The 144179-nt window shown below is 46.3% G+C and overlaps 1 protein-coding gene across 2 annotated transcripts; it reads right to left on the bottom strand.

Annotated features, from left to right (window-relative positions):
- Window positions 1-35905: 35905 nt before the first annotated feature.
- Window positions 35906-97285, bottom strand: EPHA8 (EPH receptor A8). 2 transcript variants are annotated; one of them, XM_081870877.1, is made up of 17 exons: window positions 97034-97285; window positions 79205-79269; window positions 76478-77141; window positions 67945-68100; window positions 61539-61874; window positions 57822-57946; window positions 56482-56644; window positions 55002-55098; window positions 54508-54575; window positions 52785-52910; window positions 52350-52535; window positions 49551-49612; window positions 48291-48500; window positions 46129-46278; window positions 43154-43344; window positions 42048-42203; window positions 35906-38757 (listed from the first exon to the last, which is right to left on the bottom strand). In XM_081870877.1, the coding sequence occupies exons 1-17, from the start codon at window positions 97125-97127 to the stop codon at window positions 38643-38645; spliced, it is 2964 nt and encodes a 987-aa protein (XP_081727003.1). In that variant the 5' UTR covers window positions 97128-97285; the 3' UTR covers window positions 35906-38642. The 2 variants fall into 2 exon arrangements, with proteins under 2 accessions (XP_081727003.1, XP_081727004.1); XM_081870878.1 differs by having other exon boundaries at window positions 55002-55095.
- Window positions 97286-144179: the final 46894 nt, after the last annotated feature.

Genomic DNA, 144179 nt, shown 5'->3' with positions numbered 1-144179 from the left:
TTTTAAAATCAAAATCTCAAAAATCTAAAAATGCAAAACAATTCTTCACTGCCTTGGGTCACTGTGAACTCTGAGGGAAGGGGGGGGGTTGCTTAATCCCCACTGCACAATGGAACAAAGGACCATGTGCTTACCAGGAAGTTAACTCAGAAAAATACTACTCAACTCAAAATCACAATCCAATGCAATCCTTCAAAAATACGCAGAAATATGCAATACCTGGGGCCAATAACCCTTTGTGGGAATGTTCTGGGGTGCAGGAGAGGATATATTGACTAATTATATCCTTATCCAACTTGTACTAACAAGTTCCCAAAATATCAGCAGAGTTTATAGACATTCCCCTTTAAGTTCGCAACGGTAACACTTGCACAGGTTCGCTAGAACCTCTATAATAATTACTCTGGTAATTTCCCCTTTGTTCCCTCTTAAAATACAAGACACGACACAGTCTTTATAAAAGTATAAAAGAGTTTACTCACGTTCTGTTCACAATATGATCCCAGAAGGTAGGCAGGCTTAAAAAGGTTACATGCAGTTAGAATCTATCTTGTAGCAAGATAGTACTGTCCTCTCTTGGCTGGGAGCCAAGAGGGCATGTTGCTCCTTCAGAAGATGAAGATGGCAGAGAGGCAAGAGAGCAAGAGAGAGAGTGGCTGGCTGCCCTGTGCTTTTATCATTACCTGCACAGGTGAGGCCACACCCACCTCTGGTCACATGCGGAGGAAGTCCGTCCCCAGGAAGTTTACCTGCTTGCTGGACAGACATCCCTCCCCATGTTCTAACATGTACACTCTAGGAATGTTGTCATTGACTGCTCCTGTGTTTACATCCCACACATGGAAGGTCTCTCCCAGCCCTACCTGGAGGTGCCTGGGAATGAACTCGAGGCCTTCTGCATGCCAAGCAGATGCTCTGCCACTGAGCTGTGGCTATGTCTCTACTTCAGCTGACCTAAAGGAGTAGCTTTGCTATCTGGCAAGACTCCTCTCGGGAAGCTGACGATCCAGGAGGAAAAAAAGAAAGATGAGATATCAGAAACGAGTTCCAGAACTTGGAGCTCAATGGAATAGCCCCTAGGGGATGGATGGGGAACCCGTGACTCTCAGTATGTTGTTGGACTCCATCTTCCATCAGCCTCAACTAGCAAGGGTGATGGAAACAACGGTCCACTAGCACCTCCTATGGCACCCACAAAATATAAGGAAATATTCCCACAAAAATGCACATGTGGGAAGGTCCCAGGTTGAATCCCTAGCATCTCTAGGGAGAGGTGTGGTAAGGCTCCCTGTCGGAAACCCGGGAGAGCTGCTGCCAGTCAGTGTAGGCAGCACTGAGTTAGAGGAATCAATGGTCTAATGAGACTAAAGCAGCTTCCTATAGAAAAAAACACCAAGTGTGGAGTGTATGCTCTGTGCAATCTCATGTGCTTTCTGGACAAAACAACTCTTTGCCTCTGCCCACAACTCCCCCTAGAATTGCATTGGCAAATGAAGGCCATTTGCACAGGCAAATGGCCTATGCAAATGGCCTTCATTTGCCAATGCAATTCAGGCCGGTCCAGCAAAATTCTGCCCACTCCCCCCACAGCCAAACAATGTTGACCTCGCTCCCCTTTCTGCTTTGCCTTGCATGCCACAGCAATCTTTCTTGCCTGCCCGCCGCCCAGCTCACGAGTGCATTCAGGTGTTGTCGTAGAATTCGGGTGCTGTGAGATTGTGCTCACTGCTGGCCCAGATGAACAGATAATGCAGCCACCCGACCGTTTGTGCCAGCAACTAATTTAGTGGAAAGGCCCCCTACCAGGATGCATTGGCAGGTTTTGCCACTAAAAGCCCAGCTCCTTGAGTCAGAGGGAAAAAGGCACAGACAGAAGCTGGGACCTTGCCCTGTGCTCAGCTACAGAATGGAAGACCACCAGCCCACAAAAGATCACAGGCCAGGAGCAGAACTCCACAGAAGCAGCCCTGGGAAGGTCAATGCCACATTGGGAGCAGGTGGGAAAAAACAAAACTTATTATCTAGGATACAGGATGGGTAAGTGACAGCTTTGTTTTCCATGCATGCATGCTTTCTATTCTCTGGAATTTTTCCTGGTTTCAGCACCCCATGTGTGGAAATGTACAGGCAGGATAGCCTTGGGATTCCTCAGGCCATTCCATTCCAGCTTGTCATGTGACTGGTCACAGAAGTCACATGGCTGCTTTTTGCAGCAGTGAAGTTAGGCAGTTTTAGCCTCTGGACTTACGGGTTGGGGGTTGTATGCAACTAAACTCTGTGCAGAGTTTAGTCCCACTGAAATTACTGGGCTTAAGTGAGTCACAGAACATGTGCAGAGGAAGGAGACCAAGAAGATCAAGTGCCTGGAAACCAAGACTTATGAGGAATGCTTGAAAGATTTGGGTATGTTTAGCCTGGAGAAGAGAAGATTGAGAGGTGATATGACAGTCATCTTCAAATACAGTCATACCTCGGGTTGAAGTAGCTTCGGGATAAGTATTTTTGGGTAGCGCTCTGCGGCAACCCGGAAGTAACAGAGTGCATTACTTCTGGGTTTCACTGCTCACACATGCGCAGACGGTCAAAATGATGTCACGTGCATGCGCAGAAGTGGTGAATCGTGGCATGCGCAAGCGCAGACGTGCGGTCGCAGGTTGCGTTTGCTTCTGGATGCGAACAGGGCTCTGGAACGGATCCCGTTCACATCCAGAGGTACCACTGTACAGTGGTACCTTGGGTTACATACGTTTCAGGTTACATACACATCAGGTTACAGACTCCACTAACCCATAAATAATACCTCGGGTTAAGAACTTTGCTTCAGGATAAAAACAGAAATCGTGCTCTGGCGGTGCGGTGGCAGCGGGAGGCCCCATTAGCTAAAGTGGTGCTTCAGGTTAAGAACAGTTTCAGGTTAAGAACGGACCTCTGGAACGAATTAAGTACTTAACCCGAGGTACCACTGTACTTGAAAGGGCATCCCAGGGAAGATAGAGCAAGCTTGTATCCTGCTGCTACAGAGGGCAGGACTTGAACCAATGGATTCAAATAACAAGAAGATTCCAACTAAACATTTGGAAGAACTTTCTGATGGTAGGAGCTGTTTGACGGTGGAACAGACTACCTCAGAAGGTGGTGGGACATCCTTCTCTGGAGGATTTTAAAGAGAAGTTGGATGGGAATCTATCAGGGATACTTTAGCTGTGATTCCTGGACTGCTGAGGGTTGGATTAGATTATTCTTGGGCTCCCTTCCAACCATACAGCTCTATGATTCCATGAACTTAGTTGAATACAACCCAGGGATCCCAAGATGTTGATGTCCTCCTAAGAAACCAACCTATCCATGAGGCCATGGGAAATGCCTCTTGGTTTGTGTTGGTTTGGAACAGGTAAATGACATCTGCATGCACAAAGCTTCCCCAGCTCACAGCAGGCTTGTCCAGCGGAGACAGGAATCAGGGAGATGGGAAAGGTTTATTATACCTGCGATTAGGGAAGTGTTTGACAACTGCTCGCTGTAAGCTGATCAGAGGGAAGGAACCAAGCGTTGTTCTGCATGTTGATGAGGCCTTGATGGAAGCAAGCAGGTGAGAGCAGGAACAGCAGCAAGATTGTGGGGCCCCACCCGCTTCGCACTCACCATTTCCCCTGCCTCCCTTCACCACCACCCATGACTTATTTGTCTTTCAGTTTTCTGCCTCTTTAATATTTGCTGCAGGATGCATTCAAATAATCCCATGGAAGGAAAATGCACCTTGGTTAGCCGCCACCTAATGTTTTATAAAGCAGTAACATGTTGAGAATCTAGCAAGAAACACAAGTGCTGAGTTATTATAGCTAGCCATCAATCATAGATTTGTAGGACTGGACGGCAACTAAAGAAAGACCGATCAAGCTTGATTTTGGAGTAGGGATGGGTGAATCTATTTTGGTTTCTCTCAGTTTCTCCAGTCTTAAATTCGGTTCTCCGTGTTTCCTCATCTGTTTGCATTTTTTTTTAAAAAAAAAAAAAGTATTATCACGAAAATTCATCATCATTTTGGTGTGAACCAATAGAAACATTTCATATGTACCCATTGCTTAAAAAATTGGTATTGCTCAGTTAACGCATGGTCATTTGCTTCACATGACGTGGGAGTGTCAGATAGCTTGTGATTTTTGGAGGCAAATAAGATACACTATAATAGCAAGCATACAGTTCATCTATGTGATCAAGGAGAATCTTTAGTAATCCTACAGAACAGCCATGTTAACAGCTACAAAGATTGCACAGACAGGTGGAAATGCCGACAAATCCCATCTATATGGGAATGAAGATTTAGAGCTGGCATTCATGCATAAATTGGACTGAAACTGATTCATAAAGAAGAAGCAGTCTTCAAAAGGTTAATTTTGCAGAGAGATAGACTTGCTTTGTTAATTACGGCAGTGTAAATTACAGAAATATAAGGCCTGGAAGGGTTCTCTTTTTTCTTTTTTCTTTTTTTGGTAAACAATGGATTATTTTGTTTGTCATCCTGAATAATAATAAAAATGCTTGGGGCAAGAAAAAGAATCTTAAAGTAATTATATGTATGTAAACATCAAGATTGCTTTTGTCCTTATCATTGTGTACATGAGCTGGGGTAGAGCAGAGCAGGAAAAATTGACGTGAGCGAACTAAAAAAATGAAGAAGCAAAGTAGATGGCCTCCAATTCCATATTATTATTATTATTATTATTATTATTATTATTATTATTATTATCATCATCATCATTATTATTATTATTATTCCCTTTAAACCAAGAATCCTGGAAGAGTGAAATGCAGGGCATAGCAAACCAGTAAACCTTTAATTCATGGCAGTTTTATTACTTGGTTTAAATTGGGCTGCAAAGCACCCTATGCTGTGCAGATAACTCCAGTCCTGCCACTATCTTACACTACAAGGAGGGAATGTTTTTTTCAGCCTGGGGGCCTTATTCCTTTCCTGGCAATGTCCTGAGGGCCGCATGCCAGTTGTGGTTGGGGTCAGAGGCTAACGTAGGCAGAGTGCCAAATATATCTTCCATCCAGGCAAGCAAGCAAGTGGCATGGTCAGAGTTCAAGGGCAAAGTCCAGCTAGGCAAAAACACTCAAGGAGGGGTCCAAATAAGCCGAGAGAGTCTTGTGTGGGAAGACTCCTGAGGGCCAGATAAGGGAGCTTGGAGGGCCACATTTGTTCCTTGGGCCTTGGATTCCTCTGTCCTGCTATATAAAGGGGAACAGGCTAGTTTCATTAAAAAAATAAAATTAGAATAGTGCCTGTATAGTTTGCCTAGTATGTCTGGTTCTGCTATTGCTAGAAACTTACTCTTTAATTAAAATGAAAGCTGGAAACTGGGGATTGTGTCTGATCTGGGGTAGCAGCTGCCTCTCACTTCCCTGAGGATACCCATATGTTTTTGGCTTGCCTATAGGAGGTAGGGCTGGAGGGCTGGCAGCACTGGGCATCCTGGGGACGCCAAGCTTTCACACAGAGCTGTCCCATGTACTGGGGAAGGGGGGGGGGAAATCTCGTCCATTTATGCAGCTCTCTCCTTTGCCGGGGATGTGACAGGTACCTGCCTAGCGCCCCATTGCTATTCCTTGCACATCCTGCATTTCTGCAACTTCAGCAGCCTCGCTTGGAAAAAGCGCCAGCGTTTTCTCCACCTTTTCAAATCCAGCTTCCAAGAGTCTGTGATCTGCTCCCACAAGAAAATCCCACCCCCACCCCTTCTCTCTCCTTCTTTATTATTACAGCAGGCAACCTCTCTTGGGTTCAAGTGGGTTCTCCAAGATTCTGATTCAATTTGCAGGTCCAGAAGGAGTCTGGACAAGGACCAAACACACTGGGTTGTATCCAGCTAATAGGACTCTGTACTACCCAAATTCCCAGGTCAACCTACATTGGTTTGATGTTTTCAGGCTACCCCAAGAGCCCCCCCCCCAGTTGTCCCTTTTATTGTATAATCATGATTTGGGGAGCAGCTTGTGATGGCAGTTAGATGTGACCTTGCTTTCAATGCTGTTTGTACTGTACCTGCAAAAGTTTCAGGGTGGTCACATGGCTCCATTTCCAAAGAGTCTGGTAGCTTCCTACTGAAGTCTTATATCTTTTTTATACCGCCAGTGTTCTTGGTGCGGTGTGTGTGCACATGTCCTGTATTCACTGGCACAAGAGTGGCAATAATGCAGTAACACTGGGGGAACATTCCCGAACAGCTAACAAAGCAGAATAGTGTGGATGGCCCAGGATAACTCCACCACCATTGTGTCAAGGACATGTTGCAGAATAAAACCACCAGTCTGGAGGGGCCCCAAATAGTACATGAATGGCACTGGCACTCTTCCCCCTATTAATTATCAAAACCTCCTATATACAAGGCTGTTGCAAAATGCTCCTGGCCCACCCCTGATTTACCACTCTCTTCACGCACAGATAATTTGTGATTCACAGTTCATCTCCAACATGCAATGCTATCTGAGCCATGGAAGAATCCCATTTCTTCTATCCACCTGCTTCTGCCAACAGCTGAAGTGCTGAAGGGTAGGAGCTGAACGGGGTAAGACAAAGGCATAGTTCCTTGTGGTGTTCACACTCATCTCAGCATTGCCACTCTTCAGAGGTTTGGCAGTTTTTTTGTTTGTAATGCTTGAAAAATCTGCACAAGCCGTCTGACCAGAGATGACAGGGGACAAAAGAAAGTAGGACTTTACACCAGGGGGAAATGATGCCTCTATTATCCACCCCCCCTTCAGCTGTCATCTCTCCAGTCTGAGGAATGTGAAAGCTGTCATCCCTCTTCTGGCATAAGGAAATAGATGAAATGGGGCAGGGGGAGAGCCTAGCTCAGTGGTGGAGCATCTGCTTTGAATACAGAAGGTCCATGGTTCAATCCCTGGTGCCTTCAGCTGGAGCTGGAGAAAGTTCCTGTCTGAAATCCCAAGGCTCTACTGTTGTTGATCCCTGCAGACATGGAGAGGAATGGCAGGCCAGGTCCATGCCTCCTCACTTCTGGAGGGCCAAATTTGTCGTGTGGGTGATGCCACTAGTCACTTGGTGTCCTAGCTCTTTGAAACACTGTCTCTCTGAACCTCCAGTATGCACAGTTTGTGAGAGCTGTGGCCCTTCTCTTACAGCAGTGGTGGATCTACAGATGCTATTGGATTCCAACTCTCATCATCCCCGGCTTTTGGCCATACTGGCTGGAGATGTCCAGGGATGGATCCCATCAACATCTGGAGGGCCACAGGTTCCCTATCCCTGGACTCAATGGGCCCTTGTCCTGGCCCAGTGGGGCTTTCCCGATGTCCTTATCACCTGCCACATCCATTCCTCGTATTCTCCGACTAGCCGAGGTTCGTTTGCACAGCAACACGGCGCTCTCGTTTGGTCACAAATAGCCTGGCAGCCTCGTCGTTTGCAAAGGGAGCGAGGGAAATCTTGAAAAGCAAATGAACGTATGTTTTATGCTTTTTAAGATGTCGAGCAGAGTACAAAAGTTCATCTTTAATAGGAGGGCAACACTGAATGCTTAGAGCTTCAGTTTGACACAGATAGGGAGCTCTAATGCCTTTGAAGTTGCTTCTGATTTTTCATGCTGCCTGAAGTAACTTTCTTATTTATGCGGCATCAGGGAGATGGTCCCTGGCTGCCTAGCTCTCTTTTTCCAGCGCTGGCTCTGAAGCTGAATGCCCGGCTGCAACCCCCACACTTTAAAAAGCTATTAGACAGTGTCTTGCTCTTCTGGGGCTTCTAGCCTTGCAATCCATATACTTCCCTGTGTTTTTTCACCCCCTCTGAAAAATTATTCCTGTTAAGTCCAATGTGGTGTTACAATCTTCATAGGATAAAGTGCCCAGGAGTTTGCTCATTGCAGTGAAAGGTGCATCATTTGGATTTGTTTGAAAAACGATTGTGACCATCTTTGTAGAGAAGGACTTGAAGGGGTTTACATTTCATAGAATCATAGGATTGTGAGTTGGAAGGGACCCCAAGGGTCATCTAGACCAACCCCCTGCAATGCAGGCATCTCAGCTGAAGCATCCATGACAGATGACCATCCGACCTCTGCTTAAAAAACCTCCAAGGAAGGAGAATCCACAACCTCCTGAAGGAGACCATTCTACTGCCAAACAGCTTTTACTGTCAGAAAGTTCTTCCTGATGTTTACTTGGAATTTCCTTTGCTATAATTTGAAGCCACTGGTTTGAGTCCTACCCTCCGGAGCAAAAGAAAACTTGTTCCCTGTTTCATGTGACAACCCTTGAGAGAGTTGAACTGCTGAACTCAATTTCCTGGGAGTCAAACAAGATTTCATTACATACTGGTGTATTTCATATTTTCCATTATTAATTACTTAGCTAGGGTCATCAGTTCTGGCACAGTTTTCTTTACTGTTCTGGTCACCTCGCCTCAAAAAGGAAATTTGCATTGTGGGGAGATATTCAGAAATGGGCAACTGAAAAGATCAAGGCATTGGAGCAACTCTCCCTAGTTTCTCCTAGGTTGCAACAGTTGGGGCTTTTTAGCTTGGAAGAAGGGTAATTTGATGCAGGACACTGCAAAGGTGTATAGGATTATGCACGAGGTGGAGAGAGTGGATAGAGAAACATTTCTCTGACACACAATATCAGAACTCTGCTATAGCTAACATCTCTTGCTGTGTATGTTTCCGAGCACAATTCAAAGTGTTGGGGCTGACTTTTAAAGCCCTCAACGGCCTCGGCCCACTATACCTGAAGGAGCATCTCCACCCCCATCGTTCAGCCCATACACTGAGGTCCAGCGCTGAGGTGCTTCTGGTGGTTCCCTCCCTATGAGAACTGAGGTTACAGGGAACCAGGCAGAGGGCCTTCTCAGCAGTGGCACCCACCCTGTGGAATGCCCTCCCCCTAGATGTCAAGGAAATAAATAACTATCTGACTTTTAGAAGACATCTGAAGGCAGCCCTGTTTAGGGAAGAATTTAATGTTTGAAGTTTTATTCTGTTTTTAGTCCTCTGTTGGGAGCCACCCAAATGGACGGGGTATTAATGATGATTATAATGATGATGATGATTCAGGTCAGATGAAAGGAAGCATCTTTTCCTTTTTTTTCCTTTTTAATTTTTTTAAAAATATTTTTTATTAGTATTTTCCACACAACAAGAAGACGAAAAATATCGAAAAATAACAATACACAAAACACAAAAAACAGCAGAGAAAAAAATACAAACCCCCCCCCCCAAATCCATATCTTACAAGTTAATAATATAAACACTAAAAAGAAAAACAAACATTGAAGCACCTTTTCCACGCAACACATTGATAAGCTATGGAATATGCTTCCACCAAAGTTAGAGATGGAAACCAACTTGGATGGCTTTAAAAGAGAATCAAGCAACTTCTTGGAGGAGAAGGCTAGCCATGTCTAAGGTGTCTATGTTCTCCCTCCACTGTTGGGGGGAAATATGTCTCTGAATGCCAGCATTTGGGAACCACCAGAGGGGAGAGTGCTGCTGTGCTCAGCTCCTGCTTTGCAGTTTTCCCAGAGGCATCTGTGAGAATGAGATGCTGGGTTACATGACCTGATTCATCAGGGCTCTTCTTATGTGGAAGAACATGGCATTCTCCAGTGGTTTGGGTGCAGTGGAAGAGAAAACAAAAAACACAAAAAACCCTGTTCTTGAAACTCTTTCTTGGGGCAATTAAGCTCACTTACTGTTGAAAGAAGGGGACATGGGTAGTGCTGTGGGTTAAATCACAGAGCCTAGGGCTTGCCGATCAGAAGGTTGGCGGTTCAAATCCCCGTGACGGGGTGAACTCCCATTGCTCGGTCCCAGCTCCTGACAACCTAGCAGTTTGAGAGCACATCAAAGTGCAAGTAGATAAATAGGTACCACTCTGGCAGGAAGGTAAACGGCGTTTCCGTGTGCTGCTATGGTTTGCCAGAAAGCGGCTTAGTCATGCTGGCCACATGACCCGGAAACTGTACTCCGGCTCCCTCGGCCAATAAAGCAAGATGAGCGCCGCAACCCCAGAGTCGTTCACAACTGGACCTAATGGTCAGGGGTCCCTTTACCTTTTACTGTTGAAAGAAGCATCATTGCCAGTTCAGACTGGGAGATGAAGGAAGTCATTGGCTTAAAAAAGGAGGACTGGAAGGAGCTGAGACCACCACCTACGCTTCTTCTAAATGGGTTACATTATATTGAGTTGTATCCAGGGGCAGCCCATCCATTTAAAAAGAGATGTCACTGCTGCTGCTCCTGCCCCCTCTTCCTGCTGCTGCTGCCACTGCTCTACTGCCCCCCTGTAACCTGCTGCTTCTGCTGTTGATAGAGAAGCACCACTGCCAGCAGCACCAATCAAGCAAAATCAAGCTGATTTGGGGTGAGATCTTGCTCAAAATTGATGTGGTCTTGCTACAAATCAGCACCGCTTCTCCGCCACTGGTGGAAGTGGTGGGGTAAGCAGGGCACCCACGGGTGTGCCATCTGAAAGGCTTCACCCTGCCTAATGACTGAGCCTGCTCTGGTTGTATCCAAAGCTCAGAGCAAGATTCCCTAGCCTAAACCCCAGTGAAGAAGTTGGCAGGGCTATTCTGCTAAATATTCTCCACAGGGGCTTGGAATTCTCATGTAGGGGGAGGGAGCTCCGATAATTCCTCACAATCTTCTTTTCTGAGAAATTTGGGCTGTGCCCTAGCTGATTCCTTTCAGAGCGCCAGCCTGCTCTTTCCTGTAGGTATGCAAGTCACTTTCTGCCTGGCTACCTGGCCAGGTGAGCAGACTGTTCTGCACAGAGCCTCCCAGTTGCTAAGGCAACAAGGACTGAAGTTTTTCGTGTTGCCATGCTGAACTGCAAAGCAGGGAGGTTTGGCTGGGGATAGGGAGGAATCTGTTTGGTCTGCTTTTTTTCAGTGGACCAACCTGATTTGATGTTCCCAAAGGTGTTTGTGGATCAGAATACAACTGTAATTCAGATGACACACTTTGACAGTTCAGTTTTGTTTCCAAAGTGTGTGCACAGTAAATCCATATTTTATGTTAAAAATGCATGATATGGTGTGTGTGTGGAACACATTGCAAAGCATTGCCAAGAAATGTGTATTTTACGGAAGAGTGTGTGTGAAATGCATAACATTTGCAAGATTGTGTGTGTGTGTGTGTGTGTGTGTGTGTGTTCTTTCAGAAAGTCCACCAAAAACAGGACAGGTGTGTGTCTGAGTATCAGACAAACTGACATGGAATAGACTTAGGCTTATTCAATCCTATTGTTAGCCCGTTTGCCTTTGGCTCCAGGGAAATTCCAAATTAAGACAAAGCCACTTATTTCATTTCCATTCACTGTCATGGAACCCCTCAAATCCACCAGGAATTGTTATAATTTGGCAGCCCCAGAAGCAGAATAAGGAGGAGCTGATAGGGGCAGGGACAAGAGCACTCTGGGATGGAGAAGAGAGATCCTCCCCTTATGACTCCAGATGTCATAGAGCAGGCTTCCTCAACCTCGGCCCTCCAGATGTTTTGAGACTACAATTCCCATCATCCCTGACCACTGGTCCTGCTAGCTAGGGATCATGGGAGTTGTAGGCCAAAAACACATGAAGGGCCGAGATTGAGGAAGCCTGTCATAGAGGAAGAAGCAGGTCTGCCACTCCAGTGGGTAGAATGGGGGGGGGGGTTGACCTGCCAGAAGAAGGAGTAGAACAGGAGGAGGTGGCGTCAGAGCTGGAGGCAGAAAGGCATTGCATGTGGAGCAGGCTCATAGGGTTAAAAAGAAAATTGACAGGAGGGGTGTGTCACCTGCTGGGACATCTTCAAAGCTTCCATTCTGTTATGAACCTCATGCTTTGCTAATGTACCCTGGAGTCTTGACTTCTGGACCCTGTGCTTGCTGCTGAGCTGGTACTGCTATTAGCTCAAATAAGTGAGGCTTCCTTAATTGCAAGAGCCACTGCCATTGTGTTTTGGAACAGGAGCCAGACACCCACTAACATCGCTGGCTAGCCAGACCTGACTAGTTCTGTGGAGCTGTGAAATTGATGCACCTGCTAAGTGATCCCTGGTTGGCTGGGATTTGAAAAGAGTCATACAGAGGAACTATGTGGTGTCTACAAGCTGTGCTTTATGTAAAACTGGGTCAAATATTTTCTGGTGAAAACTTGGGGGGGCTGGAATTTTTGAGGTTTGTGGGGCAACAACGGGAAGGAACTGCCTCACAGTCCCCACATTTTCCACTTGAAACTGTGGAGGCAGTGTTCCTCCCAGTGGCCACCCTATGATGGCAACCATTTCCCCCGGTGTGCTCCTACCCCCATCTTCCAACCCCCAAGAAGTCCACTTGGAGTGGACCCCATCAAAGGCCATTGGACCAATGTGCTTCTGCTGCAGGCTATGAGAAACTGAAGGGATTCTGCTTCTCCTGGAAGAGATGGCTGAAATGGGCTAGGGGTTAAGAGATGGGGGTGGGCTCTCACTGTTGACTTCCTGAATGTGCCATTCAATAGAAGGAGAGCTGCAGTTTAGTGGGGAAAGCAGCTGCTATGCATGCAGAAGGTCCTATATTCAATCCCCAGCTTTTCCAGGTAGGGCTGGGAATATTCCTTGCCTGGAATGCTGAAGAACCACTGCCAGTTAGTGCACACAGACCTTAGCAAGATGAACGAATAGGTCTGACTCGATATAAAGCAGTCTCCTATGTTCCTGTGGGAGAGGCAGGGAGGACTGAGCAGAGGAGTCAACCATGCAGTGATGCAGTGTGGGGCCCCAACTTCAAACCTAAGGCCCTCTCCTTTAAGGATTTCTACTCAGCAATGGAAGCCATTTGGAACAGGAAGCCTGTTGGAGGACATCTCCTAATGAGCTGTCTGTGGTCCTGAAGTCTTTTTTTTCTGGTCATCATTCTCAAGGTTCTGGGCCTGTGTTATTATCAATATATATGGCAGGCCTTGACCTCTAGCTTTGTGCTCACCATTCCAACCAACTTAGCTTCTTGATCCTCATTCTGCCCAGCCTCTCCAACTAGTGGCTAGCTCTTCTGTCTCTCCTGGATGCCCATTGGCTCTGTGTGACACCTCCCCCCCCCAAAAAAAAAAACCCAGGACGAACAGCTGCAGTCACAAAGCAAGCATTATCTGAAGCATGATAGCAGCCATGGGAAATGTTGTTCCTACCAGAGGCTCTCCTGCAGTGCTGGTCATCACCCCACTCCACTGCTGTTGTGTCATCCATGTGGGTTTGGAAAATGAAGGCGAGTCAAACCCAGACTTAAAGATTGCAGCGGATAGCTGAGCTGGGGATTGAACTTCACAGCCACCCACAAGCACATTTTCTCTGAAAGAACAGCTACTCTACTCCTCCAATCCCATGCTGGGAACTGAGACACAATGAGGTGGGGCCAGTTCCAGCAGCCTTTTGTCTCGTCCTTTGCAATGATATGCTAATTATTTCTCCCAATTGAGTGTCTGGCTGCTGCAAGCGGTAATGGATGTTAGCTTTGAAGTTCTCCCTGCTGACAAGATACCCACAGTGTGAAGAGTTCATCTCCAAGCCTGCTGGGTATTCTTCCCCAGATACCATGGCACCCTCCCTTCAGACCAAAAAAACAGTCTCCTGGCATTGGATGCAGGTGGGCAAGGAAAGAGTGGAAGCAGAGGCCAATGGGATCTTAAAGAACATTAAGATCTTCTGGATCGGGGCAAAACCCCCACCTTCTCCAAAATCCTGTTTTCCACAATGAGAACATAAGTGAGACGTAAGGGCAGTAGACATATTTCCTCAGTAGCAGGTATTCTGAACCTGGAGTCAGTAAATGGGGAAAAGACTGTAGCTCAGTGATAGAGTATCCAATCTGCATGCAGAAGCTCCCAGGTTCAACCCCCAGTATCTCCAAGTAGGGCTGGGAATGCCTCTAGCCAATCAGTGTAGACAATGCTGATATTGGTGGACCAAAGGACTTGGTATAAGGGAAGGACCAAAGCTCTGTAAGAGAGCACTCACTTTGCATGCACATGGGGCATGGGTTCAACCCCGGCATCTCCAGGTAGGGCAGAGGAAGACCACTGCCTGAACCCTGCTGCTAGTCTGCGTAGACAAGACTGAGCTAATTGGATCAATGGTCTGACTTGGTACATTAAGGCAGCTCCTTGTCTCTCCCCACTCTCCAGTGCACATCCTTTTACCCATTCATTGTAATGCATGATGCAGTGTGTGTATATACATAAATAATAAAAAAGGAGATGGTTCAGGGCTCAGGGGTAAACCACATGCTTTGCTTGCAGAAGGTCCTGGGTTCAAACCCTGCAGTAGCACCAGGGATATCCCTTGTCACACTCTCCCAATTGCTTCCCTTCCTGGAACGCTGTGAGAACAAAGCTCTGTCATGTTGCATCATGTCACTTCTAAGGCATTCTGGAAAGTGAGGCCAGCAGGAAGCTGTGAAGAGAGCCTCAAGCCACTTCCTGTCTGCTGCCCTTCCTGGAATGCCTCGGGAGTGACACAATGCAATGTGATGTGACATTGCATCACTTCCAAGGTGTTCAGGAAATGCAGCTGGCAGGAGCCTGCAGAGAGAAACTTGCACCATCATGGCACAACAGCTAGGAGCCAGTACTGCTGCCTTCATGGTTGGAGGCATTGATGCCTCTAACACCAGTGGTTGGAAAATGCAGGTCAGATGAGTGCTCTTCCACTTGGGTGCTGCTTGCCAGTTTCTTACAGGCATCTGGTTGGCACTGTGAGAATGGACACTGGACTAGATGGGCCATTGGCTTGACCCAGCAGGCTCTTCTTATGTGAGTGATGAGGATCTCCCCACCCGCCAAACAAAATTTCTCTCTCCAGCTCCCCACACTGCTCCACAATCTTTCAAGATGTGGGTGGGTGACTTCAGTTGCTCCCACCCAACAAATAATGTGCTTCACCTCTCTTCTGTAGTTCGCACAGCTCACCACATGGGGCAGCATCACACAGAACTACAGGCTGGTGTGGTTTCCATGTCCCAGAAGTTCCCTGACATTGAACTGAAGGTAAGGTAAAGGTAAAGGGACCCCTGACCATTAGGTCCAGTTGTGACTGACTCTGGGGTTGCGGTGCTCATCTCTCTTCATTGGCCGAGGGAGCCAGCGTACAGCTTCCGGGTCATGTGGCCAGCATGACTAAGCCGCTTCTGGCAAACCAGAGTAGCACACAGAAATGCCGTTTACCTTCCCACCGGAGCGGTACCTATTTATCTACTTGCACTTTGATGTGCTTTTGAACTGCTAGGTTGGCAGGAGCAGGGACCGAGCAACGGGAGCTCACCCCGTCGCAGGGATTCAAACCGCCGACCTTCTGATCAGCAAGTCCTAGGCTCTGTGGTTTAACCCACATCCCATCACTGAAGGTAGCTTTTCCCTTTGGAGACAATGCAAGCTGGCTCCTTTCCTGTTTACATTCCACCACCACTACCACCACCCCACTGCCCACCCAGCTATTGATGCAAGCGGCCATTTGCACACTGAAAAGCAACTGCACAATTTTGCTTCTGCTGCAGGCTGTGAGGAACAGCAGGGATTCTGTTTTTCTTGGCAGGTCATACAGCTGAGAGAGAGAGGCTCCCACAAGCACCAATGGCTAGTCCTCAAAGAGAAAAGCAGGCTGGCATCCTTCCTAGAGAGGGTCCCCCTGGGTATGCTGTTAAATGAGGGACAAGCTTAGTGGAGGAACAAGCCCTGCGGCACAGAATGTTGCATGCATGCAGGTTATGCCTCAGAGTTTAAGAGCAGTGAAGATGGCAAGTCCTGAGAAGAGAAAGCCACAACTCAGGGGCAGCTGCAGCAGAAAGTCTCCAGCCCCTTCAAAGCACACCAGTGGAGAAATAATTCTTCCTGTTTCCTCAGAGAAACACTCCCAGTCAGGGTGGATGAGAGCTGGGGAACCTCTGGCCCTCCAGATGTTGCTGGACTCCAGCTCCCATTATCTCTGATCACTGGCCAAAGGAGTCTGATCAGTCAGGGCAAATAGGCCAGTGGCCCACCAACCACAATCTGTGTTCATCTAGCCTCCACTTGCCTGACTTCTTACTTACAACCAGTCCAGGGCATGGACTGCGAGCTTCCAGATCCTTCTTAGCCTCAGTACTGCCCTTGCAGAATTCAGCAGAGAAGAGGAATAGGATGGCCGCAAAAGCAGAACTACTTGCTTCTGCCTCTCATTGACTCTCTTATTTGCTCGGCTCCACCTACTATTGGCCTCCCTAACTTCTGCCCCAGCAGCCCCAATGGGTGCCAGCTATCACTGCCATTTTCCGTGCCTGCTAGGGTTGCTGAGACTTGGAGTCCAAAAGCATTTGGAAGGCCACAGGTTCTCCATCCATGGAGTAGACAAGGGTCTATCTGCAAAAATAGGCTTCTTGTATTAACAGAGGACCTGCTGCTCAATGGAAGAGTCCATGTGTTATATACAGATGGTTCAAGGTTCAGTGAGGGACAGTAGAAGAGCTCCTACTTTGCATGCATACTTTGCATTTCATTCCCTGACATCTCCAGCTATGACTGGGAGAGAACCTGCCTGAAACCCTGGAGAGCTGCTACCAGTCAGTGTAGACTATATGGAGCTAGATGGGCCAATTTTCTTTATTAGTTTAGGCAGCTTCCTATATTCCCCTAATGATCTTCTTTTTACACATCCACATATGATGTATAATGCAAGGTTGTATATACATAAATAAATAAATAAATAAATAAATAAAGGAAGACCCATAGCTTAGATCAGTAGCTGAACACCCAGGTTGGGGTGGTAAAGACCCCTGCCTGAAACCCCTGAGAGCTGCTGCCAGTCAGCACAGACAATACTGAGGTAGATGGGCCAATAATTTGACTCAAGTCTAAAGCAGCTTCCTAACAGCTTTACAGCCCCAGAGGCTGATCTCTCTGATCCATTAATTTGTGTATTTAAGTAGGGGAAAGGTGGCAGATGGAAGTGAGCGCTGGCATGCCTGACATTGGTTGTCAGGCACCGTGATGGCCTTGCTTGATTATTCCTCCCTTTCCTAGGTTTTCTCTGTCAAGAGGTCCAGCAGGCGCCAAGCGATGGCAGAACCTGAAAAAACGGTTGAGATTTAATAAGAGGCATTGCTTTGTGGAATGCACAATTCTTTAGCCACTTGATTGGCAGTTGCTGGAAAAGGACAGAGCAACTGGAATTGGGGGGGGGGGAGCAAGCAGGAAAGGAACGGCCATCAACCCTCACTTAGCTAGGGAGGGGGCGAATGAAGCAACACGAGCACACCCAAGGCAAAATGGTAAGAATCAGGAAGAGGGTCTTGGGTGCTGAGAAAATGAAAGGCAATTTTTGAGTGGCAGGACTTCAAGACAGGGTGCAGTTAAAGGCATACCTATGGACCAAATTTGCACTTCCGGAAACAATATGCAAACTGAAACTCAGCCACCCTTCAAAATCCGCTCTTCTCCAAATTCTGCAATGCAGTTATTCAGCCAGCTACAAATATGCATAGACCGGGGTACATTGTGCATAAAAATGCATATATTAGTAGAAAACAGCATGCAACAATGAGGGGGGAAGTTGCTTTGTCAAAATGTGTATATTAGGCAAATTTGCATTAATCAGCACTAAAATGCTGATGAATTTTCATAGACTTTGAAGTGGGGGAAACAGCAGCAAGCTGATGTGTAGATGTGGAGAACTGAATTTGATAGTAAAAACAAGAAAGTGACAGAAATTGAAATTGACAGATTCACCCATGCCCATTGAGTGACAGTGATCCATTTGGCTGGCATACTCACTCTGAATCTTTATTGGAAGAAGGGCGGGACGGAACAATTACCGTATTGACTTAAACACAGACTGCACTTTCCACCACAAATTGGCTTGTAGGAAATCTGAGTGTGGCCTATATTTGAGGGCAACCTATATATGGGTCAATAGGGGATTTGAAGGGGAAAAAACCCCAGCTCCCCTCTCCCCCCACCCCCCACCCCCAGTGGCTGCTTCAGTTGATCAATTGATTGGCTAAATATCAGCCAGTTTGCCACACCACCAGCAGATGCATCTTTCTGTGATTTCAGTCTCTAGATCAAAGAGTTTTGAATCCCCAAATCTGTAGCACATTCCTTCTTGCTGGTTCCAGAGCCACCAGAAGCTTTGCATGATAAGTGGCCACCTCCCCTGCAATCAAAAGGCATGACTGACAAGTGTTGTCCTTTCTAGCCTTTTACCGTGCAGCTCCGTGATTTGCATGCTGTTAACTTCCATTGGCTGCCGCGGGACAGCGAAAGAGCTTCCAGTATGGAAAAGGCAACCAAGGTGCAGATCGTGATTGCTGGTACTTTCTGCACAGGTCTGGAACGTTGAGTCTAGAACAAAGATGCCCCTCTCCCAATGGGAGGAAAAATGAAAGCACATGCTCAATACGGCTGCCACAATTGGGTGGAGTAGGAGGTGGAAACTACCAGAGAAGAAGACTAGATCAAATGAACATGAAAACATAGGTTTTCAGGGGGCTTTCTCCAAGTAAAATCTAAGGCAAAATCACAAGTGGGAACACCCAGCCAAATTGAAAACAGAGCAAAGAGGTATGGCTTTATGAGAAATTGTGGCTGGGCCCTTAGTTTATAGGGCTGAGTGAATTATCCTACTGCGTGCTAAAATGGTCAAAACAAAATAAAAAAATTCCTTCCAGTAGCACCTTAAAGACCAACTGAGTTAGTTCTAGGTATGAGCTTTCGTGTGCATGCACACTTCTTCAGATACACTGAAAGAAGTGTGCATGCACACGAAAGCTCATACCTAGAACTAACTCAGTTGGTCTTTAAGGTGCTACTGGAAGGAATTTTTTTATTTTGTTTTGACCATGGCAGACCAACACGGCTACCTATCTGTAACTCGTGCTAAAATGGGTTGCTCTTATTTCCTTAGCCAGCCCAGGAGGGGGACTTGTGGGCCTTGATCTGCAACACTAGGGCAGCACATCACCTGGTTGTGTGAAACTTTCCTACCTAAGTTGCTTGACCTCAGCAGAACATAACTGATCAAAATAAGATTTGTGGTGTCCCCTCCTAGTGGTGGTGCAGCAAGAAAAATGCCAGCACATTTGCAAAGCTAAGCAGGGTCCAATATGGTTTCAGATTGGATGGGGAACCATGTTTTCAGATGGCTGCATTGCAGGGGGTTGGACTAGATGACCCTCAGGGTCCCTTTCAACTCTACAAGTTTGTGGTCCTTCACGCAGAACATGAGGAATGCTGTCTTATACAGAGGCAGACCAAAGGTCCACCTAGCTCAGTAGTGTCTACACTGACTGGCAGCGGTTCCAGCTTTAGACAGAGGACATTCCCAGCCCTACCTGCAGATGCCAAGAATTGAACCCATGACCATCTGCATTCCAAAGCAGATGCTGCACCCCTGAGCTACAGCCCTCCATCCACCATTTGCTCTTTTACCTGTTTGCTCTTTTACTATTGCAGCAAAACCATAAGTGAATACGAGTCCTAAGTGACAGGAGCTTTCCATATCAAAAGTCCAGCAACTATGAAAACTCTCTCTGACCCCAAATCCCACAGGCAGGCAGGCAGGTTCTAACTTCCACTTCAAACCAAAATACAGATGTGGCTGTTCAGCTCCAACCACTTCACATTTATCCTAAGATGTCCTATTGAACCTTATCTTCAGGTATACTCTGCAAGGAGCCATCCTGGCAGGATAGAATCATTATAGCTTCTGGGAGATCTGAGACCTTACATTGTATGGGGCCTCTCAAGTTCCAGCATAAAGGTTTCTCACTCAAGTAGGAAGCCAAACCTCTGACAAACTCCTAATGGGGTGCCTAGTAAAGAGGTGACCAGATTTTCAGAGCTCCTACCCATGATATTTGATGGATCCAGTTTAATTGCACCATGGTGAAAACATAGCCCACAGTTAGATAACTCCACTCCTTGACCTCTGAAACACCATCCAGCCTAGTTGTTGATCTGCAATGGGATCTCTGGGCATAACAAGGGGAGGGTGTGTTTGGGAGGGCGTTCCCTTTGTGTGCTTTGTGTGCAGAAGGCCTGAGGTTCAGTCCCCAATGGTATCTCCAGAAAGGTCTGGGAAAAATCCTTTCCAGGAACCCTGGAGAGAAGCTGCCAGTCAGTTCAGACAATAATGCACTAGGACCAGATTCATTATAAGGTAGGGTTGCCGTATTTCAAAAAGTCCAGGCACAAAAGTTGTTGAGCTATTGAGCTTTTGGGGGGCAAAGTTGTTGGGCTTTTTTTTCAAAATTGCCCCCCCCCCCAAGTTTTTGAACTCTTTTTTTTTTTTTTACCCCCCTCCCCTTTTTTGAACTCTTTTTTAAGGAAATTTGCCAAAAGATCAACACTTCCAATATGGGTTTGCTGTTTTCCAGAAATTCCACCCGGATGCTGTTTCCAACATGGCAACCCTATTATAAGGCATCTTCCTAGGTTCCTCAATGCTAGTCCTACTCAGAATAGACCCATTGAAGTTCATGGGCATAACTAGCTTGGGCTCATTCATTTCAAAGGGTCTACTTTGAGTTGGGTAGTTGGGTGCTACCTAATGCCCCCCCCCCCCCGCAAGGGACTGGGGAAGCCAGGGAATGCCTATCGAACTGCAGTGGCGGAACAAAGAGCTAATCTAGTTGGTTCCCGGGATCCAAATGAGGGGAATGATATCCTGGAAGGAAATTAATAGAGCAGAAAATCCCAAATGGTGTGGCAATAATTTCTCAAGCTTAAGGAAGGCCTCCACGAGGCAAATTTGAGGGTGCAACTCAGCAAATTACCATCTCAGCCGGCGGAGGCCCCACCAAAGGGAAACTGACAAGCCAACAAATACTATTTCCCCATCCTGCCGAAGCCAGTCCTCAGCAGGGAAGCACATGAAAGGACAGCAGTAAAGCTGGGGTACATAATTAGTCAATGAAGGCGATTAAGCAGCCATGATGGTGTGTTGGTGTGAAATGACGGACAGCTGGAGGCAGCCAGCAGGGATTTGCTTTGTGGAAGGGGTGGGCTGTTGGGTAAATTTCTCGCAAACAGAGTTGCCAACACAAAACTGAACACAGCCTGGACAGGAACGGGAAATGGCCTGGACATCTCACTACCTCTTTGTGGTGATGAAAACGTTTCCGTTCTTTGCAGCTGTTCCCTTTGGTGGGCAGGGAGGGCTTGCCACCCGCTTGTTCAGAGAGACCAGCTTGACTCTGTCACGGGGCTGCTGAGAACTGCCAACCTTTGAGGTGGGCTGTGAAGAAAGCCGGCAATTTTTCTCAATATTCTTATCCGGAGCTGTCAGCCATTAGCCAGAGTGAGGTAGCTGCCTCAGGAGACAGATTCTGGGGGACGAAGAATGACTGGAAAATGCTAAGAGGACAGAACTGTGTGAGGCATGTGCTCTGAGCTCACTAAGCTAATCTGTTGCCATTGTGTGCGTTGGAGGAAACTCTCTGGTTGACAGTACAGTGGTACCTTGGGTTAAGAACTTAATTCAATCCGGAGGTCTGTTCTTAACCTGAAACTGTTCTTAACCTGAAGCACCACTTTAGCTAATGGGGCCTCCCGCTGCTGCCATGCCGCAGCTACATGATTTCTGTTCTCATCCTGAAGCAAAGTTCTTAACCCAAGGTACTATTTCTGGGTTAGCGGAGTCTGTAACCTGAAGCGTCTGTAACCCGAGGTACCACTGTATTGCTGTAAAATGCAGCTCCAAGTCTTGGTGCAAACGGTGTGGATACAATCTTGTCCTTTGTTCCAGGCACCAATTTTTGTACATCCCCGGTAGAGCTGGAAATGCCCCCTATCTGAAGCAAGGGACCAGTCAGTGTAGACAACACTAAGCTAGATGACCCAATGGTCTGACTCTGTACAAGGCCAGTTTGCTTTATTTCTCAGATAAATGCCCTTCCGTTGAGCTCCAGACCTTTTTGGTGCAAGTTGCTCACTTGTGAGTGTCATGTCCTAAGTCCTAATCAGAGCGAAGGGACGCAGGTGGCGCTGTGGTCTAAACCACTGAGTCTCTTGGGCTTGCTGATCAGAAGGTTGGCGATTTGAATCCCCGCAATGGGGTGAGCTCCCTTTGCTCTGCCCTGCTCCTGCCAACATAGCAGTTCAAAAGCATGCCAGTGCAAGTAGATAAATAGGTACCACTGCGGCGGGAAGGTAAACGGCATTTCCATGCGGTCTGGTTTCCATCACAGTGTTTCATGCACCAGAAGAGGTTTAGTCCTGCTGGCCAGATGATCCAGAAAGCTGTGTGTGGACAAACGCCAGCTCTCTCGGCCTGAAAGCAAGATGATCACCACAACTCAATAGTCACCTTTGATTGGACTTAACCGTCCTGGGGTCCCTTGCCTTTTTTACCATTACCCTAATCAGAGTAGACCCATAGTAAATAATGAACCTAAGTTCACTGTTCCTGTTAAGTATCCTGCCATTGGAGTGTTGGCCAGGAAAATTAAAATCCCAGGAGTGTTCTTGGAAAATCCACTCCTGCGAAATTTCAGCAACATCTGTGCCTGGCCTCCTCCTGAGCGATAATATGTGTTGCTAGACACCAGGTGGCACCAGTGACAAAGTCTGGTATCGCTCAGCCACTGACACAGGGCAGGTTTGTTAAGGGAAGCCTGACAGACAGAGAGGTCCGGTTGCTTAGGAAGGCAGCGGACTCACTTTCTCTAGAGAGCTCCAAGGGAAGGTTAGGCAGGCATCCACGAAGGATGCTTTCGAAATAAGACGACCTGTCTTCTGGGAGGTGGCTAGATGTGAGGGGCAGAGGCAGCTGGGAGACGAGGTGAACAGTTGCAGCAATTTCACCTTGTCCGGGTGGAATTGTTTGTGTGTGTGATGTTCAGTTTTTGATGTGAAAAACTGACATTTTGAAAGGTTAAGAAACACCTCCCCACTCCTTCCTGCTATTTGGATCTTTTATTTTATTTTTATGCCATTTGTTCTATTGACATTCTGGTGCTTCCAAATCACATTTTTGTTTTGTTTTGTTATTTTATTTTTTTGTTGTTGAAAGGACATTGTCTTGCTACTCTTTCAGCCCCATTGGAATAAGCAATGGGTCCTCAAAGTGGTGCCCAGCACCCTCAGAATCCCCCCTCAGTGCCCACTGAGACACTCTGCCCCATGATTTCCTTTAACTGAAGTGTTGCTTTTTGTTCTTCATTTGGGGTGGGTGAGGGGTCCTGCTTTTTTGGTCTCTGTTTTGAGTTCTGTAATATGTCTCTTTGGAGAAGGGGAAGTGATTTAAAGCACCGCCACTTTTACTTCTGTGAAATGGGTATTTTGTGGTGCCCAAGGCAACCTCTTAGATTTCCAAGTCATCATCATCAAACCTTTATTGGCATCACTTACAAACATTCAGAATAAATAAGCCAGTGCGATCTAGTCGCCATTTCAACGGTGCAGTCATTTGCCAAAGGGAAGAAGAGGCAAGCAATCTATTTCATCTTTGTGGGTCTCCAGCAAGGGCAGGATCCTGTAGCGTACTGCGGCAACAAAAAATCAAATAGAGGAACTTAGCTACTGTCTTGGTGAGCTCCTGGCCTCTCCCCTGTAAAAAGAAGCATATAACCTCCGTCCCTGCTTTCCATTTACATTTAAGGGCCATGTGAGCTGGAGTTTCCACCAGGTGGGCATCACATGGGCAGATCCTATCTCCTGCCATACCCCCAAACCCTCCCAAACGAGGAATTCCAAGTCCTTCAGTCCCCGTGAAACAGTTAGGGTGCTCCTGCAGTAAGTTGATATACTTTGTTATTTACTGTACTTTTAAATATTTTTCAAGCTCACTGCACACTACTAGCCTATCTACTGTAGATTTCCCAAACACAGAAGTCAAGCAAGCAGAAAGTAATGTTCATTTCCCTCTTTTTAAGGGTTTTGTTTGTGTGTGGAGACTTGCCATTGTTTGTTTTTAAAATAAAAGTCATAAAACTCCATCTGGGATGAGGTGGTATCAGTTTAGGATTGACTTTTTTATGGATGCAGAGTGATAAATATCATGGTGTTTATTTCCCAAAATACAGTGAAGGAGATGGGGACCAGGATTTGGAGGGAAATTCCAAAAGCTTCTCCCTTTTTTCATTGTCTAAGGAGGCAAGTAGAGAGATGTTAACCTGATGTGCAATGACCAACTCTGCTTGGGGTTAAACTGACCAAAACATTAGTCCACACAACCAATTTATTTAAGTATTCAGTGATGTCAGACTGTATCCTGTGGAGCACAATGAGGCTTACTCCCTAGTAAAGTGTGCATAGGCTTGCTGCACAGCTGCAGTTCCAGGCTCTTCCCTTCAGCAGAAGAAACAGACAGAAGAGGCTGCTGGATCAGGTCCGTGGCTCATCTGCTCCAGCATCCTGTTCTCACAGTGGCCAATCAGATACCTCTGGGAAACCCCCAAACAGGGAAGAGCTATTAGTAGACTCAGGAACTGGTTGTCACTTGAGTCAGCTGTATCAAAGAGTTGGAATGGGTCTTATGGGCCATTTAGTACAACTCCAAAGCTAGAGCATCTGTGGCAAATGACCTTCTGGACCAGTTGGGTCCTTGGATGTTGTTGGACTACAACTCCCATCATCCCCAGTCATTAAGGATGATGGGCATTGTAGTCCAACGACATCTGAGGACTCAAGGTTGAGGAAGTTCTATGGAGAGGGAGTGAGCACCAACCTTCTAGGTAATTTGCTATGTTGCTTAATGGCTCTTACTGTTGAAGTTGTTCTCATAATGCCCGGTTGAAGTCTAGCTTCCTGTAACTGAAATCCCATGAAACCTAGCCCTGTCTTCTGGAGCAGCTGTGAATAACTCTTTGCCTTCAACACTCATCATTTTCCATTTAAGAAGCCATTTTTTCACATGCTGCTCTTCTCTCAAATAGTTCAAGTGTGTTTTGCAGGGAACAGGAAACCTTTCTCAAAAGCGGATGTGAGATTGGTCTGACATGCACAACCTTTCAGGTACCTGGGTGCCATTGCACAGCATTTGCCTCCTCCTTCCATTGTTCCTTTTCCTAATCTTTCCTTCAGTTCAATGAGTTTAAGAGATGGCAGAAGGACCACCTGATAGCAACTTCATTAAGGGCGTAGGAACAGACCCACTGGATAATAGCAAAGCCCTTTCTAGTGCAGGATCTGTCTTCCCACAGCAGGCAGGCAGATGTTTCCAGGGATCCTGCAAATTGAGGCATGAAGCCTAATCATAGAATTGTAAAGTTGGAAGGGACTCCGAGGGACATCTAGTCCAACCAGCATATACTGCCTCTCAACCCAGAAGCTATATTTTGCTATCATAGCTAATAGTCATTGTCAGACCTCTTGACATGTTCAGCCTAATATCATGGTGGAGGGGAGGCTTACCTGGATCAACCATACCTGGGTCAACACCTAGCCCAACCTGGATCCAGTTGGGAGGAGGATAATCTTTAATTAGGATTTTTTAACCCGAACGTACTGTTAGGAAGGGCCAGAGGAAGGAGATCCTGTGTCTCTTCCCTCTGCCAACCACAATGCACTGTTCCTGCAGGGAACACACTGATGAAGCAAACCCTGGCAGCCAGGAGGATTGAATCTTCTGGTGACCGGAGTATTCAATGGAGAATTCAATCCTGCTCATTTTGGACTGCATGCATATGTCCCCCTGCTGAGCACACACAGTCAAAGCTCCTTCTTCCTGCCCAGTGCCCCACCCCTTTGCAACCTTAGTTTGTGGTGCAGGGCTGTTTCCACCTGACTTAACTGGAGCCAGTGGCCCCAGCCAATTTGATTCAGGATTTGGCTGGATCTAGTGCACAGCCCAAATCCTGAATATTCAAGGATGCATTCCAGCCCATTGAAAGAACCATACCTTCCAATAGTTTCCCAATGAAAATAGGGGTGTCCTATTCCATTGTTGTTGTTGTTGTCATCCTACCCCACCCATCTGACTGGGTTGCCCCAGCCACTCTGGGCAGCTTCCAACATATATAAAAACATGATAAAACACTCAACATTAGAAAATTTCCCTATACAGGGCTGCCTTCAGATGTCTTCTAAAGGTTGTATAGTTACTCATCTCCTCGGCTTGAGGGTCACATAACTCCATACCCTCCAGCATTTCTCCAATGAAAATAGGGCCATCCTAAGGAAAAGCAGGACATTCCAGCATCAAATCAGAAACCGAGATGGCTTCTGTAAATCCAGGGCTGTCCCTGGAAAATAGGGATACTTGGAGGGTCTGAAGAACTGGAGGAAAGTGTGGAGCAAGGCTGGTGAGGGGTGTGGCCTGGGAAAGGGGTGTGGCCTGGGGATAGTCCCAGAGGCCGACAGAGAATCCTGGTGGTCTGCATTTAGCTCTCTGGCTTAAGCTTTCCCATCCCTGTGACTTGGAGGTTGACTGTGAGCTATGTCCTGCTCCTCTCCCTCCCTCCCTTCCTCCCTCCCTAACCTTCGATGGCAGCAAGGCCTCCCCCACGTGATTTTTTTGTGGAGCCTGAAATGTAAAATGAAGAGAACTCCCAGGAGAGACAATCCTGCACAAGAAAGGGACAGCCAGAGACAGGAGGAGGGGGTGCAAAGTCACAGGGAGAGAAGAAAGGGAGGAGAAGGGAAAGGAGAGGCCAAGGAAAGCGATTCTTCTCCGGCAGAATACTCTTTGCAGCTCTTTTTGAAAGCATTTATCTCTTTTCCCCCTGGAAATGGTGTCTTGCGTCTTTAAGGCACTGCTGCCAGAGAGAGAGAGAGAGAGAGAGAGAGAGAGGCTGTCTCAAAACTGTGTGTGTGTGTGTCAGTCAAGAGAAATCCCTGGCTAATTGCCGTGTTGTGACAGCACTGGCGTGTTAAGGACTATCCGTGTAAGGAGGCATAGCATGTCAAGTGCTCCCCAGGGGAGGGGTGGGTTCACTGCTTGGCTGTTGCTCCCTTCCCCCCTCCCTTCACAGGCAAAGGAGGGCCCAGAGTGTCAAAAAAAAATAGGAGGGGCAGGGAGGAAAGGACTAGACCATAGCTGTCAACTTTTCCCTTTTCTTGCGAGGAATCCTATTTGGAATAAGGGAATTTCCCTTTAAAAAAGGGAAATGTTGACAGCTATGGACTAGACTCTCCATCCACTATCAGGGGCAGCAAGTACCTCTGAATGCCAGCTGCTGGATACAGCAGGAGGGGAGAGTTGCTGTGCTGCTCAGGTCCTCCTTCGGTTGGCTGTGTGGGAACAAGATGCTGAATTGCATGGGCCCCCTTGGGCCTGATCCAGCAGGGCCCTTCCTATGTTCTTAGCTCTAGTCTGAACTGGGAAGTGGGGGTCACCCATCACTTGTCTCAAGAGACAATGGAGTACACCTCTGGGAATGAAGTCAAATCACTGTGTTGGCAGTGTCCTTCCCCCAGAGAGATGCATATGGAGATCCTGGGCTGCCCAGACAACAAGACCTGCCTTCCTCCCGACCTCACTGATGTGGCCCAAAGGAAGGCAGAGCAATACATTTGGCACCAGCTTGACTGGAAGGAGACATACAGGCGCCATCCAACCATCTTAGGGACTCTTGTGTAGGGTCTACTCCTTACTTTTCTTCTTCTAAAGATATCCCACAAGGCAGCAGAGGTTGAGAACCAGAGTTTAGGATCAGCTACCTTTCCAGGTTGATGAGTCCCATCTGCCTCTCCCTTCCCTCTACAGCACATGCAGAAACTTCCTTCTTGACCTTGGACCCACTATTGGTCTTGTCTGCTCAATCTGCCAGAGCTTTGACTAGAGATGGAAAAACTGGGGATTGAGGTAGCAGGTGGTAACTGTATTGGGGCCTCAGGACTTAGGGTTAGACTTAGGGTGGTGCAGGCAGGTCCCATGTACAGGGCACCGAGCTGAGAGGGTGCAAAATTGGGAAGATCAATAACTGAGAAGATCCATTTGGGGGTGCCAAATTTTGCCCGTGAACAGGGTACCATATTACAAAAGATTACCAAAGTCCACTCCTGCCCAACACTGACTTTCCGCTACCATAATCTCCCTTTGACTGCGGCAAGATGCTTTGGTTGGCATGTATGCACCAGCTGAACCAGGTGAAAGGGGTCCACTGGTGTTACCCTACTAAGGACCCCACCCCCCAAAAAAAACCCATGAGCTCACACAGTACTGGGGATTCGCAGTGAAGAGTTTCCACACTTTGTGTACAGCAACCTCTTCCCCCAGAGGCCAGCAGAAGGAGCTGATGTCTGTCCACTTTGCATGCAGGAACACATTCATGGTCAGCATGCAGCACTGTCTCTGAACCAGGTGCGCATGAATTTATCAATTTCACTTTCATTCATGTCCCGTCCCCCATTCTTAAGATCAGTTTTCTGTATCAGCTTGTGAAAATGTGCCAGCATTTTATGGAGCATTTCTCCTAAAAATACATACGCTTTTCATATGCAGTTTTGCCCGAGTTACACATTTTCACAAGCAATTTACCCTGATGCAGTGCATTGTTGCATGTTGTTTATATTCCCAATTTCCTCTAATAAATGTATTATTATTATTATTATTATTATTATTATTATTATTATTATTATACACATTGGTTGAAAAATCATTGCAAAATTCAGAGGAGTGTGGATTTGTAAATTTAGCTGCATTTTGATTCACCTGTTGTCTCTGGGAAGCATAAATTAATGCAAATGGAACCAAATTTCTTCTCTTCTCTTAGATCTTAGAGTTGGTCCCTTCCAGCTCTAAGATTCTATGATCTCTTTACAAGTCTTGGATGCACTGGACTGCATCTTCAGTTTTATAATGGCGGGCACTATTTAGAAAAGCACCAGGTGAGGTGGTTGTAGCTGATGCTCACTTAACAGGACCTGGAGGCAACATGGGGAAATTTAAGGAGGTGGTGGCAATTGTGGTTGCCTTGCATGGAGCTTATCTTTGGAGTGCCCGGCCATTCGCCACCACCCATCTCTGCAATTCCTCTGTGCAGCGTCTCTACCACCCTTGTGGAGGGTTCCACTTCTCCAACTCTTGAGATGCAATTCTCAGCCAACCCAAGTTATTTTAAAATTGCACGTATGATAGGGAAACATGTGTCTAAATGCATATATTCATAAGAACAACATATAAACATGCATTATATTAGGAGGAATCATTTTTTTAGGGGGTGGAATGCATATTAGCTAAAGGTGCACACAAATATCCATTAGGAGAAATTCGCATTAAAATGCATGGGAATTTTCACGAACATTTGGGAACAGATTGCAAATTGCTGCAGAGATACAGAGAACGGAATTGAATTCTGGAACACCGAGAGGACCAAAATGGGGCCCTCCTTCCTAGCCTTGTCCATTGACCCCAGTGGGTCTACTCTGAGTAAGACTAGCCTTGAGTCCAAGCAGCTGGAGAGTGTGCAGGCCCTGCTGCCTGGGCTCCTGAGGAGCAGCCTGCTTTGCTGGTGACCCCTCCTTGGGCTGAGCTGTGCGTCAGGGCGGAGGGAAGAGAAATGTTCTGCCCGCACGGAAGCGGGCGCGAGGAAGCCCTGCACAGCGGGAGGCATTGATCTGTTTGCATGTTTCCGTGCCAAGGTTTTCGTGCCTGGCTGGTGTGTGGATGGATTCCATTCCCTCCTTGTCACCTCCGCTGAAGCTCACGCAGCAGCGATAGCGTGCTGGGATGGCCGTGACTCAGCCGCAGCTGATGCCAGAGCAGTGGGTGGCGAGGCAGAAAGCAGGATGGCCTGGCATGAAACACTTCGGGGGGGGGAGGGAAGATCCCAGAGGGCCCCACAGCACCGTCGACTAATAGTCAAGTGGCTAGACAGAGGAGGGAGAAAGGCGGGTGTGGGGTGAAAGAAAGAAAGAAAGAGAGAGAGAGAGAGAGAGAGAGAGAGGGAGAGAGAGAATGACTTTTGAGCATTGCAACTTGTATGGTATTTGAAAAAGACATCTCGGCTGAGCACTACAGATGGCTTTTCCATGTCCCGTGCTCCCAGTTCCACTTCCCACAGTGGCAAAATGCCATCTGGAGTTTTCTTCTTTGTGTTCTACATGCTTCTACCTCCCAAAGTATCACTGGCTTTCTATTGTTTTTGTTCTATTGTTGTTGCAATGGTGCCCACCTGAGTGGTGCTGGAACTGAGTTCCTGTGAGTTCTAGCCATAAAATTCATAAAATCATAAAAATAATGGAACTAATAATATATATATATATATATATATATATATATATATATATATATATATATGACACTGAGATCCTGCTCTGTTCCAGTAACAAGAAGCCGAAAGCACCAGCCTGAAGATGACGAGTGAGACCTCGTCGAAACGTCGCCTAGACACCCCAACTTTTACACGGGAAGACACCCGAGGACACCAAAACCTGCATATATATATATATATATATATATATATATATATATATATATAGCTCAGCAGTATTAAAACCCCTTTCCTTAAAAAGCAGCCAGTTCCCAAAGGTCGGCCAGAATAAAACCGGCAAAAGGACAAGAATGAAGGGGCAAGTTTGGCTTGTCTAGGGAGTTCCAAAGTCTGGGAACGGCCACCAAGAAGACCCTCTCCTATGTCTCCACCTAGCATGTCTGTGAGGGTGGTGGGACTGAGAGAAGGGTCTCCTTTCTCAGAGCCCAGGGAAGTTTGTATGAGGGACTAGTCTTTCAGACAGCTTGGACCTGAGCCTGTAGTGGTAGTCGTACACCCTGAGGTGTAAATTCAGACTTGCACTCGGTTCTGCAGCATACATCTTCTGCTATTAAGATTAGAGCTCATATTCATTGACTTGCTGAATATGTGATTGGATGTTGTCCTGCAGACTAGGGAAGCTTATCTTTGCTTGAACTACAGGAAGAGATTATTTCTTTACATGCTCTGGCATTGGAGCGGCAGTGGAGGAGTTTGTGTCCATGTGTGTGCACGCTCATTTCAACACACACTCATAAACCCCTCTCTATCCTCCATTCCAGCAGGCAAGAGGCATGGTCAGAGTTCAGCCAGGAAGCCAGGGACTGGGGAGAGAGATCCAAGGGCTAGATAGAGACAGGTCTATGGGAGGGCTGCATTTGGCTCCAGGCCTAGGGTTCACCACTTCTGGCTTAGAGGACTACATTCCCTTATAGGCCACTCTCCAGAGGTTCAGTCCAGAGGCAAATGTGTTTGAGGCCAGAGGCAAACATGAGCTGAAGAAAGGATGCAACTCTTACTTTTGTTTCATAGGATACAGTCCAGACATGCAGTCATGTAGGGCTGCCATACATCTGGGATTTCCTAGACATATCTGGGATTCGTCTGGGCAGAATTTCTGAAAACTGGGGGTGTGGGGTGTGGAATGTCCGGGATATGGTTGCTCATACTGGAAGTATTGTGTGTTTTTCTGGTGAATTTCCTTAAAAATAGCTCAAAAACTCCAATTATTATTATTTTTTTAAGATCTTGGGGGGGAAAGCTCATCAACTTTGCCCTGTGTCTGGATTTTCACTTTCTGAAATATGGCAGCTCTACAGACAGTCACTTGCACACTCACACAACCCTGGCAGATGAGAGACATTGTCTAGTACTGTGCAAAAACCTATCCTCCAGTTTCTTTTAAAAATATATACAATAATCTTCTTCTTTAAATAGGTTTCCGTTTTTCCAACTCATTCCTAGGGCACTTGAGAATTAATCTAGAATTCCCCTCACTGAACGTTTTGAGCTTGACCTTACGGTTATGTGTTTGTGCGTGCCTCAACTCCCCTAAATGGGTCTAATGGGTGCTGCGTCTAGTGGGTGTCAGAGTTTAATCAATGTTTGGAGTATTAAGATGTGCACCCAGGTGCTGAATTTAGCAGTGTCAAAATACAGGCAAAACCAGTTTGGTGTTGTTTCTTTCCCATGCCTAGGAAATTGCCTGGGAGAAGATGGAGCATTAAAAGTGGACGAAAGGGGAGGTGAAGAGCCATTAGGAAAGCCATAAAGAAAGCATAAGCTGTGCCAGACAGCAAAGGGGTGGAGCCCCTTCTTCCACTGAGAGATAGTTAGCAGAGACAAAAGTGTAGCAGTAGTGGAGTTTTGGGGTTGCAAAGCTTTGAAGCGAGTGAGCTGGAGGAAAAATATTTGCAGTCTGTAAAAACACAGCCGGCTGCAGAGGATCAGAGAACCATGGCTGATTTCTGGTTTGAGTGTAATGCTTGAAGCCCCTCAATTTTAGGTTCAGGTTGTATATACAGTGGTACCTTGGGTTAAGAACTTAATTTGTTCTGGAGGTCCGTTCTTAACCTGAAATTGTTCTTAACCTGAGGTACCACTTTAGCTAATGGGGCCTCCTGCTGCTGCCGCACCTTCGCCGTGTGTTTTCTCTTCTCATCCTGAAGCAAAGTTCTTAACCCGAGGTACTATTTCTGGGTTAGCGGAGATTGTAACCTGAAGCATCTGTAACCTGAAGCATCTGTAACCCGAGGTATGTGTAAATAAGCCATATATCATAAAGACACTACAGTCTCTGCTGTGCCTCATTTCCAAAGGAAACACAAATCCTGGGTAAGTAGAATCATAGAATCATAGAATCATAAAATCATAGAATCATAGAATCATAGAATCATAGAATCATAGAGTTGGAAGAGACCACAAGGGCCATCGAGTCCAACCCCCTGCCAAGCAGGAAACACCATCAGAGCACTCCTGACATATGGTTGTCAAGCCTCTGCTTAAAGACCTCCAAAGAAGGAGACACCTTCCAGTCTGGAACCCCTGAAATCTCACACTGGCATAGGAATTGTGGTGGCATGTAACATTATTATGAGATGTCCAGGGGTCAGATATGTTGCTTCTTTGCAGTAAATATGTCTCCAGCACCCTGCAACCTTCCTGGTGGCTCCAGGGAGCCATAGTGTCTGCCCTTGGCAGCAACCTGTCTGAACCCCTTGATCCGAGGGTATGGGGGATGTATGGGAGAAGTTGTCTCGTGTTGTCTTCTCCTGCGCTTTAATTGAAGTTAGATGCTTTGCAGAATGAAAGGCCAACACCCCTTGGCCACCTCATTAGTAAAGGAAGCCATTAAACTATGGAACTCGCTCCTGCGAGGGGCAGTGGTGACCATCAATGGCTTTAGAAGAAGACTAGATTGGTTTGTGGAGGACAGAGCTCTCGGTGGCTACTAGCCACAATGTCTATGTTCCACCTCCACTGCCAGAGGCAGCATGCCTCTAAATGCCAGCTGCTGGGAGTCGCCGGTGCACAGAGTGCTACTGTTGTGCTTGGGTGCTGCTAGCAGCCTTCTCATAAGAGGCATCTAGTTGGCCACTGTGATGCTAGAGCCAATAGGCCATTGGCCTTATTCAACATGCTCTTCTGGTGTTCATATAAAAGAACCTGTCCAGACTCTTCATCATTGCACATTTTGACATCAGAGTGCTAGGTACATACAGTTGGGTTCCTCTAGCTGAGTGGGCACCTTGGCATGTGGGGCATGGCCAACAGGTATGTTGATGTGAAAGGGTTGGAAAGGTAAGGATATTTATACGGGTAAGGTTATTGATGGCTACAAGGCGCAATAGCTGTGTCGTACCTCCACTGTCGGAGGCAGTGCACTTCTCGATTCCCAAGTGGTATCTCCTTTGTGGGCTTCCCATATAGACATCTGGTTAGCCATAGTGAGAATAAGATGCTGAAGCAGATGGTCCTTTGACTTGATCCAGCAGCTAAGGCATTCTGGCGGTTTCCTCACTGCGAGAAGTGAAGCTATAGGGAACCAGAAAGGAGGCCTTCTCGGTAGTGGCACCCACCCTGTGGAACACCCTCCCATCAGAAGTCAAGAAGATGAGTAACTATATAACCTTTAGAACATCATCTGAAGGCAGCCCTGTATAGGGAAGCTTTTCAATGTGTAATGTTTCATCATGTTTTTATATATGTTGGAAGCTACCAAGAGTGGTTGGGGCAACCCAGTCAGATGGGTGGGGTACAAATAATAAAATTCTAATTATTTTCTTCATAGAGTGTTAATCTTTGAATGGATCAGGTCATCCACTGTGAAGAGCAGCTACAAGTAGAACTCCATTAGCAGAACTGGCCACTCTTATAATGAGGTTCATGGAAAAGGGTGGAGCTGAGGCTCGGTCAAAAACCCCCTTCATGAGTTTCCTGGATTATTATCTGCCTTCCTAAAGTGGAGGCCATTTTTTTCTACTGCTTTCTAGTGGACTGAGGGACTTCTCTGAACATTTCAGGGGGTACCACTCACCTTTCCGGTTCCCTGTCTCTCCAGGGAACCATAGTATCTGCTTTGAATGCAGGAGGTCCCAAGTTCAGCCCTTGGCTGAACACCCTGGAGAGCTGCTGCCAGCCAGTGTAGACAGTACTGAGCAGGATGCACCAATGGTATGACTCAGTATAAGGCAGTTTCCTATGTCTTTCTGCCCCACAAGTGCTTGGGTTGGTTTTTTCCAGCTCTGCCTCCCTGCTCCTCAGCTGCCAGCCAGGCCAGGGAATTGCGGTGGGGGGATCACATCAAAGGGTGATTGTTTGCTTCTGCCTGTTTGAAGTTGGCTGCTCGCAGTTGGCATGTGGAGTGCAGCCCCCGCTCCTCAGCTCCCACAACGAACCCTCATTGCCTTGCTCTTAAATTATCAGAGACACCTGCACCCACCAATTTCCATCTTTTATTCATGCTCTCCTGCCCAAGCAGAGGCAAGCGGACACCTTCCAAAATACAAAACGGGAGAAATCTAGAATGGGAGCAAGCAGGAATCTTTTTATGGTCAATTGCCGCATTCCCATCTAGGCAATCTTATAAAGGCCATATGTCGCTGGTAGGCAGGACAGGGCCGGAGACAAAGGTGAGTGGAGCAATTCATGCTAATTTCCCCTTTGTACAGTAGGCTAGTTTCTACTGTCCCACTTTTCCTTAAATGTAAAGGGACCCCTGACCATTAGGTCCAGTCGCAGACGACTCTGGGGTTGCGGCGCTCATCTCGCTTTACTCGCAGAGGGAGCCGGCGTACAACTCTCGGGTCTTGTTGCCAGCATGACTAAGCTGCTTCTGGCAAACCAGAGCAGCGCACGGAAACGCCGTTTACCTTACCGCCGGAGCGGTACCTATTTATCTACTTGCACTGCATGCTTTTGAACTGCTAGGTTGGCAGGAGCAGGGACCGAGCAACGGGAGCTCACCCCATTGTGGGGATTTGAACCACCGACCTTCTAATCAGCAAGTCCTAGGCTCTGTGGTTTAACCCACAGCACCACCCGTGTCCCTCACTTTTCCTTAGGACGTCCCTATTTTCATCAGAGAAATGTTGGAGGGTATGGAGTTATTTGACCCCTGAGCCAAGGAGATACAACCTTTATAAAGCAACTGAAGGCACCTATGTATAGGGAAGTTTTTTAATGTTTAATGTTTTATCATGTTTTTATATATGTTGGAAGCTACCCAGAGTGGCTGGGGCAACCCGGTCAGATGGATGGAGTATAAATAGCAAAATTGTTGCTGTTGTTTTTGTTGAATAGGACATCCCTATTTTCATCAGAGAAATGTTGGAGGGTATGTAAAGTTTGTGGCCTGTGGAGAATCACACCAGCTCTCCAGCCATGTGGGGCAGAAGCAAAAATAATTAACAAAGAACCCGCTGCCCCCAATCTTGGGAACTATAATTTGTTAAGGTGCTTGGCACTGTAGCTTTGTGAGGGCTGAACTACAATTCTCAGGATTCTTTGTGTGGAGGGTGGGGAGAGAAATGTGTGTTAATTGTGTTTTAGGTGTATGGAGAGGATGTGACCTCAATAAGCCTAATGTCAATTAAAATGCAAACTGATCTAAATGTCTCCTCCTTCCATATCTTGAACTTTAGGAAAAGTTTGAGAGAGAAATAGCTTGTGCCAGAAGGGATAAAAGCACCTCCCTTCTGAAGTGAACGGCAGAAATTGAGTAGCCACAGATGACACCTCATTAAATAAGGAACAAAGAGGCAAGCTGTGAATGGAAGAGTTTTATTCTCTGAGGACAGCCTGGACAGGAGAGGCGTAGTGATCAGAAAGAGCAGGAAGGATGAATCAACTGCCTGGCAGAATCCTCAACCACATCCCTCTTCCTGGCCCTTCCCGGCCCTGATTCTGGGGAGCAAGGTCTGTCCTGCAGCTTTTTCTCCCCCCCAATGCACCCTCTTCCTCTCACCTTCTAGGAGTCCCTTTTAACCCCCTATGTGCTGGCTGCGAAACAAAACAAAACATTGGGCTCTGCAAGCCCTTGCAGTTCATACAGGAGGTTGGTGCTTCCTCTTCCTTGGCTGCTGGATTTGTACACTGTAAACAGAAGGTATTGCATCTTTCTCTGCTTAAAAATAAAGAAAAGGAAGAAAACGAAAGAAGGAAGAGCTTCCATAGGAAGAAAGAGTTGCTGCTATACAACTGAAGTGGCATTTGCCCTGCAGAGATGGTTTATTGCGTTATGGAATGACTCAAATATTCCTCCCATGTCCTACTCCTAGGATCTTGCATGTGTCATATGAAAACATATGTATGGAAACTGATCACTGGTCCACTTAATTGAGTAAGATCTGCTCTTGGGGCCTTCAACAATGACACCCTTGATGTTTTTCCGTTACACCCACAAAGCCCCTGAGCACCCTCCCCCCAGACTTACTGCCCACTTGATGATCATGGTCTCATGTTGAGAGTGGGAGTGGTTATCGTCTTATCCTTTGAAAGGTACATAGAGATGAAGGAGGAAGTTGGAAGAGTAACAATCTTCCCCACTTCCTCTTTCAGCTTTGTGTGCTTTTAAGGTTCAGACTAATGCTACTTGGCTGACTTTAACCCAAATATTTTGGAAGAGCAAAGTGTGCCACGCTCTGTCTCTTTTTGTGGGGAGAGTTGATGTGGTGGATAGAAGAGGCCAAAGAGTGTGGCACCCATGTCAACTCTCTCAAAAGTTCAAATCTGCCCACTGGCTTAAAAAGTTGGTGGCCCTGATCTACTCCAGCAGCAGATCCCCAAGGTCTCTGGTAGAGCCCCCACCCAGCTCTGCTACCAGAGTTCAGGAGATGCTAATTATTGAACCTAAGACTTTTGGCATGCAAAGCAGGAAACTCTACCACTGAGCTACAGCCTTGGGAATGCACAAAGAAAGGTGGCAGCTGTGGGTGGTGGTCAACAAAGTTCTACTCATAGTAGAACCACTGAAATGAGTGAACCCAAGGGTTGCATTCAAATGCTAGTCCTATTTGGAGTTGATCCACTGAAATAAATAGACATAACTAACTGAGGTCCATTAATTTCAAAGGTTCTGCTCTGAGTAAACATTAGTTGGAGACAACCCTGAGTGAGCCATGTCCATTAACCTCAATGATTCTGCTCTTAGGACTAGCACTGGGTATAAATGCTCAATTGTTATGCTGGGAGTCAACATTCCAAAAAAGATGGACCAGTTGAGCTTCCTTTATGTTGGAGACTATGCAGGGGGCAGGGAGAGATGCTGTGCTTTTGGACCATTTTTTCTTATTCGAATGGGGGTGGGGTGGAGAGAGAACCATCTGGACTGTGGCAGACAATCCTATTTACAGGGAGGGTTGTGAGTAGTCTCTCTCTCATGCATTGCTTGTTCTGTGTCTTTGTTTCTTCAGAGGGCTGTTTCTCCCCTCCTTCAAAAAAAACAAAAAAAAAAAAGAGAGAGAGAAGAAAATGGTACAGCCCAACACCAGAGTGCCTGGATCCTCTTGCCAGCAGAGAGGCCTACTAAGAGATCAATGGGCTTTCTCAGACCCAAGTTCTGTACTTGGCTGGAAACAGTCACAAATGCCTTTTAAGGAACCAAAATACATCAACCCCACCCCACCCTGTATCCCATAATGAAAGACCAGAAGTACAGTGGTGCTTCCTAGCAGCTGAAGAGAAGCTATGTCTGGTCCCATCCTGTCCCAGTGAGGACAAGACCTTGGTGGACATTAGAGAGATCAAATAGATGAAGGTCTTTCTTTTAGCAGCAATGGAAGAACAGTGATAGTCTCTCCCCAGACCCGGAAGAGGAACTGGGCCACATCAGGTTAGTCTCTGGCTGGGTGAGCTGGAATGTGGGAAACCTGAGTTTGTGGCCCCAAGTCCTGGGCCCCCAGCCCAGGCTTCAGGCTTGTGGGTATGAACTGCTGGTAGATTCAAAGTGTGGCTTTTTCCTCCCCGGCAGGCAACATCCTCCACTTCTGAAAGGATCATCTCAGATTCCAAGGCGCAGGTGAGGACCCAAAATGCATCTTCTCTGCCTGTCCTGGTTTTGGTGAGGTGTTCCTTGAAAGCCCATTCTCTTCCATCCCAATAAAGGGCAGCTTAGGGTGCCTGCCAGAGCTTATTGCAATGGGATGGCAGGATAAGGCTTAAAGTCCCTTGATAGTCCTCCATCTCTGCTCATGAAGAATAGTCAGGACCATCACGCACTGCAGAAGTGCTAGTCCTTGGTCCTCTGCAAGCAAAGTCCAAGATATGGGAACTGCAGTGCATATGAAGTCCACCCTAGTGATGAATTGTGCAATGCAAGCCCCAGCCCTCCATCTCCAGGGGGAACAGGCCTTCTGCTGAGAGTGGCAGATCATTCTGTGTGCAGCCCAGAATCCTACGTCTAACCAACCATCCTACCACACAACCTTTAGAGGAATTTCTCCTTGGCAGGTGCTTAGCCACCAGCACAGGTGAAGAAGCTTCTGGGTCTATAGAGGAAGGGTCCATCACAGGTGTCTTCTGGAGCCCATGGTATTGAGCAGTTGAGACCTCATGATCTGGATGCTGGTCAGGATCTTCCTCTGGTGACCCACGAGGCTGATGCCCAAACTCTGCACATCACTGTGGAAACAAAGGCAGCATCAGGCAGACCAAAAGAAGAAGACTCAAAGAGGGTGCAAAGTAGGGGGAGTGAAGGGTGTGGCCTGGGGAGGGTCCCAAAAACCAGAGAGAAAGAGATCTAGAAAGCAACATTTAGCCTGTTCAAGGACATGCTGCAATCAGGAAGAAACACTCCTAGGGGGTATAAAGCAAGGCTGGTGAAAGGCATGGCCTGGGAAGGAGGTCCTGGGGTCATATAGAGAGAGCCACATTTGACATACACACCCTGCTGGGGCCAGATGCTTCCCACCCCTAGTCTAGCTAATAATGCTCATGGGTATTCTGAGCCAGGCGACATTATGCCGATGGAACTTGCAATGCAAAATGAGATTCTACCCACGTCCCTCCAAAACACCATTTAGGTTGCTTGATAATTGAAAGTGCAAAAGTGTGTTCAATGAGGGAGAATCTTTCACTGAAGCAAATCACGGGGGAGGGGCGGAATGAGTATTTCTCCCTGTTTTTCATTTTAAGTGAGATTCTTTGCAGAGCTCTATCTAAACTGTGATCACTATCCAGGACTTGGATCCAAAGGAGTGGTGGTGGTGGTAGGGAAGTACATTTTCAGGGGCAATTGAAACTGATACGGCAATAGGATAAGGGACAGATCCACCACCACCACAGTGGTGGTCAGTGCCCACTGGGAATGGTAGGGTGAGGCCAATAGTAAGTGGCGACAGAGCCAACAAAAGGAAAAAGCAACAAATTCTACTCTTGTCCCCATCTCCCTGCTGAGCTATACAACAGCAACACTGGGACTAAGGAGGAGGAAGCTGATAGCCAGGGATACCCTCTCTGGACTGGTTGTCAGGAAGATGGCAGGCAGCTGAGGGCAGGCTGAGGGCACACAGAGGTTATTGGGGCAGTGCACAATTTGCCCTAATGGTACAACCTCCACCTCCCCTGAGGGTAGGCATGGGCAAGTTCTCTCGGTTTCTCATTTTTCCAACCTTGAGTTCAGGTCTCCACGTTTCCAGAGCAGTTGGCTCCCCACCCTGCCCTTTTAAAGAGTCCTTGTGAAAATTCAGCAGTCATTTAGCGTGAATTTCTCCCGAAAAACACACATCCGTATGCAATTTGGCCCAATGCACACATTCCTTTGCAAAATGTTTTACCCTAATAGAATGCCTTTTTGTGTCTTATTTTCATGAGGATATGTCGTTTTAAGGACACTGGTATGTGTGTTTCTATACACAAGTTGTGGCTGGAGAAACGGCATTGCAGAGAAGTGTGAATGTTGAACGACGGCTGTGTTTTAGTTGGCACATTTGGAAATTGAGAATCAGGTTGGTTCGCCTTTGAATGCGAGCCGAGTCATAATTCCCCCCATCCCTACTTGAAGGAGCCCTGGGCTTCAAGCTGATTTTGAGCCGAGCTGAACCGAGTTCACCCATCATGAGCCAGAAAGTGGGATCTCTTAGAATGCCTTGCTGGTCACCCATGGAGCACTGAAGTAGCTTCTGCTGATGTTTTGTGGCTGCTCTCTGAGAGAATGAGGAGGAATCTGTTCTGGGTGGGTGAGGTAGTTGCCTATTCCTGCACCAGCATAACTAAGTCTCTTAACATCTGCACTTCCCAATTTTCTCCAACAGAACCGCACCTTCTGCTCAAGCCAGAACAGGTGGGGGATACAGCCAAGTCTGGAACAGAAAGCTCCTCAGCTGTGGCTGAGGAATTGCCTGACACTCCTCATATAATATGCTAATGCTTCTCCTGGCCTCTTTCAACTGATAGGTTGTGTAGCAGTTTAGGCTCCTAAAATGTAATGACAGGGAGATCCAATGGGGCTCAAGAGGCGTGTAGATGCATCCCAGGGATCCTGATTGGAGGTCAGTAGCAAAGCAGGCCACTGGAATTGGTAGGGTGGGAAGCAGGGAGGCCAACAGTAGGTGGAGCCAGAGCCAAGAAGAGACAGACCCAGAGTCAATGATAGATGAAGCCAACTAATTCTGGTTTCATCCCCATCCTTGTATCTACTGAGTTCTACAAGGGCAACACTGAGGCTAAGAAGACAACAGCCAGCTGCACCCCCTAGACTGGGGGCTCATCCAGACTTCCGCTTGTCTTACTTCTTTCCTCAAGAAAAACCCAATCTTTACCACTGAATTGGAGGAAACGTAATCTGGGTTTCCTGCAGATTGACAGCTGCTCCAATTTAGCACTAAAAAATTGGGTTTCCCTAGGGGAAACAGCGGAGGAGACTCCTGAGAGTCCCATGGACTGCAAGAAGATCAAACCTATCCATTCTTAAGGAAATCAGCCCTGAGTGCTCACTGGAAGGACAGATCGTGAAGCTGAGGCTCCAATACTTTGGCCACCTCATGAGAAGAGAAGACTCCCTGGAAAAGACCCTGATGTTGGGAAAGATGGAGGGCACAAGGAGAAAGGGATGGCAGAGGACGAGATGGTTGGACAGTGTTCTCAAAGCTACCAGCATGAGTTTGACCAAACTGCGGGAGGCAGTGGAAGACAGGAGTGCCTGGCGTGCTCTGGTCCATGGAGTTACGAAGAGTCGGACACAACTAAATGACTAAACAACAACAACAGGGGAAACAGCATATAGAAAACCGTTTGGATAAGCAGAAGCATGGAGGAACCCTAAATGTGAGTAAAGAGGTAGGCTGATGGGGGCCTGGGGCCCGACTGAACTTGGAGGGGCAGTGCCCCACACATTCCAATGCACCAGCCTCCATTCAGTGGAATAACATGAGTCCCCTACCAAAGAGGAGCATGACCAAAGCTGGTGCTGGTAAGTGGTGCAGTGTAACAGGGAAAGGGGTGTCACAGTCATAGTACAGAGGGTGGGGGATCCTTTTCAGCCCAAGAGCCACATTCCCTCTGGTCAACCTTCGAAAGACCAAAGGCCAGGGGTGGGCAGGGCCAGAAGGAAAAGTGGGTGGAGCACGAGATGTAAATTTTACCTTTCTGCAGCAGCCTAGTTCACACACACACACGCCTCTCTCTAGCCTCCAGCCATGCAAATGAAGTGCATGGTCAGAGTTCGAGGACCAATTCCAGCAAGGCAAAAACACTCAAGGAGGGTGCAAAGTAGAGGGAGTGAAGGGTGTGGCCTGGGGAAGGTCCCAAGAACCTGAGAGAGAGTTCTAGAGAGCCACATTCAGCCTCTGGTCCTTACCCCTGCCATGGTGCCTAGCAGTGACTGAAGAGGAGATGTTGGGACTGGCACCCCATTTTGGTCCCTGTTCACCAAGCCTCAACCCCCCCACCCCTCACACACATTTTGTGCTTACTCGATGTTCATCCGCATCACCATGCCAAGGGAAGAGTAGCCGGCCAGAGCAAAGTTCTCTTGGTATCGCCCCAGCCGGATGGAATCCAGCCAGTCTTCCACAGTTGCACAGCTGGTGAAATCGATGCAGCCTCGTTCCGAGATGGTTTGGGTGAATCTGCAAGCCAAGAGATGGAGCACAGGAGGGAGAGGTGAGTGGAAGGTGGAGCAATGATTCTGTGTAGAAAGCGCCTAAGGAAGCATAGGCCATTTATTTTTTTTCCCCTTTCCCAGAATGAGCTGCTTCTTGACAAGAGGGGGAACAAGGCAGAGCACAGCCAACTGAGCTCTGGCTCACTCTGTTCAGAGCCAGTAAGCCAGACAAGGGAAACATCCATCATCCCTGCTGGCTGGGACTGATAGTCATTGTAGCCCAACATCTACAACAGTGTTTCCCAAACTTGGGTCTTCAGCTGTTTCTGGACTACAGTTCCCATCATCCCTGCTCACTGGTCCTGCTAGCTAGGGATGATGGGAGTTGTAGTTAAAAACAACTGGAGACCTAAGTCTGGGAAACACTGATGTAGAGAGCCACAAGTTCTCCTTTTAGTGTGTCATTAGAAGTCAGAACAGTGACTCATACAGAGAAACAGCACAGAGCCCCCTTTCTGGATGGGGATTGCAGGGTGGGAGAACTGTGGCCTTCCAGATGTTGCTGGATCACAACTCCCATAATCTCTGAACATTGGGCATGCTGTCCAGGTGTTGGTGGCAGTTGGAGTCCAGCAGAATCTGAAGTGTCACAGGCTCCCCATCCCTGTAGTAAGCAATCACTGCTCCTCCTCCTCTAATTTCTCAAAGGTGTTCTTCTCTGTCGGTCTGCCTCATTCACAGAGCGCTTGAAACTTTCGTTATAATTTCGATGGTGCATGATAGACACCCCCCCCCATCACCTCACCTTGTCCTGGGTGGTTCTAACCACCTTTGGCTGCCTTCCTCCACTCCTGTCTTCATTGCAGGGGAACAATGGACACCGATGGCCTTACTTTGGTTTCCAGCCATGGACACACAACTATCTTAGCTCTCTTCCCATGGGAGCAGAGCATCTCTCCGCTGGCAAACACGTACCTGTTGACTGTGGCCGTGCACTTGAGGTTCTGTGGGCTGCGGATGAGCTTGTCCAGGATGCTGACAATCTGGGAAAAACGTGGCCTCTCATTCCGATCTTTCTGCCAGCAATCCAACATGAGTTGATGAAGTGCTGTGGGGCAGCCCATGGGGGCGGGCAGCCGGTAACCCTCCTCCACCGACTGAATGACCTGCGATGAAGGTTTGACAATGTGCGTTTATTGGTGTTACACCTCTCTTTCCTCCAAGGTTGTGCACTCAAGGTTCTGCCCTTCTCCATTTTATCTTCACAACAACTCTGCATGGGAGGTTAGGCAGATAGGTAGTGACTACCTCAAGGACACTCAGTGAGCTTCATGCCCGAGTGGAGATTTGAATCCTGGTCTCCTAGGTCCTAGTCTGATACTCTAACCACTACACAGCACTGTCTCTCCCAAGGTTTGCCTTTCTAAGAATCACCCTGCTAGGTGAGCTCAAAAAGTTTGTCTTGATGCCCCCAGAGAAGCTTAGAAGCAGGAAAAGACAGTTGCAGCTAAGGAAGGGTGAACCATTTCAATTTCTCTCATTTTTTCAGTCTCAAAATTAGTTTTGCCCATTTCCACATCAGTTTGCATTTTTAAAGAAAAGAACAAAGCCCTCAGGAAAATCCATCAGCATTTCTCCTTATATACACATTTTCATATGCCGTGCAACATAACAGACACATTTTAACGCAGCAATTTTCCCCAATAGAATGCAGTTTCATGTTATTTTCACTAATATATGCCCACACCATCCTAGTATGTGTGTTCTCTCTAAAAGCTACTTGGTTGGAGAACTGCCTTGCAAAATTCAGAGAACTGCAAATGCTGAAGGACTGCTGTGTTCCAGTTTGTGTATTGTTTCAAGCATTGCAAACTAGGCAGGTTTGCCTTTCAATGCAAACTGATTCAAATCTCTCTCTCATCCCATCTTTTTAACCCCCAGCCTTGGGCCTTCAGGGCTGCCTGAAGAATCCTTGGAAAAGGATACTGTGCTGCTTAAAAAAGAGAGATGGTGGAAAAGGAAAGGAAAAGTAGAATGTGCTTCTAGACCTCATATCAAATTCATGGAAGACCCTTTTTGAATGGCTAGAGCCCTGCTCCAACCAGAGATCAGCTGCCCCATCCAATTTCCACTATTTTCACCTGAATTTCCTTCTACATGCATTATTGCCCCTGGAGGCTACAGGGACAGAGCAGAGGTGCAATTTGCCTGATTTCCCCAATTCGTTCACTTTTCTCTAGAGCCTAAGCCCACCCCGCTTTGCAGCTGTGTCTGTTTTGTCAATGGCCAGCTCTTTTGCTTCGGTGTGCTGTGTCTTTGTATGATTTCATAATTGCTAACTTTGTGTTTTGTGAACACACAGAATGCCTGCATGATCTACACTTCTTCCCCACTGCAACATACAGTGAGAGAGAGAGAGAGAGAGAGAGAGAGAGAGAGAGAGAGAGAGAGAAATTGGAGCAGTACTAGCCATGCTGGGTAACCTGCAAGCCCCCACTTGGGAGGGTAAGCAGGGATGGATAAGCAGAGACCGAGCCAGGGTTCAGGCTAGTCAAGGTAATTACTGCAAGATTCATCCAGGGAATTGACTCACTTGCAATTAATGTTCTTTTTTGTTTTTCAAAACAACACTATCAATTGATTCTTAACAGGGTAATCAAGTCACACAATTAACTGAAGCATTTTTAATTTTTGACAAAAAAGGATTCTGAACACATGTGGAATCCCATTCAATGTGGAGTGCACAACTACAACACATGCCATGTTTGGGTAGCGAAAATTCTGCACATTACGACTTTCTTTGCAATCCCACCCAACAACGATGATGTGCAGAGGTTGTGGGGGGCTGGGAGACATCTATAACAGATTGACCCTCTGGCTGAAGGACCTCCCTCTGCTCTTTCGTTGCCCTTCCTTGATGTCTTCTTGTGCACACTTCCTTCTAAACTGGCAGCCATCTGGATTGAGTAACAAATTCCTCAAGGAGAGGCCAGCTAGTCTGTCACAGTGCAAAGATCCCCATGGAGCCTGTTTAAGACCAACACACTTGATAGCGTGGAATGTGGTCTCAACAGATCCTGAGGCATAGGAGAACATGGCAGGAGCCGAAATTGGTGGAGCGATGGTGATGGCAGTGGGGTGGGGACCCTCTGAAATTTATCAGTTCAGAGAGTGTTACCAAGGTGTAGGGGTAATGAGAGAGGGAGCCACCATAGACAGAGTGATGGGAATAAGGGGAGAAATCCTGTTTAGGTCATCGATTCAGATCTCTGGTAAGAATGGTCCTTCTTCCAGGAACCTGCCAGGATCAGGAGAGAAACTAGAGTGACAGAAAGGGGGGGGGGGTTGGAGGTATGTCCCCACCCATTTTCTATTCTCACTCCATTTTCTGCCCACACATGGCCCTGTGTCCAACTCCTGCCTGAAACCCTTGAGAGTCACTGACAGTCAATGTGCTTAGCTTGATAGGACAAGTGTCTGACTCGGGATAAGGCAGGTTCCTTTGTTCTCACATCTTAACAGAAGGGCCATAGCTCATTGCGTTCCATGCAAGAGGTTCCAGGTACAACTCCCAACATTTAGACAGGTAAATCCCTGTCTGAAACTATTGGAGAGCACCTGCAAGTCAGTGTACACAATACTGAGCTAGATGGACCAATGGTGTGATTTGGCAGAAGGCAGCTCTTGATGAAGTGCAGGAGCAAAGAGTTGAGAAGGGCGCCTGTCTCTGGTTCCAGGGTCTGTTCAGATGCTGCACCCAATTCTCCTACTCTGATCCCACCAGCAGAGACTATTCTTGTCTTCCTGGCAACTTGGGGAAAGGAATGACCCGGGGATGTGCACAATTCCCTTCCCACAATGCTGAAATCTACAGGGATCGCTTTCACACAAGTTCTGTTTCAGGTGGAGGAATAGATTAAGTCATGGGCAGCAGCAGCTGCTTCCCTTACGTCCCGGTTGGTCATGTTCCAGTAAGGCCGCTCCCCATAGGCCAGCACTTCCCACATGACAATGCCATAGCTCCACACATCACTGGCTGATGAGAACTTCCGGTACGTGATGGCTTCTGGCGCTGTCCAGCGAACAGGGATTTTCCCACCCTGCAATAAGGAAAGTCCAAGGCAGAGACATGCAAGTCAACCAGTCTGAATGAAGCAACCACCACTAGCCACCAAGAACCACTGGATTCATCAAAACAGGCACCCAGGGGGTGTGAAACCCTGAACCCTTGACTGGCTGCTAAGTTAGCTAAGAGCTTTCCATAGCTAGCTGTGTTTGTGTGCATGGGCTTCTGCAGTTAAAGGTAAGTAGTGAGAGAGTGCACAGCAGCGGCAAGGAGCATTTTTCAGCCTGTGGGCCACATTCCCATCCGGGAAGCCTTCTGGGGGCCACATGCCAATGGTGGGTGGAGCCAGAGGCAAAAGTGGGCGGAGAAACAAGGGTCAATTTGACCTCTTGCACAACAGGCTAGTTTCACACTGGGGAGCCAGTGTGGTGTAGTGGTTAAGAGCGGTAGTCTCCTAATCTGGGGAACCGGGTTCACGTCTCCGCTCCTCCACATGCAGCTGCTGGGTGACCTTGGGCCAGTCACACTTCTGTGAAGTCTCTCAGCCCCACTCACCTCACAGAGTGTTTGTTGTGGGGGAGGAAGGGAAAGGAGAATGTTAGCCGCTTTGAGACTCCTTAAAGGGAGTGAAAGGCGGGATATCAAATCCAAACTCTTCTTCTTCTTCTTCTTCTTCTCTGTCCTTCATCCAGGGATCAGAGTTGAAGGACACATGCCAACATCTAAAGAGGTTGCAAAGTGGGGCAGGGACAGGATTGTAGAGGCTTGGGGGCTGCATTCAGCCCCCCCCCCAGGCCTCAGATTCTCCATCACTTATGTACAAATTAGTGGTGAGTGAATGATCCTTAAGCTCAGTTTGGGATCAGCTCAATATTTCTCAAACCATATGAAGCTGGTGCACGATAGGGATGTCTGCCTTTTCCAAAAAGTTTTTTCCTAGCTGGTAGCATTGGGCATATCTTGATGGTTTCATCTGCCCCTCAGATGCTGTAAATGTGTGTGCCATTTTCTGGGGGAAATGAAGCTTGATTCAGGATACTTCTGAGCATTGCAAGCTGCCCAGAATCATAACTCTGAAGCAGCATCAGCAGCAACATTTCAAATGCAGAACCGGATGCTGGAGGAAGGCAGTGAAAGAGACCTGTGGGGGCAATAGGAACCTGACAGGCTCCAGAGAGCAGGATCAGACATCCTTAAGGAAAGGTCTGTAGCTCAGCAGGAGAGCACATGCTTGGCCTGCATAATGTCTGGTGGTCAATTCCCAGCATCTCCAGGTGATGTGAAAGACCTCTGCTGAGAGCCTGGAGAGCTACTGCCAGTCAAAGTGGACAATATTGGGCATAGTGGAACATGGTCCTTCCTGGTATATATATGTAAGCCAGGCTCCTGTATTTTGCTGAGAAAGGAATATGGGGGGGAGGAGGCTGCCTGAGAAACAAGGAGGGGACAAGCAGAGTTAAGCTGAATGTGGTTCTCTCTGTGTGCATGTGTGCATGAAGAGCCCCCAAGCTAGGATCTGCAGGAAGAGGCACCAGTTCAACAAAGCTACAAAACTGCTTGAAGGACGGTTCCCCCAAAATCTGTTAAGGTCCAGGGAATTCTCCGGATGCCTTAAATGTCTACAGAGATGCTGAGGAGTGGGGTTCATTTGGGTTGATGGGGCATTACCCTGCTAACCTCAATCTGCCCTCTTCCACCCCCACCTGCCTCTCTGCTTTCAGAGTCCAGAGGTGGCAATACCTGCCAGCATGAGTGTTGTCCCTGTAGAGTGCATCAGAGAGGAGGATGGGTACAAAACTAACAAAGCTGGCTCTGCCTGTTATTGCCTCTGGCTCCTCCTACCTCTGGGCTCCCTACCTTCTGCCCCACCAGATGCCACTGGTCCCAAGAGACCACCAGTCTCCTTTCAGAGGCTTAGAAACCATCATGGCAATCCAGCAGTATGTAAAATCATCATCACCGTCAGGACTCCATAAAAAGAAAGCTAATCGTAATCACAACATAATCCCGACAAGTAGCCCCTGTGCGCCACAAGCCAGAGCGTACCGTGGTGGTATAAGCGGCCTCGGGGTTGTTCTCCAGGATTCGCGACAGGCCAAAGTCAGAGACTTTGCAGACCAAGTTGCCGTTGACCAAGATGTTGCGCGCCGCCAAGTCACGGTGCACGTAGCCCAGGTCCGCAAGGTAGCGCATGCCAGCGCCGATGCCTCTCAGCATGACGACCAGCTGAAGCACCATAAATTGCCCATCATGTTTCTGGAGAAAGATCAGCCCGTGTTAGTTTTCAGCCAGTGTCATGTCACCGGTAGAGGCTGGTCTGGAGGGCAAACAGGGCACCACCACACCAAACTCAGCCTGCCTCTAAGCGGCCCCAGATTCTCAGCCATCATACTTATAACCAGTCCTGTGGGTGGCGCTGCCTGCCAGCTTCCTCCTCCTTGGTGTTGCCTTTGTAGATCTCACCAGGGAGGAAGAAGGGAACGAAACTAGAATGAGTTGGCTCTGTCTCTCATGGGCGACCCCTGGAGGCACAAGCCCACACTGCACCCCACTAATGCATATCCCAGGACCAACCTAAAATACAGGGGTTACATTTCAGGGCTGACACTGGAGAACGTAAGAAGAGCCTGGCTGCTAGATCAGGCCAAAGGGTGCTCTAGTGCATTATGCTGTTCTTTCAGTGGCCAACCTGATGCCTCTTGGAAGCCCACAAAGAGGGCCAGGATGTGACAGTGCTTTATCCAGCTGTGATTTCCACCAATTGGAAGCAGAACATAGCCACCATGGGTTTGTTTAATCCACTTTTATAGCTATTCAGGTTGGTGTTCATCACTACCCCTTGTGGAGGCAAATTCTGGAGTTTAACAATGGATCATGTGAAGCAATGTTTTCTTCCATCCTTTCCTGAAAGTTGGGAGATGTTGGAAGAACATTCAGCTTCACTGGATTCCCCCATGTTCTAGTATTCATAGAATCATAGAATTGTAGAGTTGGAAGCGGTCCTGAGGATCATCTAGTCCAACCCACTGTGATGCAGGAATATGCCACTGTCCCATATGGGAATTGAACCTGCAACCTCGGCATTATGAGCACCATGCTTGAACCAGCTGAGCTATCACCAGCTCCACCCCCTTGATTATTCTGGCTGCCCCTCTCTCAACCATTTTGGGCTCCATAGTATCCTTCCTCCTGTGATCCTCCAGTCACATGCCACTGTCATGAGGCTGCAGCGCCCGCCTCTCCTTGCTCCTGTCAGTCACTCTGCCAGGAACCATGCAGCATGAATAAGAAGGCGTGCTGTTTTACCCGGAGAAAGGAATCCAGCGAGCCGTTCTCCATGTACTCGGTCACAATCATGACTAATTTGCCTGCAGGAGACAAGAGAGGTCAAGTTAATAGACATGTGCCTTTGCATCTGATGTGTTTCTGTCTGTTCAGGACTGGTATGAGACATTGTGCGAATGAGGGCACCAATGGGTCCCCCACTCTACTTGACCACAGCTGTGCAGTATTTTCTCTTCCAGCTGCTGCACCACTCACTGCCCTCCCAGATGCCCCCCTCCATTATATCATTTTGGCAGTAGATGAGGAGTGGTGCCACTTTTGAATGGGGGCTAAGCTTGATTCCCACCCATGGTGGTCACCAGCCATTGTTATTTCCCCAAAAGGAAATCTAGGTATGTCAAACCTGGAATAGCCTGTAGAGCCTATATAGAGCTATAATAACTGCAGAGTCTCAAGGTCAGGACATTGCATTTGGGGTAACCCCCGGATTAGAGTTCAAGCTTTGCTCTCATTCCAAAGAAGAATGTATGCCTGGCTATTTCCAATAGGGCTGATTTGGAGCTCAGTGGGGAAGGCAAGGAGGCAGCTGGATCAGGCAGTGCAGTGTCCCTGGGGTGTGAGACCAGTGTCTGAATTGACTAACTGCTGAGGTGCTTACTGGTGGGGAAGGGACATTTAGAAAGCCCTCTCTGCTCCACCATAGTTCCTGAGACTTCCTCACAGGATACCAAAGACAGACAATCTATAGGCACCGTTCATGCTATTAAGTCATTCTGATATTTGCATCCTATTACCATAATGCTTTGCATCAGAAGTGTGACCCGAAAGCTCCCCCTCCTCCCCAGCTTTATAATTCAATTCAATTCAGCTCATCCCCAAAAAAGAGAGTGAAAGGGCATTTTACTTCTGTGCAGGAAAAGAGAGTCAGAAGCGCAAGCCAAACGTTCCCTCCCCCCTCCCTTTTTCTCATCTCCATCAAATGAACCGCTGCAGGAAGAACAAACCCAAATCAACGGCTCATTTTGCTAATGATATTCGTAAGGAAGCAAGGACAGCAGCCGGGGACAGGCTGCCTTCCTCTCCCTCTGAAATGAGAGGCAACAACTAAAGGAGAGAGGAGAACTAAACTCCCGCCTGAGGCTTCAGAACAATTGACAGCTGGCCAGTAGGCCAATCCAAGCTGAAGGTTACCAAGTCTTGGGCTGGACACTTGTAGGTGTCTCTTTTCAGAGGGGTCTAATCTGTAGGTAGGGATGGGTGAATCATAGGAACAGAAGAAGAGCATGAGGGAATAGGTCATTGACCAATGTGGCCCAGCATCCTGCTCTGACACTGGCCAACCAGATGTTCATGGGAAGCCCAAAAGCCGGGCATGAGCACAACAGCACTCTGCTCACATGTGACCCCCAGCGACTGCTATGGAGAGACATAATGTTTCTGACAGTGGAATAGAACACAGTCATGGACACTGGGGACCAAAACTCAGTGACATATGTTGATTTAAACCAGAGGAGTCATCTGCAGTCCTCCAGATGTTGGACCACAAACTCCCATCATCCTTGAATTTGCTGGCTGGGGCTGATGTATGCTGGAGATCAACAACATCTATTTTTGTTTTATTTATTACATTTCTATACTGCCCTTCATCTGAGGATCACAGGGGCAGTTTACAATATAAAAACACAAAAATATATAGCATAGTAACAACTAAAATCAATAATCTCCAGCCACACACACAAAGCTTAAAAGGCCATAGATGGTTTAATTAGCCAAAAGCTAATCTAGAAGGCTGCTGGGTCCTCATCCCTGACAATCACTTTCTCAACATACAGGTTGAACCTAATTTGCACTGTGACTGGTCAGGGTAAAACAATCGGAGGCTGGTGGAATGAACGTGGCCACTAGTAAGGCTGAGTTTGATAGCCAAAAGATGAGACTTGCCCAATGCTTTTCCAAGGTCCCTCAATGACGCAGGTATCCCTGAAACAAGATTGATTTCTTAAAGCCATTCACGACTCCCATCTTCATAATAAAGTCCCTTTCTGGGTTGGTCTGCAATGCTGATGAGTCCAGACTGATATCAAAAAGGTTAGTTTTTCTCTCTGCTTGGGGCCTCAAATTCCCTGCAGTTCTTCTGAACACTGGCCCCTTCCACCCTCATTGCCCACAAATTGATTCTTGATGTCCTTATTCATAGGAAACTATGCATTCCTCAAATGTTTCCCTCTCCCCTCCCATATTTTAAGAGCCTTCGTCCTTCCTGACAGCCCATTTGGATGGAAGGAAGATAGGTGTGTGGGTCAGGGGAGGCAGAAGAAGAGAGTAATGGGGATAAAGGCTAGCTAGCTAAGTTGTGGCTTCACATCATAAATAACTGTGAAATCTGGGTGTAGACTAGTGGCAAAGAGTCTGATCTGTGACCCAGGAAGGACCTGGTTCAAATCTCACCTGTGCCATGAGTTCCCTGGGTAGCCTTAGGCAAGTCACACTCTCTCAAACCTGCCACCTTCTGCACTATGGAGAAAAATAATACAGGCTTCTCTTATAGGATTACTATAGGACAGCCTTCTTCAATCTACTGCCCTCCAAATGTTCTGGACTAGAACTCTCATTATCTCTGACCATTGGCAAAGAGTCCAAAACATCTGAACAGCAGCATGGAGGAGAAGGCCGTTGGAAGAACTGCAACCAAATCATAGGCATGCAAAGTGTTTTGAACAACATCATTCTCTCTAGCAGCCCCCTGGAGTCATGAGACATGTTCCCCTTGTTCCATTCGCTAAACTCACCTAGTTGAGTCAGACCTGGCCTCACACTTACTTTTGGTGACCACCCCCTCCAGGTGGATGACATTGGGGTGGTCAAACTGGGCCATGATGCTTGCTTCACTCAGAAAGTCCCGTCGCTGCTTCTCTGTGTACCCAGCTTTCAGGGCCTTGACCGCCACGGGTACCTCTCTCTTCCCAGGTAGCTTCAGACGGCCATAACACACCTCTCCTGACTCTCCTGCAGACCAAGATGGACCAGCACATCACATTCAGTTTTTATCTTACTGCCTAGCCCCTTCCGAGCTTCCCTTGGCCACCAATTCCACCCTCAGATAGGCTTCTGAGTACCATCCAGAAGGCCAATGATTCTCATTTGAGAAAATGAGATCTGGTGCCCCATTGGCCTTAAAAGAGCAGCTTCCCTTGCCCCAGGATGTTCTCTGGGTCCAGGGAGAGGGACATCTATGGGGGGAAAGGGAGTACACACCAGACCCAATGACTCTCTCGATTTTAATCCTGGAGGCTTCGATTTCTCGCGTGAACTCATGCACAGCCTGGCAGGGGTCCTCATAAGTGTGGGGCTCCACGTAGAACTTTGACTCAGGGAATTTCACTGTAGGGCATTCCAAGAAGGACAAAAGAGACATGAAGCTTGAGGTGGTTATGCAAAGCAGGGGCAGGGGAGAAAGTCGATCTCGTTTGCATTTGAATGAGAAACTGGCTCCTTGGCACTTCCCAAAAGCAATACACAAACTGAACCCCCCCCCCCACAAATCGTCTGAAATTTTCACTTCCCTGAATGTTGCAGTGCAGTTGTCTAACCAAGCAATGTGTACATACATGAAACATTATTTTTTTAAAAAAAGAAGAAGAAATCCCACATGCATTTACAAAAAAAACAACCCAAAACCCACTATTATACAATGGAACATTGCTTGCGAAAAAGTGCATGTTAGTCAAAACTGCTTACAAAAAAAAATGGGTCACTTAGGAGAAATCACCACTAAGATGCTGGCAATTTTTGTGAAGATTTAAAAAGAAGGGAGTTGTAAATTGTGGACGATATATGGATAACCACATTTAAGATTGGGGAAAAGACCCAAGGAACTGAGAGAAACTGAAACTGACAGATTTATCTGTCCTTGGATGCAGCAGCAGGTATCTGATGCTCAAGGGAGGCCAGTTGATGTGTCCTGGGGTGAAGGTGCAGGTGATACATCCCAATAGGAGAAGGGAAGGGACTTGTGTTTTAGGATCATCATCCCTCACTATTTGCCCTGCTGGTCAGGCTGATGGCAGTTGGAATCCAGCAACGCCTCTCTCCCTGCTCTAGGCCAGTGATCTTGGTCAGTTGAGACCCAAGACCCACCTGAGACCCCCAAGCTACAACATGGGAACCAATTCCACAGTTTCACTTTTATATAGTTTTAAATGCTAATAATGCACACTATCAATCCTTACATGGCAATTCACAGAGCAATATGCATAGGATTAGCATGAAAACTAGTCCTCCAATGTGTCAGGAGAAAGGCATAGGCATGCGATTGGTCAGAAATATATATCTTAGCGAAAAAAAGTTTGTGCCTATCTCTTCCCACATTGCATCACTCCTGGAAATTGATAAAATGAGCATCTCATCAGAAGAACACATTCCATTCCTGACAAGCATGGAGTGCCCCTTTGGTCTGGTCAGCCTAAGCTGGAATCCAACATGGAAGCAAGAGTTTTGCTGCAACCCACCTGGTGTGGGCTTGCAACCCACCTGTGGGTCCTGACCCACTGTTTGAAGATCTATGCTTTAGGCTTCTCTACAGTAGCTTATGGTTGAGGAAGTCAAGTGAAATTCCTCTCCCAAAGGGAAAGCATCCATGGCATGCTCAGCACTGAAAGGATATCAGGGAAAGCAATACCAAGCTAGCAAAACATATCTCAGGGAAACAGAGATAGGCTTCTTCCTCTAGAGAACCCAACTTCCTATCATCAAGGTTGCATCCTCCTCCCAGGTGGTTCAAACCTCGAGCCAGCCAGGTACAGTGATGGCTTCACTTTGCCTCCTGGGACAGTGTCAGAGTTCCATGTGCACCCTGCTGGAGGCTCTGACCCTGCACATTTACCAGCAGAGGCTTGCTCTTGGCATGGTAATGTTAGCTCTGGTGCTGCAGAATGGGCATACATGAAGGTCATTGGACAAGCTTTAGCTCAACTCTTACCCTGTCCGTTCTGATAATGCATCTTCTCCTCATCGGAGTCCTGGAATGCCTTGCTGTAGCCACAGTGTCTGCACACCCGGTGATGCGGCGGGGTGGAGGGTGAGGAGAGAGATGAGACACAAAATATGCTAGTGAAGCACCACCTTGAGAACATAAGAAGAGCCCTTCTGGATTTGACCAAATGCCCATCTAGTCCAGCAGCCTGTTTTCACAGTGGCCAACCAGGTGCCTATTAGAAATCTGCAAGCAGCAGATGAAAGTGACTTCTCCACTTGTGCTCTCCATCAACCTTCTCCTTCATAAATGATCTAAAACTCTTTTAAAGCAATCTAAATTGGTGGATATCACTTGCTTGCCTTCCTTCCAAACTAAGAAGAAGAAGGCCCAAACCCAAATGTTGCAACTTTTCCTCTTAGGGGCATGAAAACATGCAGAAGCATACCACTTGGGAGGAGGCCCCTGGTGAGAGATCTGCCCTTAAAAGATAAGCCTACCTCTTCTTGCAGATCAGAAAGAGCAGCAATGCGGCGAGGCCACTGATGAGGGTGAGGCAGGTCCATACGACTGCTGTGGTGTCGTAGTGGGGAGCTACTGGGAAAGAAAGATTGCAGGATTCTAGCTCTGCAGCCTGAGGCAGGCAAAGACCCACACATGTGCACTGTTCTTTTCCCTTTATCCCTGGGCTCAGCGCATCCTGACTCCCCATGGAACAGAGGCAGCTATCTTTCATCAAGTCCAGCTAGCTCAAGACTGTCCACAATGATTGGCTCTCCAGGATTTCGGGTAGGGGCAATTCCCAGCCTTACCTGCAGATGCTGGGGGTTGAACCAGAGACCTTCTGCATGCAATGCAGATAACTCTACAACTCTGCTACAGCCCTTCCCCAAGGAAGCAGAGGCAAGGGTGATCCGACAACAAGGAAATATGTTCTTCCTAAGAATGGAGTCTGTTCCCTGAGCATGACTTACTAGTGGGAGATCATTGGCAGTTTGATCTTTTTGCAGCATTCCATAGCTCAGTGATGGCCAAACTTGGCCCTCCAGCTGTTTTGGGACTACAACTCCCATCATCTCAACTAACAGGACCAGTGGTCAGGGATGATGGGAATTGTAGTCCCAAAACAGCTGGAGGGCCAAGTTTGGCCTTCACTGACATAGCTGATACGCCTTTGTTGCTTGAGAACACCAATGGAGTAGAAATTATGGAGGAAAGTAATGGTAAAGCAGGAGAGGAATTCTAGCAGTGAAGGGCTGTAGCTCATTCATAGAGCATCTGCTTTGCATGCAGAAGGTCTATGGTTCAATTCCTGGCATCTCCAGGAAGAACTGGAAGGGACTCGTAGAGGAAACCCTAGAAAGCCACTACCAGTCATTGTAGACAAAACTGAAATAGGTGGGTCACTGGCCTGTCCCCCTTTAAGGCAGCTGCCTCTGTTCCTTCATTGAGCTGTGGCTGATGGAAGCTGGAGTCCAACAACATCTGGAAGACTCAATGGTTGCCTGATTCTCCATCGGTCCCATGTCCAAAAGTCATACAGAAACTCAGAACAGGTGAAAGACCAAGGATAACAGGGATCATGACTGTGTCAGCGCACTGCCCTAGAGCCTTAATTCCCCCCCTTCTGGACTTAGCCCTCCCTTCCATAAGAACATACGAAAGAGCTCATCTAGTCCAACTTCCTGTTCTCACAGTGACCAAAGTGATGCCCCAATGGGAAGCCCACAAGCAGCACCTGGGTACAACATTGCTCTCCCCAGTTGCGATTCCCAGCAACCAGCAATTCATGGGCATAACTGCCTCCAGCAGTGGAGAGAGAACTCCTTCTCTGAAATGGGTATGTCCTGTAGGGGTTGGAGGCCACCGCATGGGGGAAGGCAAACAGAGCTTGCATTTTGGGGTGGGATGCCTTCCAGTCCTGCCCCATCCCACACCTGCACTCTCATGCACCCCTCTCCTCCCCCTGCTTTGCCTCACTTGCTTTGGCGGTCTCCACTTCCACCACCTGGCTGAATTTGCCACAGCCAGCAGAGGTGCGGGCTCGGACCTGGAAGACATAGCAGGTTGCCGGCTTCAAGCCTGAGACGGTGGTGCTGTTGCCTTTGGACTTCAGGGTGGAGTAGCTCTGCATTTCTTTGTCCTGGGGAAACAGAAAGTGACATCAGTCCAGGGCAGGGGTGGGGAACCTCAGGCCTGGAGGGCAAAAGTGGCCTTTTGGGCCTCTCCATCTAGCCATCAGGACTCTCCCCAGGCCACCCCGTCATCAGCCCTGTTTTGCCTTCCCACTGCTTTTTCGTGGATGGAATGTGTCCTTCAATTCCGTCAATGTCTTTTGGATGGTGGTTGCAGACGGATGGGTGCAGGAACTAGTCTTTTATACAAAGGTAACATCTGCAATTTTTGCTCCAATCACTTTTGCACCTGGCCACTGCCACCGCCAGATCTTTGAAGGGTCCCCAGAAAAAGAATATTCCTCACCCCTGGATCAAAGCCTTGTGCTAGAGAAGGTATTATTGGCAATGGGAACAGGAAGCAGCAATTGGTTTATTTCAGCCTTTCCATACTTGCTTGGCTTGCCTTCCAGGTTAACTTGGGCAATTTCTAAAATCAGTGTTGGAATCTGGGAAATGCAGGGTTTGCTGGAGTCTTCAGTTCATGGTTTTATTTAGTTTCCTTGTGGCTTACTGAAGCACACCAACCATTAGAGCTTATGAGGATGGGTGAAATCTGGTCAAGAAGGAATCATGTTGCAATTCCATCAGGATTCCTTTTTATGCTGCAATTTAGTCACTGCATATACAAGCACATGTGCATGGAATCCTGATGCAACTGCATTTAATCAATGCACATGCATGCATGCAATCACATTAATATTCCGTGTTGTGCTGTGATTTAATCGGTGCATGTCGGAGCATGAGCAGTTGTGCGTGGAATCTTGATGTAATCATGCAGTCATGTCAGAACTCCATTTTACACTTTGATTAAATCAATGTCATCATTACAACTGTAATTTGTAAGTTAAAAAAAGGCAAGCTGAAACCCATGAGAAACTGCACATGCACAGTTGTCTGAACAAAGTCTGGAAATAAGAGGAAGCAGAAATAAATAGCTGCTTGCTAATGGAGAGATGCCCTGTGGAAGCAAGACTCTGGAAGAAGGAGTAGGAGGGGAGATTTCCATTAGCTTTATTTGCACCTTAGATTCTGGGAAGCAACTTGGATGGAGAGATTTAGCAGATGCAATGGCCCAACTGGCCCAACAGAGATAGCAGACAGGTCAACCAACACAACCAGCACAAGGGTAAAACCAACTTTTACCTTTTCATAGTACTTGATCTCATATTCCAGAATGATGCCGTTGGGCTGATCCGGTTCCTGCCACAGGAGCGTGACACTGTTTTGGCCCACGTTCTCCTGGTGAACAGCCAGCACTTGGGATGGAGCTACAGAAACAGACAATAGGAAACCATATGAGGGTGGTGCTGATAACGCCAAGGTTGCAGGTTTGATCCCTGTATGCTACAGCTGCATAGGTTGGGCTAGATAATCCTCAGGATCCCTTCCAACTCTACAGTCCTCTAGGAGAGAGAGAGAGACAGAGAGAGGCCATGGTGGTAGTGGAGAAAGCAAGGAGGCCAGCTGTAGATGGAGCCAGAGCCATTGCAAGGTGGGCCCACCTCCTGTTTGTTTGCAAGTAAGACAGTAGAAAGATAGGAGCTGGCCAAGGGGAGACCGAGGTTGGTGGGGTTCTGTTCCATCTGCCTTAGTGGACCACCATTGTCAAATGGGTCAAGAGGTTCTAGGTGGCTTAGGTAACCAAGCTCAGCCATACAGCAATTGCTATAAGAGGGAGACTACATTTAATCTCACAACAAGCACCAGTTAGTGGCATTGCCAGGCAACTGCCAGGACATCAGTACTCCAGGAAGGCTTACCATTGGTGCCTGCCTTGTGACTTCCTAAAAACACCCAGCAACCATAATAGTATGACACTGACTTGCACCCATATACAATTCGGGTTGCAAATTTTCCCATTTGTTTATTTGATTCCGTTTAGGAATCACTTCCCATAGAATATCTCAAAGGGACTTCATGGCAAAAATGCCAACCACCAAAACAATTAAAAACAGTTCCAGATACAAAAACAAAATTTATTTTAATATGTAAAAAAACCCAAAAAACCAAAAATAGTTTCAGGCTTGATACAGCCACAGTCTGGAATAAAGATCTGCCATTGAAAGTGTTGTTGACAAAGGATGGAAAGAATTCTTCAGCAAAGTATACTCCAACTCTGAATTGGAAGAGTACTTCATTCCTCAATAAATTGGTGCGTTGACCTATTCTTGGTTTCTAGAATTAGCGATTCATCATTGCTCTTGCTATGTAGACGACATTTTGTATGTACTGTATATAAAACATTTCTGCAGAGATGGCCCCTGCCTGATACGTAGGGGGAGATAATTATAAAAAATTACTAAAGATTGCTCTCTCAAACAGAAGTGACGTCCTGATAAAAGCAGAGTAGGCATGTCAGGGGTAAGATGATATTTTAGGTATATTTTTCCAGGTCTTCCTCATCATTAATAGTAACAGTTGGGGATTGGACTAGATGATCCTTTGGGTCCCTTCCAATTCTGCAATTCTATGACTCTACGAATTAAGGCTGCAATCCTTTGCCCACTTACCTTGCGCTATGCTCCACTGAACTCATTTCTGAGCAGACATGTATAGGATTGCTCTGTTAATCTGCAATGTTTTTAATGGGTCAAAACATCCAGAGTAGGGTAGGTATGTGAGATGGAGCTCTGGTTGGTTCTATCGTGGAGGGGAAAGAAAAAGAAAAGAAAAGCAGAAAATAATGGAAGTGGTAAAGGTCACAAAAGGCAACCCAAATGAGCAGAGGATGGAGAATCTTCCTCACAAAGAAATGCTTTTTATTGTTTTGGTTGTTGTTGTTTTTTAAAAAAGGCTATTGGAGGGACATGAAAGAGGATTATATAATGTTTCATTGGTGTGGAGGAAGTAAATAGAGAGGATTTCTTCTCCTTCTCTCATAATACTAGAATGCAAGAGATCACCCTGGGAAATTGGTTGGCAATAGATTCAGGATGCATGGAAGGAAAGGACTTCCTCATGCAATTTCTAGAAATCAGTCAAGTTTGTGGAATTCAGTGCTACAAGGGTGGCGATAGCCACTAGTCTAGGCTGCTTTTCAAGAGGATCAAGCAAGTAACAGAGGAGAGAAGGCAAGCACCTAGGACCTGCCAAAATGAAAAAGGAGGTCCAAAGAGGGCAGCAGTTTGCATAAAACCTGCACATGCCAATTTGGGGGTTGCCAGAGTAGCACCTGTGGAAGCCCATGAAATTAGGCTTGAAAGAAATATTCCATTGTTGCTTATAAAATGGGTTGCAGTGTGTGCTTGGTTGCAGTGCGCATGGTACCCACCAACAGTTTCTCCAGTCTGCAAATGTGTGTATGGGCCCAAAATGGCTGGTGAACCCAGGGCTCATACATTTGCAGAAATGCACATTTTGAAATGATTGCTGCAATTTAAATAGAAGTGCAATACCTAGCACAGGAGTGGAGAAGACTGTGACCAGGTGATCTGGGTGCCTGCTCAGCCAATTGTAAAGATGTCATCGATGGGAAACATCAAGGCCCCTTCTATCTTCGTGTTCATTATCTTTCAACATTATCAGCAAAGCAGACCCTACAAATGTCCCTATTTTTCAGGGACAGCCCCAAATTTACAGACGCCATCCCAGTTTCCAGTTTGATCCTGGAATGTCCCATTTATCCTAAGGATGTCTCTATTTTCATCGGAGAAATGTTGGAGGGTATGGAGTTATGTGACGTCCCCAAGCCAAGTTACTTATAGATAAGTAACTATACAATCTTTAGATGATGTCTGAAGGCAGCCCTGTATAGGGAAGGTTTTTAAATATTTTATTATGTTTTTATATATGATGGAAGCTGCCCATAGTAGCTGGGGCAACCCATTCAGATGGGCAGGGTCTTGTTGCTGTTGAATAGGACATCCCTATTTTCATTGGAGAAATGTTGGAGGGTATGGTAATGCTCGTGATCTGCAGAGCCCTTCAAGGAGAGGACTGTCGTCTGTAAAGTAGGCCACATAACTACCTGAAATAACATGGAGCTGGTGATGAAGAACATCTGACCTAGGGAACCATCCATGTCACTTCAATTTGGGAGCACCTCAATGGATTCCAACCAGTGTCCTCTTTTGCTGCCGATCAGCTGGGGAATTTCCCACCCACCCACCCTTCAAGGTTCTCTTTTGACCTTGCTATGGACTTCGGTTGGTCGCCGTTAAGGGGCCTGGTAAGAATTTTTCCACTTAGCAAATTGGCACCAGCCATTTGGTTTTTTCGCCTACCTCATAGCAAATCATCACAACTTCTACGGTTTGGTGGTTAGGCATTGGTCGCGGTATTGTTATGTAGATGAATTGAGGGGAGGAGCACCATCACCTCCCCCAGATAGTGAAGGGTAGTCCAGTAAAGGACTCTGGGGGGCGTGGCCCTGTCCAAAGCCTATGGAGGCCAGGGCCCAAGGCACGCCCCCAAGCGGTGACCCCGGGGGTGTGCCTAGTTGATGTGCATCAGCAGGGCTTCCCCTGCTGGTGTTAACCCTTCCCGGCCTCTCAGACAGACAGACTGAAGCCGGATAGTTGATTAGGACCAATGCCTAAGCCATTACCACTCATCACCTGTAACCAATAAAGTTGTGGCCAATTTTAGCCCATTAACCTAAATAATGTTGTCCGGTGTCTTTATTTCTACTGGTTGGAGGGGGGGAACTCGCCACGCAAAGGTGCCAGGACTGAACAACCCTGAGTAGACAACACTTGAGTTAAATGGACCAGGCGTCTGACTCAGTATAAGGCAGCTTCTTACATGCCTGATCCTGCCATAAAAACCTCTTTGCCCATTCAGTGATATCCACCATTTTCAGCCCTGAGAAGAAGGCTAAGCCAGTTTGGCAGGGCAAGCAGAGGGGAGGGCATCTCCTACCTGCCTGGTTTGTGGTGATGTTGACGGCAGCAAATTTTGGTGGCTCAAGGGTCAGGTCAGAGACCCCGTTGACGGCCTCCACCCAGAAGGAGTAGTTGGTGTGGGCTAGGAGGTTGGTGACAGCCAGGGATCCCTGAGCCAGGTTCACTGGCTGGGGCAGGAAGCGGATGCCAGTGCTGCAAGCCTCACACTGGCCAGAATCCCACAGGCAGTGGCGGCAGAGGACGTTGTAGAGGATGTCGCTGCGGCCACCTTTGTCCAGAGGCGGGGACCACTCGAGGGTGACGGAGGTGCCATTCACACTGGAGAGCAGGTTCACGGGGGCAGAGGGAGGACCTAGAAACAATCAAGAGGAGCGCAGGGTCATGGAGGGAGAGTTGGAAGGAACTTCCATAACAGTCCTAATATTTGTTTATTTATTTAGGGCATTTGCACCCTGTTCTTCAGGGACGCGGGTGGCACTGTGGGTTAAACCACAGAGCCTAGGTCTTGCCAATCAGAAGGTCGGTGTTTCAAATCCCCGCAATGGGGTGAGCTCCCGTTCCTCGGTCCCAGCTCCTGCCAACCTAGCAGTTTGAAAGCATGTCAAAGTGCAAGTAGATAAATAGGTAGCACTCCGGTGGGAAGGTAAACGGCGTTTCCGTGCGCTGCTTTGGTTTTCCAGAAGTGGCTTAGTCCTTCTGGCCACATGACCTGGAAGCTGTATGCCGGCTCCCTCAGCCAATAAAGCGAGATGAGCGCTGCAACCCCAGTTGGCCACGACTGGATCTAATGGTCAGGGGTCCTTTTTACCCTGTTCTTCAGTCAAAAAATGACCCATTAAAACAGGCTTATCATCTTAAAACACACACACGCAACACAACGCACAAGGGAAACGGGACAGGGAGGAAAGAGAAAAACCGGAGCCAAACCTCAGGCACCAATTTTTGAACAGCTGTTCCTGTGCCAGCTGGCACAGTTCAAAAGCAGGAGGTGCCTGATGGAGCCAGGCCTCCAGCAAAGCTGATGCAATGAGCCTTCTGATTCCTATCTCTTCCACCGAGGCAGCCTGATGGAATGGCTGTCCCCACATGATGGGGGAAGAGGTCTGCAGGCAGACCCCCTGCATCCTCTCCTCTGCTCCTGTAGACATATAACCCTGTCCCAGAGTGGGGAACATGCAGCTCTCCCGATGAGGCACAGCCAAGGAGGTACCCTCCAGATATTAGTGGACTACAAGTCCCATCAGCCCTGGGGCATCTGGAGGGCACAGCCTTGGCTACTCCTGCTTGAGACAATGTTGTGCTCCCATCCACCCCAACCAGCATGGTCAATGCTCAAGCATGAAGGGAGTGGGGGGCAAATGTTGCACGTGGATATAGGAATACTGCCCCCTCTTTTTGAGCCAGGGAAATAGGCTGCAAAACAATGCATTGGCTTGCACAGGTGCACAGTCTCAGTGTAAGGTGTTTAAATCTGCTGTTTGCATATGTGTGTGTGTGTGTGTGTGTGTGTGTGTGTGTGTGTGCATGTAATTGATCATATGTGATTTTCAACCAGGCAGATGTCTGTAGGAGATAAAGGGTGTGGCGTGCCTGGTGACAGGTGAGTTTTCCACTAGCTCTAACTATTTAGAGACAGCCAGGTGTATTCCAGTGCTTGGGCTCACTCAAGAGCTCATCCAAATGGGAATATGGAGACAAAAATCATCCAGCAACTTGCATACAAATATTCAAAATGTTTTCATAGTGTTTATTGATTGCATTTTATATTCCACTTCTTTCTCCAAGGAGCTCAAGGTGGTGTGTGTGTATCTATCTATCTATCTATAAATATATATATAGATAAAGGGACCCCTGACCATTAGGTCCAGTCGTAGCCGATTCTGGGGTTGCAGCGCTCATCTCGCTTTATTGGCCGAGGGAGCCGGCGTACAGCTTCTGGGTCATGTGGCCAGCATGACTAAGCCGCTTCTGGAAAACCAAAGCAGCGCACAGAAACCCCGTTACTTCCCGCCAGAGCGGTACCTATTTATCTACTTGCACTTTGACGTGCTTTCAAACTGCTAGGTTGGCAGGACCAGGGACCGAGCAACGGGAGCTCACCCCATCGCGGGGATTCGGACTGTCGACCTTCTGATTGGCAAGTCCTAGGCTCTGTGGTTTAACCCACAGCACTACCCGCGTCCCATATATATATATATATATATATATATATATATATATATATTCTCTCCTACCCATTCAATTTCACAATCACTCTTATTTAATTGGCAGCACCAGCTTGAACTGGGGCCTTTCTGCATGCAGTGCATGTGCTCTAGCATCAAGCTAAGGTCACTCTTTCTGACCACAGGATTAAAAACAGAGAAGCATAGAAACGAAAGCTGCCCTAAATATCCAAGTCAGTAGGACTCTGGGTCCTTGCTAACCCCCCCCCCCCATTTGTTTACCACTTCTGCTCCACTGTCAACAGGCATCTTCCTGACCTCAAAAAGAATTTGTTCAAGCAAATGATGGGATTTGCATGTCCATGCACAAAAAAAATGCAATGAGATGCAAATGGATTTGCATGGGTCTCCTGCTCCTAAAACGAAGCAGGCTTTCTTCCTCTGCCTCACCCCTCTTGCAAATTCTGCCCCCTTTTATCTTTGGCCTGCAAATCTGAGAATTTTGCTTTTTTAAAAAACGTTTCTCATTTTTTCTACTCTTAAGCTGTCCACATCAGCTTTTAAAAAGCAAGTTCTTGTGAAAATGCGCCAGCGCTTTACGGTGAAATCTTCCTAATGTTTTCGTACGCTGTTTTCCCTAATACATACATATTTTGCAAAGCAATTTTCACTCCTTTGATGGATTTTTGCAGGCTGCTCTGAGGACTAGTACAAGGTGTCCAGTGGTGGAAAGCGATGGGTTCTCCTTTGTTAGATGTTTTTAAGCAAAGGCTGGGTAATTACCTACCAAGGATACTGGAGCAGCAAAATGGTATCCTCTCTGACTCTTACAATTATAATATACAAACATGGATGCATAACCTTGAAATCCAAAATGCCGAAATATAATTGATAGAACATTATAATCTATATAACTGATAGAACATTATAATCTATATAATTGATAGAATACTACTACTACTACCACCACCACCACTACTACTACTATTACTACTATTTAGGGCAGGAAAATAATATTACTATTATTTAGGGCAAGGAATTTTTTATGGACCACATCAGATGCTCTTTCAACTTTTCACATTGGGGTTTCATTTTATCTCCCTTTGGAAATGCCTCACCTTTTTGACCTGGATTCCAGAATAAGTGTGCAAACAACATTGAGCATGCTGCTGGCTCCCAGGGGAAGACTTTTTTATTATTAATATTATCTAAAGGAAAACCAGTTGACAGACAGAAAGGCTGAAGCCCTTAAGACTAGCAGAGGAGCTTCCTGCTTGGCAGGTCCCTCAGGTAGCTCAGACCTTTCGTGAGATGCACATGCTTGGCATGCACAAGTTTGCAGGTTCAATCCTCACCATTGCCAGTAAAATCATCATAATTTTAAAGGTAGCAGGGACTGTAAAAGCAAATCTACCTGAGACAAAGTTGGGTGAAAACAGCCTGTGGAAATGATCTGCCCTGTGTACGCGTGTTTAAAAAATGGTTGTAGCCAACTAAGTTCTACTCAGAGAAGACCCACTGAAATCAATGGCCTTCAGTTAGGGCTCATCCATATTTAACTTTGCTCTGTGAATTCTAGACATAGGTCCAGACTTTCTAGGGGTCCAAGTGGGATTTTACTGTTCTGGCGGTTTCCCTGGGAAAAGCTGCATTTTCCCCAGGTTGCTATTTGCTCCAATTCAGCAAGAAAATGCAAGTTTCCCTGAGGAACATGCCATGACCAGACCGAAAAGAAAAGAAAAGAAAAAACTCAGACACGGATCTGGAAAGCTCAGACCTGTACCTAGAAAAGCACAGAGCAAAGGTACCATATTTTTTACTCTATAAGATGCACCAGACCACAAGACGCACCTAGTTTTTGGAGGAGGAAAACAAGAAAAAAAATATTCTGAATCTCAGAAGCCAGAACAGCAAGAGGGATCACTGCGCAGTGAAAGCAGCAATCCCTCTTGCTTTTCTGGCTTCTGGGATAGCTGCGCAGCCTGCATTCGCTCCATAAGACGCACACACATTTCCCCTTACTTTTTAGGAGGGAAAAAGTGAGTCTTATAGAGCAAAAAATGCAGTAAGTATGGATGAGCCTTTTGCCATATTCTTTTATTTCAGTGGGCGTACTCTGAGTAGGACTATCAATGCAGAGATATGTAATGTAACAGAAAGAAAGAAAAAAGAAACATCAGCTCACAGTTAAGAACTATCTATCAATCCTGCTTTAGGCATATTCTTGAATACAAGCAGTCCACACGCCCAAATATATATGCAAATTAGACTGGCAATTATAAGATATATGTTTGAATGTAGAAATGGCAGTAAGATTTTCAAGCCCAGTGAGTTATGGATGGTGGGTGTTTATCTTCCTGTAAGCTACTTTGCAACCATAAGAGCTTGAAGAGTCCACTTTCATTATCTCATTTCATTCTGGCATGAAAACAGTTTAAAAGCACTTCACTGTATTCGTAAGCAGATAAATTGGGGTGTGTTGGATCAGAAGTGTTGGTTTTTTGGTGATTTCCCTAAAAAATATAGCAACCCGATATGAGCTAGGGACCATATATGCTTAGTTTGCAGCTGGAATTAGACAATTTTGATGTTTTGACATTGTTGTCGAAGACATTTTGGTTGAAGAAGGGAGTGCAACCTGGTCGTTTTATGGCAATTGTACAATTGTAGAAACTGTTTTATTGCTTTAGTTTATGGGGTTTATCATATTTTATCTTATTTATTTAGGAAATGCATGGACTGCTGGATCAAAACAATCTTCCAAGTGGTGCACAAATAAGATTGGAGTGGGTGGAGCCAAAGGCAAAGGTGGGTGGGACAACACACACTCACATGATCCTCTCTATCCTCCATTCAGACATGCAAGATGCAGTATCAGAGTTCAAGGACATGTTCTCCACAGTAACTCGAGCAGGGCTCTTACTGTGGTGGCCCCTATTCTGTGAAATAGCATTCCTGTCGATATACAGGGCACCTACTATCTTCACTTTCTGGAAACAATTGAAGACAGGTCTTTACCACAAATGTCTATTCACATGGCTTCAGTTTTAAATGCATTTGCTCTTTTTTTTTTTTTTTTTTTGCTTTTTTAATTGTCTTTAATTATGTTTAGTCTAAATCATATTGGGATGGTTGTTTGGAGGGGGATTCATTTACGATTACTATTATTATTATTACTACTACTACTGCTACTAATAATAATACTTCTACTCAGCATAATACTTCAGATGTAAAGCAGTGAGAGGTGTGGCCTGAGTGGAAATCCAAGGGCCAAACAGAGAAAGCTTGAGGGCCACATTTGGCCCCTGAACCACCCACCCCTGCCCTCGTATTTATGAAGTTATGCTGCTTCACTTCCTTATTGCGTTCTGGTATCAGGCTAATTTATTTCTGATGTACCTTATCCCAAGAAATCTGAATCACAGGCTGGAAAGAGAAGCCAAGCCAATTATGAATAGTGCAAACGGTGCAGTATTATTTATTTATTATTTATTTTATTCATTGTTTATTTTATTTGCATCTCACCATTCCCACCCCCTCAGGAGCTCAAGGTGGTGTAAATGGTTCTGCCCTTCCTCATTGTTCCCCACAACAACCCTGTGACATTGGTTAGGCTGAGAGGCGGTGACTGGCCCAAGGGCACTCAGTGGGTTGCAGGGCTGAGTAGGGATTCGAACCCTGGTCTCCGAGGTCATAGTCTGACACTCTAACCACTACAGTAAAGGTAAAGGGACCCCTGACCATTAGGTCCAGTCGCAGATGACTCTGGGGTTGCGGCGCTCATCTAGTTTTAGTGGCCGAGGGAGCCGCCGTACAGCTTCCGGGCCATGTAGTCAGCATGACTAAGCCGCTTCTGGCGAACCAGAGCAGCACATGGAAAAGCCATTTACCTTCCCACCGGAGCGGTACCTATTTATCTATTTGCACTTTGATATGCTTTCAAACTGCTAGGTTGGCAGGAGCAGGGACCGAGCAATGGGAGCTCACCCCGTTGCGGGGATTCAAACCGCCGGCCTTCTGACTGGCAAGCCCTAGGCCCTGTGGTTTAACCCACAGCACCACTCGTGTCCCAACCACTACAGTACACCACACTTAATATTTGTTGGCTCTGCCTCCTCCCTCGCTTTGTGGCTACAGGGTGCTCGTCAGTATCCTGGGAATTATCCTCTTTTATCTGACTGAGACTCGCAGTAAGGGTCTGGGTTGTCCAGGCACGCATGCAATTTGAGGGAGGGTTGGATGAGATGAAGTACGTACGTGTGCAGGCTGCCGAAGGAGGGTCCTGCGCTGCTCTGTAAAAGTTGTTCTCACAGCGACACACCTGTGCCGCCTGGGTCTCAGAATAGCTGTGGGCAGGGCAGATGGCACATAGCTGATCCCCAGGGGAAGACTTGTAGAAACCCAGTTGACAGGCTAGAGGGCAAAACAAGGAGAAAGGAGAGAGAGATGAGAAGGCAGAAGACCAGCAGGTCAGTGCATTAGCTCCCACTGTGGCAAATCCCTGGGCAGCCCTAACTTTTGCTGCCAACGCAACACTGTGGAAAGGCAGCCTGTTCCCATTCAGATGACTCCTGCTTCCCTCATTGATTTTGTCCTATGGGGAAACTAGGCAAAAGTTGGCTGTAAATTTCACTTTGGGTACCATAGGCTAGTTTCTTCACATGCATCCCTGTCTTTCCCTCCATCAGTGTATGCAAGAGGCACCATCAGATTTCCAGGGCATATTCCAGCCAGGCAAAAACACTCAAGGAGGCAGCAAAGAGGGGTGAGGGGTGTGCTTTTGCAGAGTCCCAAGGGCCAGATTTAAAGGTCTGGAGGGCCACATGTCACCCATGTGACTCAGGTTCCCCACCCCTGCTATAACCACTACACCACATAGTCTCTCTAGCTTTTAATTGGTTGGTTTAGTTTCTGGAAATCTGAGCTTTGAAGGCATGGTCTTCCCATTCTGCCACTCCTTCCCATTCATCAGTAAAGAGCCACTCCCCCAAATACTAGTTGCTAGGTATCATAATTGGGGAGTGTGATGTATGCTACTACTGCGGCCTGTGTTTTGTTAGCCCCAAAATGGAAAACGAGTGAGGTCCCAACCAAAGAAGAAGGGCAACTTAAGTTGACAGACTATGCACAACTTGCAGACTTAACATATAGGACAAGAGAACAAGAACATACGTTTAAAGAAGATTGGAAAACGTTTATTGAATGTATGGGAAATAATTGTGTGAAGCTGAAAACGCTGGCAGCATTAAGATAAATTCAACAGTGTAAACAAGTTTTGATGCATGCAATAATGGAATACTGAATGGTACAGTTTTTGTAAAATATGCAGGGATTTATGATATGTAAAATGAACCATGGAAAGAGAAGAAGGGAAGTCATGGATGTCTTAAGGATGTAAAATCAGTATTTTAAATTGTAGAACAGAAAATTTAATTTGTGTGTGTGTGTGTGTGTGTGTGTGTGTGTGGAGTAGCAATGGCTGCTAGTCAGTGTGGCTCTGTTCCACCTCCACTATCAGAGACATGAAGCCTTTGAATACCAGTTTCTGGGAGTTGCAGGTGGGGAGAGTTTCTCTTGAACTCAGGTCCTGCTTGCAGACTTCCCATAATGCGTGTCTGGTTGACCACTATGAGACAGGATTCTGAAGCAGATGGTCCTTTGACTTGACCCAGCAGAGCTCTTCCTACGGTCTCAGAAGATGCCCTAAGGCTGCTCGGCAGATCCCATGACATTTGGAGTACACCTTGGTTTTCTAGGTTTCGCTCATTTCCCCACCACCTTCCCCATAGGCAGAGTCCCCCTCTATCTCCTGTTCCTTCTTGCCTGCCCTTTTCCCTCACTGCTTTCCTTCTTCCCACCCATCTCTCTATGTAACCAGCTGCCACCTGCCGCGTCCTCCTGCCTCGGGAGCTGACAGGCTCATCTCGCAAAGCGCGGGGGGATGGGTGTGGGTGGGAGGGCCCAGCCAAGCCATCTGCAGCATGGTCCATTTGTCCTCCTGCTCGCTCTTCTGAGAGACAGGAGAACATCTGCTAATAAGCCGATGGGATGGCTGAAATGATAGGCAGGCCTGTCTGTCAAAGAGATGATAGCAAAGCAAGAACAACTCTGCTGGGTACCAGCTCAGAGTTCAGGGGGGCGGGGGCTGCACCATGCATATGAAAGGACTTTGGGGACACAAAGGCTGCATTCAGAACAGCTCAGCACAGGAGTAAAGAAAAACAAGACAGGCTTATTCCACCCACCACCCCCTACCCCACAATTGCCAGGTTCAGAGCCTGCAACCACCACACACCCTTCTGGCAAATTCCACTGTTCAACCTTATTTACTAATTGACTTCCCTTTGGTTTTATCTAAGGCAGGGATGGGCTCCTGGGACTCTCTGTCTGGCTCTTGGGACTCTCCCCAGACCACACTCCTCTCTGGCCCTCCTTTTCACCCTACTTGTGTGTTTTTGCCTGGGAGTCATGGGTCCTTGAGCTGGATCTACAAATTCTGCCATAGGAGGCAAACGTCTGCGCTGCCACCCTCACACTGTGATTGTGAACTCCAAGCGTCAAGGGTCTATCGTTGATTTACTTGAATATTGTTAATCTGCACTTCCCTAAAATATATTGCAACTAAAGTTGGGTGCCACCCCGCACTCTTTGCCGAGCAATGAAAAAATCCCACGGGGTTCCAGGCACACCCCCAGGGTCTGTGGACTTTAGGAGACTTAAGACACAATGGAGACTGTCGGAGCTTGAAGAAATATGGTTTATTCACTTATTTACACCTTCAGTCTGCATGGAAGGAGTCTGGCTTTTACAGCATGGTCATGTCAAGAAGGGCTGTGCAGCTCTGGAGTCCAAGACATCTCTCTCCCTGTTAGCTCTGCTAAAGACTCCCTTTTCCTGTCAACCTTCCAAACACGCCCCCCTCCCCGTCTCTTTTCACATGGGGAGGACAGTTCTCTTGCATTGCCAATAGCTCTCAACGCTTAGCTTGGCCAGGTCATTTTTGCATAGGCTACTTTGTGAATTCCTCTGCGGCTTGTATTTTCATCCATACCCCCAATTAATCAAAATCCTACCATTTATTAATTTCTAGGATTTGGGTGTGTGTGTGTGTCCCCCCGAATCTATGACAATATCAAAATGGCTTACAAAACAGCGGGGTCTTTATTCGCCTTCTGCCACCCACTAGTCTGCTCTCGTTCCAAGCAGCAACAGCAAAAGCTGTAACCACAGCAAACCCCCAGCATCAACCCCAGCCTTTGGTTAGCCACGGCTAAAGGAACAGGGTCTTTAGCAATGTGGCCTGCTTCTTAGGGAACAGCAAGGACAAGGCACTGCTGGAAACTGACCAGGTTCTACAGCTGATGCATGGGTGCCAATTTGCATAAAATATGGGGGGGGGGTTTGCAGGTAAGCTCCATCCTGCATAATCGATCACAAGACACACACCATTTGAATGACAATGCCCATTAACTTTGGGGGAGCCCAGCCCCCTCAAATATTTTATTAGGGAGGGGGGAGAGACGAAGGGACCTCAACCCCTAGGAGTTGGCTCCTATGAGCTGATGTCTGGGCCTTGCAGAGCACCAAACCCTGTGCTAGGCATCACCACTGCTTGGAAAGGTGTGGGTCAGCGGGACTCGGCTTGGCCACACTGTGTGCCAAATCAGACCTATGGGTCAGAGGTTTCCCTATCCCTGCCCTTTCCCTTCCTGAACTGCTTGTCTGCTGGAGAAGCTGATGCTTGATGGACGAACCCCAGCCTCTCTTTGACTGTCAGTTCATTATACAGAGAGAAAACCCTGGGAGAGTTGAGGGGGTAGGAGGCGCCGAGAAAGGTAGCCCGGTTGTACTAAGCTGACAGCACCCAGGCCTCTGTGACAGGCCCTTGCCTCTGGGGATGTGCCTTCTGGTGACCTGCAAGGGATGAGAGAGACTCTGAAGCAGGAGCTTAGGTCTCCCCTCTGTGCTCTTTCTGAAGACGATGGCTCCTGAGGGACGGCAGGGGCGGCCCCAAGGTTCAGTCCCTTTAGCTCTGATTGGCATGGGGGTCACAGCCTGCTTAGCATAAGTGACACAGCCATGGCTGGGAGCCTTTGGAAGGGCTCAAGCAACGATCCCTGTGAAATGCTAAACTCTCCAGCGAACCAGGCTTGCAAGGCTTATGCTATCGGAGCAGTTGCAGGGCTAAGGGAAAATTCTTTTGTATCTAGCCCACCCTAGATACAAAAAGACAGCATCTTTTTGCCAATATCAGAGTACAGGGCAGAGCACATGGCATTCGCAGCTCTGTCCTCTCCCTGCACCTTAGCATTTGCCACCTGAGGCAGCTGCCTCGCTCTGCCTCTTCCTAGGGCTGGCTCTACCCACTCAGCACACACTATTCCCCAAACCACACCCCTCACCAGCCTTGCTTCACACCCTTTTTAAGGGATCATTAGGAAAAGGAATTGAAAGCAAAAGTGCCAATATCATAATGGTGTTATATCAGTCGATGGTGCATTTGGAATACTGTGTACAAGTAACTCATGTCTTAAGTGAGGGTTAGGTTCCGGGAGTCTATGTATATATGCAAAAATGTGTAAAGCCAGGAACCCTGGGAAGTGGGCTCTGGAATGTTACCAGAGCCCTTGCAAGCTCCTTCCCCAAGCCAGGTAAGCCCACAATTGCAGCTTTGTGCAGGGGCAGGGGAATAAATTAATAGAAAATGGGTTTCCTTCACTTTCCATTGATTTATTTATTTCCACCCAGCCACAATCTTACAATCAAGTAAGTAAAATAATTACAAGTGACCTGTACAAAATCTCGTCATGTCACCTCAGAAAGGAGCCGGGAAAGGTTCAAAATAAGTCAACCAAAATTATCAAGGGGTTGGAGTGACCTCCCCCTCCAAGAAAAGGTATTTGGGACATTTTAATTTAGAGAAAAGATTAGGGAGATGTGACATGACAGAAATTTGGAAATTTGCTTTGTGACCGACTGACAGTATTGGTAGCATAGGGAGCCAGTCTGGTCCGTGGGGCTCTTGGTTCTGCCACCTGTCTGACCCTTAAAAAAAATGCATAGCCACAGCAAGACTGTGATACTTTCAGGAATTTCCAGCAAACACAGGAGGGGTGATCAACTTTCTTTACAATCTCAGTCCAGCAACAGGCACTATCCTATGTCTCCTCTTCCACTGCCTTGAAAGCTCCTTTCTTAGGTATACATTAAAGCCATAAAGAAGTCCTTAGCTGTGCAAACATCTTTAAGAAATAGGATGCCTAGCTGTGAGAAGGAATGGGGAATTAATTTGGAGTCACATTAGGATGCTACTACGAAGCTAAAGGTTTAATTTCTTCCCCTGCCCAAAAAAATTGAATTTCTCTGATATTTATAGAAAGATGATTAGGACTACAAAGTGGGGTTTACATCATCCTGTCCCAATGGCAGGGAATGAAATATTACCCAGAGTGACAGCAGTGTGGGATCTCGTTCTGACAATTAAAACAGCGGAACGAGGAATTTCCAATTCCAGTTGATTTGGGTTATCAATCTTGCAGCGCCAATTCTTTTCTCTACTGAAAGAGCAGGCTAAACAGCAGGAAGAACTCTCTGACGGTAAGAGCTGCTCAACAGAGGAACGGTCTCTCTTGGAAGGTAGTGGACTCTCCTTCCTTAGAGGTGTTTAAGCAGAGGTTGGATGGCCATCTGCCATGGATGCTGTAGCTGACATTCCTGCATTGCAGGGGATTGGACTAGATGACCCCTTGGGGTCCCTTCCAACTCTACAACACTATGATTCTAAGTCCAGGCTAAGAGTGCTTTAACTGTGACTGGGACACCACATTCAATGAGTGTGCTAATGTGCATGCCTGTATACACAAGTGGTGAACCTGTGCACTCGCACTGTTGTTCAAATGTAGCATTCAATGAACATGGAATCTCTGGTCTTCACAAATTTGCTGCCAGACAAAGGAAAGGGTTTAAGTGTCACCAATTAAGGTTGCATTAATATGAAACTGTGTTCCATTACCCGATGCTTCCCTAACTGCCAATTTCCGCATTATATTTGGGCTTCCACACAATGTAAAAGCCACTTCCAGAAATGTAGCAGAATATAGCACATGTTTAGCATTCGTTTGTGTGTTATTTGCTTCCAGGGGGAAAAAATGCTTTGCAAATAACACAGAAATGAGCACTAAATTTGCACATTATTTCCAGGAGTGGCTTTGACGTTGGGTAAAAGCTCAGATGTAGTGTGGAAGTTGGGGAAACATTGGGGAAACAGGTTCAACTGCTGTGTGAAAGCAGCGATAAGGCACCATTGAAGCAATTCCCTTTTACTGGCAACAAGGCAAGGCATGCTAGATCTGTTGTGCTTCCTAAAAAACAAGCCCGCTACCAAGGTTTACATTTGATAGAAAGAATTGTGCAGTGTTGCTCTTTTCATTTTTTTTCTGCACAGGGTCTTAACTTTAGAACAAAAACACTAACTTCTCAAACTATCAGAATCATAGCAATTTTTAAAAAAACCCTGTAAATAAATAATTCTTACTGTCTAAGGGGTGTTTGCATGTTCAATTCAATGCATGCACTATCTGTGCACCCGTGTACACAAATAGCTAAGCTGTACCAAGTATATTACTTCACACAATACATGCAGAGAGACCTGTGTTCAGTGTAATCCCAGGTCTTTTGGGGGGTCCAAGGTGCTGTTTTTGATCTTTAAGTCCCTTCACAGCTCAGGGACAGGGGACTTGGAGGACTCTCTGATTCTCTGACTCTCTCTCTCTCTCCACCCCCACTTATATCTCCCCAGACCATCATATTTTCTCTGGAGGGTCTTCTCCAGCTGCCCTTATTGCAGTGATGCCCACATGACCTCATGAGCCCTCAGATTCAGGACAGAAAAAACTGCAGGCATAACTGAAAAGGAAGAACTGGAGTTCTATTTTAGGGGAAATTGCTAGCAAATAATATATATACAACAATGGAATTGCAGGGTTGGAAGGGGTGCCCAGCGGTCATCTAGCCCCACCCCTGCCTGCCTGACCTGACATTCGCTTTCCTGCCTGATGCCTACCTCCCAGATCACCCCTCCACTCAACAGCTGTTGAGGGGGCAATCTGGAGGAAGAGGACTCCTTCTCCAGTCTTCTCCTTCCTATATCATAATTATGGTTTTAAAACCTAATTAAACATTAGCAGGGCCAATGAGGGCTGTGGCTTGCGGAGAGAGTGTGTGACCTAGGAAGAGTCTTGAGGGCCAGATACAGAACCCTGAAAGGCCACATTCAGCCTCTGGCCAGGAAGTTCCCTCTTTGCTTCACCTGGTTCACAGCCTATGTGACTTCCGAACTTGCAATGTATCCAGGGCACGTGAAGACGGGCATCTGTCTAGCTTAGCCGTGTCCTTCCCTACATGACTTTGCCAGAGGTAACCTTGTGCAAGGTATTGTCAATCCTGCTGTTCACATTCCCCCCGCCTCTAAACAAAGCCGCCTTTTCATATTTGCCAAGTCAAAGCTCTGCTCCTCTAAATAGCGTTCCCCCCCCCCTGAAAGAAACTGAAAGCAAACAAAGCCTCCTATGAGGACCCCAGTCAAGTCGCCTGTTGTACACATGTAGCCTCAGGGCAGTGTGTACTGCTGCCTTCTGCACAGCTGCTGCCTCCTTATCGGCGTTTATACAGTTGCAAGCTGCAGCCGTCTTCCCAGAGCCCACGAACACTCGGGGAAAACGCCTCCGTCTTCCTCCAAGTGCTCACCGGCGATGGATTAAGGAGATAGCTCTGTTTCTGTTGACTTTGCTTTTGTTTTCTTTGCTGAGGAAATTTCCTGCCAAAGGAAAGGCAGGGCTGCAGAAAAAACGGCCGGCTGATGGAGCCCAGAAGTGGCCAGAGCCCCCAAGGGAAGGCCCTGGAGCAGAGCCAAACGCACACAGCTGGAAGGGAGGCCGCTCGGCAAGGCGCCAAATAATCAATGCATGTGAGGCTGGTGCTCAGGGCAATCTCTACTCGGAGCAAATCGGGTATCTCCATTGTTATTGACTCCTGCACTGTACGGGGGCCCAGAAGGACCTCCAGCTTCTAATTACACCTCGAGAATTCCTGGGAAGGTAGACAGTGGTGGAACCAGAAACAATGTAATAATCCTTAACTCCAGGATGCAAGGTGTTGTAAGCTGTTAGAGGTCTAAGGGGGCCATTTCCCTCTTCTGTCTGGTTTCCTATTTTTCTCTCTTTAACCAACACCTTGACATCCTCCAGGTTATGGAAGCAGCAGCAGATTTAGGGTGGTGTGGGCTAAGGGGGCATAAAATTGACGAAACCCATAATCCATTTGGGGGTGCCAAATTTTGGCTTTGCACAGGTATTACTAAGGTTGCCATTTCCTGGACATATCCATAATATCGCAGTCGGCAGCAGTGTCCAGGCAGAAATAGGTCAAATCTAGACCTATGACAGCCCATGTCGGCAGTGCTGAAGAACAGCAATTCTTTTCATGATTTTTCCGAAAAAGCTCAACAGCTTTTCTGTCCAGATTTTCACAAACTCAAATATGGCAACCCTCACTTTATGAAAGATTACTGAAGTCTGCCCCTGATGGAAGCTGACAGGTCATTGTCAGGCAATATTGTGATTTCTTTCTTATTTTTAGCTGCAATTTGGGGGGGGACGCAACCCTGTACCTGTTCTTTGAAGTGGACCTGATCAAATAGAGCAGCACCAAAACATTTTCTCCCAGTGCCTCTTCCCTCCATCCTTCCCAACAGCAGCAACAATAGTTTTGCACAACCCACATCCATACTTACCTAGACATGAATCCCTTTGCTCCTCATAGCCGGCACTGCAGACACATTTTCCGATGGGCACCAGCCACTCCCCGTCAGCACTGCAGTACATTTTTGGGGTGTCCCTTTCCTCAGAGTGCCCCACACACTCGCCCCGCACCTCCACAAGGGACGAGGAGTCTGCTCCTGTCACTGCCTCGGAGAAGGATGCCAAGTTCCTCACCATGGCTGGGCACTTCTTGTAGTAAACTCTGACCGAGACGATGGCAATGCAGGCTCCAATGTCCTGAAAGGCCAGGTAGAAGCCTCTTTTGCTCAGGGGCCCCACGCCACGCACTTCCGTGTTGAGCTTGAGTCGCCGGACGCCCAGGTCCACGTTGGTGAAGCTCTCGTCGGCCGCAATGGTGTCAATCTTCACAAACTGGCTTTCGCGGGGGGTGCTGCCCAGATCACGGTCTGACTGGAGGTAGTAGAGGTTGAAGGTCTCCTTGCATGTGCCCAGGACCCCTGGCATGCTGTTGCAGTCCCGCAGGGTGAACCGGATCTCTGCGTACACCCGGTGAGCCCCGTGACGCTGCACCCAGCTAGTCCGCAGCCAGTTGTTCTGGTTGGGGGACATGACATTGCAGACTTGGTAGGTGTGGATGGGGTTGAAGAATTCATCCATTTCATTGATGGAGTCCCACTTGGAAGGAAAGAGCAGGAGAGAGGAGTTAGAGGCACCAGGTCCAGCAGATTTTGTACTTCAAACCTATGTCCCAAGGTAAGGGACGTCACAGCAGATAGAAGCTAGGTGGGATTCATACTTTAACTGACATCTTGACCTTTGTCAACAGGCAAGTGTAGGAGGGAGCTGTAGGGCTACAGTCATAAAGACACTGACTTCAGTCTCACTGAACTCGGTCAGGCTAGGGGAAGAAAGTGGTTCAATTCACATTTTAATGCCAGCTAGCTGAGTTTGTGCTTCCAAAGGCAAATATGCAAACTGAAACACATTTCTCTGAATTTTGCAATACAGTTCTCCAGCCAAGCCATAAAAGTTAAAATCCACATATTTGTGAAATGTGCACGCACACAAAAGTGAAGAAATGCATTCCATTTGGGGAAAGTTGCTCATGAAACTGCATATACCAGTAACAAACGTGTATAAAAATGTACATATTAGCAGAAATGAGCACACACACAAAGTACGAATTTTCATATTGCCGTTTTGGGGGTAGGGAAATGTATGTGGGAATGGGGCAATTTAAATTAAGATTGGGAAAATGAGAAACTGGAAGAAACCAAAACATGCAGATTCATCCATCCCTAAACAGGACATATTTTGAGCAAACATTCGCAGGATTGTTAATTGGATGAGTTCAGAGGTTACAGAACTAGATCTGGACAGAGGACCAGACCGGGAAGTGGCTAACCCGGCACAGGCCACTCTGGCAGGTAGGCGGGCTATGTTTCTGTCACTCATCTGATGCTATATGATGTTGGGTCATTGATAGTTCAATCCCAGGTGTACACTCTGAGTGTGCTCTTGATCCTTCCTTTGCAAACAAAATTGGGCATGTTTTGAAGTTGGAGACTTTTCTTTTTACTGTGCAAGGCAGCAGGAAAAAAGGCATTGAATTCAAAAAGTTCAGGGTTTTGCCTGCTGAATGCTCCCATATGACTTGAATTTTCTCATATGACATCAGGCCCAGGAAAGATGGCTCAGGTTTGCCCCAAACAGCCTCACAAGCTGACCTCCAAGACCATATTAGGCCCATGTGGTGGAAGTTTCCCAACAGCTGATTATTTAAAGCACTTTCCTTATTTGAAAGAGGTTCCTCTGATTAACTGGGATGCAAACTGTGCAAGAAAAGGGACAGGCTGTGAGAGCTCCTATTACAACCTAACATGCACTGCCTTGTTCCTATCTCTGTTTCTTTTTTCATAAAGCGAAATGACTCTCCTCTCTTCCCATGTCATTGAGATAAGGTCTCCTAGCAAGATGAAAATGAGGACATCATAATTAATGCGGCAGGCAAGCGGGTTTGATTACATCTGTATTCAGGAACTTGTTAACAGTTTAAATTAAAATCAACACAAGATTTTAAACACACACACACATACACACCAGATTATAAAGGGATAAAGATGCAAATAATAGATACGAGTGTGGCTTAAGCTTGCCCACATGGGCAAAGGAAGAAGGAAGCGCAGATGTTTGCTGGGAGAAATTGTTTGGCTCAGGGGGGAATTTTTTCCTCCTCCTACGCTACTAGAATTTGGGGTTATTCAATGGAAGATTCGGGATAGTCAAAAAGAAGTAACTCTTCTTCACACAGTGCATATTTAGACTGTGGAACTCTCTCCCACAAGAGGCAGTGGTGGCCACTAACTTGGAAGGCATTAAAAGAGGAATAAATAAATTCACGGAGGAGAAGAATAGAGGCTGCAGGGCAATCAGTTCCCCACTGAGTCTTCTAAAGTGGTAGCCTAAGTCAGTCTATCAAAAAAGATGGTGGCTACTTCCTTCCCAGGGGGTGGGATTCTCAGAAACATTGGGAAACAAGAAACTTAAAAGTATGCAAATTTGGCTCAACCCAACAGGAATCAAAGAAGTGTAGAATTGGAAGAGACCACAAAGACCATCTAGTTCACCGCCCTGCAATGTGGGAATTTTTTACCCAACATGGGGTGGAATTAAGATTCCCATGCTCTACCAACTGACCTATCACTCATCCCTCTCCATAGGTTTTCCAGGTGACTTACCCCATGGGAAGGGTAGGTGAGCCAGCCCCAGTCGCCAATAATGGTGGAAGTGTCCAACAAGTTCACTGAAAGATATAAGAAGAAAACTTTCATTAGACAGACAGAATGTGAGGCATGCACAGTTGTCCAACAAATGCTTGGGCCTTCTTGAGAACCCATTCATCAAAAGTCAGAGTCTGAAGAACCTGGGAGCCCTCAAATGAATGGATGCTCTAATGCAGGGGTAGGGAACCTGCAGCCCAGGGTTCTTCCCAGGCCACACCCCATTTCTAGTCACACTCCCTCTCCCCAGGCCACACCCCTCACTGGCCCAACTCTGTACGCTCCTTGAGTGTTTTCGCCTGGCTGGAATCTGTCCTTGATAAGGCCTTCTGTTTGCCTGGATGGAGGATAGAGAGGATTGTGTGAGAAACTAACCAACTACAGTGGTACCTCGGGTTACATATGCTTCTGGTTACATACGCTTCAGGTTAAGAACAGTTTCAGGTTAAGAACGGACCTTTGGAACGAATTAAGTATTTAACCTGAGGTACCACTGTATACCATGGTAAAATTGTGCGATGTGCATCAAAATGTATTGATTAGTAAAAATAAGTATACAAACATGTATTCCATTAGGGAAAGTGCTTTGCAAAAATGTGCAAAAATACCTGCAAACTGTTAGGAGAAATTCTCTTTAAAACGCTCAGTTTTCATGAGGACGTTTAAAAAAAAATTCACAAACTGATGTGGAGATGTAGAAAAGCAAACTTAAGAGTGGAAAGATGAGGAATGGAGAGAAACAGAAACTGACAGATTGGACCATCACTAAGCTTGAGTGAAGGCAAGGTTGGGAGCCTCTGCCCTGGAAAGTGTGATGGCAGAAGCAGCAACATTTGTTCAACAGCTGGTATTCAAGTCTGACATTGCACAAATGCAAGCACACTTCTAAAGCCCAGTGGTGTTACCCAGAGCTTTTTTCAGCCAGAACTCATGGGAATTGCATTCCGGCACCTCTCAGATGGGCACCATTGCCATTATAAGAGAACATGGGAGGTATTCATGGTGAGTTCCAGCACCCCTTTTTCTAGAAAGGGGTGTTAGCCACAACTGCAGAACAGAGTTTCCTTTTTCCATAATGAACCAGCCTCCATCATACACCTGAGTTTTGTATTTGATTAACCGCTCTGAGAGTCTTTTTGGTTGAAGAGTGGGGTACAGATCCACTAAATAAAATAATAAATCCATCTAGACACCCGGAAGAAATGCCGGGTCCAGCATTCCTCCCCATGAATCTGTGCATTGTTCTTTCTTTCTTTCTTTCTTTCTTTCTTTCTTTCTTTCTTTCTTTCTTTCTTTCTTTCAAGGGCAGAGCCACTCCATCCAAAACAACGTGCTCCCACTTCCCCCTTGCAATCTTTACTTTCCAGAGGCTCAGCCAAGTCCTTCTCTGTTTGTTTCACACTTCCTGCGGGAATTAATCCAGGTTTGAAGTCTGCACACTAAAGCCAAAGTAATTATGCCCCGTGGTGCACAGCTACGACACGCACATACGCAAACCCATACCAATACCTCTCTGCTCACACCAAAAGAAGCGAGTGGGCAGGATCTCCCAAGCAGAGATTTCATGGAGTAGGGGGAGACAGCAGGGGTGGAATCAAAGTCACCTGCTCCAAAGTTGTCCGCCTCCAGGGAGCCCAGCTTAAGTTAATGAGGAAGTCGAGGCAAATTGCTCTGCTCGTGATCTGGAAACCAAATGCCTTTCAACACTCTGGTGAATGTTCTCTTTAATCTAGCCATGTGCGTGTGTGCTGTGGGTGGGCAGCCAAAAGCTCAGCCTCCTCCATGTTGGACATTCGTTGTGTCAAGCAAGAGCCTCATGGGGCCATTTTCTTGGCAACCCTGCAATGGTTGGGAATGAGAAAAGACCAGCAGCTGCCAGCCAAGGTCCATCATACCCTCCAACAATTATCCAATGAAAACAGGGACGTCCTGTTCCATCATCACCATCATCACAATAATTTTACTATTTATACCCTGCCCATCTGGACAGGGTTGCCTCAACCACTCTGGGCGGCTTCCAACATATATAAAAACATAACAAAACATTAAACATTAAAAAACTTTCCTACACAGAGCTGTCTTCAGATGGCTCAGGGGTCACACAGCTCCATACCCTCCAACATTTCGCCAGTGAAAATAGGGGCATCCTAAGGAAAAGGGGACATTCCAAGAACAAATCAGAAACTGGGACGGCTTCCGTAAATCCAGGACTGTCCCTGGAAAATAGGGACACTTGGAGGGTCTGTCAGTGCATGGATACTTTTGCAGGATACAGCTCATGCTGCAAGCAACAGATTTTGGATCAGGGACATACAGTAGGCCTTATACTGTGTCAGAATCTTAGGTTTATCTATCTCAGTACTGTCTACACAGGAGAAGAACCATGTAGCTTTCCTAGAACTCCTTGGCAGAAGGATGTGACTGAAATATACCTCTGAGCGTGCCCATTTTGTTCCTGCAATGTATTCATCCTGCTTTGTCTGAATAATTTTCTGGAGCTTTTCCTTCCCTTCAGTTTCTAGCTCCTGATATGCCAACCATGCATTGGAGAACAAAGCCCCACTGCGTACCTGCCCATTAAGTAGCAAATCCCCCCATTTTTCTTCCCCTAGGGCGCCGGCACAGAAATATTTTCTGCTCTCCATGCTGACATTTCCCATCCCTGCATTTCCTCTGCACCACTTCAGCCACAAATAGGCCACAAATTACGATCCAGTTCTTCAGGGGAACACAGATGCTCTGAGTCTAGCCTTTGTTGTGAATCCGAGAAGTGATTCCAAGGCTTAAAATGTGCTTGTGGTGAGGAAACAACTCACCACCCAGCCAGCAATAAACTGCAATATTTATGCTGCTGGATAAATATTATTCTTACCATCAAATTACATGACTGTGTCCACCATAAGTTGCTTTGTCAAATACAGTGGCATGCAGAGCCGGCACAAGACATTTTGGCACCTGAGGCGAAGGCACCCCCTCCCCTCCAGGGAAGAAGGGGTGAGTGAAGATCAGGAAGATCAGGATCAAGGGGGGGGATAAATATCTACACTGGGATCTGCTGCCCCTATAGATCCTGCCACCTGAGACATGGCCTCCCCTTGTCTCATGGGTGGGCCAGCCCTGGTGGCATATGTCAAACCAGCCTCTGGCTAGTGCTGGTGAAGACACAACTAGGAATTTGGACCTTCAATGTCATGCCCACATCATATTGAACATTGCACTGTATTTAGAACTAAATTTCATTGACTGTGAGCACAGAAATCCAGCCTTCATTGCAAACCCTGTGCATGTCTACTCAGAAGCAAGCCCAGTTGAAATCGGTGGGATTTACTCACAGATAAGTATGTATAGGATTGTGAGTTTAGGGAGCACTCCTGTACCCATTTGCTTAGATGTAAGGAGGGGTACCTATGCCAATTTTGGTTTTTCGCAGTTCCTCATTTTTCCATTCTTAAGTTTGGCCCTCCATATTTCCACATCAATTTGCAATTCTTTTATAAAGTCCTCATGAAAATTCACCAGCATTTTAGGGCAAATTTCTCCTAATCTACACTTTTGTATGCCATTATCCCTAACAGACACATATTTATTTTTTTTTCAAAACAACTTCCCCAAATATAATTCATTTCTGTATGTTGTTTTTTATAGCATACGTACATTTGCATGAACACCTTATCCTTGCATACACCTTTTTTTGGTAGACATTATTCGGCTGGAGAACTGTATTGCAAAATTCAGAGTAATGCAAATTTCAGTTCTTGTTTTGTTTCTGAAAGTGCAAATTAGGTGGGTTCACCATTAAATGTGAACTGAATTGAACCCCCACCCCCAAACTACTTGGAAGTAAGCCTCACTGGACTTAATTCTAAGCAGACATGCATAAGGATTCCACTGTTAATATTTTAAATTATTCTTTTTAAAAAATTGGATGTCGAATCAGCAAGCAAACACACACACCCCTACCTATTGTATCACCCAATTGCCAGGAGGCTCAATTAGTTCTTTAAACCAAAAGGCTGGCCCAACCCCCCTTCCAGCATTGCTCGGGCCATTTTATTCTGTCTCCCAACCCCCCGTCCTGGTTCTCTTTTGGCCGACGAAACTCCCTTTCCACTTTCTCTACATTAGTTCATTTGCCCATAAATTAGGATTGACCTAGATGTGCCATTGTTTGTGCAATTAGCAATTGCACGGATACGATTAAAAACAAAAACTGTAAACGAAGCTGCCATGGTCCGTAGTGATGGTGTTGAGGAAGGGGACTTAATCCTTGCTTCTACTATGACCATGCTCCCCCCCAACTGCAGCAAGCCAGAACTTTGACTGCCTCCACTCCCCATAGTCCAGCTTTGACAGGTGGTTGACCCTGCCCACTTGTCAGTCACTTGACATCATTATGATGACAGGTGACAACTTCAAAGAGGCTGATCAGCTGTTGGAGGCATGCTGTCAGCATCAAGAGGCAGATTCTGCTGAAGACATGTCTCTGAAGGAGCTTGCTGTAACCCCTGGCAAGCTGCCTAAGGAATGAAAATATCTATTTGCAGTTTGTATTCTTAGCTGTTCCATCATTTACAACATCAGGTGTGGGGCAGGTAAGTACCGTTTGTGAAAAACCTTTTGGCTGTTTCCTCACTGGGAGAAATGAAGCTATAGAGAGTCAGGCAGAGGGCCTTCTCAGTAGTGGCACCCACCCTGTGGAACGTTCTCCCATCAGATGTCAAGGAGATAAGTAACTATACAACCTTTGGAAGACATTTGAAGGCAGGCCTGTATAGGAAAGTTTATAATGTTTGATGTTTCATTATATTTCTGTATATGCTGGAAGACGGGACGCGGGTAGCACTGTGGGTTAAACCACTGAGCCTAGGACTTGCTGATCAGAAGGTCGGTGGTTCGAATCCCCACGACGGGGTAAGCTCCCATTGCTCGGTCCCTGCTCCTGCCAACCTAGCAGTTTGAAAGCACGTCAAAGTGCAAGTAGATAAATAGGTACCGCTGTGGTGGGAAGGTAAACGGCGTTTCCGTGCGCTGCTCTGGTTCACCAGAAGCAGCTTAGTCATGCTGGCCACATGACCCGGAAGCTGTATGCTGGTTCCCTCGGCCAATAAAGCAAGATGAGCGCCGCAACCCCAGAGTCGGCAATGACTGGACCTAATGGTCAGCGGTCCCTTTACCTTTGCCTATATGCTGGAAGCCACCCAGAGTGGCTGGGGTGACCAAATTAAAACAACCTTATGGGCCAAATGGAGACATGTGCCAGGTCTGTTTAGTGAGCCAGAGGCACTGTTGCATTGGGAATAAAGCTCTCATCAGCGGTGGGGGAAATGGGGTTCCTTCAAAGGCTTCTCTTGTACCACAGCACACATCTCACCTTACTGGGGAGTGCCAGAGAGAAAGAGAGATTCTCAGTCTATTTTGGTTCTGCACTTTTGCTCCTGGAAGCGAAATTGGTTAAGCTCCATTTAGAGCATGCTGTGTGGCGAGGCAGTTCCCAAAGCTAGGTAGCAAAAATATTCCGCCTCCGCCTCCGCCTTCTCCTGGCATTCTGACCTGGCAAACTGCATATAGTTAATTAAAGGACCTGTCAGGGCCGTGGGGAGGGAGGGGATGCAAGAAGTTTAAGAAGGTTGCAGGACGTTTAGCAGGATTGCATAATTAAGCAGTTGAATGAGGCAGTCGGTGCTGCTGGGTTCTGTTTCTCTCTTGCACACAGCCTTCCTGAACATTGGGGAGAAAATGTGTCTCTACAGAATTAACGCTGCAATCGACCTGTATCTCCTGCATTTATGACATTTGCATGGGAAAGATGATCCTGTAACAGGGGTAGTTGGACAGATTTTATTTTATTTTATTTTATTTTATTTTATTTTATTTTATTTTATTTTATTTTATTTTATTTTATTTTATTTTATTTTTTGTTTTATTTTATTTTATTTTATTTTATTTTATTTTATTTTATTTTATTTTATTTTATTTTATTTATTTATTATTTTTATATTTTATTTTATTATTTTATTTATTTTATTTTATTTTATTTTATTTTATTTACTTTACTTTACTTTACTTTATTTTTATTATTCCTAAGCATTGGTCATGCTGGCTAGGGCAAAAAATATGCTTTTAAAAGCATACTTGAAAGATTCAGAAGCACTTGTTTTGATTTTTTTAAAAAATGATTTAGAATATTCAATAAATGCACATTTTTGGTGCAGATTATTATTATTTTTAATCCACATGATAATGCAGGAATGGGATGAAACTGGTGCATAGGAGAACACTTTGAAAGTAACACAGACATAATGTGCCCTCTTTAAGCAGGGACGTACCATGCAAATACCTGATTATGTCTTGCCTCATAATTGCTTTGAAGCCCGACAATACAAATGAGTCCAGTGAGATTGATCAGTGCCTTATTCTGGGAGGGAGTTATACAGCCCCTCTAAAAGAAGTCTTCCCTGGATAAAGAGGTTTCAGAAAACTAGAATCCAGTTTGCAATATTCCTTTCCAGGGCAAGGTGGTTGAGAAAATAGTGGCTGGCCAGCTGCAGATGTTCCTGAGGGAATATATAAATTGTTTTGATGATGGGTAGGCAAACCAAGGCCCAGGGGCTGGATCCAGCCCAATCACGTTCTAAATCTGGCTCGCGAACGGTCTGGGAATCAGCATGGTTTTACATGAGTAGAATGTGTCCTTTTATTTAAAATGCATCTCTGGGTTATTTGTGGGGCATAGGAATTCGTTCTTTTTTCCCTCAAAATATAATCCGGCCTCCCACAAGGTCTGAGGGACAGTGGACCGGCCCCCTGCTGGAAAAGGTTGCTGATCCCTGATTTAGATCTATTCCAGTCTGGTTTCAGACGCAGTTTTGCCACCAAAAAAAACCCTGGTTGCCCTGATTTATTACCTCTATTGGGAGAGAGCTGGAGGGGTGTAACCCTATTGGTTCTCCTTGACATCTCAGTTGCTTTTGACACCATGGCACTGGCCATAGTGTCTTCTTCTGGAGCAGCTCAGGGAGGTAGTTATTGGGGGCCCTGTACTACAGGGTTTCGCCCCTACATACGGGATCAAGAATGTTGAATGTTGACAAAGCCAGTTGTTTATTCACTATGCATTTGGACAGCTCTTGAGATATCTTGGCCAAATTTTGCATGACGGTTCCTGAGATCAAGGAGCAGGTTTTCGTCTCTGTTTGGATACAATTTTGATTCCAGATGGTGGACTGAAGCGTTCAAAACCAAACTGATTTTGACCACCGGTTTCAAAATTGCACAGTCCTTTTCGTTTTCCAGGAATTCCTTAGCAATGTCGGGTGCAGGGCTTCTAGTAAGTAAATAAATATGACATGTGTTTAGCATTGACCAACTGAAGAGGTCCCAAGTGGTGAGGAATTAATCCCTCTTTGCTTGACTCTTATTACTTTGCACTCACTTCTTAATTTCAATCCGTCTGCTATTTTCTCCTGTCAAATCAGATGCAGGGAGATCTTGGCTGGCCGGCCTCAGAATCAGGCTACAATAATCACACCCAATAGAAAACAAAGAAAAACGTGCCAGGCCAATGAGTTTGTACTAATGATGGCAAGTGGTCCCTTTCTTTCTCACGCTCATTCTGCACCACGCAGGACTGTCAGAACGATGAAACGCTTCCAGACGGCCAAAGGCCTTGCTTTGAAAGCAATAGCCAATTAAACTGAATTTTGCATGATGTCAATAGAAGTCTCATTCTGAGGATATTGCACGACAAAAGCAGGCACCAGCCTGCTTAATAAGTCAGACAAATCACACACTGGAAAATCATTTCAAAATGGATCTCCTGCCGACATGGCTTATAAAACTATCATCAACAGCTTTTCGAAGGGTGTAGTTACAGTTAATGAAAAATTAGTCTCTCTCTCTCTCTCTCTCTCTCTCTCTCTCTCTCTCTCTCTCTCTCTCCCCCTGTGTGTGTGTGTGTTATGTGTACAGATAAATCTACCCTTCCATTCCTCCCTTCCTAAAAGCACACACACACAAAACATATTTTTAAACTAGATTGCCGGAAACAAGTGTGCTAAGTCATAAGCATAAAGCAAGTACAGTATTGTCAATTTACTCATGTAAGCATGTGTGTGAGAGAGGTGGGGTCTTACAGAAGCAATTCTGAGGTGACCTCCAGTTTGAAGAAATAAATTCCAAAATTAGTGTTTATTTGGAGCTTAATGCATTTCAGGAAAGGAAACATTTTTAAGGGCACTGAAAAATTCAAACATAATCAGGAAACAGATGATTGACACAAAATAAAATGGAGTGAAATATATTCTCCTGAATCCATTTAAAGATACTGAGTTGTATCCAGTGCTTGTGCTACACAGAGTAGACCCACTGAACTTAATGAACCTTAGTTATGTCTATTACCTGTAATGAGTTTGAGTAGGACTAATATTGACTACAACCCATAAAGTTTTTATAGATAATTACATCACTTAAAAAAAAAAAAACTAATATCAAAATATGTTTAACATTACCAAGTTCAAAACCAATTGTTAATAATGAAACAAACCCTAAACAATTTCGGAGGGGGGGAGGGAGAGCTAAACTATAAATAAGATATTGTATATATACACACACAAGTCTTTTTTTGCAGTTGGAGCTCACAGGAGGTGAGTTTGACACCTCTCAGATGGGCCCCATTGTCATTCTAAAAGAACAAGGGTGAAGTTCATTATGAGCTCCAGCACCTGTTTTTCTAGAAAAATAGCATTGTGTACACACATTATATCCAGCATGAAAGTAGGTGTAAAAGGTAAACTAATAATTTTTAGCAACACTTCTAACTCACCAAGGATAATGCAGTAGCTCCTGCTACAGAAAACATTCAGTGTGGAATTCATCATAATAAAATGTGACCTCTAGTTTGGTGACAAGACTGGAAGCTTGCTTACCCCTTTTAAAGGTAAAGGTAAAGGGACCCCTGACCATTATGTCCAGTCATGGCCAACTCTGGGGTTGCGGCGCTCATCTCGCTTTATTGGCCGAGGAAGCCAGCGTACAACTGGTCATGTGGCCAGCATGACTAAGCTGCTTCTGGCAAACCAGAGCAGCACACAGAAATGCCGTTTACCTTCCCACCGGAGTGGTACCTATTTATCTACTTGTACTTTGACATGCTTTCGAACTGCTAGGTTGGCAGGAGCTGGGACTGAGCAACGGGAGCTCACCCCATGGCGGGAATTCAAACTGCCGACCTTCTGATCGGCAAGTCCTAGGCTCTGTGGTTTACCCCTTTTAAGGACCCACAATTTAAGGACTAAGGAATGACGTTTCTAGCTTTTCAGTGACTTGGGCATGTGGATATTCTAGTCCACACCAGTGACTTGGAGTGGGGGACTGTACGGCCTAGTCTTTAATAACTGGAGACCAGTTCACTCGAAGGATCGCCTTAACCAATATAGACCCACTCAGCCACCTCGATCTGACACTTTTGATGAGTCCCACCCAGTCTTTGTTCTGTATGTATAAGGAGCTGACCATTCCTACATTCTGGGTAGGAATGGTCACTGCGTATCGTAAGAACATAACAAGAGGCTCCTGGATCAGGCCAATGGTTCATCTAGTCCACTATCCTGTGCTCACAGTCACTGGCGGAGAAAGGGGGGGTGCGATAGGTGTGGTCCACCCCGGAGGTCATCCCTAAGGGGGAGTGACAAAAAGGCACACTGCGGGGAGCTCGCCTTGCTGCTTCCGTGTGCAGTGGCTTGAGCGTGGCGGGCGGCCCTGCCCCCGTGCAGCTCACAGTGGATGGCCCCAACTGTGCAGTTTGCCCTGCACATGGCCACCCATGCAACTAACTCCACCACTGCTCACAGTGGCCCCCCAGATGAACTAATGGGAAGCCTCAAAACAAGACGTGAGCACAGCAGCATTCTCCCTTGGTTTCCAGCAACTGGTATTCAGAAACGATCCACCTTTGACTGGGGAGGCAGAGCGTAGCCATTATGGCTGGTAGCCATTGATAGCCTTTCCCTCCATGAATTTGTCTAATCCTCTTTTAAAGCCATCCAAGTCGATGGGAAGCAAGTTCCAAAGTTTAGCTACACTCCATGTGAATACTTCCCTTTGTCCTTCTAATATTCAGCTTTTTGGGATTCCCATGAGTTCTAGTGTTGTGCAAGAGGGAGAAAGACCAGAGCCCCCATCGTCCGGCCCATATTTTCCAGTGCATTTCTCCATTACTTTGCTAGCCACAAAACTAAACAAAGATTTCTCATCCTATCCACTTTGATTGCAGCCCCTCCTGCAAGATAGTGAGCACCAACCTGCTTCTGACTGATTTAGAAAACACAGACTGTTCCTAATCCCAAGGAAGCTGATAATTAAGTTTCTACAATTCAGATCACTTGGGGTAAAAACTTCAGGAAGTCAATGAATCAGTGAGCTATACCATCCTTTGGCTTACATTCCACCCCACCCCCCAAATGGTTTATTATCATGGTATATTTCATCGGATTTTTAAATTTTCCCTTTAATAGCTTGTTTTAATTAAGTAGGGATTCTTCTGCCGGGGTGATGTTGCCATAGCCATAACCTACAGGCGTAGCTCTATATAATGTTGTGTCACCTTGTGCATCTTGTGGACTGGAGTCTTAGTCAGAAGCGCTATGGATCACGATGCTAGGATCACGATAGACCGCATTCGCAGGTCAGTTTATTCTGTTTCCCCTATTAATTTCTGCATTATATTTGAGCTGTCACAAGACATAAAAGCCCATTCCAGAAGGTTAGCAGAATATAGTGGAAATTTAGGACTCAGTTCCATGTTAATTGCTTCCAGGCGGGGGCGGGGGGCTTGCAACCACGGTAACCCTGAAAATTGTAGGAGTAAAATGACGAAATTTCGGGCAGTATACTGGCATACAGTTCTTTCTTGCCATTTCAATGCGTGAATCATGGGGGAACAGAAACATGCATATGTGGAAAGGGTGTGGGAGTAGCAATTAATAATAATAATAATAATAATAATAATAATGTCCAATTATGTTCATTGTTGTGTCACACCACACCCACTGGTGAAACAATAAGCAAACAAAGACACAGCCATTTTTTGAAATTTAAACCTATCTGGATTTTGCAGTGCATTTCTCCAGCCAAGTGACACGTACAAAAATGCATACACCAGGAGACAATGTGCATTGTAATACATGCATTAGTGAAAATAACACGTGAAAATGCATAATCTAAGGGGAAATTGCTTTTCAAAAATGTGTATATCAGACAAAATTGCATACAGATCTGTGTATGGAAGGGAAAATTCAAATTATATTATTATTCTTATTCTTATTATTCAAATGCTGCTGAATTTTCATGATTTTTTTAATTTAAAAAATTGCAAACTGATTTCAAAATGTGGAAAACTGAATGGCAAACTGAATAAAAAAATGAAATGGACAGATTCACCCAGGGTCAAATAGCACACTGTGTTAAGGGTGGGCAACCTACAACCCACAGAATAATTTTATGTGGCTCTTGACCTAATTTCTTACAAGTGGAATGGAAGGGGAAAGGGGAAAGGGAAGTGGCAGGAAGCGAAGGAGGGGGTGATACCAGACAGACAAAAGAGAAAGGTGGCTCCACCCACCTTTGACTCAAGCCCCACCTACTTTTTACTTAAGCCCCACCCACAGCTCCCCTTTGATTATCTGTGCTCACCCCTGCCCTACATTAAACTGCAACAAACTTCAGACAGACCTTATTTGGGATTGGGATCACATTCAGGCAGAGGAAAGGCTTTTCAAATGCACCACCCTCCTACCCAAACATGCCATTGTCCCAAAGAAAATCCCTTCTTCCTTTAAGCAGAGAGGGAGGGTGTAATTGGTGATGACTGGCAGTGGAGAAAGAGAGGATCATGGGTCAACGGAAGTGCAGGTCAACCAGCTCTTTACCTGTCCGACTCTGAAATCATTTCCTCTCTTTCTGTCTGTCTCTCTGACACACAAAATACTGAATGCATAGGTAAGGTAATTGAGCACCCTCCAAGTCAAAGGTAGAGAAGCTTTTTTTCTCAGGTGATGGAGGTGATTTGCCTTAGGTGCAAGACCAGAATCCAAAAGTGGGTGCTTCTTCTCACCTTCCTCCTGCCACTCCAATCTCTCTCTCTCTCTCTCTCTCTCTCTCTCTCTTTCTCTCTCTCTCTCTTTTCTGGTACTCCTTCGCTTTCTCTCTCTCCACTAATTCTGCATTCACACAGCAGTTTATTCCAGTTTCTTCAATGTTTCCCTAACTGTTAAATTTTGTATTATATCTGAGCTTTCACATGACACCTCTGGAAAAATAAGAAAATGTAGCTCAAGTTTAGCATTCATTTCTGTGTTTAGCAAGTTTAGCATTCATTTCTGTGCTATTTACTTCCAGAAAAGAATCTGGTTGCAAATAACACAGGAATAAGTGCTAAACTTGTGCTATAAGGTAAAGATAAAGAGACCCCTGACCATTAGGTCCAGTCATGGATGACTCTACGGTTGAGGCGCTCATCTCGCTTTACTGGCGAACCAGAGCAACACATGGAAACGCTGTTCACCTTCCCACCAGAGTGGTACCTATTTATCTACTTGCACTTTGACGTGCTTTCGAACTGCTAGGTTGGCAGGAGCAGGAACCGAGCAATGGGAGCTCACCCCGTCACAGGAATTCAAACCACCAACCTTCTGATCGGCAAGTCTTAGGTTCTGTGGTTTAGACCACAGCACCACCTATATCTGAAGGTGGCTTTTATGACATGGGAAAACTCAGTCTCTGGTTGCAGCGGAAGGGCACCATTTCGTGGTTCACCTCAGGTGCCAAAATGGCTGGGAACAGCCCTGGAATTGGAATATGGACCGTTTGCCCAATAGCACCTGAGCATTTATCTTTCCAGACACATTGCTTTCTGCATGACTTCAGTGTCCATACTCCAATTCTGGAATATGATGTGGTATTAGAAGCACATGGCTGCCAGGCCCAAACCATCCTGTTACTGGATGCAACCTTGACACCACACAATACTGTGACCCAACTGTGATCCTGGAACTAATAATAAATTATCTGGGCATGTTCTGTACTGGAACAGCCTCTGGTTGTGTGAGTAGAAGGTCACAAATACACACTAGGTTTGGATGGATCTGGCAGTCTTGGTTCCTCTGACTTTTTCATTTTTGCAACCTACAGTTCACTTCTCCATGCTTCCAAATCATTCATGATAGGCACACAAACATATATACATTTATAGATATTGATATATTTAAATGTCCTCATGAAAATTCTTCCACAATTTAGTGGACATACAGATTTTGCAAGAATGTCTGTTCGTATATTTTTTCATGAAAATATGCATTTTTTTTAATGCAGACGTTCCCCTAATAAACCCATGACTGTACTTCTTAAACTTTTTGGGGGGCAGGGTCAGAGTACTGCATTGCAAAATTTGGAGACATATGAGGGCTCATCCAGATTTGCCTTTGCCCTATCGCTTTCCCCCGGGGAAGCCTACACTTTAGTGAAAAATCGGAGCAAATGTCAATTGAGTTTTCTCTGGGTTGACATTTGCTCTGATTTATCGCTAAAGAGTGGGTTCTCCTGGGGAAAGTGGTGATGCAAGGGCTCAACTGCTGGGACCCATGCTTTCTAGACAAAGGAAAGGTGGAAGTGTGGATGAGCTCGGAGTTTCCAGCAATTGTGCTTTTGCTCATGCAGTGGATGGATTAGTTGGTCTGCATTAAAATGTGAAGCCAACTGAGTTTATTCCCTGTGCCCACCACAAACAGTATGATCGCAACTGGAAAACCCAGACAAGTTGGTCCATCCACCCTGGAAACTCGTGCTCACAGCATAAAAGATGCCTGAAAAATATTTTTGTGTGTGAACCCAATGGGCATAAATATATCAAAAAATATTTTCTTGTGCACTCAGTTCCTGCCAGGCAGGAGATCTTTGATATGGAGTGGAAAGGGTGGGATTTGGGGATCAAGTAATGAAATAAGGATCGGGAATCAAGGCAGGGGGGACGGATCTTCAGAATGGAAAGCCCGCAGCCACTCCCCCCCCCCCCAGCCACCAACCCTCCTTCTGTAAGGTGGTGTTTGGAAAACATTAATGCCAGTACCAAGCCTTCGCATTGCTTGGCACAGACCTGGCAGCGCGGACAGCATCATGCTGGAGCCAAGGACACATTGGCCTCGTGTGGCCCATAGTTCAAACCCACCCAGCATCAGGGGAGAAAAAACACCCTCTGCAAATCACAGCATGCTGTTATGTAAACAGGAGCAGAGCCTCCCAGCCAGAGTCAGGCTGGCATGATCGGTTTGGGCAGCTCACGGGCACCATGCCCCTCAAGGAGACAGAGCAAGTGCACTTCCCCAAGCCCCGGGGTCAAGGTGATGGGCCCCTTTGTTTACCTGGCCTCAACTCCCTTCAGAACCATCTTTCCAGAAGGGTGGACTGCAAGAAGCAATGTCGGCCACTCAGCACAGGCCATGCCAGGGTATTTCGGAGCCAAAGGAACGCAGGTCACCATGATCTCATGCAAATTCCCTGAGACACCCTCCTCTCTCCCACTTATCTCTACCAGCTTGGAAACTGCAGGTGTGGTGCCTGCGGAAAAGCTGCAGGAAAGGGCAGCGAAAAAATGATCAAGGGGATGCAGCAACCCAAATGTTCCGGCGCTTTAGGCTTTTTCGCTTGGGGGGGGGAGACACAATGGGGTGGGGGTGGGGGGACAACAGCACATAATCCAGGTGGGTAAAACGGTGCCTGACATGAAGAAAGTAGAAAGGAAGGCATTGGTCCCCCTCTCTCCTAATACCAGAAACCAACGGGGTCACCCCGCAAAGCTGAATGGTGCAAGATTCAAGGCAGCGGGTAATTAGACTGCAGAATTCGCTGCCCCAAGATGTGGCAGTCACCAGCTTAGATAGCCTCAAAAGGGGGTTGAGTAAATTCATGGAGGAGAAGTCTATCAGTGTCTATGATAGTCCCAATGGCTACAGACAGCCTCCAAGATCACAGGAAGCATGTCCCTGAAGACCAATCTCTAGAGAACAGCAGAGGGGGAGCTGCTGCTCTCATGTGCTGCTTGTGGGGGAACAGGTTGTGACCCTAGATAGGCTGAATAGCCCTCTGCCCTTGTGGTTCCCCTGCAGCTCTGTAATAGGCCTTGAGTTTGATCCAGCAGGGCTCATGCGAGGCGCCCGTCCTCCCTGTCACAATCCCTTTTCTGCCAGCTGTCTTTGACCTGACATGCTCTCTCCGAATGGCTGTGGTTAATGTAGCTTCAGAGTTGGCGTGTGAGAGAGAGCAGCTAGGGAGCTGGGAGGGTTGTGGGAGCTGCTTTGCCCTGCCGTGACCTCCTTGTGATCTCTCAGCCACCAGGGGAAGCAGGTAAGAACCGTGGGTGATGATCCCCCTGTCTCTAGGTGGCAGGGAAACACAACTGCACTTGTGATTCTAAAGGGCTAGGCCAGGGTAGAGGAGGAGGACAAGCACCAGGAGAGGGGCATATCTTCTTTAACAAGCACATGGAGGCAAGTGAGGACCCAAGGAGAGCATTGCTGGATCAGACCAAAGGGCAATCGAATTCTACATCCTGTCTCCCACAGTGGTCAGTCCAATGGCTCTGGGAAGCCCATAGGCAAAGCATGAAGACAACAACCCTCTACCACTGCTATTCACAAGAACATAAGAAAGAACCCTTTTGGATCATGCCAAGCACCCATCCTATCCAGCATCTTATCTCTGCCAGGGGTCATCCAGATGCCCATGGGATGGCCCAACCATCCATCCCCTATTGTCCTCACCCTCCCCCCCCCAGCAACTGATATTTAGAGGTATGCTTCCCCTGAACCTATAGGTTGCTTTTAGCATTAATAAATGCTAAAATAAATGGCATTAATAGAATTATCTTACATGAATTTACTGATTCATAGAATTGTAGAGTTGAAAGGGACCACAAGCGTCATCTAGTCCAAATGCAGTAAGTATTTTGCCCAATGTGGGGCTTGAACCCACAACTCTGAGATTAAAAGTCTCATGCTCTACTTTTACCTTTGTAAGAGAGACTTGTATCAGTTAGAGTCATGGCAAGGAATGGGGAGACTCAGGGTCACATCCCAATGAAGCCACAAGGTGCACTGGATGACTCTGGGCTAACTTCTCTCCCCCCCCCCCCCCGTCTAACCTACCTCACAAGGGTGTTGTAAGGGTAAAGTAAAAGGAAGAAAATCCATGTACTTTGAAAGAAAGGAGGGATATAAATGAAAGCAGATACAGTGGTACCTTGGTTCTCAAACTTAATTCATTCCGGAAGTCCATTCGATTCCCAAAATGTTTCAAAGCACAAAGTGCGGCTTCCGATTGGCCGCAGGAGCTTCCTGCACTCAATCGGAAGCTGCGTCGGACATTCGGCTTCCGAAAAACGTTCACAAACTGGAACACTCACTTCTGGGTTTGCGGCATTCAGGAGCCAAACCATTCGGGAACCAAGGTACCACTGTAAATGAATGCAAAATCAGGTAGGGGCTTTGGAAGTATGGTTGTGGCACAAAATTGGCAGGAATAATGGAGAGATGAGCAGCTCTACCAAGAGGCATGCTGTAGCTCAGCTTTTGCTAATCTGGCGCCCTCCAGATGCTGGCTGAGGCTGGAGTTGTAGCACCAAAAAACATCTGGAGGGCACTAGGTTGGTGAAAGCTTCTGTAGGTGAAGAGGTGCAGAGACTTTGCTGTAGTTGCTGGAGAGGAGTAGTGGAAGAACTCAGGCTAACAGCACCAGACTTTACAGAACTGGTTAATACTCTGGCTAGTTATCCATCTACCTGATATTCGCTCTGAGGCCCCACAGAATGACCCTGGATGTATTCCGGAGATGAGTCAAGGAAGAGCACAGAGGTCAACAATGGGATGTGAACATGCCAGTGGATGGGCACTTATTTAAAGTCCAGGGAAGTTGGCCATGCAGAGTCAGCCTCTCCACTGCAGGAGTTGGTTCTGCCATAGTTTCACAAGAAGGCATGCGCCATGGTGGAAGATGAAGGTGGTCTTGACAGTATCAGAGGGGTCTGCAGAAATGGGCAGCTGCTCTAGAACCAAGACAGACTGGCACTAGAGGTGGCCTCAGCCCAAAATCCTCATTGCTGATCCCCAAAAAGCCAAGAACACTGAGACCAGCATCTGGGCAAAGGAATCAGCAACAATGTTGTGGGACAGTCTCCTCCTAAAGCATAGATGTGATGAGCAGGTGTGTCCTGTCTGCCTCCCCTTCCTAGACTTTTCTACGCAACAAAGTCCATCTTTTAAGACGCCCAGCAACCCACCCTCTTCCTCTTCTCAGCTCACAGACCACAAACGCCCACTGCACTCACGCAAAACTGGGGCATCCTGTCTGCACACACCTTGCCACTGCTGGCGGCCTGGGCTGGGCACTCTTCATTATTTACAGAGTGGGAGTTCCCGATGTCCTTCTCCTCCGCTGTGTGGTGAAGGACCGTAGCTCCCTGAGCCCCTGCCTTGCAACAAAAGGTCCCTGGTTCAAATCCCGCCATCTCCTGCCCGAAACCCAGTCAGTGTGGGCAACGCTGAGCTGGAGGGACAAGCGGTCTCGGACAGGTTCCCGGATCGCTGTCCCCAAACCTCCAGGAGCATCAAACTCTGGGAGACCCTCCCCAGCAGTGCGGGAGGAAGTTTGCTGGGCGACAAGCCCTCGCGAGCGCCCAGCCCACCCGCGCCAGCCGGCAGCCGAGGCAAGGGCTGCCTGTCCGCGCTGCTCCCGGACTCTTACCTTCGCTGGTGGTGGCCGCGAGGCAGGCGGCGCAGGAGGCAAGGAAGGCGGCCAAGGAGGCTGAGCGCTCCGCCGGGGCCGGGGTCTTGGCCATAGTGCACCGGGGGCAGCCCGGCGGGCCAGAGCGAGCGCCCTGGCTGCGTGCTGTCAGCGGAGCCCCGGCGCCTCCGATTGCACTTTCCCCACATTTGCTCCCATCCACACTCCGGCAGCGCTGCACGCAAGAGGAGGGGGCGAGGCGCCCGGCTGCCTGTCACGGCGCAGAAGCCAATTGGATTTGCAGCCTCGCCAAAGTTCCCCCTTCCCTCCTCCCCCCACCCTCCTCTCCTCCCCATCCGCCACCTCCCACCCACCCCGATCGCTGGGCCAGGAAAGCATCTCCTTCTGCGCAGCCAGGGAGCGGGGTGGGCACCTCTGTTCAAACACCTCCTGCGCCTCCTGCATCTCGCCTCCTCTGCGCGCAGCTCCAAAAAGAAGCCCTTGCCTCTTCTCGGTCCTTTGCGCCTTCCGCATGGCAAGTTGTTTGCGGTTGCTAGGGAACCGAGCCTGGACAGCCGCTTTCCCGTTCCCGGACCCTCGGGCTGGGTGGATGCTCAAGTGAGGGGAAGGGGCTGCTGGACAGGTCCCGGACCCAGCCGCTTGGTCGGGAAGGCTGCAAAGAGCTAGCTAGAATGGCACGGGTGGATTTGTCGATTGCAGTTCCTCATCCCTTCAGCCCCCAGTCTGAAGTTTGGTCCTGTACATTTAAGCATCAGTTTATGGCTTGTTTGTTTGTTTGTTTGTTTGTTTGTTTGTTTGTTTGAGTGCACATTTCTCCAGATCTGCCTCCTTTTCTGCAAGCAATTGGTATAATGCGTTTTGCATATTGTTTTCAAGAAATTCTTATTACAATTTATTACCTTTTCACCCGAAGGTCCTGGGGTGGGTTACAACAATTTAAACACAGCACTGATATTAAATCACAATATATACACAATATTGGACAATATTAGACAGGTCTCTCGTGATCTTAACACCCAAGATCAGGAAGGAGGCAGTCTTTCATAGATTTGGGACCTGAGTCATTTATATGCATTTTATACATACACTCACCAAGGGGTGGATTTCCTATGAAACTAACAGAGATTACGCTTTACCACTCCTAATCCCAAAGCGACCTCAGAAGTGACTTTAGTCCAAAATGTTTTTTAAAAATAGGTCTAATAAAACCAATTTCAGTTGCACAACTCAAATTGATTATTTTGTTGTTGTATATATTTCAACAATCCCAAAGTATGAGAGTCAGTTGCTTTTCCTCTTAACTAAGCCCCAGACCTGCCCCATCCCCCGCTACTTCAGGACTCCACAATTTCTTATCTCTCATGAAAATCCGCAAAATGTTGATTTTGAATATTTTCTGCTCAGCCTTAAAATACATTTTTAAAATGACAAACTCACAGCACCATGTGATGATACATAAGGTAAAAACTAAAGTGTATAATTAAAATGAGCAAATCACATTTTAAACCAGGAGTAACACATCTGTTTCTAATCAAGTTCAGCTTATTGATCTGGAAGTATAATTTTAAAAATGCTGTCCTGGGTGATAAAGTGTTTGTTCTCCTCCAGTTCCTGACCTTCAGCAGAGGTAGAGAACCTTTTCTCAGTCCCTAGGCTTCACTCTCCCATGGGGAACCTACTAGGGATTGACTATGGGATTAGGGTCCCCTTGAGCAGGGGATGAAAGAGAGGGCAGAGGGGCAGAGGGGAAATTGCATGCAAATCATGCCCCATGCAAATGAAGTCAATAAGGTGAGTCCGTAGTGGCTATCAGTGGCCCTCTAGTTTGAGGTAGTCACACTATCATCCTCCGACTCCATTGGAGTAAAAGGCTGCTGGAGCGGTTGAGGTGGTCCTTTCACAGAGTGTGCAGCTGGGGTGGAACTGCTGCTCCTGCATAAGGCTCAATCTAAAGCTGAAGCAACATCAGAGGGTGAGGCCAGGCCTCTGACGAGGCTTGCATCACAACATTGGGCAACCAATTCACAGGCTTCTATTTTTTTTTAAATAATATATTTATTAAGATTTTAGAAGAATAAATGGGTTACAAAATAGATATCAAAAGAGAAAAAAAGGAAAAAAGGAAAAATACAGAATTACAGAAATACAAGAGGAACAAAAAAAATTACATAATACCAAATAGGGAAAACAAACAGTTAAAAATGTCCATCTTTTCATAGCTTATACTTCATTTACTTATTTCCCTGACCCCCTCACACCTCCCTTTTCTGTATTCCAATTCACATATTTAGTTCAGCAAATCCTTTCCCTCTTTGTTTTATTCTTAATCCAATATCTTAACATATTGTAACTTTATATTTTCATCTATTATCAATCTATTTTTGCGAGTTCATTCTAACCTTATTGCTAAAGCCAGTTCGTTTCAATCCAACATCATTTTAACTTTCATTAATTTTACAATATTTCTGCAAGTAGTCTTTGAATTTTTTCCAATCTTCTTCCACCGACTCTTCTCCCTGGTCTCAGATTCTGCCAGTCATTTCCGCCAATTCCATATAGTCCATTACTTTCATCTGCCATTCTTCCAGGGTGGGTAGATCTTGTGTCTTCCAGTACTTTGCGATGAGTATTCTTGCTGCTGTTGTGGCGTACATAAAGAAAGTTCTATCCTTTTTTGGCACCAATTGGCCGACCATGCCCAGGAGAAAGGCCTCTGATTTCTTCAGGAAGGTATACTTAAATACCTTTTTCATTTCATTATATATCATTTCCCAGAAAGCCTTAATCCTTGGGCACGTCCACCAAAGGTGAAAGAATGTACCTTCATTTTCTTTACATTTCCAACACTTATTATCGGGCAAGTGATATATTTTTGCAAGTTTGACTGGTGTCATGTACCACCTGTATATCATTTTCATAATATTCTCTCTAAGGCATTACATGCCGTGAATTTCATACCTGTGGTCCATAACTGTTCCCAGTCAGCAAACATAATGTTGTGTCCAACATCTTGTGCCCATTTTATCATAGCAGATTTCACCATTTCATCCTGAGTATTCCATTTCAACAGCAAATTATATATTCTTGACAAATTCTTAGTTTTAGGTTCTAATAGTTCTGTTTCCAATTTTGATTTTTCCACCTTCTAAAAAGGGCTTCTAAAAAGGGCTGTGCACCAGAGCTGTCCAAATTCCAGATCTCAAACCAAACTGGGCCAAATTGGATCAATTCAGGATTTAGCTGGGTCAGGTTGAGGCAGCCACAGATTGAAGCAGGTCTGCCCTGAATCATCCAGAGCTTTCAAAAGGGCCTGTTCTGGCAGGTGGGGAAGAGAGAGAAGACAAAATGCCATGATCTCCATTTTCTATCCCTCCCAACTGCATGCTCTATTAAACACCATCCAAGGCCCCTGAACTGAGTTGGAGCCAGATTCGGGTTGGGTCAGCCCCAGTTTGGATTGGGTCAGGTTGGGGCCAGTCTGAAGCATCAGGGGGCTTTTGCAAAACTCCTACTTCTACTATAACCACATCTTGCCCCTTTCACTGCCTCTTCTTCAAAAGGCTGGGTAGAGCATCTGCACACTGCCTGTTGCGGAGGACGATGCTGTCACTATTTGACACCAAACTTCTGTTTTGTTTTGTTTCCCAGGAAGCTCTGGGAACACAGTTCACATTGATGAAAGAGTGACCATAAATAGAGTTGGGTTTCTTTAGGGTTTTTGCTTCTTTTATCATTTCCCACATAGCAATGAATCCCCACGGTCTTAACTCAGAGTCCTAATCTGATCAGATTCTGGAACTGCAGAAAAGGCAGATCTTCTAGTACAGAGGTATGGGACCTCCTTCCTTGGACCATCTGACCACACCCTTCAACATTTCACAGATGAAAATATGAATGCTCTTGTAAGACCTCTGTCCTCATACTACAGACCATTGCATTGTGCGAGTTCACCCCCCCCCCTTTCCTCTTAACTTTGTTGGATCCAGGAAATAAAGGAGTCTGAGATACAGCACTACGCGTGGACCTGTCTAACCCAGAAGAGACAGGGCATACAAGATGAGAATTCTCTTGGGATATATCTGATCTTCATGGCCACTTCATACCAAGTGGAAATGCTAATACTGTAAGAGTGATGGGCCCTCTCGCTGGTCTTGTGTCAAGGAACTGTGAATGAGCCAGGTCAACCACAGGGCAGGCACACAAATGGCAGGCATGGAATGCAATTAACTCTTTATTAACAGAAAATAACAACAACCCAGAAGAGTCCTCTGGTTTGCCTTAATCCAGCTAAGATGGTGCTGAAACTGACCACTAGCTCCAGCCTCCCCCCTCTAGCCTCTCACTTTGAATCCCTCCCAAGAAGATGAAGGGGTGAGATCCTCCTCCTCTGGGCCTGTCTGGCCTGTTGCTCAATAACGTGCAGCACTCTCCTCAATCAGGGTGTCAGAGGAGGAGGTGAGTCACCAGGACTGGGACTGTCCTGCTGCTATGTAGCAGGGCCAAACTCTGACTCCTCTCTTTCTGAGTCTGTGCTCACATGGTGACTCTCAGCTTCTAACTCTGTCTTGGAAGACCCTCCTTCTCCTGACCTCTCTTGATCTCTCAAACCCCCTGCTTCTAGCACTTCCTGGCTCATCCCTTCTGCAGACTGCTCTTCAGTGTCCCACCACCAGGATCCGGGATCTAAGTTGTCTTCTTCTGTGCCCTCCTTAGGGGGCTCTTGGGCAGGTGGCTCCCACCACTCTTCCTCATCCAGCCAGTCCCTGACATCTTGGGACCCTGACAAATGACCATGTTTGCCACCTTCTGGAGCCAGCTCTGCCTACTATATGTTGCTAAGCCATCTCTGATCCATGCTTTATTCCAGGGATGGGGAACCTACTTCAGCCTGAGCGCTGCATTCTCTTCTGGGCCACCATCCCAAGTCCTCGTGCTAGTAGTGGGTGGGACCAGAGACAAATGTAAATTTTACCTTTGCTCAGCACACTAGTTTCTGCAAAGACCCTTTTCTATCCTCCATCCAAGAATCACTATCGGAGTTCAAGGACATATTCCAGGCAGAACAATGCAAAGCTGGGTTGGTGAGGGGTGTGGCCACAGGAGACAAGGCATGGTTGGGGGCGGTGTCCTGCAGGAGGAGGATGTGAAGCAGGGCTGGGGAGGCGAGGGGCCTGGGGGAGGTCCTTAGGACTAGAGGGAGAGGCCTGAGGCACTGGGCTTGAGGTTCCTCGCGGCTGACCTAGATAAAGCAGTGGCCAGAAATGGCACGAGGCAGCTTCCTCGGTCCCAGCCAAACCCAGCTAGAAATTTCAGAAGCCGCCGTCTATTTGAGATCCATCCATAATGCAGAGCTATTAACTTTAAACTGTTGTCTTTGCTGCCGGGCCTTTGCTCACGCTGCGAATGCAAATATCAGCGAGACCCAAATTACACAGAGATGTGCATAATCCCTTTGAAAGCAATTGGTAAAAGTACACGCTCTGTGCAGAGCACCGTTCCCTTGGCCCAGGCAAATTATAACTAAGGGCTGGGCTACGCCTTATGGTTACCGGGGTTGACAAACCATCGCAGCTCTGCTTGTCTGGAACTCAGAGGGCAGGCTGAAGGCAAGACAACACCCCAACAGGTTAGGAGAATTGGTGGGGCATAAAGATGTCCTTACATGGAAGGAGGAGCTGTGGACTGGCCACCATTCTTCTACTCACTCACCCTGGTTACCTCTTCTTTTGGGTTTAATCTGCCAGGGGTTACTTACCAGCAGTGGGTGGGACCAGATATTAAAGTAGGTGTGGCCAAAACCATTGGAGGCAGGGCAGGCTGAAGAGGGGAGAGGTCACATATTCACTCTCTCCTTCAGCTAGAAATTGGAATGGGAGGATAAACAAAATATTAGGAGGGAGAGAGAGGAGAAAGAGAATGGGCACATTCACACAATACAGTTAACAAATTTATTGACAGCTGCACAAATTATGATGGCTAGGAAGTGGAAGGGGCAAGCAGAATATAAAATGGATGAATGGTATAAAGAGGTGTGGGATATAGCTATTAATGAGAAATTAACATGTGCCATTAAGACAAGGCAGGGAATATGCAGGATAAATGATTTTGAGGAGATATGGAAGGTGTTTGTAGAATTTGTATTGTTAAAATGGAAAGGGGTCAAACCACCGCAAGAGGTGTTGATGTTTTGGGAGGTTGGATAGTTACAGGAATAGTCTCAGTGGTGGGGTGCACATTTTTATTCTTATTTATTTATGATTACACGCAGACATGGTCAAACTTGGCCCTCCAGACTACAATTCCCATCATCCCTAACCACTGGTCCTGTTAACTAGGGATGATGGGAGTTCTGGTCTCAAAACAGCTTGAGGGCCAATTTTGGCCATGCCTGGATTATAGCTTTGTCAAAATTAAAATGAATGAATGAATTCTGGGAGCTGTAGTTATTCCCCTCCCTCAGCTACAGTTCCCAGAATTCTCTGTGAAGAGGAATCAATGACATAGCATGGGTTGCCAGTGCCTGGGGCCGTGAGGAAGTTGGGTGTGAGGGAGGGAGGGAAACAGATTGAATATGCATGCACATTCACCGCTCTCATGGTGTCTGCATCACCCAGGTGATCGCAACCACACAGATACGAAAACAAGAATCATACCGTTGTCTGGAAGGGTCACTTCCTGGTTCTCATGGAGAAACCGTTTTCAACGGAGCCCAGTGATGGAAGTGCACAGCTGTTTTGAGGCAGCAGCGGGTGTTGAAATTTTGCACCCTTAACAATTTTGCACCTGCGGCAACCACCCCTGTGGGTCCCCCCCTCCACTCTACTCCACTGAGAGGGATTGTTAAACCACTCTGTAGTGCTTCCTCAGAGTGAGGGAGGGGAGATGGTGAGGCCAAGGCTCAGCCATCACTGCCACCATGTTAGCAGCAGCAAAACAATGAACATGTTAGGATGGAAGCGAAGAAGGGCAGAAGCCATTCCTGGTCATGTCAGTGAAGAAGCTGATCTTCAAAATTGCCTGATGCTTTGGGGAGGGGGCACATCCCGGAGAGCAGACGGCGTGAAAAGACGGCCTAAGCAATGGTTTGGAGTGTCCCCACGCTAGTAGGTGGTGCTCCCAGCCGCCCTGACCAGAATGTAGATGCCGGCCTCGTACAATGGATTCCCAGAGTGCAGTTGGCAGGTCAGCTACCTTCTAATCCCATCTGAGGGTGTCAGTGAGGCTCAGTCGTCACACGCCTAAGCACCCCGTATCCCACCCCCGGGCTCAGCTTTGTATGATGCCAGCCTCCGTGAAATCGCTCTGACATTAGCCACTTCCTAATAAAGCTGTCAGAGGCACCCCCATTATCTCCCAGCCTACCAGCCCCACTTGCCCTCAGTTTCACCAGATAATCTGCCTTTTAAAAATAGATTTTCTGCTGGCTCAGTGGAAGCTGAGCCCCATCTCAGCTACTTGTTACCACAGTGCAATGCAAAAAAGAAGAAGGGGAGGGGGAACTTGATTGTCACGGAGACTAATTATTGTGCCATTCCCAAAAGTCCTGCTGAATGAAATTAAAATGTTTCAAGGGAAAACTCAAGCACCTCTGCTTTCGAGCCCAGGCTTGTAGAGGTTAGGAGTACAGGTAGATAGATCAGATGAGTAGTGCCAGGTAAGGTGAAGAAATCTGATTCAGTTTGCATTTAAAGGTAAACCTGCCTAACTGACAGATTAAGAAACAATATGCAAGCTGAAATCTGCAAATTTTCCTAATTTTGCAATGCAGCTCTCCTATGTGTCAAAAATGCATATAGGAGGGTAAATAACAAAGCACTTATTGGTGAAAATAACATTTTAAAAATGCACAATATTAGGGGGAATTGCATTCATAGATAGATAGAGTAGATAGAATAGATAGAGTAGATAGCAAGATAGCAAGACAGCTAGATAGATAGATAGATAGATGATAGATAGATAGATAGATAGATAGATAGATAGATGATAGATAGATAGATAGATAGATAGATAGATAGATAGATAGATGATAGATAGATAGATAGATAGATAGATAGATAGATGATAGATAGATGATAGATAGATAGATAGATAGATAGATAGATAGATAGATAGATGATAGATAGATAGATAGATAGATAGATAGATAGATAGATAGATAGATAGATGATAGATAGATGATAGATAGATAGATAGATAGATGATAGATAGATAGATAGATATAGATAGATAGATAGATAGATAGATGATAGATAGATAGATAGATAGATAGATAGATAGATAGATAGATAGATGATAGATAGATAGATAGATGATAGATAGATAGATAGATAGATAGATAGATAGATAGATAGATGATAGATAGATGATAGATAGATAGATAGATAGATGATAGATAGATAGATAGATAGATAGATAGATAGATAGATGATAGATAGATAGATAGATAGATAGATAGATAGATAGATAGATAGATGATAGATAGATGATAGATAGATGATAGAAGATAGATAGATGATAGATAGATGATAGAAGATAGATAGATAGATAGATGATAGATAGATAGATAGATAGATAGATAGATAGATAGATAGATGATAGATAGATAGATAGATGATAGATAGATAGATAGATAGATAGATAGATAGATAGATAGATAGATAGATAGATAATAGATAGATGATAGAGATATAGAAGATAGATAGATAGATAGATAGATAGATAGATAGATAGATAGATAGATAGATAGATAGATAGATAGATATAGATAGATGATAGATAGATAGATAGATATAGATAGAAATAGATAGATAATAGATAGATAGAGTAGGTAGTTAGATAGATAGATGATAGGTAGGTAGGTAGGTAGGTAGATAGGTAGATAAATAGATGGGCGGGAAGAGCAGAAATTCTTGTGGAAACGTGGAGAACACACCACAGCACATCATTAAAAGCTTGGCAGGCAGGGCATAGAAACTGTTGGGACATCCAGTTCTGAACTTCTTGCCTGATTCAGGAACTCCTCAGTTGTGACTCCTGAGCGCTGTCCTTTGCCAAGCAAGTCCTGCTCCTTGCCTGAATAAAGTTCTCTTTCTCACTGCTTGGGAATGTTGGGCAGGAGCCAGGACACCTTCTTCAAACACTGACTCTGCTCTGCCCTCTCCTTGAGTCTTTTCTGCCCAGTTGGGAATGTCTCATTGAACTCTGATCATGCCTCTTGCTCTCCTGAATGAAGGATGGAGAAAAGGCAACTAGCCTACTGTGGAAAGGTAAATTTTTACATTTGGTGCTCCACCACTTTTGCCTCTGGCCCAGCCCACCACTAGAAATTCTCCCCAAGTAGGCTACAGAGAAGGGAACATGGTCCTTGCCCTGTAAGAGGTTCTCCTGCCATATTGGTTCTGTTCTTCCCATATATATTGAGTTTGTTCTATTCAGAGCAGATCCATTGAACTTAATAGACATAACTAGCTTAGGACCAATAATTCCTATGGGATTACTCTGAGTCAAACTTGGTTAGATGCGTTGCATTATATCCAGGGACATCTGTATCCTATTGATCATTTGGCTGTGATTACTGCATTGCAAGGGGCAAGACAAGACGAACTTTTGGGTCCCTTCCAACCGTACAATTCTATGGTTTGCTCTGTGCCAGCGTTTTTTCTGCTTGGCTCACCATGTCCATATTCTCTCCCTTTTTGCACCATGCACCCATATCCATGCATCTCACCCTCCCGTCTTCTAATATTTGTGTAGAGCCATTTATGTTCGTATATACTATCCATTGCTATTGAGAACCTCAGCGATAGAGGATTGCATATATTTTAACTTGGTCTTGGGTTTGTTTTTTTTAAGAGAGATGCAGGTCAGTGCCCAGCAGGGGAGCCCTGGCAGACATGGAACAGCTGTGTGCAGCCTGCAAAGGGATATGCCAATCACGCAAAGAAGCAGCTGCAAGCATCAGACATGCTATATAGGGGGGGAAGTCTGCAAGTAGACCAAGCCCGAAGAACACAAAAAGCTGTGAGCTTCAAAGAGAGACCCTGGTTCAGCTCACTAATGGGAATAGATGTTTGTGCTAGGAGGGCGACAAGATGCAATGGAGGATTTCAGGCTTCTCAAGATTTGTTGTTGTTTGCAGGTGTATTACACAAGGACATAAATTGAGGCTGCTGGATCAGGCCAATGGGCTGTCTATCCCCACAGATGCCTGGGAAAAGTCTGCAAGATGGGTATGAGCAGAACAGCAAACTCTTCCCTACTGCAATTGACAGCAACTGGTGTTCAGGAGCATACAGCCTCGGACAGCGGAGGCAGAGTAAAGACATCATAGCTAGTAACTGTTATAGCCTTGTCCTCCATAAGAATCAGAATCAGGAGAATCTTTATTTGCATCAGCCACTAGCCATAGCAATAAAATAAAATAAGATGTACTGAAGACAGAGGTGAAAACTTAACTATACAAAATACATTTTGGAGGTTTGCATCAATAATCAAATAATAGATCTTAGTCTAATTGCCCCTGCTAAAAAACATGCAGTTTTTGCTGTCACCTGATCATCTTGATCTGCTAGAAGAAAGGACATGGTAGCAATGGTTGAGTGACCTGGCATGGACAATAATAGAGGGGTAATAACCTCACTCCTCAAATTTTTATAAAGAGTGCAAACCAGAAGCACACAAGCCACCAACTCAATACTGCCATTTCCACATGGACACAACCATTTTTCCAGTGGAATTTTTTGAAATCATCCTTCAAGTACAGTGGTACCTCGGGTTGAGTACTTAATTCATTCCAGAGGTCTGTTCTTAACCTGAAACTGTTCTTAACCTGAAGACCACTTTAGCTAAGGGGGCCTCCTGCTGCTGCCGCGCCGCCAGAGCCCAATTTCTGTTCTTATCCTGAAGCAAAGTTCTTAATCTGAAGCACTATTTCTGGGTTAGCGGAGTGTGTAACCTGAAGTGTATGTAACCTGAAGCATATGTAACCCGAGGTACCACTGTACAGCCGAAGGCAGTATATTCAATCTTGTGAAAGTGAAAGCGGGTCTGTATTTTGGAATGGTTAAATTTTGCAAATAGGGTACCAAAGTGTCAAAATGACTAGGTGGGAAATAATCATACCATGGACAAAATTTCCTTATTGTGGCCAAATTATTCTGTCACTCGATATCATATAGGCACTGTATAATTAAATGATTTGCTTTGCTGAAGCCCAGTGTTAATAACTGTTGTGGTGATAAACCAGAAAAGTACAGCTTTCAGTTGACCATTTTAGCCCAATCTCATGAGTTTTATCTGTTTGTCTTTCGAAGCTGCCTTCTGTGGGAGAGAGTTCTATAGATTCACCAATGTGCTGCATGATTAATTCCTTTCTATTCTGCAACATGTCATTGACACAGTAGTACTGCATTAGTGGTGAAGGATTGTCCACACCTTATTCTACTTTATTAGTTGCTCTTCAGTGCTTCTGCTATGTTGGCAAATTATTGCCACCTGGAGGGGCTCTCTTGTGCTATAGCGCAACAAAAGCAGGACAAAACCACAAACCAGAACATTTGTGGGATGGAAAGTTCCATGCTGTCTTCAGGAAGTTTCAGGGCTGATTGTAAGCATAGCAGTGTCCAATCATAGAACTGTGGAGTTGGGTCATCTCATCCAATCACCTACAATGCAGGAATCACAGCTGAAGAATCCCTGGCAGGGGGTCATCCAAACCTCTCTTTAAAAACCTCCAATGTAGGGGAGTCCACCACCTTCCAAGGTAGTCTGTCTGACTGTCAAACAGCTCTTACCATCATAAAGTTCTTCCTAATGTTTTTAGTCAGAATCTCCTTTCTTGTCATATGAATCCATTGTTTTGGGTCCTACCCTCTGGACCAGCAGAAAACAGGCTTTCTCCACCTTCCGTGTGATAGCCCTTCAGATATTGGAAGGTGGCTATCATCACCTCTCAGTCTTCTCTTCTCTTCTCTTCTCTTCTCTTCTCTTCTCTTCTCTTCTCTTCTCTTCTCTTCTCTTCTCTTTTCTCTGGGCCAAACATACCCAACTCCCTCAACTGGTCCTCACAAGGCTTGTTTTCCATCTTGGTCACTCTCCTCTGCACATGTTCCAACTTGTCTATTGACAAGGTCTTCTTACTATAAATCCTATGATACCCAGGGAAGAGAGCCATAGCCCAGTGCTTTGCATGCAGAAGGTTCTAGGTTTGATCCCTAGCATCTCTAGGTAGGCCTGAAAAAGAGATAGTCTAAAATTCTGGAAAGCCCCTGGCTGTCAATATAGACAATAATGAGCTAGATTAATCCATAGCCTGGCTAAATATAAGGCAGCTTCCCATGTTCCTATTTAAACAGTTGGAACCTTGAGGACTTGAATCTTGAATTACCTTTAAGGAAACAGACCGCAGCTCTGTAATAGAACATCTGCTTGGCATGCAGAAGGTCTTGGGTTTAATCCCCAACACCTCCAGGTAGCATCAGATGAGCGTCTGAAAACCTGGAAGGCTGCTGCCAATCAGTGCAGGCAAGGCCAAGCTAGATGGAGCAACAGTCTGACTGTATAAGGCAGCTTTCTAGGTTCCTTTGTAATGGAGCGGAGTGGACAGAATTCTGAGCAGGCATGCTCTGCATTGCAGTTTCCACTTGAGTATTTGGGTTGCTAATTGATTGTATTATTTGTAAGAAGACTTAGACACTGATGAGTGCAACGGTGGGATGAAACAGTTTAAAATAAATGAAACAAGTAAATCCGAACACACACACACACACAGCCTTCTATCAGCCTGCTCTCTCCTTGATTTTCCCAGTGGCGAGGCAAGACCTCATTGGGATGCATGGCGCTCACTTACGATTGACAAAAGGCATCACAATCTTCTCCATCTCCCTGTCACCATGACCGCCTCCCAGGCCCCTGAGACTGGCCACTTCTGGGGTCTTGGGGCTGATTCTCATTCATGTCAGTCCACCTGGTGGTCAGAATGTGCTGGCCTAGCTTCCGTGGTAGTGAGTGGTGGCACTGATGTGTGCTCACGTTGTACAAAGTCCAGCAGAGTCTGGCTCAAAGTGACATGGACTCGGTTCAACATGGCCCAGCGGCCCATCATGGGCGGCCGAGATTCCTTTGTCCCACGGTTCTCCGCCTCAGACCCTAGAAGGCAGCTGGGATGAAGCCGTCTCGCAACAGGCAAGGCTGAAGATGTAAGGAGAGGCATGAAATTAGCAATGACAGTTGTAACCGCCACCGCGTCAGGCATTAAATGGAACATGGGCCACACAGCGTGGGTCCTTTCTCGCCATCAGCTACACTGTGCCCAGTGCTGCAAAGCCTGTCATGTGAAGATAAAGGAACAAGTACAATGAGATGAGGAGAAAAGAGAGGATTGGCTCAATCACTAGGCCACTGACGGCAGTTGCTCCAGAAAGACACCTTCTTCTCTCTCCTCAAAATATGAAGTTTGCTAACCATAGAAGATAATCGTTCTAATGCCTAGCCTTAGCAAGGTCTGGGCAAGGGATGCCTTTTGTATGGGGACTGGAAGGAAAAAAGAAGCCACTTCCAGGTTGTGCTTGTGCAAATTTGTAAGTGAACCAATCACAAGATTCAAGTTTACCCCATTTGGATATATGGTTCTTTTTATGATTTTCATTTTTATACATTTCAATAATTTTACAATCATTTAAACATTTCAAAACTTGACTTTCTTCCCCCTCTTTCTGCGGTTCCTTAAATTTATTTTTTATATTTCCTGCATGTTCCGGATTAACTTAATTTACTCACTTATTCATCTACTTTAAAAATATACTCTTATAAAACTGCAGGTTATTACAATAATCCTGCCAATGTTCTCTGTTTACAGTTTATTTGTAAATATTCAATAAACCATTTCCATTCTTTTATAAAAAGTTTGTTATCTTGATTTCTTATTTTTCTAGTAAGTTTCACCATTTCTGCGTATTCCATAAGTTTTTGTATCCATTCTTCTTTCACTGGGACTTTTTCTTCTTCTTTCCATTTTTGGGCAAGTAACATTCTTGCCACTGCAGTCACATACAGGAATAAATTTCTATACAGTTGGGTAGGTCTATGCCTATAATTCCCAAAATTATAATTCTGTCCCTATAATTCCCAAAATTATTGGAATTGGGGAGGGGGATTTCCTTTTCAAATATAATGTTCTTAGCTTCCCACTAGCACCCATTCCACTCTCCCTGTATGCAGTTCAGCCCAAAGGTACCAGGTTGGCCCCAAGATCATGGGGGCCCAGCATATGACATGGGCATGACGTGTATCTCAGTGTGTGACGTCACTTGCAACATGTGTTGTGTGTGTGTGTGTGTGTGTGTGACATCACTGTATTGTGTGTTGCATGTGGGTGGCGCTGTGGGTAAAACCTCAGTGCCTAGGACTTACCGATCATCAGGTAGGCGGTTCGAATCCCCGCGGCGGGGTGCGCTCCCGTTGCTTGGTCCCAGCGCCTGCCAACCTAGCAGTTCGAAAGCACCCCCGGATGCAAGTAGATAAATAGGGGCCGCTTACTAGTGGGAAGGTAAACGGCGTTTCTGTGTGCTGCGCTGGCTTGCCAGATGCAGCTTGTCACGCTGGCCACGTGACCCGGAAGTGTCTTTGGACAGCACTGGCCCCCGGCCTCTTAAGCGAGATGGGCGCGCAACCCCAGAGTCGGACACGACTGGCCCGTACGGGCAGGGGTACCTTTACCTTTACCTTTATGCATGCACACAATGTGCATGCAATGGAGAAGGTCAAGGCTCTGGAGAAGCCAGCCACTGGACCTGCAATGTGCAATGTGCATCGTGCATATGACATCCCATGTACAACACACACAGTGCCTTAAGATTCTCATCAGTAGGCAGGCACTGAGGTTTCTTTGTTTGCACTCCTGCCAATTAGCCCACTGTTGGGCTCTGTTACTCCAGACAAACCTCCTTTTTCTCTGTTTCCTCTCTCTTCAGTAACACTTGCCATTCACTGTTACTCGGCTGCAATTTCTCTTCTCTCAGTTCACCGCAGATGATGCTCTTTACCCTTATTCCTGCGCTAGTCAATGTCTTACGTTGTGTCTCTCATTACATTTCCTGCTTTTCTGCCTGTCCTCTGCCTGCCTCTCCACTTGTTCTTTCACACTCTCTCATGCACCCTCCATTCCAATCTTCCCTCCCTCCCATCTTATCTCCTGTCCTACATGTTTTCTTTCACTTCCTTTCCCTCTCACAGGCTCCCATTCATCCCCACTCTCTCTGCTGCAGCCCCTTTCACCCCCCCCCACTTTCTTTCCCAAATGTCAGCTCCTTTGCTCATATTTCCCCTTCTGTTTCTCTATTCCTGGGACCTACACCTCACATTTATCCTCTGCTGGGCTACATAGTGCTATGTTCCCTGCATGCTCTCCCTGTAACCTCTCAAAGAGAGGCTGAGAGTCAGTCAGAGGGAGATCTGACTTGTTAAACTAGGCCTGTATGGCAGGGGAGGCAAACCCTTTTTTCCATTTTGGGCAGCCTCCCAGAGGCTACATACCAGCGGTGGGCACAGCTAGAAGCAAATGTTACCTTTGCCCGGCAGTGGCATATCATGGGTTGCCAGTCCCTGGGACCGCACAGAGCAGGGGGTGGGAGGGAAATGGATTAAGTACGCATGCACATTCAACTGCCTAATGGCATCCGTGTCACCCAGGATATTGCAGCCACAGAGATAAGAAAAGAAGAGTTATTCTGTTGTGTGTAGAGGTTGCTTCCTGCTTTGCATGATGAAGCTGTTTTCAACAGAGCCCAGTCATGAAAGCGCACAGCTGTATTCAGGCAGTATCGGGTGTTGAAATTTTGCACTCCTAACAATTTTGCACCTTGAATGACTGCTCCCACACCATGCCACTGTTGCCCAGTAAGTCAGCTTCTACACACACATGCACACAGCCCTTTCTATTCTTCATCCAGACAAGCAAGAAGGATTATCAGAGTCTTAGGACACATTTCAGCCCCTCAGCAAAACTTGTGGAGGGTGCAAGCAGATCGGCAGTGGGGTTGTGGCCTGCATAGAGGGATGTGTGTCCTGGGAAGAGTCTTGAGGTCTAGACAAAGAGCCTTGAAGGCCAATTTTGGCCCAAGAACATGAGGTTCCTTATCCCTGATTTAAAATATAGAATATGGCAGTGATAACATGTGGTTGGGAATGTTGCCATTTATATCTTTATTTATTTGCAGTTCTGATATTTCACAAATATTGTATCTTCAAAAAAGATATCTATGATGACCTTTACAGATATAGCAGTTCCTTTTCCTAACAAATCCAATCCCCCTCTCTCCCTGATTGTTGTTGTACTGTCACCACCCCCTCTTACAGATTTCCCTTCCCTTCCTTTCTCCTCCCCCCACCCCACGTCCCGCCGTAACAAATCAGTAACACACAGCAAGAGGAAGCAGTTCCACTGACAGATAGAACTGGTGCTATCATCCCTCTTGAATGTCACCAGGAAAATTGCATGGCACACTCTGAAATTCAAATTAGAGCTTGCTTGAAACTGCTAAAACTCATCAAATGCTTGCTTTGAAGTCCACTGGGAGGTTGGTCATTTCTTTTAAATTAGTCCCTGTTGAAAATGAAAATGCAGGGAGCTGATGCATTAGCATACCGGAGTGTCAGAGACGGTGAAATGTTCCTCTTCTTTTAAAAAAAGAGAGAGAGTACCTGTACTTTCACTTCCACACAAAGCCACACTCTCAAACGGAACTCTTAGCACATTAGCGTACATGAAGGAATCATGTCAAGCTCCCAGTTTGACAACGAAGTGATTTCCTTGTAGGAACGAGGTGAGACAGCTCCCGGCTCGTGCAGAGAATCCCTACTGTACCAGCTGGAGCCCTTAAAAACCATTTGGATTTTCCCAATGGCCCAGGCCCCTTTGCTAAGTGGAGGGGTTCCGATTCTGACATCATGAAAGTGACCCTGAGGAAGGGACATTTGAGCACGATGCTCTGTTTCATGTGCGGCCTCTTGCCGTATGTTGCATGATGAGTTAACTCCCTTAGGCTCAGAGTTGATTAGCTCGGCTTAAGCAGAGCTCTTTCACCCCAAATTGGAAAATAACGCGGCTTAATTGAGTCCATCCAAATCAATTCAGACCCTTGATTGGGTCCAGTTCCTTGAGAGCTTGAGGCTCGCAGGAGAAGCAGGCAGTGCCCACTCAAAGCAGGGAGCAGAACGGAACAGGACCTTGGACAGCTCCAAGTGGCTGCTGGATCAGCTGTTGCCTCTGCAGGGAGCTGTGGTAGGTGGAGGTGCAATGTGCCTGCACTCCTCAGAGACGCCAGGGACTGAAGCTGGGACCTTCTGCATGCAAAGCAGATGCCCTTCCACCGAGCTACAGCCTTCCCACAATTCATCTTGCACCTGCTGAACCACTAGCACAGCAAATTTCATGCTGCACATATTTAACGGCATTTAGAGTGAGGATGGGGAGTCTGAGGACACCCATCTTCTCTGACCATTGGCCATCCTGACTTTGGACCGATAGGAGTCTGGCAGCACATGGAGAACAAGACTGTGAATATGGTAATGGCAATAATGGGAATGAGATGTTTGGAGGCAGAGGGAGCTTGGCAGGTTCTGTTTGCTAAGGCCATGCACTGAATTTGGCCAAAGGCTGGATTCTGAACCAAATTGGGCCAATTCTGGTGGATGCAGGCTTACCTGTGTTCGTGCTATAAGAGAAACAGTCTATTTTATTTATTTATTTATCATATTTATATCCCACCGTTCCTCCAAGGAGCTCAGGGTGACATGCACAATTCTCTTTCTCCCCATTTTGTCCTTACTACAACCCTCTAAGGTGGGATAGATGCTGACACTGAGTAAACTGGCCCTGAGGTCACACCCAGTGTGCTTCATGGCTGAGTGGGGATTTGAAACCTGGTCTTTCAGATATTAGTCCAACACTCTAACCACTACACCACACTGGCTCTTCAGCTGGTGTTACAGTCGTACCTCGGGTTACAGACGCTTCAGGTTACAGACTCTGCTAACCCAGAAATAGTACCTTGGGTTAAGAACTTTGCTTCAGGAGGAGAACAGAAATCGTGCTCCGGCGGCACAGCGGCAGCTGAAGGCCCCATTAGCTAAAGTGGTATCTCATGTTAAGAACAGTTTCAGGTTAAGAACGGTCCTCCGGAACGAATTAAGTTCTTAACCCAAGGTATCACTGTACTCTGTTACTCAGAGTAGATCCTTTGAAGTGAATGAATATGCCTAACATAGGTCCATTAATTTCAACCAGCCTACTCTGAGTAGGACTTAGTTGGAGACAACCCTATGTTTTCTTCCTAATGTTTCATCTTGTTCTTTGAGCAATTAATCAAAATCTTCCAAAGGTTATCGACTTTGAGAGGGAATTATTAAATAGTCCTGCAATACAGTCAGATGAAGAAGGGACTATTAGACACTCTTTAAATTAATTATCTGGATTGGATGGTGTTAGGAGAATCTTACTAAAACTTTGCCTTTATTCTATCACCTATGTTTTTTTAATTAACATCTGGAAGGAATTAATAAGATTAAGCAGGATCCTATCATCTTGGTATGAGGCAAAATGGGTAGTAATCCATAAGTTAAGAAGAATCAAGACTCTTCAAAGCCTATTTCTCTCCTGAATATTGACTACACTGTTAGCTGTCCATTTATATGTGGATTTTCCAATCAATATACCAGTCCTGATCACACAGGGGTGCAAATTCTCTGATACTGTTTTTTTGTTTGTTTTTTTAAAAAATGATAAGTATAATAGCAAAATTATAATAGCAAAATTAGAAAAAAAAATTAAAAAGCTGTCCTGCTTTTCCAATTACTGGTGCGTACCTGAAAGGCTTTCAGTGCCCCAAAGAATGGAAATTTCTGAAAAGTATCACTGGGGAATATGCCCTAGGAATGTATTTAAACAATGGCTAACACTGATATATAATATCCCTAAAGCATGGATGATTCTCATTAATGGGGGCTACTCTGTTTTTCACTTTTCAACGTAACACAGCTAGAATATGACCACGTCTAATGCTTGTTTAGTGTATGTAATACTTGGCAATTGTTATACAGGAGAATGAAATTGTCCAGGGGATTTAAAACTGGTTGAAAAGAAAATTGCCTTTATAAGAATAATATTATATACGAGTGACGTCGATGTTATTCTGCAATTCAGTATGGAACACCTCACTTTGAAACAATGTTGAACATGATTCCAGTGAAGATTATTAACATCACCCAAATCAGATGTAATTGTTTTGCAAATCTCCCCGAGAGAATCAAACAATGTCACATCTTTGTAACAAGAAGGAAATCCCAGCTATACATTAGGAATAGCTTTCTAATGGGAAGAACTATTTGACAGTGGGAAGGACTTCCTCAGAAAGTGGCGGACTCCCTTTCATTGGAGGTTTTTAAGCAGAGGTTGGGTGACCATCTGCCAAGGATTCTTTAGCTGTGATTTCTGCATTGTAGACAGTTGGATGAAATGACCCTTAACTCTACAGGTCTATGGGTCTCTGATTCTCTACAACTTTGTTTATAATCAGTGCATATCCTGCAATTTCCACCTGAAATCGTGGAACATTTTCTCCCACTCCAATTTGTGTTTTTGTCCTGCTTTTGTTGTTCTATGGCACGAGAGAGCCCCATCATATTGCAACATTGTGCTGGCACCGCAGAAGCTTTGAAGGACAAGTAATAAAATGGAATAATGTGTGGACTTCTTAGGAGACCTCTGTTCCTCTCACAGACAGGGCCAGCCAAACCATGAGCCAAGGTGAGGTGACTGCCTTGGTCAGCAGGATCCACAAGGGCAATAGATTCATCCTCCAAGGAATATATTGCCCACTGGTGCTGCTGCCACAATTGCAGAAATGGCTGTAGTGCACTTCTTGGAGACTAGATCTGCCTTCTCCTCAGCAGCCCATTCCATGTCACCTCTACAGTGGCTCGTTGGCAAACAGGAGGTGCCATCCTTGGAAGCCGCTCAGATATACCCAATGTATATCTTCATTCCTCTCTAGTCTCTGATGTACATCTTCACTCACCCCTTTTCCCTGACAGTTGAGGGGAGCCATTTTGTGGTTCACCTCAGGTAGCAAAATGTCTTGGGCTGACCCTGCACACAGAGCTACAATCCTCAGAGTCATACCCTCCAACATTTCTCTGATGAAAATAGGGGTGCCTTTTCTAGTAGTAGTAGTAGTAATAGTAGTAGTATTCTCCGCCCATCTGAGTGGGATGCCTCAGCCACTATGAGTGGCTTCCAACATTTCTCCAATGAAAATAGGAATGCCCTAAGGGAAAGTGGGACATTCCGGGATCAAATCAAAGACCAGGACAGCTTCTGTAAATCTAGGACTGCCCCTGGAAAATAGGAACACTTGGGGGGCATCTACAAAGTTCCCCAAAGAGGAATTCACTGTTAAACCACTCTGGGAACTGCCATTCTAGGACGGGATAAGCATCTTCTAACAACTCTGAGTGCTCTTAACAAGCTACACTTCCCAGAATTCTCTGGGTGAACTCATGACTGTTCGAAGTGGTATCATAGCACTTTAAATGTGTGGTTTAAATGTGGCCCTTGTTGGATACAACCTGTAGTGGATAGGCGACTGGACAGCTGGACAGAGGAGACATGCACCAATCCTTTCCCTGCTCTTGGAGAGGTGGTAGCCCTTCCCTTTCTGCAGTTTCCATTCCTCTCCCCCTCCATCCCAGCCCCTAACCTGCCACGAATATCTGAGCAGGGGCCTCATTTTGTATCTGAAATCTTGAGGTGTCAGCTGTCTGCAGATTGATTCGTCCCTTTCATGACTGCACTGATGGGATGGCATGGAGTGCTGAGTGATGCTAGTCACACACCAGCCAGTATCAGCTCGCAGGCTCCAACCCTAGAATTTTGCTCTCCCGGTTGCAGATTTCCACCATTCCGAGCGCGGAGGGGGTTCAACAGACGTCAGAGGTCAGAGAACGGCCGATTCTCTTGTGATCGGTCAGAAGCACAAAAGTGAGGTTTTTCTGCCACAGTGTGTAACCTGTGACATTTCACTGGGCTAATGTGGGTTGTGCTGATGCAGACAGCAATGCGAGCTGCCAGCATCACACAGATAAAGCTGTCAAGGATGGGATTTGTAGCCGGAATATTAATTTGGAAGAAGCAGGGACAATTCGTTTGGGGGTCAGCTGCAAAGTGGGTAGGCCCAGAACCAAGAAATTCTTGCAGCTTTTGGTACGGGGTGGAATGGCAAACTTACAGGGCAAATACTATAATGCAGGGGTTGGGAACTGCAGGCCCAGGAACTGAATGTGCCCCTCCCGACCTCTCTATCTGGCCCTCATGACTCTCTCAGGCCACACCCCCTTTCTCTAGGCCACACCTCACACTGACCTTGCTTCACAGCCTCTTTGAATGCTGTTTCCTGGCTAAACTATGTCCTTGACCTTCCTCTTGCTTGCCTGGATGCAGGCCCTCCAAGTGTTCCTATTTTCCAGGGACAGTCCCAGATTTACAAAAGTCATCCTGGTTTCTGATTTGATCCCAGAATGTCCCACTTTTCCTTAGGACATCCCTATTTTCATTGGGGAGTCATCTGAAGGCAGCTCTGTATAGGGAAGATTTTTTAAATGTTTAATGTTTTTATATATGTTGGAAGTAGCTGGGGCAACCAGGTAGATGGGCAGGTATAAACAATAAAATACCTATCATCATCATCACCATTATTAATACTGAATAGGATGTCCCTATTTTCATCTGAGAAATGTTGAAGATACAAATTTCTGTGGCTAGATACCAGCCTCTATGCAAGGGCAAAATGTTCCTCAAGTGTTGCAGAAATAGGAATCAAGAGTGACTCTTCTTCTTCACCTGTATTAATAGGTGAGATGGGAGAGAGATTTTCCTACCAGCAAATAAATCAGGAAATAGTTTGGTTTAATTCAATCTGCATCTAGTCAGACATGGTCACAGGCCTACTGGTGATGCAATAGGGTCTGACTCCTGCCCTACTCCCATGAACCCCCAGCCACTTTCGCTTACCCTCACAGGTCTTCTTCCTTGTCCCTCCCTGACATACACCCACCTATCCATTCAGCTTGTTTGCTATTGCTCCCTTATGGAGCAATATTCTGATCAACAATCCTAGAAGTCCTAGAATCATAGAGGTGGAAGGGACCCCCAGGATCTGTGCTTATGATGTAGGACAAATACCCACCCCTCACAACCTGGTGCCCTCCCGGTGTTTTGGACAGCCCCAGTCAGTATGGTCTTGCTGGCTGGGGCTGATGGGAATTGTAGTCCAAAGCATTTGGAGGGCACTGGGTTGGGGAAGAAGCACCTAGGACTTTCAGGGGGCACCCTTGCGCTTGCCTGTGGTGAACTCAGAACTAAAATGCATTTGATGCTTTAAACTGTTTACGCAGATTCCGCTCGTGCACATTTGCATGCCAGGCTGTGAGAATCAGAGAAGCAAGTCTGTGCATCTTATTTAAAGATGAATAGAGGCTGCCTTCCAGGAACAAGAAACAAACAGAACAATGGCTGCATGAAGTTTTGGATCTTTGGCGGAAAAGATGGTGACAAGGCAAGGATAATGAGAGACTCTTTGTGCATCAGTCGCTCTGCAATTTCCCCTCCTCTCCCAACCACTTTAAGTTTTGTTTAGCTATCCCCCCGCACGCCTTTGTTCCTAAAATACAAATGCCCCAATCCAGCTAAGACAGCCCATATGTGGAAACAGATTTCTGCTGCATATGCATCAGCTGCTAGATCAGGAACTGCAGGCATAACTTGGATATACAGCCAAGTGTGGAAACAATGAGAACTGGGGCCGGGGCATTCAATTCTATGAATGCATTTGAATGAAACACTCGTCCCACTACAGCCACCATGCAATTATTCTGCATCTACAAAATCCTGTCATCTACACTGTACAAGTTTTAGTGACTCTTCAAGATTCACCTTTTCACTTGGGATAAATGTGAGTTTTCCTTTCTGTTGCTGATGCTGGTATTGCTTCATTTTCAAATTGATGCTTCCTTATTTTATATAGTAAGTGATTTTCCCCCCATCCTGGGACATTTTGTGAAGGGTGCGTAGTAAATATGCATAATAAATTTTGGGGGAGAAGTGGAGGTGAGAAAGCATCACTTTAATGTCAGGAGACCTAACACTGTATTGAAAATACCTTCTGTGGTGTTGCTGTTGTTTTCGACCATTCTCCAGCAACGAGTAAGAAAAGAAATCACATTCAAACATTTTCAAAGGGGAAAGACAATGTCCGTGAATTTCTCAAGGGTGCAGGAGGGGGTGCAAGGCTTTTACAAATCACAGAATCATAGAGCTGGAAGGGATCGCAAGGCCCATCTAGTCCAACCTCTTGCAACGCAGGAATGTTTTCGCTGAACATGGGGCTCAAACGCATGACCCTGAGATTAGGAGTCTCATGCTCTACCAACTGAGCTATCTCTCTGCTGGTAGGACTGGGTAGCTCCAGCTTCCAAGCTTTTAAACTCTTTCTATAAATTATAAATCAACCAACCAAATTGCAAAACCCAAAAGCCCATAAATTGTGGAACTTCTTCCCCACAGCAGTGAGTCTGTCACCTTCGCTATGTCACGCATTGACAATGCAGCTCTGTAGTAGTCTGGCCTTTAATAGCTGAGATGCATATTTTTAGGAGCCCACTCTATTCTTGCAGTTGTGATTTAGAAGCACAGAACTGTAGAGCTGGAAGGGTCCCCAGTGCTCATCTCACCTGGAAATGCAGGGATCACAGCTAAAGAACCCCTGACAGATGGCTATCCAACCTCTGTATGAAAACCTCCAACGGAGAAGAGTCCACCTTCCTCTGTATTCCACCATTGTGCAACTCTTGGAAGTTCTTCCTAATATTTAGTTGGAATCCAGTTCCTTGTCTTAAACTGCTTTTTAAATTGCTGTGACCTCTCCTGGGACTGTTGACTGAAGGATGGACAATAAATCACATCCATCACCACTTTCCAGGAGGACATCCCATTGAGCACAGGATTTGCAGGCTAAAGACACAGGAAAGACTGTGTGTTGAGTTGCATGTTTCTGGCTTCCACTGATAAGAATCTCTCAGATTCTGTGTTTGCTTGTAGTCATGTGACTCTCTAAGTTCATCATTGGGTGAGATCACATCTAGTTCCGGCCCGGGGTGGAGGCTGCACACATGCAGGGAGGGAAGGTGCCTTCCAAACCCTAGATAAAGGTAAAGGGTAAAGGGACTCCTGACCATTAGGTCCAGTCATGGCCGACTCTGGGGGCTGCAGCGCTCATCTCGCTTTATTGGCCAAGGGAGCCGGCATACAGCTTCCGGGTCATGTGGCCAGCATGACTGAGGTGCTTCTGGTGAACCAGAGCAGCGCACAGAAACGCTGTTTACCTTCCTGCCGGAGCGGTACCTATTTATCTACTTACACTTTGACATGCTTTTGAACTGCTAAGTTGGCAGGAGCAGAGACTGAGCAACGGGAGCTCACCCCGTTGCGGGGATTCGAACCACCGACCTTCTGATCAGCAAGCCCTAGGCTCTGTGGTTTAACCCTCAGCACCACCCACGTCCAAACCCTAGGGATTAACCAAAAATTGAGTTTACCTTTTGCTTAATGAACTGACTTGCTGGTGCCTGATTGGCGTGTGTGTGCGAGGAAGGGGTGAGAAGCAGGGCGGAATGAGCAAGCAGCCGAGACAGTCGCACACAGATCAAATCAAGGGCAGAGCCGAGTCACACTGGCAGATCGCTGCAAAACTTTCTCGGTTTTTCAAATCCTCTTTTCCCCACCCCCATGATTGATACCCAGCAGTCACTGCCCTGGCTGCTCTTCTCTGCCTCCCCCCTCCCTTCCCACAGATTTAAAGACGCAGCCTCAGGGAGCTTATAGGAGCAGAGGTAAGACATAATAGTCAGATCAATGCAGCACCCCACTGCGCCGGAGAGCGAGAGGAGGGTGGGGGAAGAGACCTCCGAATGCAAGCAGGAACAACAAGCAAAGGTAGGGATTGATCTGCTGGCTGGTGCTAAGGCGGTCATGTGCACATTCCCAGAAAAGGGGATATGTTTACATAGGTACATTTGTACATCTCAATTCAAATGCAGAAATAATTGCTCTCATTTCAATCAGGGGTGAGAAACCTTTTCCAGCTGGAGGGCCACATTCTTTTCAAGGCAACTTTCCAGGGGCCACATGCCAGTGGTGAGTGGAGCCAGAGGCAAGACTGAGTGGCTCAGTGAATACTAATTTTACTTTCCTATGCTTCTACACAAACCTCCGCACCTGTCTCTCTCTGCTCCATCCAGGCAAGCAAAGAAGCACTGCTGGAGTTCAAGGACACATTTCATCCAGGCAGAAGACACTCGAGGAGGGTGCAAAACAGAGCTAGAGAGGGGTGTGGCCTGGGGAAAGGAGGTGTGGCTATGGAGGGGTTGTGGCTTGGGGAAAGACTCAAGGACCAGGTAGAGGGGTCCTGGGGGCCACTTTTTACCCCCAGACCTGTGGTTCCTCTTTTGTCCCAGCCCTTCCCACACCATGCCAATGGAGACTCTTACTTGAGAGTCAGGAAGAGATCTTTATGGGTGCAAAGAAGAGACACAAGTGCAGCAAAAGTTAATGAATCACAGCAGCTGCTATGCTCAGGCTCAGCTACAGGAAAGGAAAGGAAAGGAAAGGCTAGCTGGCCTAGAGGCAGCCACCTGAGTTTAAGGGGTCCAAGGTCAGGGAAAGGAGTTCAGAAGTGCATGGAAGCAGCAGAGTTGCCCCAATGGGTTGGCATGCCCACCCACCAAGCTTTCAAAGGCAGGGCAAAGCAAGTTAACTCATGAAACACTTGCACCTTACAAGACTGCTGAGCATGCATCGCGGAGAGTGTGTCTGATCCCAGGGATGGATCTTTGATTCATTTGTTTACAGCTTTGGGGGCCTTTGGGCCAAACAGTAAATAAACCCTAAGATAACATCGCTATGCAAATGTTGAAAAATGTGCTTTCTAAAAAGAAAAACACTTTCCAAACAATGTTTCTTCCTCTTCTGATTTCAGAATCACGCGTGTCGGAATTGATTACACCCTTTAAAAAATTACCCTAAGATTATTTTAGTGGAGATAATCCACTGCAGATAACATAAGAAGATCCATTTGCACAACTCTTTGTAACACAGCGGCAAGAAAGGAAGTGAGGAGGGGTCCTCTAGCCCATGTTGTCCTTGATATGCAGAAAGTGGCTGGCCTTTTAATTGGCAATTTTGGAAAAAGCAACATTAATTAAAATGAAATCTTGCAGAATCATAGAACTGTAGAGTTGGAAGGGACCCCAAGGATGATCCAGTCCAACCCCTGCAGTGCAGACATCACTAAAGAATATCTGACAGATGGCCATCCAACCTCCATTAAAAAACCACCAAAGACGGAGAGCCCACCTTCTGAGGTAGTATGTTCTATTGTGGAACAGCTCTTCCCATCTGAATATTCTTCCCAATGTTTACTTGAAATCCCCTAGCATTTGGAGTAGCAGAAAACAAGCTTTCTCTCTCTTCCATGTAACAGCCCTTTTGATATTTGAAGATAGCTGTCCTATCACCTCTCAGTCTTTTCTTCTAAACATACCCAACTCCCCCATAAGGCTTGGTTTCCAGACTCTTTATCCTCTGCCCACATTTCAGCTGGTCAATATCCTTATTAAACTGTGGTTCCCAGAATTTGGCCCTAGACTTATTAAAATGGTCCGAATTCCCCAAAGCTGCCAAAGCACAAACGCCATATTAAACCAAATTGCTTTGGGGAGCGGGGCAGTGAGAGGAAAAGACACCTTTCCTGCATTTCCTATACTCCTTGTGCTCTTTGCTCGCACCATCAGGGATAATCCTAAAATAGTTGGTTATCGCATTGGTTCTGCGACGCGTCGGATCAGTCAATTTCCAGATGGTGCTACTTTATTTACGGTAACGACATTTCCAAGCAATTCAAACTGGAAGGCTCTGAGAAATTGCAGGGTTTGAAATTAACGTGGGCAAACCTGAAATATTCCAGATTTAGTTGACAGATAGTTCAAAGCAAGATCTTTAGGGTATCATGCTATATAGATTGCTTGACTACCCCATGAAGATGCTGGAAGTATTAAGGAGAGAGAAGATCTCATTTCCTAGAGTGTCAAAAATATTCAAGTAAGAACTCCTCACTGGCAGATAAACTACCAGCTCCTCAAAGGAAAAAAAGGGCAGGGAGAAATGGAGAACGTGGATATTGAGTTCTCATTGTGTTGATGGATCCTAGAATCAAAGAGCTGAAAGGTTGTATCCTGAAGGTCATCATGTCCAAGCCAGTCCAGGAATCTTGCAAGTCCAGCATTCATAACAGATTGTTGTCCAGCCTCTGTTTAAACACCATAAACTCTTCGTGACCCCATGGACCAGAGCACGCCAGGCACTCCTGTCTTCAACTGCCTCCCGCAGTTTGGTCAAACTCATGCTGGTAGCTTCAAGAACACTGTCCAACCATCTCGTCCTCTGTCGTCCCCTTCTCTTTGTGCCCTCCATCTTTCCCAACACCAGCCTCTTTTCCAGGGAGTCTTCTCTTCTCATGAGGTGGCCAGAGTATTGGAGCCTCAGCTTCAGGATCTGTCCTTCCAGTGAGCACTCAGGGCTGATTTCCTTCAGAATGGAGAGGTTTGATCTTCTTGCAGTCCGTGGGACTCAAGAGTCTCCTCCAACACCATCATTCAAAAGCATCAATCCTTCAGCGATCAGCCTTCTTTATGGTCCAGCTCTCACTTCCATACATCACTACTGGGAAAAGAAGCTGCCTTACAGTGAGTCAACTCAGCCATCTCTTTAACTCAGTATTGTTTGTCTGCAATAACTAACAGCTGCTCTTCTATGTTGATATGTACAGTATAGGTAGGTATTATATAGAGTAATGTAGGTATGTTTTATGTTATGAAAATAAGGTAGTGTGTTGTGTATGTGTATTGTGTAAAATTATATGTATGTGTTTTATATGTTAATAAAATGTAAATAAAATAAAAGAAATCTGACAGATGCTCTTCAGAGTTTCAGACAGGGGCCTTCCTCGGCCCTGCCAGGACTGAACCAGGGACTTTCTGTGTGCAATTTATAGCACTGAGTTATGGATCTTCCCTTAATATAAATTAATATTCTAGTCCTCATGGTCCGAAACAAAGGGCTGATTTAAATAGGAACCCAGGAAGCAGCTTTATACCATGTCGGATCATTGTCCCACCTAGCTCAGTATTGTTGACCCTGGTGTCATGGACTGGTTGGACGAAGAGGAATGGCAGGAGGAACCAGCTGGGGAGTAGTGGTGGGACAGTGATGTGTGGTCAGAGGGAGAAGACTGGGAAGAGGAGGTGTCGGAAGTTGAAGAGGTAACAGGGTTAGTGAGCTAGGAGTCTGTGGCAGAACGAGGTCCAGAATCAGAGGCAGAAGCTGAAGCAGGAGAGTGGAGGAGGGGGGCCAAGAGGCAGAGGGGAGGCAAGCTGGTGAAGAGTCACAGGTATCTCTCTCTCTACTGCTGCAACAAGCTCCCATTCCTCCTGGTCTCCCAGAACCAGAAGAGGCATGAAAGGGCAAAGGATAGGTTGGTTTCATGCCGGCGCAGTCTCCGATTGCTTGGGAAGAACCCTGGAGAGGAGGGGCCTTAGACAGCTGTGGGGAGAAGGGGAGGCAGGGACTTTCAATCTCATGGGGCCAGACCTACCAGAGAATGAGCTACTGTGCTCATTAGGCCTGACACTCACCAGGTCTACCGAGAGCTTTTTTTTGCTAATAAAGACTTTGAAGCCACTGAGGAATGAGATCATCACCCCACTCTTACTTACCATCCCAGGCCACCCATCTGCGACCACATTGTACTTTCTTTTATCAGATCAAAATGATCAGACAACAGCAAAGGTTGCTAGGTTTATCGAGGGTGCAATGAGATTAAGGGCCACTACCTGAACAATAATCTTGGTCATCTGATTGTCCTTTTTACCTATTGTTGTCTTTGTAATTGTATATATTGCTTGATTTATGTTGCTATGACCGTTGGCTAATGCGAATAAAGTTTATCTATCTATCTAAAGACTTTGAATGGTGGGATCTACTGCCGGCTGAGTCTTTGACTACTGGCTGGCAGCAAGTCTCCAAGGGGACATTTCCAACCTGGGAGCCTATTGCAAGAAAAAGTGGATGCTCTGTTTTTGTTCTATAGCCCTTCCCCTTAAATAGGAACCTATCCATTCTGAAGGAAATCAGCCCTGAGTGCTCACTGGAAGGACAGATCGTGAAGCTGAGGCTCCAATACGTTGGCCACCTCGTGAGAAGAGAAGACTCCCTGGAAAAGATGCTGGTGTTGGGAAAGATGGAGGGCACAAGGAGAAGGGGACAACAGAGGACGAGATGGTTGGACAGTGTTCTCGAAGCTACCAGCATGAGTCTGACCAAACTGCGGGAGGCAGTTGAAGACAGGAGTGCCTGGCGTGCTCTGGTCCATGGGGTAATGAAGAGTCGGACACGACTAAACGACAACTATCTATCTAAAGACTTCGAATGGTGTGATCTACTGCCGGCTGGCTCTTTGACTACTGGCTGGCAGCAGTTCTCCAGGGGGACATTTCCTATTGCAAGAAAAAGCAGATGCTCTGCTTTTGTTCTATAGCCCTTCCCCTTAAATAGGAACCTAAGAAACTGCCCTATACTGAGTCAGACCATTGAGCCACCAGTTCAATATTGCCTGCACTGACTGACAGCAATTCTCTGGGGTTTCAGGAAGGGGTCAGGGATTGGACAAGGGACATTCTGTGTGCAAAGCTGAACTCTGGCCCTTCCTGTGTGAAATTCAACAGAGTGTTGCACATTAGTGGGAACGGCAGCCTGTGCAAATAACAGGCCTTATGCGAAATGCACACAACACCTATTGTAATACCTCGTTCCCTCTAATCTCCTGTTCTTTATAGCTCAGTTCATTTTTCTGCTTCTCTTGGACCTTCAGAGTCGCATCACCACAGACTTTCTATCCAGAAGTCTCCCTGGCCTGGAGACATTGAAAAGAGAAAATTCAATTACAGGCCCAGGACCAAGTTTAGAACTCTTGGATCTCCACTGTTTTTTGAGTTGATTGCAAAAAAGAAGAAAAACAAAAAAGAAAAAAAGAAAGGGCCCAAACAATTTCTCAAGCAGCTAAAAATAAGCACCAAATAGATGAGAAATGGATTGTCGTCAAATTTCTCTGGGGGAAAAAAAATCACTTCTGAGCTTGAAGAAGAGAAATATCAGTCCCAAAGGTAATTTGGGAGCAGGGTGAACTGCGACTTGCCGTAACTGAGGACTGTGGAACACTATTCCCGGGGCTGTTCTCATCCCTGCTGGGATAAATAGGATCTGTGACACCAGCGGGTCTTCCTCGCTCGGCAACTTTCTCCATGCATCAGCCGAGTGGTCTGAGATTAGGTGTGTAATTGACTGGAAGATGTATCGGAGCAATGGCTCAAAACAGAGAATGCCTCTCCATAGCAGCTATTTTGCAAGATGCATGGAGGGCAGGAAGCTCTGCTCCCCACCCTCTTGGTCCCCCACCCGAATAAAAGCCACAAAGCAGGAGTCGTAAGCCGGTGGCAGAAGGAGAGGAGTAATTGACTCTGTTTGCACAGGTGAGAGCTTTATGCGGTGTGGGGTTTTTTTGGGGGGGGTGGAACTGTCTCAGATTGGCTGTGCTGAAAAGATTTGCTAAGAGTTCACTTTTGTTTCTCACTGGTCATTTATTGACTGGCATGGCAAACAACAGGCACCCATAACTCAGTCGGTAGAGCATGAGACTCTTAATCTCAGGGTTGTGGGTTCAAGCCCCACATTGGGCAAAAGATTCCTGCATTGCAGGGGGTTGGGCTAGATGACCCCCATGGTCCCTTCCATCTCTACAATTCTAGGATTCTATTATCCTACTTGACTGCATGGTACAGGGGTGGGGGAAACCCTGAATGTGGCCCTCAAGGCCTCTCTATCTGGCCCATGGGGCTCTCCCCAGGCCATGCCCCTCACCAACCCTTCTTTGCACTCCTTGTGTGTTTTCTCCTGGCTGAAATCTGGTCCTGGTGGCTGCAACTGACATCTACCCCAGCCAACCACAGGATGGGATTCTTGGCAGTCCAAGTTGGAGAGTTGGCAAAGGTGTGGACAAATAAAGGTTTATCCCATCACCTGGGAAATCCAGCCAGATGGGTGGGGTATATTATTATTATTATTATTATTATTATTATTATTATTATTATACCTTGGGTTACATACGCTTCAGGTTACAGACTCCGCTACCCCAGAAATAGTACCTCGGGTTAAGAACTTTGCTTCAGGATGAGAACAGAAATCATGCTCTGGCGGCGTGGCAGCAGCAGGAGGCCCCCATTAGCTAAAGTGGTGTTTCAGGTTAAGAATAGTTTCAGGTTAAGAATGGACCTGCAGAACGAATTAAGTACTTAAGTACTCTCCACTGTAGGGGAGTATTTCTTTGGTTTGTTTGGCACTCAGTGCGGGCAGGTAAGGGAATTTAAGAACTTAATTGATGGCACTCTAAGACATCTTGGGTTAAGGGCACTCTTGAGCCATTTTTTTCAGCCTTTGACTTGTGGGTGGGGGGGTTGTTTTGGGGTCTGCCATCTAGGCCAGAGCTTTCCAAACTTTTCATGTTGGTGCACACTTTCTAGATGTGCATCCTTTTGCAACTCAGTAATTCAGTTTTGCATCATTTTGTGACACAGTAATTCAGCTTTACTAGCAGACCGGAGGTTAAACTAACCCCTGTCCAGCCCCAGGAGGTGCACACCTATCGTGACACACCTATGCACTGCAGCCGACGCACTAATGTGTCACGACAAACGGTTTGGAAAGCTCTGCTCTAGGCCTTTGTGAACACTGGACAGTGGGGCCAAGATGCACATCTTGCCTCACTGAGAAGGAACAGAGAATTTTCTCCCAGTCCTTGGATGGGCAGCCACATAATCCAGCTGTTTAGATGTCCAATGGAATGGAGGGGTGCTTCCCTCGTATACAACAATTCAATACCCACCTGCCCGTACTTAGATCAATGAGTTATTGCTTGGCAGGCTTTCTGTTGCTCCATCTGGTACACAGGCTGAGACCCTACCTGCCCGCAGACAGTCTCCCTAGAGTGGTGCATGCTCTGGTTATCTCCCGCTTAGACTACTGCAATGCGCTTTACATGGGGCTACCTTTGATGGTGACCCTGAAACTACAACTAATCCAGAATGCGGCAGCTAGACTGGTGACTGGGAGCGGCTGCCGAGACCATATAACACCAGTCCTAAAAGACCAATATTGGCTCCCAGTACATTTCCAAGCACAATTCAAAATGTTGGTGCTGACCTTTAAAGCCCTAAATGTCCTCGGCCCTGTATACCTGAAGGAGCAACTCCACCCCCATCATTCAGTCCCGACACTGAGGTCCAGTTCCAAGGCCCTTCTGGCGGTTCCCTCACTGTGAGAAGTGAGGTTACAGGAAACCAGGCTGAGGGCCTTCTCGGAAGTGGTGCCCGCCCTGTGAAACACCCTCCCATCAGACGTCAAGGAAATAAACAACTATCTGACTTTTAGAAGACATCTGAAGGCAGCCCTGTATAGGGAAGTTTTTAATGTTTAAACTTTTATCGTGTTTATAATATTCTCTTGGGAGCCTCCCAGAGTGAATGGGGAAACCCAGCCAGATGGGCGGGGTATAAATAATATAAATAATAATTTTTTATGATTATAAATTATTATTTGAATAGATACAACCTTTCCACCTTTACTCTGTCTTACAGAAAGCGTCGGACTTGTCTTTGCCAGAGTTTTTTTTAAACAGAGGTTGGATAGCCATCTGTCAAGGATTATTTAGCTGAGTTTCCTGCATTGCAGGGGGTTGGAGTACATAACCCTTGGGTGTCCCTTCCATCTCAACAATTCTATGAGTCTTCTTCCGGGGTATGTGTGGGAGTGGCCGGAGGCAAAACTATGCAGAGCAAGGAATGCAAATTTTACTCCACTCCACTCTGTCCTGCATCCATCTCAACACACACACACACACACACACACACACACACACACACACACACCTCTGATGAAGACCATTAAGCCCAATGTTCAAAATTATCTAGCCCCAAAGAAATGGTGCTTTAATAAATAAGGAGTCTTGCCAGGGCCGGATTTAGGTTTGAGGAGGCCCTAAGCTACTGAACAACAAATTGTCACTTTTGTGTGTGTAATGCTATATGGTAATTTATGGACCTAATGGATATCTAAAGTCTTTTGCACATGCAGAATGTAGGCACCCAACATATAGAAATGAGCAAACCAGTGATATTTTAGGGAGCAGGCTAGCCAGCGGGGCCCATTACTTACATCATAGGAGCCTGCACAACACTGTTGCTGTATGTAGGTTTTATTTTATTTGTTTTTTATCTTTTATTTTGGAAATGTATATCCAGTTTTTTTTCCTTTAATTTTTTGGGGGGCCCACAAGAGATTGGGGCCCTAAGCTATAGCTTCTTTAGCCTATACGTAAATCCAACACTGAGTCTTGCTATAAAGCATCCTTTGCCAACCAGGTGTCAGACTGCAATTCAGCCAACCAACATGGGCAAGTGAGGATTTTACAGCAATGCATCTGCCCCCTTAGCCAACCTAGCACCCTCCAATCTATTCGGAAAAGCAAAGGGCACTGGCTGAAATCTTAGATGCATAAAAACCCCTTTCCCTGATATATGATATAAGAGGGAGAGCATAATTGCCATCCCAGTATGTAATGTTCTTTTTTAGGCTTACCACTGAACAGTAAAATATTTGGGTCAAATAATGCCATGTCAACACTCCCCCCCCCCAAAAAAAAGAGAGGAAAATTAAATGTGAACCCGCAATTCTGCTGAGCCCACTGTGCTTTCAGACAAAGCTGCTTGCTGGCTCCTTCTTAAATGTGCATTCTGGCAAATGTGTTAACCCTGCTGCGCCTCGTCGTCTTGATTCTCATATTTTATGCACGGGATATGCTCGCAGGAGCCGTCGGACACGCGAGGAAACCGCTCTCCAAACTCACGGAACAACACGATGGCACGCAAAAAAGACATGCATGAGTTGAAGGCATCCCAGGGCTTTGCTTAAAATTCTGGAACGGATCCTGTTTTAATGAAGCTGTGCACAGCCCCCAACAAGCCGTGAAAATGACAGAAAGTTCCGTGACAACTTATAAAAAGAGGGTTTCTTGGTGGAACCGGGTTTCATAGACCAGGGTCCACATTGTCGAATGCTTGAAATGTCCTAAGTCAAAAGGTACGAACACATGATTGGAAGGGAGATTGTAATATGGATGGGAGGGGGGCGAATTCAATTTTGTTTGCATTTTAGTGAAAAGCTCACTGATTGCTAAAAGCAATACTTCAACCGAAACAGAAGTGCCCGTTGAAATTCACACTTCTTGGAATTTTGCAATGCAGTTCTCCCAGTTGTAATGAAATGTTAGGGGGAACGGGACATAAAAGTGAAGGCATTCGTGAAATAGCATACAAAACTGCATTCTGCTAGGGGAAAGTGCTTGCAAAAACGTGTAGGTCAGTCAAAACACCATACAAAAAAATGTATATATTAGAAGGAACGTGCACTAAAATGCTGGTGAATTTTCATGAGGGAAAAGAAAATCAAATTTCTGTGAAAAGGTGGAGAATTGAATTTAATATTGGAAAAATAGGAAACGTGGAGAAATCAAACCTGGCAGTTTTGTCCATCTGTAGATTGTAAGCAGTCAAGTTAGTGTCCCTTTGACATTCCTTTATTCAAGTGGATCATGGTCCATGAATGTTTGTGCCATGATATTTATTTACTGATTTGTTTAATTTTTATCCTGTCCTTCCTCCCAACGCACCCCTCTGTCGCCTCCTTCCAGACAAGCAACAGGCATGATCAGAGCTTGAGGGCACATTCCAGCAATGCAAAAACTCACAAGGAGGGCAGCAAACAACAAGTGATAAAACAATTTTTAAAAACCCTCTTAAAAAAAAATAAAAAACAAATCCAGCACAGAGGCCGATGGGGAGAGGTCCCTGCCGAAAAAGCTTGTTGGAAGAGGAGGGTTTTCAGTACATGCTAAAAAGACAACATAGACTAGTATTTCCCAAACTTGGGTCTCCAGCTGTTTTTGGACTACAGCTCACATCATCTCTAGCTAGCAGGACCAGTGGTCAGGGATGATGGGAACTGTGGTCCCCACAAAGCTGGAAACCCAAGATTGGGAGATCGTGATATAGATAGTGCCTGTCTAATATGCAATGGTTAGGTAAAGGTAAAGGACCCCTGGACTGTTAAGTCCAGTCAAAGGCTGGACAATGGGGTTGCGGCGCTTATCTCATTTTCAGGCTGAGGGAGCTGGCGTTTGTCCACAGACAGCTTTCTGGGTCATGTGGCCAGCATGACTATACCGCATCTGGCACAACTGAACACTGTGACGGAAACCAGAGTGCATGGATACACCGTTTAGCTTCCTGCCACAGTGGTACCTATTTATCTACTTGCACTGGCGTGCTTTCGAACTGCTAGGTTGGCAGGAGCTGGGACAGAGCAAAGGGAACTCACCCTGTTGCAGGGATTCAAACCGCCAACCTGATTGGCAAGCCCAAGAGGCTCAGTGGTTTAGACTACAGCACCACCTATGAGGGAAGTCCAAAGAGGGTCCAAAACAGTGTCAGTGAGAGATGTGGCTGGTCCAGCCTGGAGAAAATTTTGAGAGGCCTGGAGGGCTGCCCTTGAGCCCTATGTCTAACGTTCTTCACCCTTGGCCTTGGAGATGAAGGAACAAGGTGGGAACAATGCCCTCCCCTCAAGCTGAAGCCAAAAGGGCCACAAACCAGCCCTTTGCAATCTCCTCCTGACTGTGGGCTGTATTGACGGGATTTGGAGTCTGCCCACGTGCGGGGGGGGGGGCTGCCACCGCTTGCCCACCCCTTCTCCTGGGAGGGTTCTTCTGCCTGCTTCTGTCTCAGCCAGTTCTAAAGACACACTTTGCCTTTGCTCAGCGGTTGGGTGACCAGAGGTTCCTTGACCGCCTCTGGAGAGTTAGCAGAGTTGTTTCCCCCGCTCTTCCATCTGACAGCCAGCTGCGGCCTTGTACACCAAACATTAACCACCAGCTCGCTTTGTGCTTTGGTGCGCCTTCAGATAAATGAGACGTTTTCCCTTTCATTGTTTAAAGGGAATAGCAAAGTGTTTTCTGTTCGCCTCGTGCCTGGGATAAGCTTTGCGATTCACTTAGATCTGTGGCAGGGACGCTTCTAACTGCTGGGGAACAAAGCATACCTTGCTGCTGCTGTCCTTTTGCTGACTTCCCCGGCATTGCTACATCTTTCCCTGACCATTTTTTCTTCTCTCTAATAGGAGAAAGCAACCAACATAAGAACATAAGAGGAGCCCTGGAGGATCAGGCCAAAGGCCCATCCAGCCCAGTATCCTGTTTTCACAGGACAGCCAATCGGATGCCCATGGGAAGCTCGTATAAAAGACCTGAATGCTTTTGATCCCCAGGTAACTAGTATTCAGAGACATACTGTCTCCAACAATGGAGGTTGTTGGCATCCGTCTGTCTCAAGAGACAATGGAGTGCTTTTCCAGGGGTGAAGTCAAACCACTGTGATAGCAGTGCTGAAGTGACCTCCCTGGGACGCAAGTCTGGGCAGTGTGTATGGAGGTCCTGGGCTGCCCAGATGACAAAACCCCCCTCTCAGTTTTGCTGATGTAGTCCAAAGGAAAGCAGAGCAATACATTTGGCACCAGCTTGGCTGCAGGAGTTGCTAGAAGGAGGCATACAAGGCGCCACCCAACTGCCTTAGGGACTCCACTCCAGATTTGTGTAGGATTTAGTCCTTAGCCTTTCTTCTTCCAAAGATATTCAGCAAGACAGCGGAGATTTAGGACCACAGCTTTCTTTCTCCTAGATGGGCTACCTTCCTAGGTGGACGAGCTCCATCTGCCCCTCACTTCCCTCAATAGCACATGCAGAAACCACCTTCTTGACCAGGCATAGGCAAACTCCGGCCCTCCAGATGTTTGGGACTACAATTCCCATCATCCCTGGTCCTGTTAGCTAGGGATGACGGGTCCTGACTACTGGTCCTGTTAGCTAGGGATGACGGGAATTGTAGTCCCAAATATCTGGAGGGCCAGATTTTGTCTATGCCTGTTCTTGACCATTGGACCCAGTACTGGTCTCCTCCACTCAATCCACCGGAGCCTGTCTTCTCATGCAGGGGAAGTCCCTAACTCACAAAGAGTTTGAGATCCATCAGCTTCCTTCAATTAATTTGGCCGGCCATCCCTTGGGTGTGTCCTCTGTTGCTTGCTGACAGCTTCTAGGAGCTGCAGGTGAGAGCTGAGTGTGTCTCCCACCAGAAGTACTACCCCCAACAACAACAACACTCCATATACCCCTATCAGTGGAGATGGAACAAATGCATTGTAGCCAGAAGCCACTGAGAGCCTTCTTCTCCCATGGATTTGTGTAATCTCCTTTCCACGCCATCCAGGGAGAGTATGAAGAATAAGAACATAAGCAGGGCTGGCTCAACCATAGGGCAAGTGTTGGTTCTTGGCTGGCTCTTCTGGCTGCCAATATGTTTTTGAGCCCAGTTCAGGTGCTGGTTTTGAGCTTTAAAGCTTTATTTGGACTGTCTTTCCACAGAACTTGCCAGGACCCTGAGATCATCATCCAAAGCCCTTCTTTGCACCTCACCTTCAAGGAAGAGGCAAAGAGGGTGGCAATGAGAGAACACGTCTTTTCTGTCGACAGATCCCTGTCTATAGAATGCAGGGCCACCAAGAGCGCGGGGGGGGGGGGATTCAGTTCCCGCAGAAAGGGTGGACTGGATAAAAAACATTGTATGGGATATAAAATAAGTATGTAGTCTCATGTTTATGAAAATAAGAAATATGATAATATCTGTACCTGTTGAGAATACAGTGGTACCTCGGTTTTCAAACAGCTTAGTTCACGAACAACTTGGAAACTGAATGCTGCAAGACCGGAAGTAGGTGTTCTGGTTTTCGAACTTTTCGAAGCTGAACATGCTCCGTTTTGAGTCCCCCTGTGTTTCCTGTTGCACTGCTAATTTGCATCCCCCATTGTAATTCAAGCCTTCCGTTTCCAATTGCTGTTTTCTAAAGTGATATTTGGAGCTTATACTGGGTGCTTTTGTTTTTGCTATTTATTCTGCGTTTTTTGTTTTTAGGCTTTTTCAGTTAATATGTGTTTGTGACTGTGTGGATCCCAGTTCAGCTACTGATTGATTGATTGTGTGACTGTGGAAATGGATAAAAGCCCCCGCATCCAAACAATGACTATCATTAGTGCAGGTAAGACTTTTTTAAATTTTAATTTTTATCATCTACAATACTGTTTTATTTATTTTATAGTACAGTACATTGATTATTGCTTTCAATTTATGGATTAGTGGTCTCACTAGATAATAAAATTCATGTTAAATTGCTGTTTTAGGGGTTGTTTTTAAAAGTCTGGGGCAGATTAATCCATTTTGCATTACTTTCTATGGGAAAGTGTGCCTTGGTTTTGGAACGCTTTGGTTTTGGAACGGACTTCCGGAACGGACTAAGTTTGAGAACCAAGGTACCACTGTACTATGAACCTAATTGCAGGGGGTTCCTACATTGCAAGGGTTGGACTCGATGACTCTTGGGGGTCCCTTCCAACTCTACAATTCTATGGTTCTATGACTAATATCAGTCATGAGACCCCCACCACCACCACACACACACCCAATCCTTGATGGACTGAAGCATACACTTTAATAGGGTGGCCATATGTCCTCTTTTTCCAAGACGCATCCTCTTTTTTTATGGGCATGTAAAATGAGAGTCGTCATAGTGATCCATAGTTAAAAGCAGAAGTTGGCAAATGTGTCCTCTTTTTTGCTCTTCAAAATATGGCAACCCCGAACTTAAACTTGTATGTGTAGCAAGCATCACGCAAGGTGAGATTGTGATGAGCTCTTTAATATAAACAAACATTTGTTTTGTAGTATTTGGTTTCGGTCTCATCATTTTTAATTTTAGTATGGCCAAGGTCTCTGGATGCAGTGGCGTAGCGTGGGGGGTGCAGGGGGGGCCGGCCACACCGGGCGCAACATCTGGGGGTTAGGGTTAGGGGTAGGGTTAGGGAGCGCAAATCCACGGGTTAGGGGGCGCAAATTACTTGCCTTGCCCTGGGTGCTGACAACCCACGCTACACCACTGTCTGGATGTGGCCTGTGGCCTCTCTAGACTTCTGAACAGAAGTTCACCCTCCCCAACAGCCACTCTTGCTCATCCCAACCCAACCTCCGGGGAGTTCTCCCAACAAGCCTTAAAACAGTCTTAGAAATTAACGCCTTCTCCCTTTTGACAGCCCGGTAGCCTCAAAGGAAGGACAGGAATCCAGCAGCGATTCACAAAGCGGAAGCATTTGCCGCCTTTCTAGCTTCGTAGAATGGGAAGAAAGGAGCGAGGTTTCTTCTCAGAAAGAAAGTTTCAACAGGGGGGGTCTGGGAGAGGTGAAATAAAAATAGCAAAGGTCTGTCTTTATTCTAATGGAGAAAGGCATCTGATTGCATCTATTGGCAGACGATTCTTTCAAGGACCTCGAACATCACCAGAGACCAGATATTCTAGGGATTGCTGCCCAGTAACAGAAGCCCCTCCAACAGCTGGGGCATTATGAGCTTCCCCTACTTATGAGAGCTCTTCACCAATAGAATTAGTCTTATAACTTTTCTCCATTGTAATAATCCTAATGAATAGATGTAGTATCCAAAAGAATAAAACTCTCACTTTTTTAAAAGTTTCTGTGAAACAGAATCCAGGGGGGAGTTTGTATTAGAGCACTCTTCTACAACTGGGTGAGCTCAATATATTCTTTTTTTTAACTGGCAAGGAATGGTGAGGGTTGTAGTCCAAAGATTCAGAAGGCGCCAGGTTAACAAAGGCATTAATAACCTGAAACAAACCTTTAAAACACCTCAAAACAACTGCTGGACTTTTAAGTTTCAGGACTCGGCTACGTTAGTCAAAATACAGCATTATAAGTGTGTTATAACCCCGTGACACCAGGTGGCACTGTAGAGCTGAAATCGCAACACAATGTTTTCAATTGTGAGCTTTACAATGGTTTTTTGCAGAGTGTATTCAGAGTGTTTTTTTAATAGCTGTGTAGATCTAGCCTCAGAATGGGGGATCAGCTGACTTCTTAATTTGCCCCCTAGAAACGGTTTAGCCACAGATAGCTTTGTCTCACCTACTTTTATAGTTTTTATTCGTTTTTCGATATATACATCCTTTAGGAAATATCTCTCTAACAATTTTCCATTTTTTCCTGCCCCCCCTCCTGGACTTCCCTCATACCTCCACTTTGTTTTACTTTCAATTTATTCATCCTCTGTATTATTTCCCCAATTAATTCCTAATACATTTACATCTATTTTTTATATATATATACATTTGTGAATTTTTACTCAAACCCCGCCAATGAGTCCAACTCTTCATATTGTCTCTTCATATATACAGGGGTACCTCAGGTTACATACGCTTCAGGTTACAGACTCTGCTAACCCAGAAATAGTGCTTCAGGTTAAGAACTTTGCTTCAGGATGAGAACAGAAATCGTGCTCTGGCGGCACAGCAGCAGCAGGAGGCTCCATTAGCTAAAGTGGTGCTTCAGGTTAAATACAGTTTCAGGTTAAGAACGGACCTCCGGAACGAATTAAGTACTTAACCCGAGGTACCACTGTATATATGAAGAGACAATATGAAGAGTTGGACTCATTGGCAGGTTCCCAGTCTCACCTACTTTTCAAGACATACAAGTTGGCATTCGGAGAAAATTCAATAGTGTTAACTATGCAATGCATGAAGAAGTACTTTCTTTTGCGTGCTCTGAATCCCCTGCCATTTCACAGAATAACAGAACTGTCAAGTTGGAACGGACCCCAAACTCCAACCCCTCGCAATGCAGGAACCACAGCTAAAGAACCCCTGAGAGATGGCCATCTAAACTCAGCTTAAAAATCTCAAATGAAGAAGAGTCCATATTTGACTTGACTAAGATCCAGTCATATGAGAGAGTGAGGAAAACTTCTCTCTGTCCACTGAAGCATCGCACTATTTATTGGGGAGTTGGGTAAAACACACAGGGAACTTTTAAATCACAGCCACATGTTTGGTGGAGTTCAGGAGCTCCTTTGGTTCAGTCTGCAGTGGGAAACAAGACAACCTAGTCTGGAAAATCAGGGTTAAGCCAGTAATCGAGCTAGTCACCTGTTTCATGGTTTTGCCCTGTCAGCTCCAGAGGGATAATCGCCCCGGGGGAAGCGGGGTAATTACCATAGCTTTTATTTAACTTCTTTTTTAAAAGGGAAGGAAATGCAGTGATCCCCCCCTATAAATGTCCCCAACCCCTCTCACACTTTGGGGTGACTGCATTTGCTTATTCATGTGGGGCTACCTTTGAAGGTGACCCGGAAACTGCAATGAATCCAGAATGTGGCAGCTAGACTGGTGACTGGGAGTGGCTGCCAGGACCACATAACACCGGTTCTGAGAGATCTGCATTGGCTCCCAGTACGTTTCTGAGCGCAATTCAAAGTGTTGGTGTTGACCTTTAAAGCCCTAAACGGCCTCGGTCCTGTATACCTGAAGGAGCATCTCCACCCCCATCGTTTAGCCCGGACACTGAGATCCAGCGCCAAGGCCTTCTGGCGGTTCCCTCATTGCAAGAAGTGAGGTTACAGGGAACCAGACAGAGGGCCTTCTCGGTAGTGGCGCCCACCCTGTGGAACACCCTCCCTTCAGATGTGAAGGAAATAAGCAGCTGTCCTATCTTTAAAAGACATCTGAAGGCAGCCCTGTTCAGGGAAGTTTTTAATATTTAATGCTGTACTGTTTTTAACACTTGATTGGGAGCTGCCCAGAGTGGCTGGGGAAACTCAGCCAGATCGGCGGGGTATAAATAATAAATTATTATTATTATAAATTATTATTCTCCTCTTGATTACCCTTGTTTGGACCTTTGAGGTATGCCAGCTCTTTTCATATTGCATGGATCATAGCTCAATCACACAGCATTTCCCAGGTTCAGTCGTTGCCATCTCCAAGAAGAAGTGGGAATGTCCTCTGTCTGAAAACCCCAAAGAGCAAAATGGCCTAATGGGTCTGATTGGGTATAAGGCAGCTTATGATATCCCTGTAGACCATTTGCTTTGCATGTAGAAAACCCCAGGTCCAGCACCCCAGAATTACTAGGTGGGGTTGGGAATATCCCCTGCCTGAAACCCCAAGGAGCTGCTGGTGGTCAGAGTAGACAGTAGACAGAGGAGATAGCTAGTTGGGCAATATCCTGAATCAGTATAATTCAGCTTCCTGTATGGTGGAATTTGGGTCTCAAATTCCAGCAGCGCTTTGTGTGACACTAAAACCCCACCTTTTGCACTCCATTCTTCATCGCTGTAGCTGAACTGGTCGTGCTACCCTAAAACTGCCTCTGTCCCCATGTCCCTTTGTTATAACCTGAATTGTGCTCCTTAATCTGTAGGTGGCTTAACTGCAAACAGATGCTAGAGGGTTAGACTTAAATTTCTCCCACCCTCCTTTTTCTCCTCCTTCTTTTTGCTCTCCAATAGTCAGTCAAAATTCTGAACCTACTGAATATTTTTTTTTCGTTCTCCAAAAACCCTGGTTTGTCGCAGATCTGCTGATGCCTCCAGTCTAGCTGCTTAATTATCTACACTGAAAGATGGAGTTTGCTATTGGTATGGAAGTATTCCTCTCATTTTAGAAAAACTTGATGGGCTTCAGGTCACCTCCACATCTATGATGAAAACTATCTTTGTTTTTTTTCTTCCCCATTACTATTCCCTCCCCCCCCCCCCCGCCGCCCGCCAAAGTGCACAACTGGTTATTTTAACAGCCCATCTTTCTAAACACCTGCAGATTTGTAGTCTTTGGCTCCCCCTGCTGACATGATATTTGTACACTGCATTCAGTTTGTTTGAATAAGTTGAAGCATTCCTTTCCATTGTTGCCATCTGAACCCTTGTACTGAGAGGTTGGGGTCATGTACTGTTCCATAGGGGTACAGGTGGTGAGAGCTGTTAGAGCTGTTCCCTTCGCAGAGCTGCCAGAGTGGTTCAACAATCAATCCCTCTTTCCAGAGCACTCTGGGAACTGTAGCTCTGTGTGGCTCTCAGCCCCCTTAACAAATTACAGTTCCCAGCCCTAGTCATTTATTTATTATTACATTTGCATTCCAACTTTCCTCTGAGGAGCTCAGAGTGGCATAGATGGTTCTCCCCCTCTTCTCAATTTTGTCCTCACAACAACCTTGTGAGGTAGATTAGGCTGAAGTGGGAAATGGGTTAGTCCTACTCAAAATAATAATAATAATAATAATAATAATAATAATAATAATAATTTATTTATTTATTTATACCCCGCCCTCCCTGGCCAGGGCCGGGCTCAGGGTGCCTAACACGAAATATAAATTACAATAAAATGTAATAGAAAACAACAACAAACAAACAGTTAATTAAAATACAGCTTAAAATGCAGCCTCATTTTAGTCGTAGCCTATAAATCAAGACCATAAAGAGAGGAAACATCAGATATTCACCTGAGCCAGCTATCCATGCTGGTCCTACATGGGCCAGCAAAAAAGCCAAGGGAAAATTTATATACCAGTTCCCATATAAGAGGTCAGAGTGAGTCTTAGCCGAAGGCCAGGCGGAAGAGCTCTGTCTTGCAGGGCCCTGGTCTCTTGTGACAGAGCATTCCACCAAGTTGGGGCCAGTGCTGAAAAGGCCCTGGTCCTAGTTGAAACCTACTGAGAAAAGACCTACTGAGATTAATGGACATGACCAACTTAATTTCAATGGGCCTACTCTGATTGAAGCTTAGCTGACTAGCCCAAGGTCAGCTTCCTGGTCAAGTACGGAGTTGAACCTGCTGTAACCACTACACCACACTGCCTCTCCTCTTTGCTGGAGGCTTATTCCCCCCTGCATTGTTGAGTGGGATAAGCAAAGGTCTTCCTTTGCAGCTCCACGGGTTTACTCTCTGTGTTTTGCTTCTCCTGGATTCAGGTTTAGCAAGATCGTCCATTGTGTGTTACTCATGAGAAGTGGGTGATGTGAATAGACAGGAGTTTTGGTTAGAGAAATGGATTTTGAGGACTCAGGAACCAGTAACCCTGGTAAAAGCTAGCAAACATAACCAGGGTGAGGGAAAGGAGGGAAATCTAATCATTTATTCATTGAAAAACAGAGCATATTTGTTTATGGATTGATGTGCCAGGATTGAAGGGAATATTCTGCTGCATATATTATTAGGAGCCCTGTAAAATATTAATCATCTATTCCGGTTTCTTTCTTTATATTTTGTTATTTATTTATGAGTCTCCCGTATATTAGTACAAATCAGCATTGCTCTAATATTGGATCTCTGTGCAGGCAATCTGTTTGCTGCTTTCTGTTTACCCTGGGCAATGCTACACATCGTCTTTACATATTTATTTTCAATCTTTGCCGTGCATTATCTGAGTACGAGTGAGGAGGAGGGGAATGAAGAGCGGAAAAAGAAGAGGAAGCTGCAAGCTGGTGCTTCTGTTGCTAACAGCATATGAAGAATCTGCTGGGTCAGGCCAATGGCCCATCTAAGTCCAGCATCCCGTTCTCACAGTGGCCAAACAGATGGTTTCCAGCAACTGGTATCCAGAAGCTTTGCTGCCATCAGCCATGGAGGCAGAGCCCTCTCCTCCATTATGTGATGGCCTGGGAATCTGATTCAGAGGCTGAACCTGAGGAATCCCAGCCTGCACAGGAGTCCCCACCTCCAGGGCCTGCTGAGCTGGGGCAGGGGCTTGAACCTGAAGGGCTCTCACCTGTCCGGATCCTCAGGAGCAGACACCGGAGCTCTGGCTCCAGAGGTGATGGAGAACCCATTGCCTGCAGGTGCTCCTCTCCCAGCCCTGTCAGGGGAAGGTGAGGTTGCCTCTGGGTCCAGTAACCCTCCAGCCTCTCCTGAGCTGCAGAAGCTCTGGGCAGAGAGGTGGAGGGAACTAAGTTCTCACAGGAGGAGTGCTCGCCTTAAGACCAGGAGAGGCGAGTCACCTGTGGGCCAGGACTGCCCTATGCCTCAGAGGAGATAAAGCCCAGTCAGCCCAGTCCCAGGTTGTGGGAGCAACATTATTGGTAACCTGTTCCCGCATGCACCCTGACCTGCTCTCCTGAGTTCCTGACCATGCCCGACTCCTCGCTTTGGACCTCGCTTCGCCCCTGACGGACAGCCTCCTTACCCTCAACCTAGGACTGGACTTAGACCACGCCGCACGGTAACCCCCGCGCCCCCCGGGACCAGCACACATTAATTTGTCTAATCCTCTACCTCCTGTGGGAACAAGTTCCATACTTTAACTATGTGCTGTCCTTTCTTTTCTCTGCCCTGAATCTTCCAACATTCAGCTTCAAGTTATAGTGTTATGAAAGAAGGAGAGGAGCATTTCTCAATCCCCTTTCTCCATGCTATGCATAAAACACTGCCAGACATGGGTTGACATACGTCCATATTTTCCCAGACTTTGTTGCTGTTGTTTTTTGCAATTTGCACCCAGGACACCGCTTCCCGCTGCAGTATTCTGGCTATGTCCAGGAAATTCCTGACCTATGGCAACCCTATTTAAGTGCATCATAACACTGTGACACCAAATAGCGCTGTAGAGTTCGGTCCTTTGGCAATGTGATTTCTATGAGCTCTACAACGCGTTTTCCTAAAACCTTTTTTTGATGTATCTACTGTAGATACTGTAGATCTATTGAGGGCACAAGGAGAAGGGGACGACAGAGGGCGAGATGGTTGGACAGTGTTCTCGAAGCTACCAGCATGAGTTTGACCAAACTGCAGGAGGCAGTGGAAGACAGGAGTGCCTGGCGTGCTCTGGTCCATGGGGTCACGAAGAGTCAGACACGACTAAACGACTAAACAACAACACTGTAGATCCAGCCCAGATGTCAAAGAGATGATTAGCTATATAACCTCTGAAGGGGGCCTGTATAAGGAAGCTTTCTAATGCTGAGTGTTTTATTATGTTTTTATAGATGTTGGATTATTATTATTATTATTATTATTATTATTATTATTATTATTATTACCTCCAACTAGGAAGTCTCCAATACTCCTTCCTCCATCCCTTGAATAATTTTGGTTGCTCTTTTCTGAACCTTTCCCAACTTTCCAAACATCCTTTTTGAGTGACCAGTGAAGTGACCAGTATTACAAATTTGGCTGCAACATAAGATTTGTCTACGCCTCCCAGAATAGACCTACATAAGAGAAACCACAACTTTCTTGCATGCGCTTCCTCTGTCTCCACATGACTGCGAGCTCCGAATGTGCAGACTTCAATGAATGAATGTCATGATTTCGGTCAGAAGGATATCTTGGAAGCAGGAGAAAAATAGAACCAGGGAAAGCTGTAGAAGGAATTAAACACCTCATCTGTCTCCATATACCTCTCCTCATTTCTCAGGCAAGCTGTCGGCCTGTCAGAATATCTTAATGCATGGCTCAAATATTCAACCAATTGTACCTTCCTCTCCTTATTGTCTTCCAGAAGACAAGGCAATAAATGTTGACATTGGTTAAGCTACTTTGGAGCGGAAGTCATCTCGTGACATCATAAGGCACTAGCCAATTGAGACAGTATTTCCTCATATGAACCTGCCCGGGTTTTGAGATCTTCAGAGGAGCCCCTTATCTGGGTCCACCACCTTCACAGGCATGCTTGGTGGGGGCATGAGATCGAGCCTTCTCCATGGGGGCTCCCAGATTCTGGAACACCCTTCCTGGAGAAGGCAGAATGTTGTTCTTGTTGTCCTTCCATCCAGTGCGGAGCTTCATGCTCTGGCACCGGGGGCAGAGAGCAGGCAGGGGCATGGCTAACGCATGTCCCAGGAACATGGCACACCGCCTGCCTGGGTGTGGTGCCCAGCGCGGGGGGGGGGGGGCAGCCATGATGGGATCCCACTGGGATCATGGTGCCAGGGG

The sequence above is a fragment of the Podarcis erhardii genome, assembly GCF_964252035.2.
Source record: "Podarcis erhardii genome assembly, chromosome: 7".
NCBI lineage: Eukaryota > Metazoa > Chordata > Lepidosauria > Squamata > Lacertidae > Podarcis > Podarcis erhardii.
This window is presented reverse-complemented; position numbering and strand designations above follow the sequence as displayed.

Excerpts from the sequence above, each read along its gene's own strand:
- EPHA8 (XM_081870877.1), bottom strand. The coding sequence starts at position 97,127 with ATGGCCAAGACCCCGGCCCCGGCGGAGCGCTCAGCCTCCTTGGCCGCC. Across the intron at positions 77,142-79,204 it reads TCACCTACCCTTCCCATGGG|TGGGACTCCATCAATGAAAT; the intron begins GTAAGTCACCTG and ends TTTCCTTCCAAG. Across the intron at positions 49,613-52,349 it reads GGAGGGGGTGGTCACCAAAA|GCAAATTAGTCATGATTGTG; the intron begins GTAAGTGTGAGG and ends TGTCTCCTGCAG.